At 34.7% G+C, this 111920-nt stretch overlaps 5 protein-coding genes across 6 annotated transcripts; 2 read left to right on the forward strand and 3 right to left on the reverse strand.

Annotated features, from left to right (window-relative positions):
• Positions 1-273: 273 nt before the first annotated feature.
• Positions 274-12882, forward strand: LOC100371693 (sodium/calcium exchanger 3-like). The gene is made up of 9 exons (XM_085502214.1): positions 274-470; positions 2304-3035; positions 3766-3971; positions 4242-4411; positions 6421-6650; positions 8030-8368; positions 8793-8971; positions 9600-9926; positions 11370-12882. The coding sequence occupies exons 2-9, from the start codon at positions 2342-2344 to the stop codon at positions 11604-11606; spliced, it is 2382 nt and encodes a 793-aa protein (XP_085358340.1). The 5' UTR covers positions 274-470; positions 2304-2341; the 3' UTR covers positions 11607-12882.
• A 2259-nt stretch (positions 12883-15141) lies between these two features.
• LOC100371845 (sodium/calcium exchanger 1-like) lies at positions 15142-39640 on the reverse strand. Its single transcript, XM_085502215.1, has 9 exons — positions 39475-39640; positions 36050-36785; positions 31699-31934; positions 31145-31317; positions 26202-26431; positions 24178-24516; positions 22200-22378; positions 21198-21533; positions 15142-20445 (listed from the first exon to the last, which is right to left on the reverse strand). Exons 2-9 carry the CDS (start codon positions 36738-36740, stop codon positions 20209-20211), a joined length of 2421 nt encoding a protein of 806 aa, XP_085358341.1. The 5' UTR covers positions 36741-36785; positions 39475-39640; the 3' UTR covers positions 15142-20208.
• A 10709-nt stretch (positions 39641-50349) lies between these two features.
• LOC100371232 (NHP2-like protein 1) lies at positions 50350-61341 on the reverse strand. Of its 2 annotated transcripts, none has more exons than XM_078005572.1 (4): positions 61302-61341; positions 56140-56263; positions 52296-52433; positions 50350-51138 (listed from the first exon to the last, which is right to left on the reverse strand). In XM_078005572.1, exons 1-4 carry the CDS (start codon positions 61317-61319, stop codon positions 51014-51016), a joined length of 405 nt encoding a protein of 134 aa, XP_077861698.1. In that variant the 5' UTR covers positions 61320-61341; the 3' UTR covers positions 50350-51013. The 2 variants fall into 2 exon arrangements, with proteins under 2 accessions (XP_077861698.1, XP_002741224.1); XM_002741178.3 differs by having other exon boundaries at positions 61191-61331.
• A 685-nt stretch (positions 61342-62026) lies between these two features.
• Positions 62027-79735, forward strand: LOC102806154 (meiotic recombination protein DMC1 homolog). The gene is made up of 12 exons (XM_006824630.1): positions 62027-62080; positions 62732-62776; positions 71548-71598; positions 72095-72190; positions 72884-72966; positions 73404-73571; positions 78104-78195; positions 78430-78503; positions 78730-78844; positions 79209-79269; positions 79378-79494; positions 79666-79735. Exons 1-12 carry the CDS (start codon positions 62027-62029, stop codon positions 79733-79735), a joined length of 1026 nt encoding a protein of 341 aa, XP_006824693.1.
• Positions 79736-80167: 432 nt separating this feature from the next.
• LOC102806275 (uncharacterized) lies at positions 80168-108818 on the reverse strand. Its single transcript, XM_006824631.3, has 18 exons — positions 108634-108818; positions 99796-99849; positions 97937-97966; positions 97349-97746; positions 95587-95622; positions 95108-95254; positions 94372-94495; positions 92676-93043; positions 92114-92205; positions 89674-89904; positions 85942-89372; positions 85293-85449; positions 84697-84729; positions 83789-83995; positions 83211-83411; positions 82461-82628; positions 81916-82008; positions 80168-81644 (listed from the first exon to the last, which is right to left on the reverse strand). Exons 1-18 carry the CDS (start codon positions 108702-108704, stop codon positions 81528-81530), a joined length of 5958 nt encoding a protein of 1985 aa, XP_006824694.2. The 5' UTR covers positions 108705-108818; the 3' UTR covers positions 80168-81527.
• Between the last annotated feature and the right edge of the window lie 3102 nt (positions 108819-111920).

Consider the following 111920-nt stretch of genomic DNA (forward strand, 5'->3'; position numbering starts at 1 on the left):
CATGCACTTACTATTGTGGTCACGTATATACATCACCGTGTTGAATAATCTTCACTTTTATGAAGTGTATCCTTCCGCGCTTGATTGGTTTATACTTTCTTGTTATACACTTTCTTTTAACGATTGAAATCCATACACTCGTATTGAGAGTCGGTTCTACGGTCGGGTGAACTTCAGTATGGTTGAATATTGAAGGCAACTGGTGAGTTATTGATTCTCAGCGAAATATAAACTTACGAACTATATGTTTGTATTCGTATGTAAACGAGAAGGTGGAACCGAAGCGTTAGTCTGTGCGAGACAGATTTTAGTGGTATTGTAAATAGTAACAAACTGCAAGTGGTTACTACTTGATATAAATTTCATGTGTTTTTTTTTCGCAAAAAAAAAAACATGTAACGGCGGATTCACGAAAGTCGAATTTCTTCCGTCTTATTGAGGGGTCCCGGACCTGTTTGAAGCTAAAACAGGTAAGCCACTAGCAACGACAGCGTGCTTAGAAACCATACATGCATATATTTATTTATGAGTAGTCTGTTGTGCTGATATTTTGCGTTGCTCTGATAAGCAACAATAGTGAGAGTGGGCCCTGTAGTGTTAGGTCAATTTCACACGATGCTGACTGGTCATTTCGACATTGTATCTTTTGTAACACTTAGCCTGACTGTGACAGCCCCCACCCCACCCGCGCTGGACCTAATTCATTCCAAGATACTAGTACTGTATAGTATACGACCATTTGGATTTGTTTATCATGCAAATGACTTCAAATACTGAATACAACAAATCTGTTGTTAGCATTGTCACTACAGCAACGAACCGTACGCGTCGGCGTTAAAATATCTGGACCCGAGTGCTACATGGCTTTGTTGTATATAACAATGGTCTGTAAGCACTGTGCTGAGTAGAAATGCCGCTAGACCAGTTTATTACTACAGCTGCATGGACTTTATATATATATATATATATATATATATATATATATATATATATACTGTATAACACTAAATACTTCACTTTTACTAATACTGGACGGATTAACAGCAAGGATTTGACATTGAAGAACGATCGATACCTTATCATTAATAATCACATTTACAATTTTTTACAATCACGTTGACAAAATTGGTCCCATTTGGCAATACAGAAAGCGAATAAGTGAACAACGTAAATCGAAATAGAACACTTCTGTTCTCTATTAGTTCAAAATTCGCGAAAATAGACTGGCTACTAAAACACAATTATATGTGTTCTTTCGGTTATCACAAACGCTACTATAAAGAACGTCTAGACCGTGACAGCGAAACATTAAATCACGCCTCCTATCGGCGTATAGAGCATATATAGTTGTTTTGTAAAGCTTTGTTTGTCGGCAGTTTTCTTACTGTTATCATATCGGTTATCGTAATCATAGCCATTTCGGAACCTAACACAAACGGTTAATAGCCTAGTTATTGCTTATTGGGAGACTGTTGCTATGGTATTCAATTGAGACAAAATATGTATAATATAGAATCTATACGGCGAATTGAGGCGCCCAACATAATTTTCCTTGGAAATATCCAAAATTTGAAAATCCATTTAGTACACAGGAATATTGTTATAATTGAATATACGCATACTCATTATCAAAACTAGAAACAGTCAATACCAATGCCGCGAGTTAGTAACTTTTACTCTATTTGGAGTCCCCATGGAAATGAACTCGGCTAACCCGATAGGGGAAACATTCCACACGAGAAGCGCAATGCATGTTGATGCTGTGCTCTACTATGGGAGCCTACCAATCTAGAGTCAGGTTCATTGGATGAAGTAAACTTTAATAGAGGATGTAAACTTTGATAGGAAAGTTATTTGAACTAACATACCGGAAGTAAGTTTATCTAGCGTGCTGATTGTAGTTGAAGAAGTAATGGCGGTTGATTTGAATGTCTTAGAATTTACGCCTGAAATGAGGGCATACATCAACCATAGTGGTAGTTGGAAACACAGTGTTAGATTGTAGAAAATAATATTACGTGCTTCGCACATACATGTACTACAAATAAATTGTTTGTTTACAAGTAATGTATACATGTTTTTTTCACTGGATACTCTAAATTCAAATATTATGTAGATATTGTTAAATGATCAGTCACTTTGACCTAGAATAATCGTATACATTTCTATGTCAACAACATGATGCTACAAAAAATCCCAGGTGATTGCCATAATATTTGTTGTATGTTTGCGCTGAATGAATGTCTAACTCTAAAACACATGTGAAGAATGTATACTTATGTAGAGTTTCCTTCCATTTTTAGGCATTCTTTTTTGTGAAATATACCAGAAACGTCGAAATATGTCGAATTCAACTACAGACCCCGATGCATACTTATGCTATGACAAGGGGCTAATTTTACCAATAGTTAACGAATCTACATGGTCAACTGGTGCACGAATTACGGTCTATCTAATTGGGTTGATATATTGCCTTTATGGCGTCTCCATCATTACTGGCATTTTTATGTCCTCTATTGAAGTGATCACCAGTAAAACAAAAACTGTGAATATAGCGAATCCGAAGGCTCCAGGAGGAACACAGAAACTTAAAGTGCGGGTGTGGAACTCTACTGTGGCCAATTTGACCCTAGTGACGCTGGGGTCACGGACCACTGAAATTCTTCTCTGTCTGATTGAGATTGTTGGTAATGGTTTCCATGCCGGTTATATTGGTCCAAGTACAATTATCGGTTCTGCTGCTTTCAATCTCCTTGTCATCACTGCAGTGTGTATTGCTTGTCCTCCAATCGGAGAAGTCCGCTACATCAAGCAGATTAAAGTTTCTACACTCACAGCCGCCTTCTCTATTATTGCTTATATTTGGCTGCTTTTGGTTCTGCTTGTCATTACCCCAAATATTGTTGAACTTTGGGAGGCTATATGCACGTTTATCTGTTTTCCAATCCTCGTCGTAATAGCGTTTATGGCTGACAAGGGTTACCGTGGAAGAAATGTTGCTAAAGATGACGATAAACAGGCTCTACTCGGCATTGGTAGGTATCTTGTAACAATTTATTATTAAATTAACATGTTTAAAATTTCAAGTTTATTTTAGCCTCAGGCCCAGGTGATATGAAATACGCCCTAAAAGTCATTTTATTGGTGAAATATTGATGAAAAAGAAAAAAAATGTACCATTATACAATACCATTCGTATATGATATAAAATGCCATAAACTGCAGGAAGAGTTCTTCTTGCATATTTTTAATGCCGCGATTGAACACTGAAGCCAATTTTAAACTAATTTCTAATCAGAAACTTGTGTTTGATGACAAATCATTTGAAACACGTGCCTTTAACATACTTATTTTGTTTTCAGTTATATGACTTATCATTTATAAACCAAGGAACATCTTCGGTTTTGGCGAAATTTGCCGAAAAAGTCTCAGTGAGATGTAATTCAAACACGTCATTATGAATGGTACAGTACTTAGATATTTCTGCCCGCAAAAACTTCCGTGTCAGAAAGCCACTTGCTGTGAACATCCAGTGTAACGCATAGTAGTTGTTGAAGGGGATAATTTTAGTCAATATTAGTTATATTTCCATGCCGATTAATTTTTCTTTAACGTAATGTTAATTAGAAAAGTAATTTCAAACTTATAAATACATTTTTGAAATGCACACATGCCAGATTGTAATCCCCCTCCCTGGTGTTGTAATGGATATATATAAAGAGGTGTTCGAACATGCTTTTTATTATGACTGGTATTTAACATCAGGTAATGTTACCAGAGAGGGTGTAGCTGATGTGATGAAAGAGATGGGCAAGCATCCAGATATAACCCAAGAACAAGCTGCAACAATTGCAGCCATCGAGGCTGAGAAGAACTCTCCTCACACCAGAGCTTGGTATCGTGTGAGTGAAACAAGGAATATGACTGGAGGACAAAAACTGATTCCCACTGTGGATCCTAAATTACTCTTGGTACGTTTAACATTGTATTACTACTGTGACAATACAATTTATTTTATGTCATGTTTGTGTATATTTCAAATACATGTGTATGGGTGTTATGTAGTATAATAACAGACCAGGTGCATAGAAATACTTCACAATCACTATTCAATTACCTATCTAGTAATGATTTTGTCGAGGAACCAAAATTCTTGCACCAGGACAGTTTGCCAGTATGAATGATTGTTTTACCATAAATGCACTGAAAGCTTTTTGAATTTATTGGCCTACTTATTGCAGGCATATGACCAAGTCAAGATGGGCAGCTCTATTTCAATTGGGTCCACACTGTTTCCTGAAATTCCAATAGTGGAATTTGCTGCTGCATCATGTGCTGTGTATGAACACGAGAAACGAGTACGTGTTTGGATTAACAGAAAAGGAAACATACACCCTCAAATTGTATTCAAGTAAGTATTCTTAGTTTCTATCACATCACTAAATCTTTATGAAATCAGTTCCAAGTTTCGTCTCATCTTTGTGCACGGAAGATTGTGTTCACATCTATGTCATGGTTCAGTCTAAGATGGCCAACTAGCATCCTTTTTCGACAAAATTTGGTTTAATTTTAAATTGCTCGTCATAAGAATGTTTGAATTAATGTTAGAAATAAATGTTCATGCAAATCAAACGGTCGTAAAACTCATTTTTTCCCCACAAGTTCAAAAAAACAAAAGAAAAGCTGTGAAAAGCACAACGAAATGCTGGTATGTGCCTTGTCGTCATAATTGTCCTTTTGTCATGAATTAGTTTTCGCGTATCTGTTGTCCGACTTATTTAGCTTGTTACTAGTGAATGGCTGTGTTATATCTGTAATCATTAAGGCTCATGCGAGGTCCTGGACGGAACTTGACTTAGTGATTTGGAACTAATTACGATATAACCGTTGCCAACCGGACTACTATTTCTGATGTTTGGTATTTACAGTTATTAATATAGCGGACGATTAATCAAAAGATATGACGTGTTCAGCACTTAGTTTGATTGGCTATGTGCAAGTTGAATGTGCGAAGGTTACGCCTTATGTCTTTAAACTTCTTTGTAATTGGTTAAGTTTTGATACGTAATAAACGGTCTAAGTCCTTGGTCCCAGAGAGAGAGAGAGCTCCACGAGGCGAGAGAGTCTTGGTTAGTCCGGGGCAGAGTCTCCGACGAGGCAGTTCTCCTTGAGGTGTTCTCGATGTGGCTAAATACTAGCTATTGAAACGTATTCCGTTGTGTGCGTCTATTCGACTGTAAAGATTAGGGACTTTCCCGGTCCGGTACCTCAAGCAGACGTGGTAGAGACGAGACGAGAATTCCCCTGTGACACGTGTTGGAGAAACCCGGGCATGATACTTTTATGAAAGATGAGCACTTAATAAACATTATTTCGCGGAAACCTGGCACTCCAATATTCAATTTTATTGAAAAAAACACCAAAAAATAAACACGTCTTTCCAGTACGGTCCATGGTTGTTTACTCAAACTGTCAAATTAGCCTTGAGTAGTAAATATTCTCATCTAATCAAAAAAGCTACACCCTAATTGAAAACCTTGGTCTGCCTGATACTCATGCTTTATTCAACTCTCCGGGATAGTTATAATAGAAATTGAAGAGGTGATTAAAGAGCGCTGATAATATAGCAAATACGGTGTTATGACCATAGACACACCTCTGTCTTTTACGTAAGTATATGCGCTGCTAATATAGCAAATACGGTATTATGACCATGGACACACCTCTGTCATTTACGTAAGTATATGCGCTGCTAATATAGCAAATACGGCATTATGACCATAGACATACGTCTGTCATTCACGTAAGTATATGCGCTGCTAATATAGCAAATACGGTATTATGACCATGGAAACATCTCTGTCTTTTACATAAGTATATGCGCTGCTAATATAGCAAATACGGTATTATGACCATGGACACACCTATGTCATTTACATAAGTATATGCGCTGCTAATATAGCAAATACGGCATTATGACCATAGACACACGTCTGTCATTCACGTAAGTATATGCGCTGCTAATATAGCAAATACGGTATTATGACCATAGACACATCTCTGTCATTTACGTAAGTATATACGCTGCTAATATAGCAAATACGGTATTATGACCATAGACACATCTCTGTCATTTACGTAAGTATATACGCTGCTAATATAGCAAATACGGTATTATGAACATAGACGCATCTCTGTCATTTACGTAAGTATATACGCTGCTAATATAGCAAATACGGTATTATGTTCCTATACCTTTTGCAGAATGGCATTTAAAAGCGTTTCATTTTCAAATCAACTGTTGAGCTTGGTGTGAAAATATTTAGACCAATTTGCCTTTTCAGCATTATGTTGCGGGGTTTGAAGAAATACATCATTGCAGTGTGATACAGTCTATAAATATCTATCTACATTCAATAGGTTTGAGACATTGGATGGGACAGCTGAAGCCGGTTCTGACTACATAGCACAGCGTGATACTATGGTGTTCGGATCCAATGAGACACAGAAGTTCATTGACATTGATATTATTGATGACAACGAGTGGGAACCAGATGAAGTGTTTTTTGTGAAGCTGTCAGTAGACAGTAAAAGTGGAGCTAAGTTGGGAAAGAAACACATTATGCAAATTACCATTATCAATGACGAGGGTTAGTTTTACATATATCTCAAAAGGTTCAATAAACACAACCATATAAACACGTCACATGGAATTTGAACTAAGATGCAAATGCACCTTGCCCGTGTACCCGTATGCACATTTCACTACACTATGCTAATCGCAGATGGAATATTGAAATAATGTTTATTAACCAAGGTTAACTAACCTTGTATTAACCCTAGTAATTCAGTGACTTGATAAGTTATATAATTTGCTTCGTTTGATTGATTAAAGAAATATATTACATTACCGAGGCAATGTATTTTTTAGGCGAATATCAACAAGATTATCGAATGACCGGATCAAAAAAAAATCAATGATAGAAGTGCCAATTACAAAATACTATAGAATATATATAGTATAGATTTATTGATACTATAAATGCAAATATTTATATTTATTTAAGCTATAAATATTAACAATATATGTACTGTAACTGTCTTGAATTGGTCAATGAGTGTTATAGAATCGCTGGGGATTATATACTATATAACCTGGTTATGACCCCGTTATGGCATGGCTTATGGAAGCTATCATCATCTCAGAATATGCAACATATTGGCTACTAATTAAAGTGCCTGTTAAATGCCCACCAACACATTTCCCATTTGGGATTTGTGTTCCACTGAAATATACATTTGTAATGTATTCTCAGCGGCGATTTTATTGGCCGCAACTTCTTAATTTACAACAGCTGTGGTTAAACTATCATTTACTTGATGGTTAAGGCACATGAATCAAACGCTCCGAGCACCCGTCGTTTGTATGCCAAAACCATCACGTGACCATGATTTAATTTGTACATAAACACAATTACTCGATGTCGTTTGTTACAGTAACTAATATTCCCCATGTAATAGTTCTGATATTATGTGCAGGACACAAGACGGAATGATTTAATATGCAATGTTTCCACTACCCAGTGCTTTGATATCTGTGTTGCAATGATTTCCGTTCAAATACCAAATGGTAAAGCAGTATTCACTAATATCCCGTAGTAAACATTTTCACATCTAATTTATTACTATTATGAACTGTTGCTTCTTGTTTATTTGTACATAATAAAATACTAACTATAAAACATATGTTTACATATAATATGTTACAAACACATTTTGTTTGGTAAATTCAAAATTATAATACTGATAGCATTAGAACTATAGTTCTCATATTCATACAATTCATTACAAATTATGTCACAATTATTGCATTTTTTAGGTTTTGTTATAAAAGTATAACAACTTTACAGATAACAATCACATATATTTTTCAGCTCATAGTTTTCTGGCAAAGATTCTTTTGATATTAAAAAAGCAATAGGCTAGAATACCACTGTGTAATAATGCTGTTATAATTTCTCAACTACAGAACCAGGAACCTTTGAGTTTACGATGCCAAGCTACTTAGTGAAGGAAAGCATTGGTGTGTTACAGGTACCAGTCTCCAGAAACAATGGAACTGATGGAAAAGTTGTCTTGAAATGGAAAACAACTGACATGACTGCGATCTCTGGTAAAGACTATGAAGGTGGAAAAGGAGAGTTAGTATTCGAACATGGCGAGAAACAAAAGAGTATAGACATTCCGATTGTCGACGATCAAGAGTATGAAAAAGATGAGTCATTTAAACTTGAACTGCTAGAGGTTAGCGATGGAGCAAAACTTGGAAAAACCAGGACGTCTGTCATAACAATTGTGAATGATGATGGTAAGTTCTTAAACACATAATTACCGGGTACTAGAATTCATGTCGATAACATTTTTTTCGGGTGATAGTTCACCTGTCAATGCCTCTTGTATAACTACTAAGTGTCCTCTCATTAATCATTTGTTATTAACAAATAAATAAATATTAATATTATATAAATAAAAAAATAGGCAGAGCTGATATGAATGAATAGAAAGTTCACTTCCAGTTATCAAATCTTGAGGAAAGTACATCCAAACAACTCTGCGATACATAACCAATTACATTTTGTCGGGAATGTTTTCTCTGATTTGAAATCTTTAATTACGATACAAAATATCACACATAACACGTATCTTTATGTCTTAATTTGATAATCAAGTTGCTGTATATGTTGTATTGTATAATTATTACAATATTGCATATGTTTTCTTCCCTCTTATAGAGTTAAACAACCTACTTGATCGTGTAGTCTCAATAACCAATGTCAACTTGGATCGTCTCCGTATTGGTAATGCTTCGTGGGCCGATCAGTTCAAAGAAGCAATGAACGTGAATGGTGGAGATATTGAAAGTGCTACTTGGGTAGATTATGTCATGCACTTTTTAAGCTTTGGATGGAAGGTGAAACTATTTTGTTTTATTTACATGACAATTACCAATTGTTTGTCAGTCAAAAGTAATTAATATACTATGTTGGTCATAATATTGTATTATGTTTGTTCGATTGGCATTCCTTCAAATAACAAATTAAAATATTGCAATGTCAATTTATAATCCAAGAAATATGGCAGTGCGCTCATTTAATCCCATTCTGACAAATATAATACTACAAGTAAATGTCCTTAATAGTGCATCAAATGAGCGGAAACTCAATTCAGTAACTGTACATGTCTTCTGCATCGCGATTCGGTGCAAATCAAATACAAAAAACAAACATTGTAAAAATCACTCGTGTAATGTGTTAGAAACAAACCTCGTTTGTAGAACACATATATTTGACATTCATGTATGCAGCATGTGAAGCTTTGATATGGGGCTCTCTAGCCACAAGTTTATGAATTCCGGTCCCATGAGCAGCTAATATTGTTGCCACAATATTTATGGATTTTCCCTGGTATAATAAATTAGAACAGTGGTCACTAATATAACATATCTTAAATGTGATATAAACAGACAATGAAGAATTGTTTCCATTTTATACAGTCAAGCATACTTTCACTATGTATTTTAAATATATTTTTCTGTCTAGGTGATATTTGCTTTGGTTCCACCTCCGTCATTCCTTGACTCCGGTGGATGGATCTCTTTTTGTGTGGCACTCACCTTTATCGGAGTACTCACTACAATCATTGGTAGCTTGGGGTCGATATTTGGTTGTCTTATCAATATGAAGGACAGTGTGACAGGCTTGACATTTGTCACGTTAGGGACCTGCATAGTAGATCTGTGTGTCTCTAAGAAGGCCTCTGTCGGTGAGAAGTATGCTGATTGTTGCATGACAGGTAGTTATTCTGTCTATGTGTTTTTTGGTCTTGGATTGTCGTGGGTGACAGCGTCCATATATTGGACATCTAAGGTAATCATTACTTTTTTCTCAAATCTGTCATATTGATATTATCTTATATGCTCAGATTAAGATTGCATGTCCTAGCAGCATGTTAGATACAGGTAAACACGCATTAGTAATTACTATAGGTGTACTCATCAGGTTTGGGTTGTTTTTACGTTCGAAAAAAGTACGACGCTTTCCAATAAAATTTAGTTATGAAATAATGCTGAGCTGATTTGTTTATGTTTTATGAAAGCTGTGAATATTAGATAATCCGCACAAAAATAAGCCAACTTTAAGCTGTTCCATTTATATCACATAACACATATACAAGAGCTGTTCTAGCTATCCCACTTATTTATTAGTCACTCCAATTACTTACACTATTGTTCAAGTTAGATATTAGTCTAGGTCAGACAAAGTGAGTCTTACTACTGCCAGCCAGTTTACCCCCCCCCCTCCCCTCGGAATTATGGTATTATACAACAGAACAATACGTACATAACACAGATTCTAAGGACCGCTGTCTAAATTTTAAAATAAACAAAGCAGAAACTAAGTAGACAAACTAATAATCGCTAGCCATGTCTCTAATCTGGTATGACACAGTGAGCGATTCACAGCCCCAGTATGACATCATACCTACAGAGTAGAATACACAAGGCCCAACACAACACAAAGTCGGAGGTGGTGGGCCAAGGCATCAAAAAGGCAAAATACCAGGCACCCTCAGAACTGACATAAATCTAAAATCATAGCTTTATGGGTGGTCCAAACACCTTTAAGATCATGGTAAATAATGCAGGGGCTCCTGAGGAGAGAAATGTTCTAAATGGGCAGCCCGGATCCCAGAATGATGATGGCTATCACACAGAACACACTGAGCCCAAATTTCCACCTAGTGTCTTCAGCTGGAAAAGTAAACCAAATATTCAGGTATTACCAATAATCCTCGGAGATGCCGTGCACCAGGTTGATGGTAGCATTATTTAATAGTAAATTGGCAGTAATAAAACCTACTTTGTCTAATTTACATAAATATCTAACTTAATTGGACTAGTTTACCTCTGTGTTTATCAATGCCATAATTCGCATAATAACTGGTCAATATACTTCCAACTGTTAGGAATATAATGTATTTAATGTAATTTGGTACAGTGGTGCTGACTCCAGATGCGAAAATAAAAGCCCAACGTTTTTTTTTTTTTGGGGGGGGGGGTGTGAGTAATCGAACAAAAATAACGTTTTGATTGAAGAGTGTTATCCACAATATAATGATATATCTATATTTGTAATAGTCTGTATTTAGAGTTTATTTAAATGATTTGGCCATTAGATTGAATATTAGATAATCCGCATTTATTTTATAACTATTTATTTTAACTATTTATCTTACAGTCGCACAAATCAGGTGTTCCTCGTCGAATTCATTTATACTAATTGATTTATTGTTTTCTATATTTGCTGCAGGGACTCGTATTTGTAGTGGATTCCAGTTCATTTTCCTTCAGTGTTATGATGTACATTATCTGTGCCATTATGTGTTTGAGTCTCTTGGTCTTACGACGCTTTACTCCATTTTTTGGAAAAGCGGAACTTGGAGGACCTACAGCAGGTCGATATTTATCTAGCATATTCTTGTTACTGTTGTGGTGTCTTTACATTCTCCTCTGCTCCTTCCAATCTTATGACTACATTGATTTCTAAGTTACTAACTGATATACATAATGCATACATTCTGTATTATGTTGTTAATGTTGCATTTTCTTCCAAATAATTTATGGGTTTTTTTAAAGCGGCAATTTGTTGAAACAATGCGGGATCAATAATTGCTGTGATAACCAGCATCGATGACACCAGATGTTAAACCAGTTGAAGTTATATTAAGTTGAACGGGATCTGAACCATCATAGAAGTCGTGTGAAATACTGCTGTAATATGTACAAGCTATGTGGTATATGGGAGCTGAATTATTGGATAGATTACGTAATTAATCATTTGTATAATTTACTCTTAAAATAGTTGTTAGTCTTGGCGTCTATTGGAATCTTCATTAACATAACTGTGTCATCTGACAATTTACATTTAGTGATATAGCCAGGACCAGTATTTGTAGGTGCATCTCTACCAGACCTAGAATACTATTTTTTTCCAGAAAAGGTCAAACCTAGATTACTGATTTGATACTATGATAACAAAAAGTTAAAGGTGTAATATAATAAAAAAATCCTTATTTTTCAAAATAAATAAACAGTACTGTTATACACGATTTAGTAAATAACACGTGGCTACTTTTAGATTTGTACAGTTATATTGTGTTTTCATTTGTTATGTGATTTATATGTGAAAAGATGTACTAAGCAGATATTTATTATTGGTGAACTATTAACCAGTTGATATGCATATCAAAATTGTTGTTAGTTACTAGTTAATGTAGACTCATTAACACATATATAATTTTGTCGATACAATAAATAATTACATACTTAGTTCAGACAATTATCTACAAAATTATCTGTTATATGATGTTGTACAATGATTCACCATTCTCAACAGGACTCCATCGACTAGATGTGGTAATTGATATCTTTGCAAATGACAATATGTTACACGACAGATTAGTATATAGGATTGTAATCACCAGTTCCATAATTTTACTGCTTTTTGTGATGAATTTAATATGCATTGTTGTTTCATATTTGTTGAATTTTATCTTCAAAAGTGTGACTTTGTAATTGTTATACCTGAACTGAATGTTTGTTTCTTCTTTGTAATTCACATAAATAATAATTCATATGTGTACATTCTAAAATCACGCATTATCATGTAAAATGGTGTTTCCATCATTGATTTCAAATGAACATAAATTTGTCATCTTGTGGCGTAAGTTCGTCGTCTCACCCAACAGTATAGACTAGGTATTCATCTTGTATCCATTTGTTCATATTAAAATAAATAAAAGTGTTATTGATTGTTTTCCAAATTTATGTAGTGAAAGGATGGTCAGACATAACATGCCTGCTATATGTTGATCATAATGCCCACACAAGTGAATATTTGTAATACCGACTTTCAGCTTTCATTCAAATTCAAATATGTAATTGTGATTGGCTCAAGAACTCATCATTGTCTTCATCCTCACTATGATTGGACGCTTTCATTTATATACGCCTGTGACGTGGTATCTGTGACCGCCCGTCCATTGAACTAACTCATAATATTAATTTACACTAACTATGACGTCACAACGCCATTAGTTTATTTGGCAATTAGAGTTACGTCGTCCATTCCATTTAGTCGCCCACTGCATTTGGTATTCAGCTAATTTGTAATGGATTTATTGAAAGTAGTTATGCTAATGCACACTTTACGGATACAGCCATTACACAGAAAAACAGATGATACGACGCTGATGCGAATTGTTTAATTCTTGTGTTATGTTTTGACAAACGATCTTGCTCAGAAGTAACGAAAATTTTGAGATGTGTATGATACCAGAGGTACATTACCTCTGATGATACTAAGATTACCAAGCATAAACATGTCTAATTCTGAATTACGATGACTGATTAAATAATGATGATTTCAAAGATTGTTAAACTTTAAAATTTGGTGACCGTTGCTGTATTGAACAGCGCTTTCGGTGATAATTATATAGTACTAGTACGAGCCACGCGAGTCCAGTGAACAGTAACTTCAACGAGACGTTAAAGCGCCCTCAATGACACCCAGTGGGGTTTCTGCATCAATGACATATTGCCATCGATTACAAATACATAAACGTCTCAGGTATTTTTACCTTTCTTTAGGAAAATATTTGTAACTTCCCAAAATACTGAAACATGACTTAACACTACGAACCTATAAAAACAGAAACACACGAAAATACATTTATGCCGCCAGAGGGCGTTATTGTAGCAGTACTTAATAAAATGCAAGGGATTGGAACTGTTTCATTGTAAAACACAAGTCTGGTATTAAACTCTCTGAATCACCCAGAATCGGACATTATAATGACGTGAATCTATAATCATATCTTGCATGTTGCATGTTTAGATCGATGTCATGAACACATACCTTATTCGCCGGCATATCTCCATTCATTTTGTACATCAATTTTCTCTGACCTAAGTCTGATGACCCCTCTCTCCATTTTTGTATTTCATTTTCTTCATCCTCATATTAACATAAATTGTCACATGCACTTATATGTAAAAATTGAGAAAGTGACTGCATTAAAGTGACGAGAGTTACACCAATTCTTGTGTGGCAGTGTTAGGAAATCTATCAGCTAAACAGAGTACAATATGGGGTTTCCTTCTAATTATTGTATTATTATCATCAGCAATACATATGCAATAATGTTTTTAGAATCAAGTCAATAGCTCAATATTCCACAGGTACACAACTACCAATCTAGCCATTTTAATGCAAGTATTAACCTATGAAGTTGGGTACACTACTGCGAAACGCATTGAAATAGCTGAATACAATTTGAACAAATTTGACTCAATGCATGAACAACAAAATAATTAATTAGCAAAAGTGTCAACTATCTCCTGGGAGAATATACTTTGTTAAATTAGCTGCATCTTCAATTAGCGAAATTAAATATTAGCTAAATTAGGTGATATAACATGCTTGCTAAAAATTCAGACAAGTTTTACAGTATGTTGGGATGGGAGAGGCCTGATTACTAACAGATTCAGAGTTTGAATTTAATGCATGTGCCTGGATTTGGGAGAGGTAAAAATCCTACCAGGTTGTGATTCTCAAAATGTTAATTTCCATGTTCAAGTACTTTCCAAATGAATTACAATATCGACAAGCATTAACAATGCTAAGTCCGCATTCTATATTTAATGCAAAAAAGCAAAATTTGACATTGCTTGCATTTTATGTGCAAAGATCAGACTACAAATAGAACTATATTGTGGATCGTTCCTGAAGTTGAATTCGGCACTCGAGGGGCTAAGTATTAGAATTTGGCAATTTTGAAGACCAAAATGGCCGCCATACTTGATCAAATGGTAATGAAAATCATGAATGTCATCGTGCATGGTCTGTGTGTTAAGTTTGAATGTAATTGGTCAAGACATGTCTGAGAAATACACCGATACACAGATAAACCCATGGAATCCTAATTAATAGTCTCTGATTTTGGACTTCTGACAATGGCTTTAAGCAATAGCTTCTATAAAACAATTAAGCTTTATAGCACAAAGAAACAGCAACACATATGTAGGGGTAAGAATTTATTAAACTAAGAGTGCTTATAAAATACTTACATTAAAAGATTATACATTCTGTACATGTATGTACAGTGATAGAAGTCTCAATTAGAACACAACTTAAAAAAGAAAATATCAATTTTGTGAGATATAATTAAATATGCAATATGGATGAGAAAAGATATAATTAGTAATGTTGTTAAATACTGAATGTTGATGAACATGTTGGATTATGATTAATTATGAACATTGTATCTACAACACACAACTTATTCAATGAAAAACTTTTAATACACATGTGTGTTGATTTTTTTTTATATGTACAGTCATTAGCACATGTGCACATTAGTGATATTTTGTTTTGTCTGAGCAACTATTGAGTGTTCTGCAAAAACTTTTTAGTTTTTCAGTATGCGATGTTCATGAACATGCAGTATCATACTGACACATTCTCGTCCATAATGCATATTTTATTTCATATACTTAAGTCATATAACCTGAGTATTGTTAGATGAAAAACATGAAATTTGGACATTTAGCTGGTTGCTTCCATTTAACCTGATAACAATTGAAACCAGACTGCTGAACGTCTTTGGGTATCCAGTCAAATTCCACACAAAATTTTGAGCCATCAATCAAAGATGGTTAGAGAGGAGAGGCGGTATATTGAGGTTGAATTAACTTCTTGCAATTGCAATTCAATTGAATAATAGCATTACAATTGTTTCTTATTAAGTCAGTGTGAAATACAATTTAAAAATAACTTGTTTCAGTTACTAGCATGCAGCACAAGTGTAAGTTCATTTTGGCACTTTCAGATACAAAGTCTGGAATCATAAACAATTCATATTCAACTTAAGTAGAGAATGGTTAAGTTTTCAATATACATCAAGGTACAGTGCTGAACAAAATAAAATAGTGTTGTGAATTCAAGTACTGTCAGCAGTGACAGACTGTGGTAGATGCTACAGTTAATACCACTACCTTATCTGTATAGATAAATTAGACAGCATACTTCACAACTCCAGATAGTTATTTTTATTCACATTTATTGTCGATAATTTTTTTTTAGTTTTTATTTGAGGTTTAGACTGAATTGAAAAATAATTATCATTTTCTTCATACATTAAACAATTCGGTTGCATTCTATTAGGATACAGGGTCAGTGGTCTGAACTTCCTTGGCAAAAGTGTCATTTCACATTGGTTTAACATTGGTTTCTTTGGTGATAGTAATAACAAATTTGCTCTGTGATATTGACTGAAAACTAATTGATATTAATCTGAATTAGTAAAGTTTTCTAAATTTATTCCATTTAATGTATTTGAGTTGCCATCAATATAGTAATTTTCCATAACCAATGGGAATTTTTCTCCCATGATGCATTTCATCAAATTTTAAACTTGAATTTGGTTCAGAATATTGAATTTTCATTTAGATCAAATGTATCTCAGAAATGGCAACAAAAAATATGAGAAAAAAACAGGGATATTTATTCGATAGAATCTGTAAATATAAATAAAATTCACTCATCATCAACTGATATATTAGGATAAAATTTCTGAATTTGTATAAAATAGTTAATTTTATCTATTATTTAGTAATATCAGGTCACATAATATCTTATCATGAATAAAATTAACACTTCTTGAATATTGGGACAATTCCTGAGTGAAGAGGAACTACCACAGATGTAGAAATTCCTAAAAACTCTCACAAAACCCAAGAAATGTGTTTTTCAATAAATATTTAAAACCTTTTATATCTAGTGGTAGTGTTACATCATACAGTAAATGTGCTCAGGTTAAAAAAGAGAAATCTGTGGTATAAACTAAAACTTTACCCTATGTTTGTTTCTCTATTATTAGTACACAATTGTATATATCAATACAAGAATCAACAAGGACAAATCAATCCCCTAAATTCTTCAGAAAAAAAAAATGTGCTCTGAATTTTGATATCCTTGCTGAACAAATTATCAAAGTTTAACAAGAAATGGCAAAAATTCAATCTATAAATTTTAACTTTTAAGAATCAAAATTATTTACATTTGTTTATAATCTTGCGATACTCTCTTTTTGTATTTTATATTCCTTTTCTAATGTTATCATCTTAAACTTAAACTTGAAGACTTAAACTAATGCATATGTATTAATTACAAATGTAATTAAAAGTGTAAAGCTAATTAAAAATATGAAGTGGAAAACCCGAAATCATGATAGTAAAAGCAGAATCCCAATTCATGTACCTTAAAATGGTTATTCCACTTGATATAAGGGTGAACAGATCGATGCCAGGGATCAATTATAACGAGCTGCCAGCCGCAACAATACAGTGAAAAAAAGCAATATGCAATTTTGTTTAGGAATGGTTCCCACAACAAGTCCAGATGCAATCAATGACCGTCTTTATGGTCAGCTATTGTACATATAACGAGAAGATATATACAGTATTTTCTCTAATAGAACCACAACTACAATTGCAGAACAAATTGAGAGAATTCAACATTTCACTACAGATTACCCCTCTTTCACCATCAATACCAATTTCAGTTTAACATTTTCAATAATTGTAATTTTTTTAAATTTCAATGAAAGTTGAAACAAAAGAAGTTGATACTACAAATCAAATTAAGAATAAAATGTTTTGGTTCAAAGTTTGGCTGGAAATCAACGAACTATTTTGTTAGATGTGACAACATAGTTTGGATGAATTCGAATAGAGGAAATTTGATAGAATATTGTGACAATGATTTTCTTATTACATAATAAAATATTGCAACCCCATTATAGGCTTGATTAAAAGAAATACGGCTAACAAAAACTATGCTACATGTAAGAACAAAACTGTACTTCCAGCATAAATAAAAAACAATAAATAGCATGATAATTCTGTAATACTTTTCTTTTAAATAGTTAAACAATTGCATCTTATCACATGATCATGGTGCATATCATTTACTGTAATAATGTGTAGTGTGAAATAACTAGCCAATCATTCCATGTGTGTTCAAACAGCACATGGAGAAAAACCAATCATGTGACAGTACTATATTCATCACAGCAATGTGAGCATGTCAGATTGAATAACTATAATGCAATAACAACAAGTCATTGAAAATGACACAGTCCCCGTTAAGTTCTCTTTGTGCTCGTCATATTAAAGCGAAGGGGTTGTCGCGAGCATGTCCTTGAAACTTGAGTTCCAAGTGGCGTATACAACAGATTGTTTATTTAAATCAAAACACGTGTTTCGTGTCATAGTAATATGGCCAAAATAAAAACAGCCGTTATTCAGCCATCTTTGATCTGATCATGAAACACACTGATATGTATGATGTATGTGCCAAATACAAATGAAAATGGTACATAAATTGTGGAAATATAGTAGTAAGGCCAAAAAGTCAGATGGCTGTCAATTGGCCATCCTTTGAAACAAATTGTCATGGACATGCATCCTAACATGTATAAAGTACATGTATGTGCCAAATTTGAATGAAAACTGACAGAGCACGTCCAAGATACCGCATAAAAAAACAAAAACAAGATGCCTGCCAGTCGACCATCTTTGATCCCATTGCGAAATAAATCGTCATGGACATGTATCCTAACATGTATAATCTATGTACCAAGTTTGAATGACAACTGACAAAGCATGTCCAAAATACAACATTTTCAAAAAACAAGATGGCTGCCAGTCGGCCATTTGAATCGCTAAACCACTGCATGTGCATATGTCCCATATAAGGTACTAGGCACATGCAAAGAATGAACAGAATCGGTCCACAGGATTCTGAAATATGACGTTGGATAGACTGACTCACGGACAGACGGATGGTCGGACGGACAGACTCAGGAACTCACGGACGGTCGGGGACATGTATCCTAACATGTATGATCTATGTACTAAATTTGAATGAAAACTGACAAAGCATGTCCAAAATACAACATTTTCAAAAAACAAAATGGCTGCCAGTCGGCTATCTTTGATCCAATTGTGAAATAAATCATCATGGACATGTATCCTAACATGTATAATCTATGTACCAAGTTTGAATAAAAACTGACAAAGCATGTCCAAAATACAACATTTTCAAAAAACAAGATGGCTGCCAGTCGGCCATTTTGAATCGAATCGCTAAACCACTGCATGTGCATATGTCCCACATAAAGTACTAGGCACATACAAAGAATGAACGGAATCGGTCCAAGGGATTCTGAGATATGACTCCGGACGGACGCACAGACACACGGACGCACAGAGACCGAATTATAAGTCCCCGTTTTCGGACTTCGTCCGAACGGGGACTAATAACTTATAACAAAGAGGACTGATAGTTGATTTCATAAAAAATATTGCAAAGCCTAATATTTCTGTCGGTTATCAAAAACCACCACCATAACTGCAAATATACAACCCCTGACATACTTAAATGTTGAGCCTAATTAGCATAAATTATCAAGCAGCACTGCATTGGTTATGTGCTAAAAAGACCATCATCTGTTATCACTTAGTTGTCAAGCTGGTTGATACTTGTGACATCATGGGATGGGTTGTATCAACCACTCAACTTCAGTCACACCTATCAGCGTGCACTAAAATCAAGTGATATCAGGTGGTAACCTCATGATATTTTTATTTTTGAGATAAATACAAAATACTGGAATGCCCACAGCTTCAATTCAAAACCCATCAAAGCAATCATTGGTAGAGAGACACTGTGATAGTTAGTGATAAAAATCATTACTAACCATAATAATAATGTTATTGCTCCCATATGGCACTAAACAAAATAACATTGCTGGCTTCAATGTTTCTAAAAAATAACGTTGGGAGTGTTTGTACAGTGTATATGATTGATAGATCCTGGAATGTACAATTATGACTTCAAAAACTTTGTAACTTTGAAAGAAAAATAATGAAGAACATTCAAAAATAAAAGTTTCTTTGACATTTTGAAGACTATTATCTCAAGAATCTTATTTCTGAAGTTTCGAATTAGAATTCTCAGATTTTTGGTCAAATTAATTTTGGATACACAAGAAACAATTAAAAATGCAACTGTCTCATTTAGTGAGTTAGAAATGAATGTATCCGTAAGCTTGGAGGGAACACAGGAGTATGTAAATAATCCACAAGAGTATTAAAAATATACTAGAGGAATATCGACCTGCTGTAGGTCCTCCAAGTTCTGCTTTTCCAAAAAATGGAATAAAGCGTCGTAAGACCAAGAGACTTAAACACATAATGGCACAAATAGTGTATATCATGACACTGAAGGAAAGAGCTCCAGCTTCCATTTCAAATACAAGACCCTAGAAAAATATAGAAAAAACAAACAAACAATCAATTAGAATGAATATAATAAGAAGCAGTGTACTTTGATTGGGAATTTCTCAAATACACAAGCTAATATGCTAAGAGGTTAATTATTCATTGGGTTTTAGTTTTGCTTATTTCGCTGACTGTAAAATGGGCTAAATTAAAACCCAGTGAATATGTAAAATTTAGCATAAAACACATTACCTAAATGATAAAACAGTGAATTTAAAATCCACTGAATATGCCTGAAAATGGTAAATCAGCGAAATTTAAAACCAGTGAAAATTAGTCATTTTACAGTAATTCTGAAATTTCACCAACAGTTTAATGCAATATTTTGTTTATTTTCAAGTATTTTTTTTAATGAACATAATTTTTCTATTGACTACAGGTCATAATTAATATGTTATGAAAAGAGACAAAAGTTTATTTTGTCATTCAAGTGTTGGCTATAATGTAAACAGATTACTTTGTTATAGTCCTGTTCAGGTATAAAAACTTGTCGTGAAAACGCGACAAAATTTCAATACTCTTTATCAATAAAGATATAGAATAAATGTTTCTTGACTTTTTCATTTAGCTGCAATAATCAAATAAATAATTCCTTTAAAGTGTAGGTGCTCATTATATTTAAAGGGTGACAATAATTTGTCAATAAGGCCAAATAATATTTTTTTTTATAGTATTTGTCAAAATTCCTGAAAATATTGTATTTACATATTAAGTAGAAAATAAGATAAGTTACCTTGGATGTCCAATATATGCTCGCAATCAGCCATGACAAGCCAAGACCGAGAAACACGTTTACAGAGTTACTGCCTGTCACATTACCAATGGAAGCATCAGCATACTTCTCATTAACAGCAGCAGTCTTACTGGCAAACAGATCGGGTAAACTGGTCCCCAAAGCGACAAATGTGATAGCTACAACACTTTCTCGCAGGTCAATAAGACAACCAAATATCGCTGCCAAATCACCAATGATTGCTGTAAGAAGTCCAATAAAGCTGATTGCCACAGTAAAACAGATCCATCCACCAGAATTGAGGAATGACGGGGGTGGAACCAAAGCAAATATCACCTAGAAAAACAAATTACAAATTTAGTAGAAATTACAAATGTATTCTGACTTTGCATAATGGAGTGCCCATATTTCGTAATTTGTCATTCTGACAAAAAAAAATCTACTTTTTGTATATCATGTTCTGAGGAAGTAGAATCACTGTTCATATTAATTATACAAGGGGGAAATCCATACATATTGTGGTAACACATATTAGCTGTTCAAGGAACTGGAATTCATAAACTTGTGGTTAGAATGTCCTCAATCAGAGTTTCACATACATAAATGTAAAACAGCGATATACTTTAAATTTGTTTCTAGTACATTACACAAGTACTGGATAGTTGTCATTTTGTATTTGATTAACACTGAGTGAATCCAATCCAAAGATATCCTGGTATGTATGTACAAGTACTGAATTGCGTTTCCTCTCATTTGATGCACTATTGTAAACATAGACTTGTATTATTATATTTGTCTGAAAAGTAGTTCAACTGTAATCAGTAACTTTTAAAACTGATGTGCTCCAATTACACTGGGATTATATGACTGCTTACCATATTTCTTAGATTATAGATCAAATTTGCGATATTTTCTTTTTTTATTTCAAGGAGTGGCAACCCAACAAACAGAATACTTGTGATTAAAAAATAAATAAGCTTAAAAACAACAACATAGTTTTACCTTCCATCCAAAGGTTAAAAAGTGCATGACATAATCTACCCAAGTAGCACTTTCAATATCTCCACCATTCACGTTCATTGCTTCTTTGAACTGATCGGCCCACGAAGCATTACCAATACGGAGACGATCCAAGTTGACATTGGTTATTGAGACTACACGATCAAGCAGGCTGTTGTACTCTATGTGAGAAAAAACACACAGAAGTGAAGTTCACTGCAAGACTGAATAGCGCAGACTAAACGTCTGGCTCAAAAATTGATTTTGAAATTAAATTTCTTTATTGTATCTTAATGTCAAAATGCGGATCTGATCTTTACTTCATTCAAATTGACTATAATCAAATGTGTATAACACATCATTAATCAGGTAAATACTTTAAAACTACTTTTGACAAATCCCACGCAATGTTTTGATGCAACCCCAAAGCTACCGGTATAATCTTTATTTGACCTTTGATCTGTTTATTAAAGTCAAGTAATTCTGCATGATCTATGAAATGTGTGGAATGTTTAATTGTAATTCGAACCTCTCAGTATTCAAGAATCCAGGACACACTATCTGTCTACAAGTATAAATTAAGTTTGTGTGACAACATAGCATATAAAAAAAATTCAAATTCAGCATCATGCTTATTTCTTTTATACAGATGCTATACCATAATGGTTAATATCCTATCAATATCCTATCAATATCCTATCAATATCCTGTCAATATCCCTTTATAATCAGAATATCACTATTAGCATAATAGTGCAATATAGATTCTACATTCCCAGCATGATGCATGTTACCATGGATACATTGTTGCCATAGAAATACTATAATGATAAATGGTTTACTGCAATCTACAATAAATGGGTATTCCACTATGCTCTTAATTGGTCATAAAGAGTATTTGTACATATTTAGTGCCATTTAGGTGACATTACATCCAGTGGACAGTAGTTGACAATTACACTGTCAGTGTGTTTACCAGATGCTCTGTTATACTCACACTCATCTGATGATGGGATATTTTAAAAAGAGGCATAAAATACAAACAAACAAACAGACAGGTAATAAAACCCACAGGAATTGAACAATTTACAGGTAATATTAAACCAAGGAGACATAATCTCCAGTCATTTAAACCATTTAAACCAGTACTGTTTATTAATTTTTTCCCAATTTTAAAAGTTATGAAACTTGGCAACCATAAAATTGATATATAGTCCATTTCAAAGATTCATTTCTTACCTCAAATTGTGAAAATAATGACTATGGCGTCAGGAGATACATAAATAACTATTTTTTCCAATCACTAAATTTATTTCACTTCAGTATGTAAAATGATACATATTCTAATTCAATTTCAGTAACAAAATCACATAAACAAATTTTTACTAAATTAAACTAAAATATATATATAAAATACACATTAATAGATAGAAGCTAGTAGCAATGACAAATCAAGAACAAAAATCAATGAATATTACTGATCAATTTGTTTGATTTTTCAGCCCGCAAGTGACTGTGATAATTTCCTATTGGTTGGTTGGTTGGTTGGTTGTTGGTTGATCAAAATGTTTGACAAAATTCTGGAAAATAATAAGTAAGTTTATTTTGTGAAAGCAAAGGTGACAATTGAATTTGGTTTAAAACACTTAAACCAGTTTTATTTTTTTAATTGGTAAAATATTTCTTGGTTGCACAGCTTGGATTATTCCTGTACAGTTATTTGGTTTAATAATATTTGTAATTTGTGTTTTATTCAGTTTAGTTAATTCCTTCAAAACAACATTTATAATTTTTTGACAAAATAGCACATGTCACATCCAGCTGTCAAATTATCAAACGGTCGTCAAGAATAGAATCCTGAACCATGCAATCTACAAGCCAGTCAAGCTGTTGCAATTATGGGCCATCTAGTAACATTATAGAATTATGGATAATTTTCACAAGGGCATTTCTGAAGATGATACCTGAAAATATAAACTTACCATCATCATTGACTATTGTTATAACAGACGTCCTGGTTTTTCCAAGTTTTGCCCCATCGCTAACCTCTAGCAGTTCAAGTTTAAATGACTCATCTTTTTCATACTCTTGATCGTCAACAATCGGAATGTCTATACTCTTTTGTTTCTCGCCATGTTCGAATACTAACTCTCCTTCTCCACCTTCATAGTCTTTACCAGAGATCGCAGTCATGTCAGTTGTTTTCCATTTCAAGACAACTTTTCCATCAGTTCCATTGTTTCTGGAGACTGGTACCTGTAACACACCAATGCTTTCCTTCACTAAGTAGCTTGGCATCGTAAACTCAAAGGTTCCTGGTTCTGTAGTTGAGAAATTATTATAATAACAGCATTATTACACAATGGTATTGCCACTGAATTTCTACTGGTAGTACGTTTCCTGCTATTCATTGAAAAGTGATTTTTTTATCAAAGGCACAGATGTTGGGAAACTATGAGCTGAAAAATCTTATATGATATGATATGATATGATATGATATGATATGATATGATATGATATGATATGATATGATATGATATGATACGATATGATATGATATGATACAATATGATATGATATGATACAATATATGATATGATACAATATGATACAATATGATATATAATATATGGTATGGTATGGTATGGTATGGTATGGTATGGTATGGTATGGTATGGTATGATATGATATATGATATGATATGATATGATATGATATGATCTGATCTGATATGATATGATACAGTGCTAAGCAAAATGTATCAGTATTTGTAATAGCTATCATGATTATATTTTGTTTTGTTACAAATAAACAGAGAGCATAAGTTCATAATTAATATAATAAATTAAGTGTGAGCATGTTTACCACTGGACATTGATATACTGCTTTACCATTGTATCATAAACATAAGTACGCATAAGTCACAGGGATATTGTATACAGTCAATACAACTCATGCACAAATGTGATAAATGATAAAATGTTTTTTCGCATGGTTGCGTCAATAGGACGCCCACTCGATGAATTTATTATTAAATAACTGAAAATGCAAAAGTAATGCCCAAAGCAGTATTTATCCAGATGCAGAGATCTTTTTAATAATTTATTGATTGCAGAAAAAGCTGGCATATGATGAAGAGATTCAAAGATACATTTACCCTAGATATCAAAAACTAGAGCACTGAAGGGATTATATTTAAATTATTAAAGCATTCAGTTTTGTGCCTGAAGCATAATAATCATATTCAGGCTACACCTAGTCGAGGCTAAGATAAAAACTAATCTCGTATGTTTACATATTGGTTAGAAATTCAGTAGTACAAAGTATCATATTTTGTCACTCCATTTATTTTCTTGTTCTTGAGAACAATATGTTTAGCTACACTGATGTTGCTTGTCACGTTGGAAATAATATCCCAAATGATTATGAATATGATAAAAAATGAATGATAAATACAATGGTATTTTGTTTCATCATATTAGGCACTTAACCTAATCTAACTGTTTGCACATAATTAGTTACGGTAGCCCATGGTGAGGATCTAAACTGGGTCTTAAAATCGGATACAATTTTAATAACTTCTTTCTTTAATGCTATTAAAGTGTTTGTGCATGTTTTCTTACCACAGGCTAGGAGGTCAAAAACGTTAGCCTTTGCTTAAAAAAATGTACAAACATTAGAAAAATATTGTACAAATATACTTCTGTTAGTAATATTTAAAATCAAAATTATTATTATTTTTTTTTTTTATAGCATCAAGAGCTTTTTGGAAAGTGCAGTTTCATTAAGGATATTTTAACAAGGTACATTCGATAATGAGATTTAAATGTAAGTGATACATAAATATGAAACATTACATTTTCCTTTGAAATATTATGTTGAAATTAATCAAACAGAGTCTGACATTAATTTGTTGCCTTTCATTAAGGATTTTTTTTGGACAAATTATCAGTAGTTTTTTTTTGTCATTCATCTATCAATTTCATGAGATACAAGTAACACTGACCGTCATCATTAATAATAGTAATCTGCATGGTGTTCTTTTTTCCCAACTTAGCTCCACTTTTACTGTCTACTGACAGCTTCACAAAGAATACTTCATCTGGTTCCCACTCGTTGTCATCAATAATATCAATGTCAATGAACTTCTGCGTCTCATTGGATCCGAACACCATAGTATCACGCTGTGCTATGTAGTCAGAACCGGCTTCAGCTGTCCCATCCAATGTCTCAAACCTATTGAATGTAGATAGATATTTATAGACTGAAACAAACTGCGCAAATTTATACATGTTACTGTGATGGAAGAACACTTGATGGAAGGTTATCAACATTCTAATCCAGTATACAACTTTTCACACCAAGGTCCACAAAGACAAATGTTGTCAGATTCATGCGAGAAATAAATACTTATAAAAATAAAATACACAATTTATCCTTATATGACTAGATACTTCAATGGGGTGTACTATGACACCAGCTGAGAATGATGGAACTACTGGGTATTAAAAAAACAAAAAGATTATTTTCCTTCAAGCATTATCTTTTAATGGAAACTGTTTTCATGTTAGTGTTTTTACTTTTGTTATGGCATTAGTTGAACAATCTTTTTTATTACATGCCTTCACTTTCATGATACATGTTTCAGAATAGGTACATCGCAGCATGTAATGTCACTTGTATGGTTCACACTGCTACTTGAATAGAAAACACTTGTTCAAGATGGCGGTGCTTGTGTAAAAGTTTAGCTGAATTTTGGTACCAGGTGATGTCTGTGAACATTTTTAGAGATTAAAATTCATGTTTATTATCTGAGAAGCATGTAATTACAATACTGTGAAATAATTTTCGCTGAAAGGTGTTTTGTATGGAATTTATTTTCACTGATTTTTGATGAGTTTAATGTAAAAGATAGAAAACAAGGTATATTCGCTGGATTTTATTTTCACTGAATCATTCCTTCAGCGAAAATAGTGAAAATTAATTCCAAGCAAAAATAAAGTATTTTACAGTATTGCTTCCTGATGTGCCTGTTTGTGTCCTTGCATGCAGAGAAAAAATTGTTGATCTCCTCTTTGGTTTAAAATCCCAAATTATCTAGTAATATATACAGTTCATTTCATTTTGCATAAGATAGAATACTAGACTAAACTTTCAATCATGACCAAATCCGCAGTAGATTCTCTCCATTTGATAGAAATTGATATAGCATATTTGTTCAATTAATACACACATGTCTTTACATAAATGACAGAGTCTATGGTCAATACATGTACTGTAAAGGGGGTAATTATTCACTGGGTTTTAATTTAGCTTATTTTGCTGACTGGAAAAATGCGCTAAATTAAAACACAGTGAATATGTAAAATTTAGCATAGAACACATTATCTAAATGACGAAACCGTGAATTTAAAACCTACTGAATATGCCTGAAATGCTGAATCAGTAAAATTTAAACACAGTGAAAATTAGTCATTTTACAGTACATGTATGTCAAATTTGAATAATTTGGTACACAATAATTTAATGCAATTTTTACAAGTATACACAACTAATAAAGCAAATATGGTATTTATTTTATGTTAATTGCTACGTTCACGTTACAGGATCTCGGCACGTGCCGAAATTTTTAATCTGTTGTGTTTACAGAGGGATTACAGCAGTTGTGTTCACATTATTCAGGACCCACTTAGGACCGACTCGGCTCGTGCCGAAATCACGCCTTCATTCGTCGATCTGTTGCCCCAAACATGGAAAATGATACGCATATGATGATAATAATAATTGTTATAGTAAAATTATATCCATTTGTTGCAATGGTGTTTACTACGAGGTTTCGTACACATGACCGGCAAAGAAGATTCGAAACACAATTATTATTTTCATGTCAATGTAAAATGTGCAAGAAAATAGCGATTGCAGCAGCACATAAATATGCATCACTGACGACGGTTTGCATACATTTCATTCATTACTACTGCATCTGACCATATACTAGTATCTCTGAATTTCCTGTCATCGTCATTTCATGCTAGTATCAATCAACTTATGTTTTTCTTAAATTTACCACCGAGGGCGTGATTTCGGTACCCCAGACCATTCGTCCCGGTGTTATCGCTATCGCCACACGAGAGTCTCGTGTGGCGATAGCGATAACACCGGGACGAATGGTCTGGGGTATGATTTCGGCTCGTGCCAAGCGTTCAGGCAGCAAATCTCGGCACGTGCCGAGTTTCAGTCCCAAGCATCTATCGGGACCGAGATCGAGTTCTTTTCGGCACGTGCCGACTCGGTCCCAACCGTTCATACACAAGTTCATACATGCCGAGATCTCTAACGTGAACGCCACTATAGTGTTATATTTTTAGATGATAATTTATTACTCTGGGTATGTTTAAAATCATGCACCGAAGTCATGGTAACCATTTAACCACCTGTTCAACTTCTCATATACTTAGCCTGAGGGAGATAAAAATTTTCCAATTATTGCTGTAACGTAGATGAACAAATATATTACTACTTAGTTTTCAGTCAGTTCAATCAAGGCTGAGGCTAATTTTATAGTTTGGGTAAACAAATCAAAGACTTTAGGTTGTACTTAATTAAAGCAGATTTAATTTGAAAAAAAAAAAATGATGAAAGTATGAAAATACCTTGACAAAGTAGCATTAAGACATATAACAGCTTTTCATTGTGAAATAAAATTTTAAGTTTGGTGACCATATGATTTGCGAGGAAACATTTATTCAAATTTTCCTTGACTGGAAACTATAAATTAAGGCAAAAATAAAATTTTGGATTGCTTCACAACAAAAAGGACAATTCATTCAACAAACCCAATACCAATGAAGATAGCATTCTGTAGATAATAATAGATAGATGATATAGTTATCAAATCCCTAATTTTCATCCTAATTACAAATGACATGCACCACATGTACATCATGAAATGAGTCAATACTGTAATATGGGAAAATGAAGAATGGTTTAACACCAGCTGAGCTGCAATAACGCCCTGCTGTGCATATTTAAGTGATAAATTTCACAACAAGTATTATTCTCCTGCCTGTAAGTGACATAAAGGCCCAAAGGTCAGACATTTGTGATAGTTCAATAGAGGACAGTATTTGCAATATGCACACCAATTTAAAAATTAGGTATTATTGTGAGGGTGGGATGGTGAGTTTATGTTACTACGGAAAGTATACAGTTTTGTAGATAAGTTCATGGCTGTTTAGAACTCAATCAATATTAAAGTTATTATAGTAACTGCCATGGCACTGTATATTAAATGATTGTAAATTTGTGCATTAGTATTTAACAACTATCATAGTTATAACACGTCATCTGCTGGAATCCTTTACAGACAGCCAAAATGAATTAGAAAAAAATGGCATCAACGGGCGTGTTAATAGCAAAGTATTTCTGAACCAGTCTGATAGAAATCCTGGAAAGGAGATCGAATGTCCTTGAGAAAAAAAAACAGATCATGTAAGACACTGTTGAGTAGAACTACAGTATAACATAACTTTTAAATGCCTAAAATGTTGTAACATAACACTTGTGATCAGTGACCTGAGCTACACTGTACAACAATCATTACAAGGATTATACTGATGGTAATTTCACAAAGTGCTAATTAATAATTCAGTGATATTGACAAGTGTTGACACATGAATGATTATCTATACATGTTCGATTTCTAAGATGGCAATAACTTTATTTTTGAATCTATCACCATAGCAACTGGCTAGAATGACATCTATGAAATTATGCTTTTTTTTAGTTTATTGAAAGATGTAAAATATTTCAGAAGGAAATAAATTGGTTACATAAACAAGAACAGTAAATGCAAGACAAGAGACCTAAATACACTACATTCAAGAGACAACGGCTAATCAAAAATGACTAAAAATGTCTAAAACAGTCATACTGGGCAATTATATCTACCGGTACTGACAGTAACTGGTTATCAAAGTCATATGCATGTTTTGTTGATTGGGTGGTTACTCAATTTTTTTTTTTTTTATCTGAAAATGTTAAACTGAAAAGAAGCAACCAACTAAATGTATCAATTAGCATAAAGCTAAAAATTGAAAAAAATAATCTTGGAAGTCTGGAGAGAAGGAGTCAATTTGTTAGATCTTAGTGCCACAAAAATGTGAACACAAATAAATTAATGTCATTATTCAATTTGTTAATTTAGAAAACCAAGTGTAAATTTGTTGTACATTTAAGTACCGGGTAGTCCTGTTTTGATACTAATTTTAGAAAACAGTAGCACTAGAAATATCCCTCTAGGTGGAAACAACTTTCAAAAAAACTGGTCAAGTCACTGTTTTATCATGGATTATCTGACTACCATATATGAATAATACAGTGAAGCATTTAGCAATTTTTTTTTTTTATTTAGCCACTTATCAATGAACATAGCCTTGGGTGAATAGGTGAATCTGTAGTGGGAGCCAAGCATGTCAGGGACATGATAGTCTTTGATGCCTTAGGTTAATGTTAATTTTGAGTCCAACAGTACAGCGCAATACAAGAAGAAAGTGAATATATCATGTGATATCTGTCAATGGTACACGTATTATGGTTGACAATTGTCACTAGGTGTGTCAGCTGGGTGTGTATGATAGATCTTGTCTGTTCCCCAAGCTTTGTGTCAAAAGAACCACTCTGTAAACAAGTGTATACTAAACTGGTGAATTAATATTATGGAGAACAGTATTAAAAACTGATACTATACATGTGTGATTACTTTTATCATAATACGCTTTGTGTATTATTTATTACAAGTTGAAACATTAAATTTAGGACATTTTTTTTTCTCTACAGCTATTGAAATCATTCAACGTTAAGAGTATTACTAAGTAATTTTCAGAACAAGATACTGTATATTTTGAAATATAAATTTATGAATATTTTATGACACAAACTGAGACATACTTGAATATAACTTGAGGTTGTATGTTTCCTCTTCTGTTAACATAAACACGTACTCGTTTCTCATTTTCATACACAGCACATGATGAAGCAGCAAATTCCACTATGGGAATTTCAGGTGAGATTAATGTGGACCCAACTGAAATAGCACTGCCCATCTTGGCTTGATCATATGCCTGCAATAAGTAGAAGAATACATGAGAAAACATTTTTCACATTGATATACTAAAATAAAATCCAAGAAATGTTTGGTTGCTAAGCAAAAACAACTGTTGCAAGGTTAATGGTGATTTCTCATGATAGGAGTGCCCCGCCCACCCTTCTGCTCAATTTCACTGATGTACACATGTTAGAAATAAATATATTCTGTATTTGCTATATCAGTAGCACAAGTGCTTTGTTATATAAATGACACAGGTGTGTCTGTGATGGAAATAAGTCATTATAATTTAAGAATAAAAATAAATCAGTTTCTTGATTATGTACAAAATATTGTAATCTTATTGAACATTTTATCTATTATATAATACACCAGTAATGAACAACATTACACGTACAGAAAGTAATTTAGGATCCACGGCAGGAATCAGTTTTTGTCCTCCAGTCATATTTCTTGTTGCATTAACACGATACCAAGCTTTGGTATGAGGAGAGTTCTTTTCAGCTTCGATGGCTGCAATTGTTGCAGCTTGCTCTGGGGTTATATCTGGATGCTTGCCTATCTCTTTCATCACATCAGCTACACCCTCTTTGGTTACATTTTCTGCAGTTAAGTACCGATCTCCCGGATGGCCTGGTAAAACAAAAAAACATCATCAGTTAATCAGTTATTAAGCGACAAAAAACAAGAAACACATCACTCCTCATGTAAAAACACAGCGGTGGGCATATACCAACAACACTGACAACAATAACAATAATGATGGGATATGAGAATAGTATGGTACAAGATGACAGACTGGCTTACCTCTGTATTTGACAAGACATAGACACAACATCAAACAAATCTAAGACATGAAGTTTTATACAAATGTATGTGTATCAGTCAAACCATAAATGATAATACATTAGGAGTTACGGATGATGATTACACACAAAACAAGCCATGCATGGCACAGTCCCCGTTAGTTATTGAATTTAAGATATATAGTTTTGTTTATAGTAATATAGCTGGAATATGATTATGATGATTGTTTAACATTGAAATGATTGACATTTGTATCTGATAGTCAAACAAGTATTGAGAGATATAGCTCTGGAACAGCATTAATTAATACAAAACCAGCTATTATGAAAACATGTATAATGAATATATCAAATTTGAACATAATCAGTCAAAGCATGTCAGAGATATGGCTCTAGAAGCCCATTCATTAAAACAAAATGACTGCTAGATAGCAATTCTGAATCCAATCTGAAAAATAAAATGACGTGCATCAGAAACCCGTAATGTCTAATATATGTACCAAGTTTGAACAAAATCCATCCATAAATGCCAGAAATGTTGATATTTGATGATTTTTTAGCACAAAAATGGCCACCATTCGGCCATCTTGAATCAGATCGTGAAACAAGTTGATGTGCATGTGTAGAATATGATGTACTGTTGAATATTTTTTTTTTGCTGGAATTAATTCTCGCTGAAAAGGCTTTTTGGGCGTTTTGTATGGAATTTATTTTCACTGATTTCTGATGAGTTTAATGTGAAATATAGGAAAAAAAGTATATTCACTGGATTTTATTTTCACGCAATCATCCCTTCAGCGAAAATAGCGAAAATAAAGTATTCTACAGTATGTGTGAAGTTTGATTGTGAGTGGTGCAGGCATTTCTAAGATACAGGACACACGGACGCACAGAGGTCAATACATAAGTCCTCGTTTTCGGACTGCGTCTGAACGGGGACTAATAATAACAGAAGACAACAATTGACATTGTCAACCATCATCTGGCCAATCAGCAGATTCTGACTTAATTAAGACTACCGGTAACACTCACATATAGGATCCAAATGTAACACAGGACAAGGACATACCATAAATATTCTAATTATAGTTTTACTGGGTTTAGTAGAAGGGATGAGCATGCGAAGCAAGGGTATGCAACTTCATCAAATTAACTATAATAAGATTATAGAATCTGGAAGTCAATCATCCAAACTAGTAAATAAGCAAGGATTTCCGTGACTGGTTGGTCTAGGTTCAAGTGTTAGAACTGAGTGGGCTATCAGGGCCAATCTTGTAATGATCAACAAGATTTTATAGATTCTTTACATGAACAAGATGACTGAAATGTGATCCAATAGTCTTTCCATTAATTAAACTATGATATAATAAATATTTTTTAATTACAAAATAATGTAAATCCTAACAAAAAAAGGTGCATTACAAGGTGTAACAAGTTATATTTCTCATGAATAAAAACAAATGTCTAAGTAGATTGATTCTGAACATAGCAATGCCAATGATTGAATTGTTTAAACAGAAATTAGGTGATCCAAATAATAGAGGGGTATGAATAATAGAAGTATTACAGGAATGAATTGAACGTTTCATAGTTACATTACTAAAGTTGCATATCCTTTCTATTATCGTCCATTCATGTACATGCTTGTGGAATGACCTGTTAGTATAGTTACCTGGTGCAAATCTAACGTTATCACCATCTGTAAGTGAAGTTAAAATGGTTCTATGGTTACGAGTAAATTTATTATTTTGCTTCACTTCATGAACTGTGCATATATCATTAAATTACAAAATTTATATCTGAATAATAGTTTCTGTAGATAATGTAGAATCTTATAATTCATCATCCAATCAACTTCCCATAAAACTCAAGGACCATATTTATTATGGTACGTGTGCAGGTATTATTAAGAATTCTATGATACACATCAATTTCTTTCTTTATTTTGTTCATAAAACTAATACTAAGTGGTCAAATCCCTGTCAACTGCCTCACTATATTATTAATCAGGCATTGAATATAATATCCACAAAAAATGCTTCTCAGAGCCAACTAAATTATTTTCTATTTCCTGTGGTGCTGTTTATGCCAGATTTAAAACTAGTTGGTGAGGCACTGTTACAGTTGATCATGTCGTAAGGAACAGGTGCTCAGAATGGTAGATTGGCATTAGATTGGTTGTAAAACTGTCATTACATTCTAAATCAGCTTAAATATATCAGTATTAAATCTGAACTCAATTATGGGTACATAGACTCATAGGCTCATAGCTCGTCTGTCACAAATCATTATGTTCAGTCACTAGTCAATATTGTCATCACTGAATGTATATTCATTATTTTTCAAATATTTTTGAAAAACCACACTTTTTTAATTCATTTTTTTCCCTGTTCATCTTTTCTTTATACTCAATATCATTAATATTTTACTAATTATTATTTTTTTCATTAAATTATTATTCATTTAATATTGTTAGTCATTGAGTCACTATTAATTATTTGTTCATTGAATCACTGTTTATAGAGTTTGGGTCTTGACGTTAACTCACTTGTCCAAAATGTATGTTACTTAATATATTTAATATAGTCTGTTAAAGTAAAGTAACATTTCATTCATTTTTATCAGGTAAAATAGTCACAATTCAGTTGTCCAAATAGCAATTTTATTTGTCCAGAGCTATAGGATCACCTCAGTGCTAGGCCTAGTATCATATTAGAAATTAATATTCATATTTTTTATGAGCACTTACCATGATTTAAAATTGTGACAAATTAGTCTGATTTCATGTATGGAATGGTATACTGAGAACTAGAAATTATTCTACTAATGAATCTAAAAATGATATAGTAGTTCTAGAAAAGATACCATATCAGTCAATTACTGTGCAACAAAAATATTAATAAAATTAAATGCATATTATTTGGCATGCAAATGATTGAGGTATAAATCAGGGTTATAACCAGATAAAAAGTGCCTATCCAAAATCTATATTGTGCTTCCCTAAAATGTGCCTATTTAAAATGACTGGTGGTGGCTGGCTAAGAGCCTGGTCTAAATCAATTTTATAAAGTCAGTGATTTTCACAAAATTTTGTTCTTTTTTTAGCGGGAAAAAAAAGAGTTCAAATGAAAGTGTTTTTTTTCAATACTGCATGTTTAAAATGTCAATGCTTTATGCAGACAATACCATTCATTGGCATTCTTAGGTATTCATGACACAACTACAAAGCACAAACGGTTATTTGAAAAGAACTTTGCATATTCAGTTTTTCTTAAAAAACCACCTGAAGGATAGGCACTGGAATAACAGACAACCTAGCTGGCATTGTTGATGAGAACATTGTTATTATAATTACAACAATTATTGTATGTGGCATGTTGCATCAAAATAGGTGTGATTATTACCATGACAACTGTCAGCAGTGAAAAAATCATTCGCTAATTAAAATGTTTTGCATTATTATTTCCAACTATATTTATAAATGTCTGTTGACATCAGAAAGTTATATAAGGGTGACCAATAACATCCAATTTACTTCTAGTTTTATCTGAATTTAAAGTAATAGTTTGCTAGTAAAATTGCCTTTGAAGACTTAGTAAAGTAACTGAATGTTAACTTGATTAGTTGCGGAATATTCAACCTACCTTCTTTCCCTCTACTTTGGTGATTAGTGAACACAATGGGACGTTTATTTTTAACTACCCCTTCAGGTAATTCATCAATTCACACAAAACTGACTTGAGTCCTTTCTGGCAACTTGCTGAGCGCATTATAGTGCCATGTTTCCGGTCAAACATCTCAGTATTACAATATATTGGTCAATTTTCAAATTACTTTTAAACACAACCATTACTATAGTCAATCTGAATTAGCCTAGATAGCTTAGACAACGAACGAATTTAAAGAGCATTGCATAGTCCATATAGTCTATAAGATACTTACCAATGCCAAGTCGAGCTAGTTCAGCATCCTCAACTTCTTTCTTCCCACAGTAGTCCTTGTCAGCCACAAACGCTAAGATGACAAGGATGGGAAAACAAAGAAAAGTGAAGATGGCTTCCCAGAGTTCAACAACATCTGGGCTACTGACAACAAGTACCAAAAAAAGCCAAATATAGGCAAATATACAGAAGAAGGAAGTGAGTGCAAACACTTTCACCAGTTTGATGTAGCGGACTTCACCAGTTGGAAGGCAGCTGATGCACACTGCAGTGATGACAAGGAGATTGAATGCAGCAGAACCAACAATTGTACTTGGACCAAGCTCACCAGCTTGGAAACCATTACCAACAACCTCAATCACAGAGAGAAGAATTTCAGGAGCACTTGACCCCAGAGCCATTAAGGTCAAGTTGGCTACAGTAGAGTTCCACACCCGTACTTTAATTTCTTCCGTTCCTCCCGGAGCTTTTGGATTGGCTATATTTACAGTTTTTGTTTTACTAGTGATCACTTCAATAGAGCACATGAAAATATCCGCAATGATGGAGACACCCATAAAACTCCATAGCAGCCCGATAAGGTAGATTGTAGTTCGTGCACCGATTGACCATGTAGATTCGTTAACTATTGGTAAAATTAGTCCCTTGTCATAGCAATAGTATGCACCAGGGTCTGTAGTAGAGTTTGACATTTTGAGTTTTTGAAGGTAGGATGCTTGTAAATTTCTTATAAATTCCTAGAAACAGAAACAAAGGAAACTTTGCATTATTACCAGAGTATAAAAATGTACAACACTACTAGAATCCATATTTTCAACATATTTGATATTAAAAATTTGCCCCTATTCAATGAGAAATAACAAAAATAATGATTTAATATCAATTGATTCACCATGACAGACAAAAAGTCTAAATGGGATCCCATGAATGAATGAATTAATGAATGAATGAATGTAAAAATTCACAAAAACAGTCTTTTAGTTAAATTTTGTTTACAAATCTAGAATTGGAATGAATTCTTAATGCATAATTTTCAGGGATTTTTTTTTATTTTGAAAAATGCATCAAATGTTCAAAAGGTCCACCAGTTAAAATCATTACCTCTACTGAAATCACATGCATTTGCTGTATGGTATTCATTTCGCACATGAACAACAAAAAAGGATTTAAAGAACAGTTATTTTTTATGTTGATGTAGCATTGCAAGAAGAAATCAATTGCAGCAGCACATAAATATGCGTCGCCAACAACGTTCTGCATTCATTACTACAGCATCCAACCATATCTAGCTATACTTTCCTCTGTCGCCATGTCATACTAACACCAAGAGCGTGATATCAGTTTGTACTAAGCGTTCAGGCAGCAAATCGCGGCACAGATCACACTGTTGATAATTTTTTTTTAACAAAATGTTGACATTTGAGCCTGATTTAAAGTTGTATTATCTGTTAAACTTAATTTAAGTAAATTAAGCCATAAATCAAAATTTGCTAACAACTTCTCACAGGTGGACCCTCCAGATAAATGCACACACGTAGAATTATTAACTACCAATAGTTTAAAAGTTTCTGCTAAGCTAAAATCAGAATCAACTGCTAGTCAAATTATCAGTATTCTATGAAACAGGACACACAGTATGGAGTAGGATTTCAATAGAACACCCACCTGCCATCCCCCATCCTACCAATACACATTAAAATACAGTGTACATATAATAACATTTATTTTAAAATTGTTGACCTGTAATTAGTACTGTGTAATATGCATTAGCAATGATACTATTTAGTCCAATCTTCAAACAAAAAAAAGAAATTTCTTTGTGTTAACTGTATGTGTCAACTTAATGCTGAAATTAATTGTTTGCAAATAAAAGTCGCAACCTTGTTTAAACAAACAAGTGACAAATGTTACTGGCATGTCTTGTAGCAATAGCTGCACAGTAAATCTAATCAATACCAGTGAATTTTGAAAATAAATACATGTATATTTTTTTTATTGAAAGCACTATCATCCTCATATGGCTGTGAGTAAATAATGCTAATCGAAAGTATATGCTTCTACCTGTAGTATGAAAAAAAGATGGGACGGGGGGGGGGGGGGGGTAAAAAAAAGTCAAAGAAAATAGCACAAATTTTTCAATTTACATTTGTTTCTATAGTGAAATTATTTTTTCATATGTCAAAATTTTGCTTGCTAACACGGCATGAAAAATCTTATAATATTATTGAAACATTTCAAAAAATTAACATTTAATTTTGTCAGTTCCCAGTGTGATAATAGTTTTTCATTGTATGCAATGGGAGGTTATAATGTATTGCACTTATATGCAGTAACATGATCATGATGAATTTCACAAACAAATTTCACAACCCTGTTCTACACCAAATACATGTACCACAATTATTGGAAGTCTAAAATATGATATTATGTTTATATTAAATAAAAGTTACGTTAAATAACAAATTATGACAGCTACTACTATGGAATAGATAATATTGTCATTGTGTGACATGCATTATTAAATATTCAAGAGAAAAAATCTTCATATCATCTAATTTAAATTACTTCATTTAAAAGAATACACCAGTGTCTCATTAGTTATGTTGGCTAATTTTATCAACTAGAAACACTTGTTTTATCACATTCTTACACTATTTAGATTAAATATTTATTAATATTATAATTAGCAGCAACGCTTTTTTTAAAGTGATTAGCTGATTACATTAGTTAGTATAGAACTAAAAATCCCCGGAAGAACAACTTGAAGAAGATAGGCAAATTATAAAAAAAAAAATATGTTTCTGCTTAAATATTGTGATTATAATTTTTGTTTCAACTATCGCATTTACGACCAGTGTACAGTAATTCTATAATTTTCGTTTGTCGGAAACCATCCCTTGTATAATAACGTGTTTTCTCTGACAACGCCTTAAAGCCTTTAAATTGATTTGCAAACTCGTAAATAGTGTGGTACATGTAGCACTGACAGACGGATAAACAACAAAATTGGAACGACTCGAAACTGTACAAGACTTGGCTCAAATTACTTGTACTTACGATAAAACAAATGATGTTTATCCTAAGGTGTCACTTCACAGTGTGTGTGGTCAGGGTCACCACGGCGTGCCATATGCGAAGGTCATTATAAATATAATAGTTCATTAGTTGATAATATTTCAGTCTGAAACAAATATCAAGTTATAGCTGAATGTGAGCTGCCAGGCCACGACACGAAAATGTTACATAAATAGACACTGAATTGGTGTCTTTTATAATACAAGTAACCTAAAACTAATAGAATTTTAGGCGACGGACCGACTACTCTCACTCTTGTTGCTTTTCGGAGCAACGCGAAAACCCAGCACAGCAGACTACTCATAAATAAATACATGGTTTCCAAGCACGCTGTCGTTGCTAGTGGCTTACCTGTTTAAGCCTCGAACGTCACCTACGTAAGGAGAAATTCGACTTTCGTAAAATCTTCGAGACATGTGCAGCGTTAGTCTGTGTTATTGTGCGAAAAACACATGAACTCCACGTCGAGTTACCATGCTATAAACTGTTCGTACTAGGTTACTATTTACGATACCACCAAAACATTTCTTACGCATCTAAGGCAATTGCCTCGGTTTCACCCCCTCATTTACATACGAATACAAACTAATTGGAAACATAGTTCGAGAGTGGATTCATCGACGGAAAAATAAAAATAGCTATTTTTTCTTAATATTCGATTATTCTGAATATTATCCAACCATGAAACATACGCTCAAAGAAGGTGTCCCGTTTTAAACTAGTTCGAAAAACAAGAAAGTACCTAACGGTCGCGGAAGGATACACTCGATAAAGGTGAAAGTCGTTAAGCAAGGCGATGCATATTGTTACGCGCTTTACAGTACGTCCATGCACAGACCATTGATGTTTTGCCTCCGTTCGTTCAATGTCGCACTCCTACACTCATCCGTTATTTACGACTCCGGACTAATCGTTTTATGACACTTACTATAATTTGTACAAGTACATGAGCGTTTCAAGAGTAGAAAACAGAACAATCAGTCCGATCATAGACCATACAGAAGCACACATGCAACGAGTATTTTAATTGTCAATCTATATGTCAATTTCAGAAAAAATTTATATTGCCCGCGGTAATCCCGATTAATCGCTTAGAAGACGGTTGCATGTCTATATGGTTATACTGTAGGTTTTGAATTTGAACACGGAAAGTGTGACTGAAGATCGATATAATCTATAACTAATCCATATAAAGCATGGCAAAACAACAACAAACCAAAGAACAAACATACACAACTATTGAAATTAAAATGAAAATAATAAAAATTGCATTGGCTAATGTAATATTTTTATGATTTCAAAATGAATGCTGAAATTAATATGAAAGTAATGTATTTGAAATCGTTTACTTGTTACAAATAAATAAATAAACAAACAAACATAGTTCCCGGGTTTCCTGTGAACATACTTTTATTCAAGTTGCAAAAGTTTATTCCTTTTTGAAACATAAACCCATCATTTTAGTGTAAAGTTATAAGTAAACATCCATGATACCACTTATAGGACAGCATCACACTACATCACATATGGGAGATATATGTCCTATGGGACAGCATACATCATATCACCTAATGAAATCATCATATGATGATCACATCACCTACCCTCGGGCGGATATCCGGGTATTTTCACCGCCTGACAACTATCACAGTGAGAAAACAAAAGCCAAACACTCCTAGAAAACTGTACTATGGGATAGGTGGTGAGACTCTACTGAACAGTGTAACAAGATTACACCTACATGTGCAACATACATCTATATAAATTCGGTTGCTCGCGATTACTTACACCACCCCCGCTTTCACCGGCTCTTCGACCGACGTTCCACTGCAGCTCGCGCAGAGCCCATGTACCGTGCAGTGCGAACTCCGAACAGTTCGATGCGCGTTACTTATCATCAAAGCAGTTTTGCATAGAACTCATTTGCATATTCGAATATGTTCGAACTACAAGACCCTGTCGGTTAACAAAGTTATGCGTAAGCAAATAACACCGAATAAACGGCAAGGTAAAGACTATGTCTAATTATAGTAAACACGTACTGCGTGCGTGACTCGAACCGGCGCTCGCGTACGGCACCTAATCGCCTAGCTTCACTACACGTCTTCCCCTCGGCCACCGGGCATCCCCCCAAAAGGATGAAGGATGCTTAATAACCCGTCCACGCGATCCGCGCCACACAGCGTGGCCAGAATGCGGCAAAGGCCTTCAGATCTGGCTGTAGTAGGATGGTGAAAGTAATGGTACAGCATTGTAACAGTGAATAAGTACTGAGAAATAATTCTAAACTCATAGTTGCTGTCGACATAGGAAGTAAAGTAAGCAGTCTGAGCTTTAATAAGACGTTTCACGCCCCGACTCCGGATAAAATGTTCTGTTAATTAGATTAAAATATACATGACTTGCCCTAGAAAAGTGCAATCCTTTCCTACTTGCCAAAGCATTAGTTTCTACAATAAATGGCTAACTTTATAAACTTACTAGAACCTTTGTGTTCTATGCTGTTAGACGCGCAAAATCGAACCCGTTCAAGCCAGAAATAGTATTGAAATATTCACCAGAATACAAGATGAACGGAAATGTTAGGAAACTCCTTTCAGTGAAATTTGTCTTTAATGTTTCTTTCCCAACTATATACGATAACAGAACGTTTTTTCTTCCAAGTTTTAGTGTATCACGTGCGCCATTTCACTACTGTAACAGTAACATTACCTTGCAAAACATAGTCCGCGATAAAATGGTTCGTATTTACGTTTTTATTGAGGTCTGACATTAATAAATAGTTCGGATGTCACATACGTTTTTTTCTCACTTTTTGTAGTACGTTTTCAGATGTAACAGGTACAAGAAAATGGCCGTGCGCAGTGAGGTGATTGACCACAAAATTGAAGACTGCCTGTGGCAGAGGCACTATTGCGTAAAGCGCAAAGGCCTATGGGAAGGAGATTGCGTGCAGTGGTGCGCGTCTTAGCAACGTAAAACGTTCTGTGACGTAGCTCGTGCCTAGATCTCATCACATCACCTAAAGGAAAGCATCACATGACATCACCTATAGGAAAATACCTCATGAAATCACTTATAGGAAAGCATCACATCATGGTCATATATAGAACTGCATCACATAACATCACATATAGGGCATCGTCATATCACATCACCTATCCTCGGGGGGCGGAGCTACGTCACAGACGTTCTACGTTGCTAAGACGCGCATCACTGTACCACGTATTTCTATGGGCTTTGTGCGCGCTGCTGTGGAACGCCGGTGGAGCCGGTGAAAACTCGAGAAAACAACACAAACTCAGCTTTGAAGTAATCCTGAACAACCAAATTCATATATGTTACACACGTAGGGCTAATCTTATTACACTGTTCAGGGGACTCATAACAACCTTCGCAAAGTACCGTTTTCTGCGAGTTTTTGGTCTTTGTTTTCACCGCGAGGGTTGCCAGGCGGTAGAAAATGCCCGGATGTCCGCCCCCGAGGATAGGACTGCATCACATAACATCACATATAGGACATCGTCATATCACATCACCTATAGGACTGCATCACATAGTACCACATATAGGACATCGTCATATCACATCACCTATAGGACTGCATCACATAACATCACATATAGGACATCGTCATATTACATCACCTATAGGACTGCATCACATAACATCACATATAGGACATCGTTATATCACATCACCTATAGGACTGCATCACATAGCATCACATATAGGACATCGTTATATCACATCTCCTATAGGACTGCATCACATAACATCACATATAGGACATCGTCATATCACATCACCTATAGAACTGCATCACATAACATCACATATAGGACATCGTCATATTACATCACCTATAGGACTGCATCACATAACATCACATATAGGACATCGTTATATCACGTCACCTATAGAACTGCATCACATAACATCACATATAGGACATCGTCATATCACATCACCTATAGGACTGCATCACATAACATCACATATAGGACATCGTAATTATATCACATCACCTATAGGACTGCATCACATAACATCACATATAGGACATCGTCATATCACATCACCTATAGGACTGCATCACATAGCATCACATATAGGACATCGTCATATCACATCACCTATAGGACTGCATCACATAACATCACATATAGGACATCGTCATATCACATCACCTATAGGAATGCACCACATATATGACATCGTCATATCACATCACCTATAGAACTGCATCACATAACATCACATATAGGACATCGTCATATCACATCACCTATAGGACTGCATCACATAGCATCACATATAGGACATCGTCATATCACATCACCTATAGGACTGCATCACATAACATCACATATAGGACATCGTCATATCACATCACCTATAGGAATGCATCACATATAGGACATCGTCATATCACATCACCTATAGGACTGCATCACATAGCATCACATATAGGACATCGTCATATCACATCACCTATAGAACTGCATCACATAACATCACATATAGGACATCGTCATATCACATCACCTATAGGACTGCATCACATAACATCACATATAGGACATCGTCATATTACATCACCTATAGGACTGCATCACATAACATCACATATAGGACATCGTCATATTACATCACCTATAGAACTGCATCACATAACATCACATATAGGACATCGTTATATCACGTCACCTATAGGACTGCATCACATAACATCACATATAGGACATCGTCATATCACATCACCTATAGAACTGCATCACATAACATCACATATAGGACATCGTCATATCACATCACCTATAGGACTGCATCACATAACATCACATATAGGACATCGTCATATCACATCACCTATAGTACTGCATCACATAACATCACTCATATTTGTTCTTAAATGTTCGTTTTGTTTTTTTCTTTTGTTTATACAACCATAAAAACGTCTGTAGTATGTTTTTCGTGTTGTATAAAAATTATTATTATTATATAGCCTGAGGAGATCGTCACATCACATCACCTATATGACTGCATCACATATAGTATGGTGGATTATATATGGTTTACTTGTATTCTTGTATGACCTGTAATAAACCTTTCACTGTAATAGCTTTGGAGTTCGTGCGTGAGGAATTTAGAATTTGTAACCAAAACAAATCATGATGATTTTGTTTTTCTTACGGTGATCGCTGTTACAGCAATGAGTGTGATTTGTTCTGCATATAATGCAAAGTTGGAATTTAGCTGGATATTTAATTTCAAAGCGTTGTCATGAGGGTAATTGTTGTTTTGTAGTTTATCTCAACTATACTGTACATTCTAAGACTGTTATCATGGCAACGCAAATTATTCAGTTAATATATTCAATATCAGATCCGTACTGATGATTGACCAAATAATAGTGACTCTCTGCTTTGAATAGAAGATTGTTTTGCAGCTCCTATTTTTTTAAAGTATACCCTAACTTCCCTGATGATTTTCACGATTGTTCGACCTGTAACGATTATTTTGCAAAGCCACCTCACATTGCATACACTATGTCCGGGAAATCTATTATGAATAGATTGCATTTAGTGTTACATTACAAGATTATTTAACGTGTCTCAGACTACAAGAAGTAATGTTATAACAAGGTTTTTTTGACATGTTTCTGTTTACTTGCAGCGTTCTGAAAATAAAAAGATTCTCATTTCTTTTACAATTATTTATTCAAATGTTAGCATTTGCAGCAGTTCTTATTGAATTGTCGATTGAATTAAATATAGGTAAGACAACATGCGAATGCGACGTACACATATATCAAACGACACAGCCTCTATGATAGTGGCATATCGCGACGATCAGCAGTAATACATGTAAATACAACCGAATTTATACAGACAGCACCCAATCGAGCTAGTTATATCTTTACCTGATATGAGCGCGACGAAACTCACTCCCTATCTGACGTCACTGGTAGATTCGCTTTTATTGCACATGGAATACAGTGTACACTAACTCACAATTCGAACAGCTATTATTTAAAATTCTTTGTTGTCCGTGTTATTTTATTACTCGATTTGAAAAAAAGGTAATGGAATTACGCGATGTCTATCATGGTGTGTGCTTATAATCAATCGTTTTCTAACAACCCCTAGCCATGTACAGGTATATATTTCACGGAAATTACCTCACACAGTAACGGATGTTTACACTGTTACTATGGCAACAAATAGAAAGGGATGCATACATCACAATGCAGGCAAGTGACGTAGAAATCGACTGTCTTCACATTTAACAGGTTTCGTGCGGTAAAACAACACGTTAGTGTTGTATAAAATCAATGATTAAAAAACAAGAGCGTGTACAGTGTGTGCAATAATCGTGATGCATAATCCGGTGTATACTAGTATTCATAATATGTGTTCTAGTCGTCAATACTACATGTCAACATTTGAGAAAACATTTGAGCTACTTGAATTTAGCGTATATTGGTGGTGATTCACTTCTAGAACAAGTGTCACGTTCAAGCCGAATGCACTATGACGTTCACAACACGATGACAGTCAGACAAAATTTTACTTATAGATGCATCTATTTTGGGTTTTGTGCTTTCATTCATTGTGTAGATTTCACTTAGTTTAAAAGCTTTCCAGTCCACTAAATATAGCTGGAACATTTTATTGATGAAAACATGGATTTACCCATTCTTTGCTGTTATTGCTTTTTAAATTCAATTTTGAAAGACAATATTTAACAAAGTTAACAATGCACAACCCCACAACTAAATGCGTAAGTGTTACTGGTAGTATCTACCTGTTTTCTTGACATCAACAAAAAACTGTGCAGCGCCCAACGAACAATATGAGAGTGTTATGCTGACGTAAATGTCTATTCAATAGTTAGAGGTAATAAACGACTGTGGACTCTGTACCAGTATTTTAAAGTAAATGTAGTTAATTGCTCATAATAAAAATAAAAATATGATTCTTTACTTTCGTTGTGAATTTGCGCGCACTTTGCTGGCAATTTTGACTCCCTTTCTTGTGTTGTGAACGGAGCCTAAGTTCAAGCCTTAAAAATAGCTTAATAGCGCTGTACAATCCTTACAAATCTTTCATTTTGACGGGGAAAAATGCTATAATCATACATACACGTCCATTGTCAAAAAGAATTCGATACACTCGGCACTAATATTTATATATTTCACAATTCAAACTGAAACTCGAGGTTTCAATTAGTGTCGCATACGACTTGTTTACCACTTCCGTGTGACTGATAATGTTCTAGAACCGTACTGTGTCTGGGTGGAATTTTTAGAAACTGGTTGAATAGGTAATGGAACATTCTAGAAATTTGTAGTTAGTTCCAGACTCATTATGTATGCTGATGTAATGGTCTATTTATAGACAATGTGGGTATATATAGGGGAGTTGTTCAGCACTGAGATCAGATCGGAGATCTCGTTGAATTGTGTTGGAGTTTAAGTATCTAGTTATTGAAGTAGTGGAGTTTTACTGCATTATTGTACTTGATGTTTGCAGAGTATAATAATACCAGTACCAGTTGAAACCTCATCTGTTGACTCCGTGTTCGTATGTTATCATCGCCGCCAGGGAAGTCTTTATGTTACTGTTGCCATTTTGGTATTTGAACCATCACACTTGTACTATACCAATTACGGTAATATTACGTTGCGTGTGACAATTAGTCGATTGAATAACAAGGAATGTTTTCAAATGACATCGTTCCGCACTGTACTCGTTGAATGGCTGATTTGATTCAAGTTCCAAGTTTATTTTTTGGAAATGGGTATGGTCGGGGAATAGGTGTACCGGGGGCACCTCTAATGTTTCCACGATAATATCTTATTCCTGTTGATACAATGTATCACACAAATTAATAAAATCAGCATAGGAGTTTCCCACCAATTTAATGGGCCCTCTACGACGGTTACCAACTTATTGTAGCACATTCGACTCTTATCATGGATGTATTAATGGTAGTACGTCCACGGACTTATTAAGCTTTTCCTCAGTATGTTGAGTGAAGTAAGTATTGGGTTGACCGTCCTTTAAAATGTATAATAATATTTTACACAACTTTACTCACCCAAAACACTACAATTCATTGCACTGACATCCACACCACACTGGTTTGACATCAAACTCGTTTCGAATTGAAATATTTACAGATTCGTATTAGTATTACCGGTAGTATTACTCGACGACTTCGTTAAGATTATGACTTCTTCATCAAAATTGTCAGTTCAGTTCAAGTAAAAATAAAAAAAAGACGCTAATAAAAGATCTGTTTTTTATTTGCTGTAGGGGAATTATTTAGTCTGAACTAAAATAGGTTCCGTACCATATCTTCTTCACGTCTTCGGAGAGAATCTTAACAATATTTTTATTGTAATCGTAATTCACTTTTGAATACTTTTGTGAAAATATAATAAAAGTAGATAAAAATAACAATTTGTGATGCGATTGCCAAAGATGAGTTAAGGTTGTTTACAATGAAGCATGAAAATGGTTCCCACGCGTGGTTTCCGCTGAAACAATAGAGTAACTATCCCCGTGGTATAAAATAACAATTTGTGATGCGATTGCCAAAGATGAGTTAAGGTTGTTTACAATGAAGCATGAAAATGGTTCCCACGCGTGGTTTCCGCTGAAACAATAGAGTAACTATCCCCGTGGTAATGGCAATTGTCTACGCGAGCGTACAATTAAAGGGGAACCGCTCAATCCCATGGATTGCACCAAAGAATCATGGGACACTATTGTTTATGTTGTTTACAATGTTAATCTATCTTTTGTTATCCATTGTTATTTTAATCCAGAAAGTAAATTTATTGTAAAATTAATCTTAACTGGAAGGTGCCCATTTAAAGAATGTGTCAATTGAAGCAAAATATATCAATGCTTGGATGACTTTTTAGATGGTACCCGTGAGCGTTTATTATGGGATAATAATTCGTTCACAATAGTTGACGATTTCAGCCCCCGCCCCTTCGCCGCTGTTACCATGAATATTAAACAGTTTTCATAACGGCGTTTGGACTTTCTGCTCATAAAGAATAAAAAAACAACTACATACTAGTATATTGATGTCCACTATCATTTTGGTAGTAAAACTCGACATCGCGATGGCTAACAAAGCAAACTTATGAAATAACACTCACACAGAGTATATAGTAGTAATTAACTTGTATTATAGCTTCATTAATATATCATGAAATATTATTTCAGTGAAGAACATTTGTCGACAATCGACTGAATTACCTGATTAAGCTTGAACAGTTATTATCATTGACTGCACTATTTTATCTTGGCCATAAAGATTTGTTTCACACTTATACAGTATTGAAGTTTTGAAACCGGTTTAATCTTTAAATAATTATGCTTGATATTTTATTTCTGTGGGAACAATATAAAAAATCGTAAAATAAACACGCGTTAGCAGCAAATGTGCATGGTCTCCGAGATTTACCTTTATGTAGCAAGTAGCATACCTAGTTTCGCAACTTATTCGAAGCACGCACGCACTAGCGTTTTTATCTTATTTTAAATTAATACTCTTGTTTACTGTTTTTATACTTTCACAATAAATCATATCATGTTTTTCAAACATATTTAACATACTCAAAATATCGTAAAAAATAGTCCGAGTCTCAATGTCTTCAAATATAACAGCGTTCATTAAACTCAAGTTTAGATGACTGAATTATTTCCTTCATGCATTATGACATTTCTAAAATTAATCAAATCTTCCGTTCAGTTATTTATGTTCTGTGACTTGACCTTAAAGCAAATGAAGGACCAGCTGCGAGTACGGCAACATTAATTCATCAAATATAATTTTAAGATTTAACCTTGACTTTCCCTTGAACTGTTTGGGAGTCAATGAATGATTTCTTGATATTCGGTTATCACGGGGATGAATCACAATCCTTTTGTGTCGACAATCCTAATGTCTGAAAATAACAAATTTAATGACACCAAATGTACCAGAAATGATTAAAATACCATCACAAGAAGAGTTATGGACCCACAGCTAACTATTAGGGTGTTCACTTTTGCTAGACTTTTGGTAGTGACCTGCATACCTAAAATCAATTAGGAAATTTTCAAACCACTATGGATCTGAACTAGACCTTGAAACATTTTAATTACATACACTTCTGAATGATTTGGACAATCTTAATCAGAAGACTGGCAAATTTGGGACAGTTTTGTTTTTCGATATGGAAACAATTCTTTAAACTAGTTTTTTTGCTTTTAAATCCTCATGTGCACAAAGCACACACGGGAGATGAGTTTGGGGCGTCTTGTAAGCAAAAATCTCTAAAACCTGATATTTTCAAAAAAATGTGCTACCAAGAGATAATGAGCAAACATCTGTGTAAGCAAAACCTCAAATTTACCGTGCTGTGCAGAATTTAGTTTTGCAGCCACATCCTTGCATATTAAGTAGTTAGTATGCATATTCTCATCTCAGTCTGTGCAAGCAAAATCTCAAGAATTTTGCAAAAGATTTTGACCAAATTTGATATATATTGGTACCTACATCTGGACTACTGGTAGTTTATGAGCAGACAATTTATGAATGCAATCAAATGTTGTATGGTAAATTTGAATTTTGCCCAAATTTGGAAAAGTCCTTGCTCACACAAAAAATACAATAACATGTGCTAAGAGTTCCTAATGGAAACATGCATGTTTGGTTGGCAATTTACTTTTGTGCTAAATTATATGATTAATATAATTTTTATTTAGCACGACCACGAAATCCAGCCTGATTGATGTTCATCTCCCTCAAGGACAGATACACATGAATACTGCTGTACGCTTTGGCAGGAATTTTTCAGATTTGTCATGACCTACATGCAAACCAAACTGGGAGGGGGTAATACAGTTTTTTATTTTCACTAATTTGCTTCCAAGTGATAAAATAGCAATCTGCTAATGTAAAATACCAGTGGAATTAATTTTCGCTGAAGACTTTTTGGGCGTTTAGTATGAAATTTATTTTCAGATTGTTGAGTTGAATGTAAAATATAGGAAAAAGGTATCTTCGCTGGATGTTATTTTAACTGAATCATTCCTTCAGCAAAAATTAGTTGCAAGCGAAAATAAAGTATTTTACAGTATACCGGTTCTCAGTAAAGGGGAATCACCTGAAATTCTCATTATATTGGGTAGTTGGGTGTTAAAAAAAATATTACAATTTCTGTTTATCATAGTTTATTTCAAAACATTACAATCATGATTACAATTATCTGTGACAAGTACAAAAGAGTTTAATGAATGTTGATCATTTATTCATTGTGTAAACTTAGAATTTTTAATACTTCTCAGTTTAATTAAAATGCAGAAAAATATTTTTTTTTGGTCAAAGGAACATGATCAAAATGATAAAAGAATAAGTTTTGTTGGGTGTGGTGGTGTCAATTCTTGAAAACAATTTGTTGTTTCAACAGTAGAGCAGCCACCCAAAGTTCACTCCACTCTTCCAAAAAAATACAAATTACATTTCTGCCTGTCCACAAATTTTAAATTCACAATTTCATGCTCTTGATATTGAAAAATCATTAAATTGTGAAAAAATAAATTTAAATTTGTTGGTATTGACACACCAGTAGAAGCATTTTAACTGATGCTTTTTAACTTCTAGTCCATTTTCTAGAATTGTGTTTTTATTTGAGAACAGTTTGTAAATTCAAATACATGGGGAGGCAAGATGTAATACTCATGGGGAAAAAAAATCACAAATGGTATTAGCAACAATATGATGTAAAATTAAAAGAAACAGAATTTAAAAAAAAATTTAAGCCTGGAATTGAGATATACATAAATGTATTTTTTTTCTCTTTTTGAATAAATAGGGACTCTCAAATAAGCAGTCTCTCAATGTTCTGCTGTATTGCTTGTATCTGAGGTTTGAGCTGTGATCCTTCGTTTATAGTGACGGAGCAAGCAATGACCGGACGAGATACACCACATGCACGGCCCAGAGCTGAAATGTTAAAAAAGAAATGCGTTAATTAATTCCTCTGAAGTCCATATTGTGTCTCAATAATAATTTACAGTACAGAAACAATATGCAAATCACAACAGTTGCTGAAGGGCAGAGGCCAATATTGGTCCAGTATCCTAGATGTTTGCAATATGAATACATAGCTGGTTATGCAAGACTGGTGGTGAATGTTTGGCTCCGACTGTGATACAACTTGTATACAATATCTGAACCATAAATCTCAATACATCATTCCTGGAAGTTGTACTGACAGAGTACATGCCTCTGTATGGAATATAGCTACGTTCTCATACGTCTAAAAAATGCCGGTGTTAAAACTGTTTTTTTGTTGTGCAAATATTAGATAATCTGCTGAATTGTTTGCTCGCGTTTTCACTTAGTAAAAACACCAGTGTTTTGCGCCCTAGTATCTCAGAAAGGTCAATAAACAAATGATATGGTCAGTCGACAAAATGGCGTCCCCTCTGGTGAATGCATTTGTTTTGTTTCTGTAAATAAGTCGGTGATAGAGGGCGTTTAGCCGTCGTATTATGTTCACACGGCACATTGCATTGTGCAAGAGCCAGTGTGACAACGGCGTACTGTAGAATACTTTATTTTCGCTTGGAATTTATTTTCGCTATTTTCGCTGAAGGGATGTTTCAGTGAAAATAAAATCCAGCGAATATACTTTTTTTCCTATGTTTCACATTAAATTTATCACAAATCAGTGAAAATAAATTCCATACAAAATGCCCTAAAAGCCTTTTCAACGAAAATTAATTCCAGCGAAAATAAAGTATTCCACAGTATTCTGTTCACACACACACATTTTAACAACGTTCTCAAATAAAAGGCATTGTGACAACGGCTTATTTCGTCCAGTGAGAACACCACTTATAACATGTCAATATTACATATAGGGGTCAATACAATGGTGTGTTCAAATCAACAGCTGTGTTTGGCCCAAAACAATCTTTATAGATGGACAAATACAGATCAAAACAATATTGACTTTGACCGGTTTTAATGTGACATTTGCATCATAGAAGCAATCCCTGTTCCCAAAGCCAAAGGCAACGTACCCTGAGAGTACATCAGTCTTAACCATAAGACTCCAGGTTTAAAAAGACCAATTTTTTATCACCAATCCCTACCTTGCTTGGATCTTACAAAAACGTAGGGTACATTTTTATCCTCACATAATAGAGGCAGATGCAACAAGATTTCCAATGGCTCTGTGTCTGCCGCCATGACAATAAACTCTGCTATACCACGATTCAGTGTTTTAGTTGCTAAAATGAAAATAAAACAATGAATGAATGAGAAGACAAAGCAGTGCACTACCATGCAGGAATGAATTTGAAGTACATCAATAACTGGATGTCAGAGTAAATAATGATTTGCTTTATAGAAGCACATGTCTAATTGAAGCACATGAAACAAACAATTGAGTGTATTGTATCCATGATCATTAAAAATACAAATTATTTTCACCATAGCCACACCAGTCATTCAAGTAATCATTTGTGCTACTAATAGAACATAAATGGAATTTTTAAATATACCGTAAAAACCCGCAAATAAGCGCCACCCTCAATTAAGAGCCACTCAGTGAAAATTTGGTACATTTGACCCTCCATTAAGAGCCACCAAGAGTTGAGTGGTTTTGTCAATAAGAACCCTGAAATAAGCGCCAGCCGCCCGGTTGTTTACAATCAGGCAGACACCAAGCTTATCGTGCCTCACTTCCACCCTGCATTGTTTATTGCCCCACAGAAGGTGTGAGACAAATAAAGATTATCCCCATAACTTGCCTGATGTCCTATGTAATTGAGAACGGAAGAATGATAGACGAAAGAAATGCACTGAGAGCGTGAATGTGACTGTCAACTTGTCCATTTTATATTTCTGACACACAATCGACCAATTCACAAACTATTCAGTAATAACTACTAGTATGTTTTTTGCCGAAACACCGAAGGACACGTTGAGATATTCATTGTCAATGTTGTCTTTATAACCAAGTAAAGAACGTCACGATTTTAGAACGCCTTTATCGGAAAATCGGAGGTATCGAAAATGCATTCTCACAGACGGACCGGAACAGGAAGTCAGCAGAAAACAAAAGATTTTTTCCTTAGCGTGGGGGAAATTTGGTTAGCGTGGGGGAAAACAGAGGTGTTAATCCGGAACGTTTGAGGGATCGTGACGTAGCTCCGACTGTGAGAATGTAATGATTACGCAGCCCACTCTTGCTGATCGTGATTTTGGGTTATTTTTTGCATTTCATTTGAGACGTTCGTTTTGGGGTGATTCGAGACCAAATGTTCAGGGAAGTAACAAAATAACTGGCATTAGTTTGGAGAGGGCTCTCGTGCCGAAAATAATCAAAATCGAAGTCGAATGGATTAGTTCCATAAACTTGCGCGATCAACTTGTCTTACAGCAAAGTGAAGTCTACGTGACCCGCCTGACCCAAATATTTAAATTAGCTATTTGTGAGAATTGAAAATAATCTGAACTTGTACCAATCAGAAAATGCCTTGTAACAGGCCTGGGCTTTCGTGAATGATTTCGTCTCTCCGATTGGTCACAGGAAATTATTTTTAATACATGTAATTGTTACTTTCTCGGTATCGTCTCGTATTTGGTTATATAGGGGTGGGGCTATAGTTTGACCCTGTTTGCGTGGACTGTGAAGTACGTGAATATCATTAACATATCATTATAAGCTGGCTTGATTATGAAACAGGAAATATAAACCAAAGCTGTACTGTCAGACTTTTAGCGCAATTAAAACAATGCCCAAGTACCCAAGCTGTAAAAATCTATAGAAAAACGTGTTTTTATTTATTGTTTTTGCCATAAATACAAGTGATTGGGCATCATTTTTTTCATTCGTTCCATGCTTGCTTTGCAAGTATGTCTTCTCCTGTCGCTGCGTGTCAGATCAATTCTATCCGAAACTATTTTATATCGTCACCAAATCAACCACCACGCCCGCCACAGCCACGCAAGTTATTCCCAGTTTTCAAGAAAAAAGTTTGCCGTACCAAACTTGGTAAACAATTGTACAACGGAAGTACAAGTGATTCGAGTGTTGGGTCAGACACTGAGAGTGCTACCAAATCAGACTTCAGGCATCGCTACGCATTGTCAGTGAAACGTGACTTCAGGCATTGCTACACATTGTCGATGAAACGTCGAATCGTCGTATTTATTTGACTTTTGTTATTCCCATAACAGTATTTTTACAGAATAAATTAATTGCAATGATACATCATTAATAATTACTTGTCTGTTTTGGTTGTGTGTGTGTTTGCCTATCCCCTTCCCTATTTCACAATGAAAAAAATTGATGACCCTGGTTTAAGAGCCACTGGCTACAAAGTTGTCAACATGTTACCTCAAATAAGCACCACCCAGAAATGAAAGTGTTACAAAGTGGCTCTTATTTGAGGGTTTTTACGGTAGTTGTGATTTTGTTCAGCCAAGGCAAATCACTACTAAACTAGTACCTACTGTAAAAACCCTCAAATAAGAGCCACTTTGTAACACTTTCATTTCTGGGTGGTGCTTATTTGAGGTAACATGTTGACAACTTTGTAGCCAGTGGCTCTTAAACCAGGGTCATCAAACTTTTTCATTGTGAAATAGGGAAGGGGATAGGCAAACACACACACAACCAAAATAGACAAGTAATTATTAATGATGTATCATTGCAATAAATTTATTCTGTAAAAATACTGTTATGGGAATAACAAATGTCAAATAAATACGACGATTCAACGTTTCATCGATAATGTGTAGCGATGCCTGAAGTCCGATTTGGTAGCACTTTCAGTGTCTGACCCTAACACTCGAATCACTTGTACTTCCATTGTACAATTGTTTACCAAGTTTGGTACGGCAAACTTTTTTCTTGAAAACTGGGAATAACTTGGGTGGCTGTGGCTGGCGTTGTGGTTGATTTGGTGACTATATAAAATAGTTTCGGATAGAATTGATCTGACCAGCAGCGACTGGAGAAGACATACTTGCAAAGCAAGCATGGAACGAATGAAGAAAATGATGCCCAATCACTTGTATTTATGGCAAAAACAATAAATAAAAACACGTTTTTCTATAGATTTTTACAGCTTGGGTACTTGGGCATTGTTTTAATTGCGCTAGACGTTTGGTTTATATTTCCTGTTTCATAATCACGCCAGCTTATAATGATATGTTAATGATATTCACGTACTTCATAGTCCACGCAAACAGGGTCAAACCCTATATAACCAAATACGAAACGATACCGAGAAAGTAACAATTACATGTATTAAAAATAATTTCCTGTGACCAATCGGAGAGACGAAATCATTCACGAAAGCCCAGGCCTGTTACAAGGCATTTTCTGATTGGTACAAGTTCAGATTATTTTCAATTCTCACAAATAGCTAATTTAAATATTTGGGTCAGCAGGTCACATAGACTTCACTTTGCTGTAAGACAAGTTGATCGCGCAAGTTTGTGGAACTAATCCATTCGACTTCAATTTTGATTATTATCTCAACGTGATCCTTCGGTGTTTCGGCAAAAAACATACTAGTAGTTACTACTGAATAGTTTGTGAATTGGTCGATTGTGTGTCAGAAATATAAAATGGACAAGTTGACAGTCACATTCACGCTCTCAGTTCATTTCTTTCGTCTAGCATTCTTCCGTTCTCAATTACACAGGACATCAGGCAAGTTATGGGGATAAACTTTATTTGTCTTTCACCTTCTGTGGGGCAATAAACAATGCAGGGTGGAAGTGAGGCACGACAAGCTTGTGTCTGCCTGATTGTAAACAACCGGGCGACTGGCGCTTATTTCAGGGTTCTTATTGACAAAACCACTCAACTCTTGGTGGCTCTTAATGGAGGGTCAAATGTAACAAATTTTCACTGAGTGGCTCTTAATTGAGGGTGGCGCTTATTTGCGGGTTTTTACGGTAATACCAACAAGTACATACCTTCATTAGCACCTTTTCTCAGCTGTTTATAGTTTGAAGCTTGTTGAACTAAATCAAGAATCTCTTTTGTTAACTGTGGATCAGCCAGTGGATAAGCTTTGGGATTAACTTCCTCTACAGTCGCCTATAGGAATAAAATAAACTAGCATTTTATATGTGGAATTGATATAATCTTCAAACTATACAATCACCAAGAGTTTTAAATCTCCATGTTGTTGTTGTATGTCGTAGATATTCTGTGGATGTGAGCACGTTTGCTGAGAGCATTATTTTTTTATTCATTTCCACTATCCGTTGATGCTTTTAGCAGGCAATGGTCAAACTTAACTTGACTGCATTATTTAGAAAACTTGGCAAATAGTAATTAATTTTTATAACTACTATTCCCACAAAAAACCCTCATAGAGAATGTAAAGAAATATACATTACATGAAATTAATTGACAAAAATATTTGCGTTCATGTTTAGCTCACTAGCACGGGCCAAAAACATTAGCCCATCCTAAGATAATGTTTGCCAATGCTCAGAACAGGCTAAGAAAACGCAAGCAACAAGCTAAATCTGAAATCTGTTACATTTTTAAGACAGGTCCTGAGTCTCAGTATGGGACAATGAAATATGCATGAACACTTAGCTTGAACTAATTGCCCTCCGAGATGACCCATGATAATAAAATACCATTGTATTTGTTGTCTTTTTTGAAAGATTTATTATTACATCCATGACGAGTCATTTCACAACATAAGCATGCATATACTTTATCATGAGACGTTGTACTACTTCCTGTTATTTTAAAAATTTTTGCGTTTACATTGTTATTGTTTTATAACCATATACCTAAAAATGGTCACTCTACTAAGAACTCCAAGTTAAAAGGCCTGGAGATTTTTATATTCTTAGTAAGATTTGTCATTCCTTAGTCTGTATTCAATACAAATCCCTGCATGTGAAAACACAACTAGGTCAAACTGATATGGAAAAAAACATCTGATTATCTTAATTCGTACAGGAGCATAGGCTGAACTAATTGTAAGATAGATCGGTCAGACATTTCTGGCCCTGACGTTTTTGGTTTGAATATTTGTATGGAGTCTCATACTTTAACAAACGTGGTGTATTTATAGTTATTCACTAAATTTGTTACAAGACATCATATTTTTTAACTTACATCTCTTACATCGCAAACACTGCACGTTTATTTAATTACTTCTCATACATTATTATAAACCATGCTTGTAACGTACAGGTTATTAGAAAATGTATATAAGTATGACGTGATCATTTCAATTTTAACATCGGTACACAAGATCATTTTAATAACACGCAAAACACCAGCGGCCAAAATGTTTGCTTTTGAAAAAAGACAACATTATTGACAGGGGCAGAAATGTTCGCAAAAGTCAGTCCCAGTCACTTGAGGGCTAAAAATTCAAATATATTTATTATTAATTTTTTCCCGATTTTTTATTTATAATATACTATTTGTCTCAATAACAAATTTTGAAACAAGACAACCATGAACCATGATATCAATGCATCATCCATTTCAAAAGTTCATTTTTCAACTTAACATGTAAAAATACATCCGGGGTTACAATTAAAGTGAACCTAAATGCGGCCTTAATTTATAGTTGTGTACTGTAGAATACTTTATTTTCGCTTGGAATTTATTTTCGCTATTTTCACTGAAGAGATGATTCTGTGAAAATAAAATCCAGCGAATATACTTTTTTTCCTATATTTCACATTAAACTCATGAAAAATCAGTGAAAATAAATTCCAAGCAAAACGCCCAAAAAGCCTTTTCAGCGAAAATTAATTCCAGCGAAAATAAAGTATTCCACAGTATATTCTAAACTGTATTCGAAATAATTTTGCAGCGGTTTAATTTTGTTTTAATTATAACTGTAGCTTGGATAGGCCATTTGAAGTGCTTACAATTATTATAAAACACCATGGAGGCCATTCATGGAGGGGAATAAATAACGAACGAACATATTTAACATCCGGGTACTTTTCAAAGCTATGACGTTTTAGTATCTGATCACATTCGTATACGCCATTGTACATAGCCATTCATGCTGCCAAGCATTGTGTACTACTAGTATAAACTCAACTTTTATATGCACAATGTGCTTTTTAGAACTTGGGTTAGAGCATTATGCGTTTGAACCACAGTATTCTGAGAGTGGAAGCCCAATTGGGTTAAAGTACCGTACTTCCCCAATCGTAAGCCCCCACCCGAGTATGAAGCCCATCCCTTTATTTTTACTAGGTATTTATCGAGTTGAGGGCATTCACGATTATAAGCCCACAATGTTTTTACTGGGCGTCGACGATATTCTTTAAAATATGCGTCTAAAAAGTGTGTTTAATTTCATAATAATTGTGATTGGCATGGTAGTTTGGTTCGTGCTTTTATGAGAAAACTCGCATTAATTTCAGAGTGCATGGTGAACGTACACAGCATTCACATCCCAGGGTTCTCCCCAGGGCTTTTTAGCGCCGAGGTCCGCGGCGCTATACCTGTGAATCTCGGCGCTTCACTTGGGACCTCGGCGCTATGTGTTCCCACCTCGGCGCTTGATTTCATATTTGACATGCCAATATCAGATGTGAAAAAGCTTTGTTCGCTACGCCGGTCGGCCCCAACCGTCACTCAAAATTAGTGACCACCACGGAAATGCTTCCGACGAGGACTATTGTCTGATTGTTGGTATAATTACGTACCGACCGACACGCATCCTGCCAGTCGTGGATTATAATTTATAAACAATAGACCTAGTCGCACGATGCGTAGCGCATAGTCAAAATTGTGGAATTAGCACCTCTTTATTTGTAAGTAAATACTTTCTGCGATAGACACAGTCTCTAGATTGAAAGCTAAAATTATTTCAAAATCAATTTCACCTCGATATAACATGGTCAAATCGGAGTTCACGATCAGTTCACGCTACTCAAGAAAAAAACAACGTGTTTATTGCGTGATTTGGTAAAATACATTTGAACTGTTATCATTGCGAATCATGTAAAAACTCTTTTTTCAAGACCTAATTTACCTTTTAAAAATTGCAAATCACCTCTTTCGAAAGCTGTCATGCAGTTTTCAATTGAAATCGATGCCAACACATCGTGCTACGACATCGCTTTACTTCCGCAATGTAATTTTTATGATCACTACCATTCGGAAAACTTCGGGTTTTACCGGCATTACCATGCGGCATTTTGATTGGTTAATGGAATTCTTGACCCATCGGGTCAAAGGACACATGCTAATGTTTCACAAACATCATGGCGGGTCTGTTTTTTTTTACCGAAGCGATCAAGTGATCAAAAATAATCGCTCCCGATAAAAATAAGTCGGATTTTACTTACATTTCATATCAAAAAAAAAAAGAAGTAAAATTTGTTGAGGAATTATTGCTATAACTGGTGTATAACATGGCCAAGTAAGTTATGTCACGTCGTAACTTTGATGATCGTTTTGAAGCTTTATTTGTTCGCTCATTACTGTAATTGTAAACGTTTTAGAAGTTGATGGTACGAATAATAAATTACAACAATACGTCAATTAATTACGTGATCGATTTTTTGAAGGAGAATGTTTTTGGAGTGAATAAAATTATGAGATTCGTGAACATAAGTCTGGCTTAACGTTTTGAATGCGTTTCCTTCAACGTTTTACAAAACAATTAAATTGCAACAATAATGTATTTGTGTTTGTTTTTAGTCTGCAGTATTTGTATTTCGAGAATGTTTCAAACTCTTCTAAATTGTGAAACATAATGTGTTGATTCCATTAAAAAAAATATTTGCCCTGTGACTGAGCTCACTAATATTCATAATTGTAAATAAGTTCTGTTAATCAATGAAGGAAAGATATGTAAATGATATGCAAATTATTATGCAAATTAGCCCCGGCGCTATGCATTTTTTCTGGGGAGAACCCTGCATCCTTTCTATTCTGTCAGTTACTCAGGATGAACCCCGATGTTGCAATTCTGGAGTAATCCATATTTCTTTGAGTAGTAGCTTTCGAAAAGCCAAAAATGGATCGATACTTCAGCATCCAGACTTTGAAATAATTTGCAAGCACAGTGCAGTACTGGAAACAGCTTTTATTAGACAGTTAGACAACAAAAAACAAAATGCCTGTCTCGATCAATCGCACATCCATAATGTTTGTATGTTGATACGCTTGTAAATAACATTAACGTAAAAGTTGAAACAACCTAGACTAGAAGTCAATTCACCAGTCCAGCCAACTATGGCTCTCTAAGTTGTTTATATTTAATCAGATACTATTTCGTCATCATGCTTTATTACCTTTCCTGTTTATACCTCATGAGGGAGTTTTTTATAGCAAGATGGCGCAGTCCTTCGCAGGTTTATGGTTTCTCATATTTAAATCATCATAACTCTGAAGATAATCATTTTTTTAATTTTTTTTTTTCAAATTTATAATCAATTTACATAACTTGATAAATACAAACACCAAATTAGGCTCTATTTAGTTTCCTTTTTATATAACCATTCTTTTCAATCGAAAACAAGCTTATTTTGTTCAAAAAAATTCAAGATTCTTTCTGTCGATTTTTGTACCGAAATTGCAGAAAAGTAACAATGCTCAGTGCCTGACCACGGAGAAATGGGTAATACTAGCAATTACTGATGGTGTAACAACACATATTCGATGCATATTATATTGGGCAATTCACCTTCATGGCCATACAAAAGCTAATCCCTTCCACCAATCATGGACATGCTGCACTTTAGTTGTACTGTAAAAAAAACACTACTGCAACCCTCTTCTCCGCGAACAGTGTTGTTTTGACGTCAAAGTTAATAGTTATGGTTAATTGTCGACAGTGGGTTGACTGCCACTAAACACGGACTAGAAGAACAACGGCCCTTTTCGTTTTGAGGCCTGGCGCCATGTTTTTCTCTCTCTCAGACAAATATCATCTCATTGATTTACCCTTAAAAGACGGTTTGTGAGAGAGAAGATCAAGCACAATCCATCCTAAATTGTACATAAGTGATAAGCTTACCATTATCAATTACTTTTATGTCGTTGATTTGAGTTGAAAGGGAATGTTTGGTCCTCTCGGCGGATAGCTTCACGGAGGACTTTCAGCTTGATAAACACGTGTATTACTTGCCTCGTTCTGGCTTTTCATCGGTCAAAGGTTTGGGTCAGAGGTCATAGCTTGTCGTCAGGTCTGCGTCAGATATTGTTAGATGAAGTTACGTAGTTTTCACTGCCATGTCATTGTATGCTTTGTAGTTTCATTTCTGATACTAGAATACGCTCTAAACACAGTATCACTCCGGGTATTATTTAGAAACAAAACAAGTATTACCGGTATGAGATCAGAGATTACAGCAGAGTACTGTAAAATTTAATCCTTTCGCATAGTCGTCTGCTTCAAAAATCGCGCCAAAAACAAATGTTGATTATTCACAATCTACAAGGAGTTTGACACTACAGTTTATTTAGACTAATTCTTTCAAACTCGGTGTTGATAACAGAAACAAGGTGAGTTGAATTTTTATATTTTAAACTTTTGCTTATTCACTTATTCAATGTTACCGGGTATAAAAATAATGGCTCATGATTTTGGTGAGAGAAATATAAATGTGATCAAGAAGCGACGTGATACAGAGGTGGTAGTTTGATGAAATAATAGTAACTCGCCGTATTGTAGGAACAATTAATATTATTTATCGTGATTTGCCACAACTTTGTTTCACCAAACGCTTTTTGTTTTAATTTGTCGTCACTTTTAAGGTCGCAATACTGGTTACGTCAAAATTGTCATCGCCAAGTGCACTTGCCAAACTATTCAAAGAAATTTAACGTTTAACATCAAATTTGTCAAAAACAATGGAAGATCAAGTTGTTGAAGAAGAAGTACAACTAAATGGAGAAGAAGAAGAGGTATTACCATTTTTTTTACTATTGTAAACACTAACAGTTCAAAATGAAATATATTATCGAAAAGGGGTTTCACATTCGACTTCACAGGGGGGGGGGGATATTTTATATTCATATATATTTTATAGTTATATTCATATTAGCCAGACATTGTTTCCCAATTCCTGTACATTATGGAGTCATAATTTTTTTTTTCTATAATAGTCCAGTCCTCCATTTTAAAATGAGCAAAAAAAAGTCCATTTGAATAATTGGTTATTTAGTATATAAATATTGCTTGACTCTTAGTAGTATATTGTGCAGTTCACAGTACATTTTCTTCTTCCAAGACTACATTCTAAGTTATTTATATATTATACTTGAATATGTTGTTTGGTGAAAATAATCTCTTTTTAAAATTGTCTGGTAAAACAATTCTTAAAATATTTGGGGCATGATTTATTTTATAGGCTTATCTGTTTATGTTCCCACCTGTATATTAGGCATACACAGAACACTGTGGTTATTAGTGCTTATTCAAATTTATTCATTTATGCAAATACATTCTTTTCAATTGTGAAAGTGTACTCGTATTGCTATGATCTATGATTCAATTATGATTATTGATATCTAGTATATATTAATTAAGATTTGGGTTTTTTGAACTTTTTTTAGGAATCCTTTTTCCAAGACATTGATATGCTGCAAAACCATGGAATTGTAAGTTTATTCACTTTCATTTTTTTTACATTAAAGGTGCAATATGAATGAGAACAAGTAATTGTTATTATTGTTCTTTCAGACTATATTTTGCTGAATGTATTTGATTTTTTTATGAACCAAATAATGTTAACCTTGCAGCACACATAGGGCAAAGTATTTATTCAATAATACACTGAAATTATAGGTATGGGCACTGATTGTTGTGGTAGTGTAAGGGTAGGGTACTCAGGTATTTAGCAACAATACCAACCCCAGTGCAATTATAACACTATATCCACTAAGATAACGACTGTGTGCTGATCGGACTGAATGATCGTGGGGACTAATACGCGTTGGTGTTGCTCAACACAATATCAAATAGTTAAATTAATAAAGACACTACTATGCAAAACATACGTCTCATAGATGTATTATTGGAATGCACTATCCTAGTATATACATGTAGTACACATTGGTGGATAAGAATAAAAGATACATAACACACGGTGTCAGAAATACAATTTACACTATAGGGGTACTATAGTGATAGATGCAGTTCAATATACACACGATTCAACTAAAATGTCCTATTTACTGGATTGTCCCACGTCGGCCCGGGCAATGTAGATGACCACAGGAAGCTAGTAGACGGTAGATTGACACATTCGGAGAATTCCTCGGAGATAAGGCAGCAGCCAGATACAGGAAGTGAGACGAACAATCAAATTCAGCAAAACGGTTCAATATAAAAAAATGTCAGAACATCAGGTACAAGAATAAACACTTCAACGCAGAACTCAGATAACAACAAGAAATGTCACGAATTTCCCTCACCACGCAAATTTACTCATTTGCATAATGCACATGTGTAGACCAACCTCTAAGACGATATTGTCATATCACGGCTATTTGTCAACAGAACTGTCAATAATGGCTCAGATACTGCTGCTGGCACTAAGAGTTCAAAATCTGTACGATAGAGTCATACACACACCCTTCAGACAATGCTAACACGATCCCGAAAGCTTCACGGCACCAACGTAGCAACCAGCATAGGAGGCAGCCATCTTGTACACAGTAAAACACACTATTGACTTATGAGGGAGCTTTTGCACACAAACTGTGAGGGCGCACTAATACAAAATACATATATCCTACACTCTCCCCTGGTTTTAGAAATGACGTCCCGACATTAACTTAAAAAGCTAACATGGTCACTCCTAACCTAACCTAACCTAAGCTTTTGACACAATGTCAAGTATTGTATTACAAATACTGCTAGACTCATCAATGAACTGTTCCTTCATTTTAGCAAGAAACTCCGCTTTCACTATCCAATCAGGTTTTGTACTTATGTGTGCATATGTAAGACGATTGGGGGGTTTAATTGCTCTAGTTGACCTTCTCAACGGCGGATCATCTTCTTCCGGTTGATCATCAACAGGGACAGTATCATCATCATCATCTTGAGCTTCAACCACCATGTCCTCTTCCACCACAGGCTCAGAACTTAACAAATGTTCATTAGTATCCATTTGAGCAATGGGTCGAACACTGTCATCTGTGTCATCTGGGGTTACTGGTAGCAGCACTTCAGATTCTTCTTCGCCACTGACTGGATTATCAGACTGATTAAGAGTATCAGTTACATGTACAGGTACGGCGGCTGGAATATATTCGATTCCAGTCTCACTTTCACTTGTAGAATCTTCACTATTTCTATCATCACTCTCTGGGTCACGACTTTGAAGAACTCTTTTCCTTCGTGTAGCATCTCGGTTATGCTGAGAGGATTGAGGAAAGGGCAAAGAAGAACAGGTAAGTAACAGGTTGCGATGCAATGTACGATCACGGCCTTTCTTGTGTTCTGAACGAACCACATAAACAGGAAGCTCTGAGTCAAGTTGCTTGACTACTCTGTAAGGATGACGTTCCCAACGATTAGCAAGTTTATGTTTACCTCTGATCCGCACGTTCCTGACTAACACTCTATCACCTGGATGAAGTATAGATTCTCGTGATTTCATGTCATATCTCTTCTTGTTACTATCTGCTGCCTTCTCAGCCTCTCTAGATGCAAGTTTGTAAGCAAAACTCAGTCTGTCTCTTAACGATTTAGCATACTCATGGTGAGTTCTGTTCACATTATCTTCCAGTTCTATACCCAGATATACATCAATGGGTAAGCGTGGATGTCGTCCAAACATTAAGTAGTACGGTGCAAAGCCTGTCGAATCATGTTTGGTACAATTATATGCATGTGCTAGGGGGGCTACATAAGATTTCCAATCTTGTTTCTTTTCATCACTCAGTGTACCCAGCATGCCTAGCAATGTTCTGTTCAGTCTCTCAACCTGACCATTCCCTTGTGGGTGGTAAGGTGTCGTCCTTGATTTCTCTATCCCTAGTAATTTGCACAGTTCACATATCACCTCAGACTCGAAATTACGACCTCTATCTGAATGTAACCTTGCGGGAAATCCATAATGAAAGAAGAAGTTCTCCCATAGATGTTTTGCTGTAGTTTTTGCGGTTTGGTTTCGTGTGGGTATGGCAACTGCATAGCGCGAGAAATGATCAGTAATCATGAGGATATCGGCAACACCACCTTTTGATTCCTCTAAGGAAAGAAAGTCCATGCAGACAAGTTCCATAGGGTAAGATGTTCTAATGTTAACCAACGGTGCAGTAACCTGTCGCCCTGATGTCTTACGTAATATACACTGCTCACAGTTTACTATCTTATGGTCAACATCCTGTGCCATTCTTGGCCAGTAAAACCTACTTCTCACCAGATCTAATGTTCTCTCCTTCCCTAAATGTCCAACATGATCATGTAGTCCTTCCAGTGCCCTCTTACGATAATCTTTTGGTAAAACCAGTTGATAAGACTTCTGGCCATCAACACCAGTATGCCAACGGTGTAGTACTCCACTTCGAAAACAAAGATGATCCCATTCTTTCAACATCAGTTGTACATCAGGCGATTCTGTTTTCCTCTCCTGCACACTTGGACGTTTATCCTCTATCTTGTAGTTATATACATGTTTGATGACCTCGTCCTGTAGTTGCAGTTCTTTCCACTGTGGCATGGTAATGGTCGGTAATGTTTCCCTACCAGGCCATGGCATTGGTTCATGAAGACTCTTGGGAATTGCCTCTGGATTAGTACTCAAGGATTCCACTAAGGGTGGCATAGCATTCACTGCCTGTCTATAGTTAAGGTTAGTCATGTGGTATTGACAAACAGCCTTAATCAAGTCATTATTTATCTGTCCTCTAACTTCTGGAGGATCTGTGTCACGTGGTATACGAGATAACCCATCTGCATCTCCATTTCTGCGACCAGGACGGTATTCAAGAGTGAAGTTATATGTAGATAGTGCTGCCAGCCATCGATGACCTGTAGCATCTAACTTGGCAGTGGTAGTGACATATGTTAAAGGGTTATTGTCTGTTACGACCTTGAAGTTATTACCATACAAGAACTCATGGAATTTCTCAGTCACCGACCATTTTAAGGCAAGAAATTCTAGTTTGTGAGCCGGGTAGTTCATCTCACTCCTTGAAAGGCCTCTACTAGCATAGGCTATGACTCGCTTTCTACCATTCTGCTCCTGATAAAGTGCAGCTCCTAAACCTGAGTAACTTGCATCAGTGTGAAGTTCAAACTTCAGATTGTAATCAGCAAAGCCAAGAATCGGTGGTGATGTGAGCTTCTCTATCAGAGTATCAAACGCATTTTGACATTCACTAGTCCACTTGAATTCAGGTTGAGGTTGCTGAGATTTATATCCTTTCTCACCCTTCCGCTTCTTTGAAGGAAGTCCTGCAGTGAGTCTGTGCAGCGGTTTACAAATCTTTGAAAACCCATCAACAAAACGCCTATAATAACCAGCGAACCCCACAAAAGACTTAACTTCTTTGGCACTCTTTGGGACTGGCCAAGTCTTCAAAGCTTTCAACTTTTCTGGATCAGTTTGAACACCTTCAGACGAGATCACATGACCAAGGTACTTGACCTCTTTACGAAACAACTGACACTTAGACAATTTGACCTTTAGACCGTACTTGTGTAATCTGTTTAGGACAGCTTCCAGTCTCTCTACATGTTCTTCAAATGTTTTCGAAAACACGATAATGTCATCAAGGTACACAAGACACTGCTTTAAATTGTAATCGCCCATGCATTTCTCCATGAGCCTTTGAAATGTACTCGGGGCATTAGTCAACCCGAAAGGCATGCGATTCGCCTCGTAGAATCCTAACGGCGTAGTGAAAGCGGTCTTATGTTTGTCTTCCTCCGCCACACCAATCTGCCAGTATCCACTCTTAAGATCTATCGATGAAAACCAGTGAGAACCACTCAATGTGTCAAGCGATTCTTCGATTCTTGGTAAAGCATACGAGTCACGAACGGTTTTGGCGTTCAATTTGCGGTAGTCAATGCATAGACGAGTTGAGCCATCCTTCTTGGCTACCAAGACAATGGGGGATGCATATTGACTATGAGATTCTCGAATGACACCTGCATCTAACATGCTCTGCAAGAGTAGTCTCAATTCATCATACTGTGAGGGTGGTATTCTTCTATGACGTTCTCGGGTAGGTATATTATCTGTAAGGTGTATTTTGTGTTCTACTGCCGTTGTGTAGCCCATATCATTCTCGTCTGATGCAAAGACTGGGGACATGCGATCCAACAATTCAAGTGCCTGTTCTCTCTGTGATCTGTCTATCGGTGACTCACTAAGGTCAAATTCTATATTTCTTCTCTTTGATGTCTCACAATACATTGATTTGGCACTTTGTCTACTTGCCATATCAAAAGTATCCTTGTTAGTTGTGCCAACACATACAGATTGTCGGTGGCACAATGCTTCATAACTTGATGGTTCACCTACCCACGTAACAGCTCGCACTTCACCTATCACATCTCTTGGTCTAACAGTAACAGACTTTGTCGAAATATTGTAGACATGCACTGGGACAAAACATTTGTTGCCAGCACATTTCATTGTCACAGCTGTTGGACTAACCATCAGACTACTAGATAGTCCATTGTTCTCAACAGGTTCAATGACAACAACATACTCGTCACCCTTTGGTCCAGCTTTTATGGCTCCATGAATGACAGTTGATTGGCCTGGTAGTATGTTAACAGGTTGTTTTGAATTAGCCCTTACTTCACCCAGATAGCCAGCTTTCCCACAGAAACGGTCTCTTGCGTTCAATCGGTGGTAGGCAGCTTTCCATACTGGTGACATATCTATGTTTCTCATGTAGCGAGAACCACACGTCTCTCTGCAGTACTCTCTACACTCCAACAACACATTAGTACCAACAGTGAGAGGCACGGTACTATTATAACAATTATCTGGAACAACAAGAGTCAATACATCAAACACACCATCGTTACCAAAAGCCTCCAAGGGAAATGTCAACTGCAACTCAAGGTACCCCAAAAACGGTACATGATGACCTCCTGCACCCTCGATGGACAAGAAATCAGTTACCGGTTTAATGGACAGTTCCGACAAGTTTTGCTTGTAGAAAGACTCACTAATGGTGGTTACCTGAGAACCAGTGTCAATCAAACACTTACAATTTACACCATTGACAGTTGCCATTTCCTCATTAGCTTTACCAACGATCCTATTCATCACACTTGCTGAACCAAGGAGGACATGTTTAGGGCTCACCATCAATCTACCTACTGCTCGCCCTGTGGCAGAGGCAGCTTGACGTTTAAATTCTTTGTCCACGTACCTGGAGTTTTATGGTTTGGACAGTTTTTCACGTAATGTCCTTCCTCACCACAACCGAAGCACGGCCCCTTAGCTGGTCTTCTTTCTTGTGGCCTTCCTCTTTCTGTTTGTGTAGACTCTTTATTCTCTAATCGAGCTAACCGTTCTGTCAGTTGTTGGATTGTCTTCCGAAGCTCACGCATTTCAGAAACAGATTCAGTTGATTCTTTCTCTGCAACCACTGACTGTCGAGCCTGGCCAGAACGAGGTTGTTTTGTAGTCACCTCACTCTTGCTTTCCCTCACTTCTTCTTCTGCCAGTCTTACAACTTGTAGTAAGCGATCAAATGATTCACAACCTCTGTACTCATGCCTTGCTATGTTCTTCACCTGTTCCTCTCGTAGACCTCTCCAGAACACAGTCCTCAGCGTTTCATCCACAGCTGTGTCTGTTATGCCGCCACGGTCTCTTGCCTTATGAATGGCTAATTCTAAGCGACACCCATAATCAGCACAACTTTCACCTTCTTTCTGTACACTATTGTAGAATTGCTGTAGCAATGTTGCACCACTTTCCACAACACCATACCTTCCTTCCAACTTAGCAACAATGTCATCCAAGGTGGCACCTGACCCTAAGCGCATAATGATTTCATAGGCCTGACCTCTTAGTGACCTTCTGATAATAGGGACCAACACGTCAGAACTATGAGTGGCACGTAAACACTCAATCTCATACTTCCAGGCGACAAAACTAACATCAGCCTTGTTACTTGCAATACCAGAAAACGTGGACAGACGTGGTGGTTGAAACATGGCTGGCGGCAACATTACAGGAATATTACTACTGTAATTACCAGAAAGGTTATTAGTAGTTGTTCTCACCTTGGAGCCATCTGACGACTGGTCAGGTATAGGTGGTGGCGTTGTATTATTACCATCGACATGTCTTGCTTTATTTTCATTTCTTCTAAGCTGTTTTCTCATGAAAGAAGGAACTAGAGCAACTGTTAGTACTGAAGAGCCAAGTTCAACCTTATTGAGTGTGTTAATGGCCTGAAGTGCATGTGTTTTATCAGCATATTGAAACAGACCATATCCCTCATGTTGTTGTGTTTCAGCATCAATCGGTAACACAACCTTAACGATCTCACCAAACTCCTGAAAACGTTCTACAATTTGTTCTTTACTGAACTCAGGGGGAATATCATCAACAAGTACAGAACACTCTATGTCATCCTCAGGAACACCTTCAGAAGCCATTATTAAGCAGTATGTAAAAATGACCTAAGAACTGTGAAAATACAAGATGTTAATGATGCAATTTATGTTTACAAACGGAAAAAAAAAAGAATCTATATTCTAGTGACCATGTAGCATACACTATGTCTACCAACAGGGGATAATTGTAACAATGTAACAAATGGCATACACTGGTAACTGCACAAGGTGGATGACACTTGTAGTATATAAAAGTTTGCACTGTAACAGTATTAGGTACACTGAATGAATAATATTAAGTAAAGGATACACTGTAGCACATGGATGGTCACACTGTAGCCACTTGCTTCAAGTTCAAAGTAGACTGTTGTGACCTAACACCTAAGTGTTAAAAATACTAAGATTCTTAAAATTTGTAAAATACACTGTAGAAATACAAAAATACAAGTAGAATGATGTAAAATAAAATATCAATGCACAACAAAAAGGGTAGTGGGAGTCCTGACCAAACTAGTCCAATTCAACTCACTATACTACTACTGTACACTAAGGGTGCTGTACAAGCACAGCCTACAATTCAAGTTTTCAAACAGTAGATACACAACTTAAAAAATACAGCAACACAGCCCCACGTTGGGCGCCAAATGTAAGGGTAGGGTACTCAGGTATTTAGCAACAATACCAACCCCAGTGCAATTATAACACTATATCCACTAAGATAACGACTGTGTGCTGATCGGACTGAATGATCGTGGGGACTAATACGCGTTGGTGTTGCTCAACACAATATCAAATAGTTAAATTAATAAAGACACTACTATGCAAAACATACGTCTCATAGATGTATTATTGGAATGCACTATCCTAGTATATACATGTAGTACACATTGGTGGATAAGAATAAAAGATACATAACACACGGTGTCAGAAATACAATTTACACTATAGGGGTACTATAGTGATAGATGCAGTTCAATATACACACGATTCAACTAAAATGTCCTATTTACTGGATTGTCCCACGTCGGCCCGGGCAATGTAGATGACCACAGGAAGCTAGTAGACGGTAGATTGACACATTCGGAGAATTCCTCGGAGATAAGGCAGCAGCCAGATACAGGAAGTGAGACGAACAATCAAATTCAGCAAAACGGTTCAATATAAAAAAATGTCAGAACATCAGGTACAAGAATAAACACTTCAACGCAGAACTCAGATAACAACAAGAAATGTCACGAATTTCCCTCACCACGCAAATTTACTCATTTGCATAATGCACATGTGTAGACCAACCTCTAAGACGATATTGTCATATCACGGCTATTTGTCAACAGAACTGTCAATAATGGCTCAGATACTGCTGCTGGCACTAAGAGTTCAAAATCTGTACGATAGAGTCATACACACACCCTTCAGACAATGCTAACACGATCCCGAAAGCTTCACGGCACCAACGTAGCAACCAGCATAGGAGGCAGCCATCTTGTACACAGTAAAACACACTATTGACTTATGAGGGAGCTTTTGCACACAAACTGTGAGGGCGCACTAATACAAAATACATATATCCTACAGTAGGTACATTAACAGTCACTGCACATAATATTAAAAAAAAGCTGCTGCTCAAACTGCAAAAGCAACATTTTGAATTATGATAAATTCTATTTCAATTTGGTTGTGAACATACTGTGTCAGGCAGTATTTAAAATGACATGTTCTTCATATTACATCTGTAAAATCTCTGTTTCATGATGATTTATTCATCAACAATACTAACATTTTATATGTACATGTATTGATAATACTATTTTTTTTTTATTAGAATGTTGCTGACATAAAGAAGTTGAAGTTAGCAGGAATATGCACAATAAAGGCATGTAGATTTTTCAGTCAAAACAATGATAGTCCTTTCGTCTGTGATTTAACAGTGTTATAACTTGTTTTATTTGGATATTACTATCAAGAAGACAAATGCAATTAACAAACTCCACAATGTATGCAAAACATATACAAACTGTTCGTGGTATGCTTACCTACTCTGATAGTCATAGTGGTCACTGCCATGTCAGCTGATGATGAAGGACATCAAGGAGTGTGACTCAACGATATGCATGGTGACATGATCAATTTGTTCTGCTCTGTTGAGTAGATTGTAGTATAGATTTATGCGGAAATAAAAAAAAATGTAAATGTCAAAAAAGGTCAAAACTTTTTTTATATTGGTCATCATGCTTCTTTTAGTGACACTTTTTCACAAAAATAAAGTCTTTTAATTTGTGTTGTACAACTACAACTACAAATTCAAATTCTTATCTCGATAAATGATATATTATCAAATACATAGCCTAATCTATCTTCTTGTTGGATAGGGCATTCTCATGACAACTCGTAAACGACTATGTGCCATCAAGGGGATATCAGAAGCCAAAATGGAAAAGATTAAAGAAGCCTGTAATAAATTAATGGTGAGCTTGTTGTAAATTAGAATCATTTATTTCCACATGACATGATGGAATACTGGGAGATTACTGTTTATTAATGGACCACTATTTCTGATGGGATCAGATGTCTCAATCATTTATTGCAGAGAACAATTTATAGGAAAACGATCTGTTTTCATTTTTGAGAAGAGAACTAGCACATTTTCTAGGGAAAGAAATAAAATCTGTCCCCAAATCCCAGTCTAGCTATCTCTTAATATAAATAATGGTCTACCGTAATCCTTAACATGTTTTTCATCCTATCTTAATAGTTGAATTCAATTTTTTGGGTTAATTTTAAAATGCAAATTATGAAATCATTCTGTCCAGCAGTGTTCCTTCTAAGCCTTATTTTCGCTCAATTTTCTCAGATTCAATTGTAGTTTCTCAGTGAAATTTTGTCTTTTGAGAAACTTTCCATGCATTTTGTATGCAGAAAAAACATTTCAAGGGGAAAATGGGCAAATTTTCACAGTATTTTCAAGATTCAAAAAAATTAAAGGGAACAGTGCTGTCCAGAAACATAGTGTACTTGGTAAATGTTATCTACTTCTTTCCAGGGATCTAGTACAGCTTTCATACATTGTCTTTTACTTCAAATTATCAAGATTATTTATTAACAGCCTGTTGAACGGGACAAATAATCACATCCATTCTTTTGTTATCATGTGTGTGTAGGATCCTGGATTTTTGACAGCATTGGAATTCAGCGAGAGGCGTAAAAATGTATTTAAAGTAACAACAGGAAGCTCAGAACTAGAGTAAGTGACACTGATTGAGTGTTATGAAGGCCTCAGAAGCCCAGACTTGAATGCTTTGGTATCTTTAAAATAGTTTCCTTCACAATTTTATGTGTAATGCATTATTTTTGAAATTTGGCCATCAAAATTCGGTAGCAACTAAATTTATTCTGTAAATTATTTTTACAAAATTTACATAAGTTCATGTGTTTCTAATTATGTTAACCTGTAATATATAATAATATGGGGCTACTTTATTTTAGGAGTACTTTTCAAATTTGAATTCAGGCTACTGTGGGATAAGACTTTTCATGAACTCTATATTGTTTACATGGGATAGAAAGTGTTAATGCAACTTGAAGGTTTATATAATGCACTGAAATACACACAATGTACCACAATCATTTACCTGACAATAACAGCAACATTAGCATAAATCATATTTTATCATTTTATAGTAAGCTTCTTGGTGGAGGAATTGAAAGTATGGCTATAACGGAAGCATTTGGAGAGTTTCGTACTGGTAAAACTCAGATATCACATACCCTGTGTGTTACTACACAACTACCAGGAGCTAATGGCTACCCTGGAGGAAAAGTGGTATTTATTGATACAGAAAATACGTTGTATCCTTTATTATATAATACTTGACTGGAGTACCGGTATTGATTTTTCTAATTTATCTGCTACCGGTATATGCTTATTAGTCCTCATTAGATGAAGTCTGAATTATGCTTTGTGTTCACTGCATGCATATGTCTGTGTATCTGTCCAATATGACTGGATCAATTTTGTACAAAGGCAAGTTTTTTGTTCTGTTGACCTTAGACCAACTGGTGTTATTTAACACTAAAAATCAACATTTGCTCATGTCATCAACCATTTTTTAGGCATTCCTGAACCAATTTCACTTAAGCCTGTTAGTCACATTATTAATGGTGGGTTACTGATGCATGTCAGCCATTTTGTTTTTCATAAGGTTTCTACTAGTTTCTTACACACAATTTTACAGATTGGGTAGACATTATTAGTCCCCGTTCAGGCGCAGCCTGAAAAGGGGACTTTATAATTCAGGTTTTGTCCGTTTTCCGTCTCCAACATTTTCTCAGAAATTCTACAGCAGGTATCAGTGAAACTTGGCAGGTTGATGAACAAGTGTCTTCCGAGTATGCATGTAATTTTTTTTCCAGATCTGAAAATCCTAAGTGGGTCTTTTTCACGTTTTTTATCAAAAATTACCTCTCCCGGCAACATTGACAGAACATCTGCGCATGCTCAGAATAAATTAATTACTGTAAAATACTTTATTTTTGCTTGCAACATTTTTTTGCTATTTTCGCTGAAGGAATGTTTCAGTTAAAATAAAATCCAGCGAATATTCCCTTTTTCTTATATTTTACAGTCAAACTTGTCAAAAATCAATGAAAATAAATTCAATACAAAAAACAGCCAGAAAAAGTCTTTTCAGCAAATGATAATTCCAGCTGAAATAAAATATTTTACAGTAGATTAGATCTGTGAGTAACGCTACAGCACGTGATTTCTCCATTGCGTGCAATATTTATTATAGTACTGTTTATACATGTATTCTGTTTGGCTCAGTGGTCTCATTCACTAGTTACTAGAAGAACTAGTAACCTTATTTGATTTCAAGAACTTCAAGAAGGCGGCATAAGAGACGTGTTTGCAAAGGTAAGTTCTCCAGTTTCAGCAAAATTGAATGTATTTTGGGGTACGATTGGTGTACATTCCGTGACGTACGTACGGACTGGAATATTATGATGATTGCCAGCTTTATATTCTTGTGAAAAGCTAAAAAAGCAAACAATTGTCTCCAATCTACGAAACTAGTTTGTAAATTGTATACCCTGTCATGGGGACATAGTTTCAAGTAAATCGTTATCCGGTCTTTTGCTTGTGTCGCGATTTCCGAAAGATCCACAACTCGGGGGGGGGGGTGTCCCTGTGTCGATTAACTTATTCATTATATAATAGTAGGTTGCCTATGATTATATTCGTATTTTTATGTTGTGGGCATTAAACTGTTAGTTGTAATGAAGATTTTGACGATCTCGTGCGATTCAACATGGCCGATGTGCAGTGACAACACGTGTATGGACGGTCGGTCGAGTAGTCTTCAACGGACCATGCCCGGCGTTATTTCGGAATTTTTTTTTTTAATTTTTTTTTTAATATTTTAGATATTTCATTTACTCCTGGCGCCTAAAAGAGTGTAATTTATATTTTACAGTAGTCATTGACACCTATTGTGAATAGCCAGAATGGGTAAGCTTCGTTTCGACAAGGAGCTGTTATTTCTGCGAACAATGTTAAAATATTCTTTGAATGCTCAGTTTATATTTTGAAAACAACTAATTTTTTGATTAAAAAAAATCATGCCGTTTTCCCCGTCAAAATCAAAGCATAAATATCTTGCTAGAACATCGTTTATGATGAAACTAAGTTGAATATTACTTCCAATTTATAAAAATTCAACGAATTAAATTTTTGTGCGTTATTATAATCATTACTGAATAATAATCAACAATTGCAATACTTCGAAAACAAGTAAGTTATTCACTTGCGAAACACAGAATGACCAGATTGTGCTACCGTGATCATTTGCTACTGGTACTAACCACTAAGCAATGTATTCGTGTTTGTATTTATTCGAAACTTCTTTTAGAACATACTTTACTTTTCGTTATCAACAAGATTATAAAAAAATAATGCATGTTACAGTATGTGAATTTTTTGGGGCGATTCAATTCCAACATTTCGTGATGAACCAAAGGCCTTTCACTCTTCTCTTGAGTGTGACACCTAAACCAGAGGTTTTATGGTGTATAAACTGGCACTAAATGAAAAGGCTGTTGAACCTTATTCAAATTTATAAGTACATGTTATTATGCATTTCATTATGAAAACTGACTAAATTAATTGTGATCTTATTTTTAATTATGATTATGATTTATATCGGTAATGACGTTTTCATCCAATATTAATTGTGCAATTGTTAAAATGCCTACCTACACATTTATTGTTTTTGTTTCTGTTGCCCTGAAATAGACATCTGTAAAAAAAAAAAAAAAAATTAAAAAAAATCATGCTTGATTAAAGTTCAAAAAAAAAAAGATGTAGTCATGTAGCCCCTTCCTGTTACCTGTTTTCAACTTCTTCCAAAGTAAAACTGGCGAAGCCTTGTAATTGCCATACAATAATCAACTGTGGGAAAACTTGTATGTTATTGAAAATCTTTATTTTGTTGTCTGTGAATTAATATAATATTTGAAATGGCGTAATGGTGCAAAATATTCTCAAACAATCGGTCTTCTGATGAAACTATACTACACTGCGCATTTATGCACAGTCAGTATCCCAATGCGCGATCACAGCTTACTAAGTGATGATGGTGGTTGAAATGGAAAACTGAATACAAAAATCCAGTAATATTTCAAACGAATTTCCGTCTGCTGTGAATGCATGTTTCGTTGCATCAAATAAATAACCCAATTTTATGATAGAAGCTTGCAATCTTGTGCCATACAGGGTCAAGTGATTGAGCAATAACAAATGTGATTTTATGTATTAGGTCATTGAATGTATCCAAAAACATGGTACCAATGATATGAAATTTCAGGAGTGCTCGCTGAAGGTTTATCAATCTTGCGTATTGTCTTGTTCTTTTTCAATCCTGCATTTCAGTTACTAGAATTCATACTAAAAAAATAGTTTCTGTTTTTCTTCTAATAATTCGGCCACTTTCAAAAACAAGTATTTTTCCATGGTCGAAATGCAAGAAGAATACAAAACTACTGTGATTTCATACCTGTAGGGCCATTGTCAATTAGTTCGCCTGATCAACACAGCGTTATACGTAGGACTGATATTGAATCACGGAGAGTAAAATCTTGTGATACTAATCTCTAGAACCAACTCAGATTGGTACATATGTATTATGAACCGACATGTGTATATCTTTGACTATACTCATTTTAAACTTTTTTTTTACAGTGGTGCTGTGAACTGAATTTTTTCTGGGTTCCTACAACATGGAGTGTCAGGGACTTTATCGAAATGTTGTACACAAAGTTCATAAAATCCTGAATATATCTAGAAGTCAAAATTAAATGGTTTACAGTATTTTATACCATTAATAATAATTGAAATGCAATAATATCACTGCACTAAAAAGACTTCAAACAATTATTGTTACTTCTCCAGTGCAGGTTATGAGCAGACCAACCTTTACTTGCTCTGAAAACATAGCTTTTACAATTGTTTTAATTAACAGATGTTGTTCTATGTACAATGAATACATTTTAAATAATAAACCTTACTGTGTTAACAAATTGTATTTGACAACATGAGAATGATTCTGATGCCCAGTGGTGATGTTGAAACAAACCCAGGTCTTGGTAATATACTAAGACCTGACAAAGAAGTCATGTACATCAAGGTTCACTCAGATTTATGAATGCAGTTTCTTGAGCAAGTATACATGTATGACAAATAGTTTTGTTGCACTTGTGTACTCTGAGATTCTGAACATGGGTCAGTGGAAGTTTTTAGTTGTCAGTACAAAACTAGATCATCGGAAATCACTTTATGATGAGTTGTAACCACAAAGAGTACATATTTATACACCTGTTTGCAGATGTTCCTTGTACAATTTTATAATCAAATAACAGGGACTGTGACATTTCATGTCTTGTTTTTAACTATTTCTCGAACATGCTTCGACTGATTTTGTTATAATGGTAAACATATGCATGTACATTTTATGACTGACTGGTGACCATTTTAGTTCAAATGTTATTCAGGCATGTATTGGCCAATTTTATTCGAACCTGGTTGATTATCACACATTATGGTTTTGGTGCACATCAGTTTGCATTGTGATTTTATTCACAATAGCCAATTAGTGGTCATATTGTTTATATTTTTATATCCTTAACCATTTCTAGAACATACATTGACCTATTTTTTTCAAAAAAAATTCTCTTCTCTTAGTGGGTAACACACTATCATGCTGAATACTCCTGCAACATTTAATTATTATAGACATCTTTCTTTGTTTATAATTCACATGTCTGAACAGGGCCTATTTCATTGACAATAAATTGCAAATATTTCTTTAATTCACTGTAATTTGCAGTCGCCCAGCTCGTTTAAGAGACATTGCTGATAGATTCAATCTTGATCACGAGGCTATGCTGGACAATGTGTTGTATGCAAGGGCATATACAAGTATGTAACTTTAAATATTATTCAAATAGGTAGTGAAGACTCTTATTGTACACAAGCATAAAAACAAAAGAATGTAACAAGTCATTGTGTGAGGGCAGTATTACAGTTTGCCACTTACAGGAGAACCTGCTCAGCAATATTTGATTGACATTCAGTGCTGCATAGTGGTTGATTGAATTGATATTCAAAATGTAAAAAAAAATTGTCTTAACTCTTTAACTTCTTTTTTATAAGGTGAACACCAGCATGAACTGCTTGAACATGTTGCAGCAAAGTTTCATGAAGAACCAGGAGTGTTTAAATTGCTGGTAACAAAAATGCTATCACTTTAAATTCTACTATATCACACCAATTGTATTACAATTTATCAACAAAAATGATTAATCATTTGTAATTTAATTGTAACATATTTGCATTTATAATTTGTGTCAGCTCAACTGAACAAGCTAGTGAAAATAAATTAAATACCTCATGATATTAAAGATTTATAAGTTTCTGTTTTTCTTCTTATTGATTTTTCTAATAATTTTTTAGATTGTAGATTCTATCATGGCCTTATTCAGAGTTGATTTTAGTGGTAGAGGAGAGTTAGCAGACAGACAGCAGAAACTAGCTCAGATGTTATCAAGACTACAAAAGATATCTGAAGGTAAACTTATTGAATAGTAGCATAGCACAAATCAGAGCCTGAAATTAAACCAACAAGTCCAGCCAAATTGATGAGTGAAGTTTAATACTGTAAAATGTGTTTGAAAATATAAAGATGTAGTCCAAAGCATAACCAAGCTGCATGGCAAACGCGTCTTCCACAATTTCTGCTGATTAACACAAATCTAACTATCTACCCTATTATGGAACATGTTGTATATCTACAGGATACCATGTTTGCTCTATTGGGAAGAAATTCGCATACAACAGTTGCATGTATTGTATACTGGATCACCATATAAAGACTTATTTTATCATCGACATGCTATACATTTACTATAATAGAATGTTTTTATTTATTTCAGAATATAATGTTGCAGTATTCATCACAAACCAGATGACATCTGATCCTGGTGCTACCATGTCGTAAGTGCATCTACTTAGTCCCAAATTATTAACTGCAATATTCAATCACATGCAAATTATTAAGGTCAAGGTCCTATACAAAATGAATCTTTTTTTCTTTGATACTAGTTTCCAAGCTGACCCAAAGAAGCCAATTGGAGGTCACATTCTAGCCCATGCTTCCACTGTACGCATCAGTCTGAAAAAAGGGCGTGGAGAATTGAGGATAGCAAAAATTTATGACAGGTAAAAAGTCAAACCACCACCACCACCACAATTGAGTTTTTTTAAATGACAGTTATATCTGTTGCAGCAAATGGACAGTATCATTCCACAGATTGGGTTTTGTCAGAATGTTGTAGTTCACCACTGATTGCAAAACAATGAAGTGTTACCATGTTTTTAACTTTATTTCAGTCCTGATCTGCCAGAAAATGAAGCAACTTTTGCTATATCAACTGGTGGCATTATTGATGCCAAGGAATAAACAGAAGCGAGACCTACTTGTGAAGCCTTGGTTAAATTTCAAGGTGATATGTTTTTACAACTAAGTAACACGACACATCAAATAGCTTTCAAGTAAAAACTCAAATTAGTTTTGAGGAGTTTTAATTTTTCAATTATTTTGACGTAGCACCATTTTTAATCCACATACTGTCATGTAGTTTTTATATTTATACGTCTTCAATTTTAAACTATGGTATTAAAAAAACAAGGCAGTGCAAGATCAGAAATTAACATGGAACAATATTTTGTTCACTGCCTTTCACAGAACACTTGTTATTGTACATTTTATTACTTTTGCAGTAGTAATTTCATCAAAATTTGCATTGCTATTTATAACTGAAATTAAATGAATTTGGAAACTGAAATATTGTTGAATATTTGAACAGAATTTGAAATAAAATATTACAAGAAGCAAAGTTTTCAAGTTATTTATTTGAACAATTCATACAGTGCAAGTTGTACAGTATTTCAGGGGAATAACATTACAAAACATGATTACAAAAAAAACATTGTACAAAAGAAACATTATTTTCAGGCATTTTAGTGTTCAACTAACATAGTCTTACTATACATATTTATTTGAAAAAAGTAAGAACAGGTGTTTATAAAGTACATTATATACAACATAGAAAAAAACAGCTATTTAATAAATATCGCACTGGAATCTTTGTGAAAGTTTCGTAGCAAATATATTCACATTTGATTTTTGGCAATAAAAGAAAGCAGAGTTTTGGTAAGGCAAATAATATTTAAAATGTCAGAATGTCTTCAATTGCAGCCTCATTGTTTTGAGAAAAAGCTCTGAGTTTGGCATGGTAGTAAGCATAATTTATATATATATATATAGCTAGCATGTTTGATCTCATCTTATCTGGGTTATCAAATGCATGCATATTAAAATTTAGATGCTGGTGGGATGACGGATCATTTATGGATACCATGCTGTTATAAACATGGAATTAAAAGATGACAAATTTGGATGTTTGTGTCAAAATGAAAGTAAAAAAAAATATATTCCTTCATGGCCTTCTTTCTGTTATTTTGCACAATGTCTACATACAAAAATGGTGATGGACGGTAAATTCATCCACATTAAATCAAAGCAGGTGGGTCTTGCATCATGGAAGTTTTTCAATTTATCCCCGATAGTGTATGCAGGTTTTCAAAAATAAATATTCTGTGTTTAACACAAATATTAATTCTAGAATACAAACTAAATAAATATGAAATATACATTAAATAAATAAATCTATGTTATATCTTGATGTTATCGTAAATATTGACAAAATATATGTATGGGATATATTCAAATGAGCAGACCCAGTTTTAAGGTGGGTCAATTGTTAAATGTGTTACAGACAAGCAAAGACGGCGTTTTTCATTAAACAGTTTGAAATAACTAACTGAAAAAATATGTGACTGAAAGTTTAGCCACACTTTATCAGTCACACACAATCTATTTTGAGGACTGACAAAAGAATCTTTTTCTTAGCTGCAATATGAACATAAGTCATGTGTTTTTACTGAGACAGATTACCCTTTTGACAGCAAATGTTCATTGACGCAATGTGAACAATATGTGCTCCTAGTATATAGTGTCATGGTGTGCGATTTGTTTCCAAGCATTTCTATGATAGAAATACATCTAGAAAATATTTACCAATCATTGCACATTGTATTAGGTGTACCGAGTTCCAAAAATAAAGACTACAAATGTCAACTATGTCAGAACTGAAGAGACAAGGATGAAATTATTTATCTTCCAAGGTCTGCTATTTCTTCTGAAGAACACCATGTACCCTAAACCTGTATAGACAAGTGAACTCTATGTTACCATGGTTACTGTGGATTTTCAATTCAACGATTGGAAACGAAGCAGCATCTTCATTCTGTAATAAGAAAGAGTAACAACACATTACAACACGATCATATTCACAATAAAAAATGTTTCTTGGTAGTTACAACCACAATCAGCAGCCATATTATAAGTGACAATTCCAAAAATTAAAGCTGTCTAATATGCATGCAGTTAAATCAAAGTTTCTAAATCAGATGTTAATGATATCATGTGAGTTTTGTTCACTTCTGAGTTACCATACTTTGATAATCTTCAGTACAATATGCATGGCATAGAAAGATTTAGTGAAAGTATTCACAAACCTCAGCAATGAAGAACTGTAATGGTGGACCATCCTGATCATATATATATGTACCTAAATGAACACCATCTAGTGTACGTTCATCATCTAAACCCTATAACAAAATAAGATGGAAATGCAATAATGGAAAATAGCTCACGCAGGCAACAAATACTGTGTCTAAGTATGTGTTTATTAAGATTAACATTTCAGCTTACAAGGTGCTGCACAACAGAAAGTGTCATCGATAACTATTAAACAATAGCATATTAGTTTTTATTCATGATCGACCAAGATATTGCCTGCTAAAACGTAATGACAGATGTCTATTAGAAATATATTTTTTCTAGCAGATGAGACAAATATGACAAGGTGTTCAAGTGGGAATATGTACAGTTCACTTAGAATGGAAAGAATGATATACATGTACTGTATGTCTTCAAAAAAGCTCAACACCCACAAATCATGTTATAGACTATCATGTCAATGATTCATCAATTGTGATAATACTTTTGACAGTATATGTGTTGACTATTGAATAAACAGTTACTGATGTACAATACTTACCCAAACACTAAAATTTTTGGGTGCACTGTCAATATTTCCATTGGGTGACAAAGATTTTGGGATATGCTCCAATGAAAATGAGGTAGGTTTAACAACTCCTGATAAATGGATAACTAAATAACCTTCAGTTCCTTTGAATGCCCAACAATTACCAGGCTGTACATCAGGCTGAAAACAACAACAATAAACAGTTACGGTAAAGATACATTTTGTACTAGTTCCTGATGTGCGAGTATTCAGGTACATACTTGTGTTCATCTATAACGTTACATATATGTTACATCATATTTTTTCAGTATTGATAAAGGTCTACTCAGGTAAATTCAATATAAGGTATGGTGGCATGATATCTCAAAGGGGGCAGATGTATTACATATACTAACCTAAGCTTCACATAGTAAGTGGTTGGACCAGGATTATGCACATGTACATTTGTATATCTCGTCATGATCACGTATTCAAATTATACATGGGCTGTCTACATCACATAGCACCCATATTGAACATGACATGATGTATCAATGACATACAATTTAAAATGTGTAATCATACAAGTATTTACTATGGGGAAATTATGAACTAGGTAGTTTATTGTACCACATTCCCAATGCTTCAATATTATAGAAATTTGAGGACAATAATAGAACTTGTCATACTCTATTCAGCTATTACTAATTCTGAGCCCTGAAAATAAGGGGTATTAAGTATATTTAATTAAAAAAACACAAGAAAACAATTGCAATACTAAACCTGAATAGCCGTTCTAGCCGAATTTGCCGAATACCATAGTGGAATACCAAATATACTAAGTAATGCCGTCTTGGATTCATGGGTTTCAGAACATCTTGTGCTAATAACACTGCCACCAGCTGACTCTAAAGCATAGTCTACCATTCCTATCTTATCAGCACTATACATATTGAGTGCATCATTTACAATATCACGAATTCTCTGAAATTACAGACAAAATACAGTGATACCGTACCATTGTTCATATTCAGACACTGCGTTATATATATCACATGTCTGACGGTAGAGTAGTACTGCTACATTGGTTTCTGAACATTCATAACATATTGACATAAAATTTGCAGAAAAAAATTCATGGACATAAACAAGCTAAAATGGTGGTATGATGGCAGATGAAACACGCAATACATATATATTGGATTTAAAGTTGATTCTACATTTAATAGTGTGCCTGTCAGTGGCTCACATATAATTTAGCACAGCTAGGATATTAATGTAATTATATTTTTGTTTTCATTTTCTCACATCTATAATTATCATTTTAACAAGACAGACACAACATACTACCCGGTACTTACATCTTCTGTGATGGAAATATCACCAACAAATGATGCATGATGTGAATCTGTCTGATTGATATTTACTGTTTTCTTGTAATATTTACTTCTCATGACAATTAGTTCTTGCAATCTGACTCTTAGCTCTTGTATATCAGTTCTGTATTCATCTCTTGTGACAAAGTGATCATGGAACCATCCACCTATCTTGTCATCTTCCTCCAGTACCTTATAAGGAAACAATACATGTAGCGAAACAGCACCCTCTACAACTGATTGTTATGTCATAAATCTGCAAAGTCTGTACATCTTGTCTGTTCATTAACTAAATCAAAACACTTCCTTGTTTTTGCTATTAAAGTAAAGGAAATTGAACTAGGGTCACGTCTGTTCAACATTGCTTCAGTGAGTAGGAACTAAAAATTACCATAACTGGTGAAAAGAAGGAAGGGAGAAGGAAAAAACCATGTAGTTATCACAACAAGCGTCAAAATTTAAGGATTAGAAAAAACAACTATCAATATTCCTGGGAACATTGCTAGTGGTGCAGTGTGGGGTTTCTTATGACTTTGCTTTCAATGTTGGGAAGTAAAAATACTTATTTGCATATAAAAAGTCAACTAGATTTGACAGAAGGCTTGAATTTAAAATGAATTTGTATGGTTGTGATCGAATAATAATTAAAATGTACAATGCAATTCTTTCATTCAATATCCATCAATCCCATTTGAGAATGGTTTTATCTAGTCTGTGTTTGAATCACTGCATTCAAGTTATGCGCATCACTGAAAATGCTTGCGTCCATGAGTGTTGTCTTGTTTGAATAGAAAGTGTCAAAGTCAAAACAAACCCACTACAATATTCCCAGGACAGGAGGATTTTTGTGATCAGTTTATTTATATATTTATTAACAATTAATTTCAATTTACCTGATTGAGGATATCAGCAATATTGTCTTTTATCTGCAATTGGCAAAAATTAATACAAATTAATGAATGATTCAAACAGCAAAAACAATGTATATATTCCATAAACAAACTAAAATTTGTCTAATGAAGCAAAGAAGTGGAATGAGAAAAGTCTCCAGTTTTAATATCAAGATAGTATTCAGTCTTTAGAGAGGACTGAGTAAGATACACATTGCCAGATGACAATAATTACATTTATAGGATTGGTAGGCATTTTTATTACATATAATATTTATATGGAATAGTTTTAAAGAGCCAAACTTATCCCAAAATCAACATTAGAATTCCATTTCATGTAAATAAACAATTCGCATGGAACTCGTATTGAAAACACAACAGTGCAACAACGATGGTGCTCCAGCACTTAAAGCGCGAGGGTCTTCACCTGTGCATCCGCAGGAATTGAGTCCCAAGTGATGATAACACACTATAAAAATGCAAAGGCTTATGGGTAGACGCTTGTTTGTAAACAATGACACACTATGGCCATCTGACTCGTGCGCAGGTGACGGGACAATTAAATTATCAACTGACAACACTAGAAGTTATGTACTCACCAAAATAGTAAAAAAGGTTTCATTTCTGCAGCATTTATGTAGCTCTTTAAGTATCTGTATATGTTTCTCCTTGAGAGTATTCACATCAACTTTAATATTTTTTAGATCATTAGCAAACTGGCCACCATCCTCAGTAGAAAACCAACCTCCTCCACCACTGTTAATATTTATAAAAAAAATATATGTGTATGCTTGCCAAAGATGCCAAAGTAAAACTAAGATGCCCTGGGGCATTTTTGTATTCCCAAATTGGCCAAACATTATTTAGAAATCTGCACATTTGTGGTTGAATGCATGTCTGATAATTTAAAGAGCATAGGTAACAAAGGAACATGCATGTAGTAACACTGTGCCCTCTATAGGTCAATTGTCAGATGACTCAGGGATTCCAATTTCACTAACAATGCTCAGATGACGCACCAGACCGACTTGGTGAGATATTTCCCTAACAGTTTCAATTAGGTAAAGACACTCAAAAAAATTTTGGCCTTGAAATTGAGTGTCTTTAGAACATTAAGGTTCAAACCATGCATACTGACATAAGTCAGTACAACAGTCATCCATCTTTAATTCACTAGTAGATCACAGTAATCAATGAGACAGACTACCGTAGATAATATGAAATGTAGATAAATCCACCACTACTTACTCTGCAGTATTGAGAATAGTTTCTTTTTTGACCTTCACTGTAGTGCCATCAGCCATGATATTTACCATATCACCATCATCAGCGACACTAGATGCATCAGCACTTCTGCTCATCTTCAGTGCCAGTATTGCAGCCTCTGCCTCCTGCAATCTAGTAGTAGTAGTGTCTTTCATAGAATGCATTAATGTGTCAACATCTATTCTCATAGAGTTCAAATCAGAATTCAGTTTTTGTACACGCAGGGTAAAACTTGATAAGTCAGCATCAGCAGCTTGTGATGAACTCTTGACAGTGATGACTTCTGACTTGAGGGAAACAATGTCACTTTCTACATTTCTAACTCGTCGTGAAATACTGTCAAGGTCTTGCTGCAATGCAAAAGAGGCTTTTAGATTTAAACTAGCCAGATCCGACTTGATAGATGATATTTCACGTTCCAAACCACTGATATCACTCATTATGAGAACACTGTTCTCAGTACTAGTTCTTGAATGTTCAGAATTAGTCATCCAATACTCCGATTGAGTCCTGGCTAATAGCAGGAGCAGTTCTTGCTTTAATGATGCAACCTCACTTTGCAGTTCACTAATTACATCCCTGTCTACTTTCACAGAAGCCATATCTCTCTGCAGCTGACTAAAAATCATGTTATGTGAAGTCATGTCATCTTGTAAATGATGTATAGAAGCAAATTCAGTTTTCAAGAACGACACATCAGTCTGGATATCACTGATACGTTGGTCGGCTTTCAGAACAGCAACATCTTGTTGAAGTTGTTTGACAGCATCGCTTCTTAACTTCAAAGATGCAATCTCGCTATTCAGCTGACTGAACAAACCACTGCTTTGTACACTGGATGATTCATGTTCAGAGTTGGTTGCTCGAATAACGTTGATATTTGTTTCCACTGAATCCAATCTGCTGAACAGTGACTGCATATCAAGTTTAGTGTCAGTACCTGCATTAATGAACCCTTGCAACTCAAATATATCAGTTTTTAAAGACGTAATCTCAGTCTGGAGGTTCGTTAAGGCAGTTAAATCTGTACCTGTCTGTAGCTGCGTAATAGCCCCCTTCAAATTGACAATATCCTCATTAACCGATAATGATGACATCGCGTATTCTCTTCCATCTTGTAAAACTGCAACAGCAGATTTAAGATTCAGAATTTCACTTTGCATGGATTCAAACATCTCAGCTGAACTTTCTGAATGGAGGAGCTTCAGTTCACGCTGCAGTTCCTTTATATCAGTTACAATAGCATCTAAATCACTTCTTAAACGCCTGATAAGATCTGGCTCTTCAGATTCATTCAGCTCAATAGCGGACTCTATAGTATCAATTCTGCCACCAAAGCTGGTCACATCACTACTCAACAAAACTAGCACAGATTCCAGTTTACTGACCTTCTCAATAATCATACTCTCATTCTGCATCAATTGCAGATTTCTAATTTCAATTTTGATAGTATCTAGCTCCTCCTGTAAGTGGCTGATGCTCCTCATAACACCCGCACCCGAGAAGCCATCCTGTAACTCAATGCCCTCAACGTTAGTGATTTCTGCTGTCCTCAAATCACTCTTCAGTTTTGTAATTTCTGCTTGCAGTTTGTTCATACTGTTAATCACATCAATTTTGTAACTATCACCCTCTCCTCTTACATTACTGATATCAGTTTTTAGATCCATTATGAGAACATTCACATCTGCAAAACTGGTTTTAAACTCTTCTAACTTATCCAAGGATATATACGCAGCTTGACTTTCCTGCAACACAAGGAAATCACTTCTGAGGGAATTGATTGTTGCTTCCATCTTTGCCATATCTGACTTTAGTTTATTTACATTATTTATATTCATGCTGAGTTGACCCGTAACAGGTCGCTGCGAGGCTCTGATATTTTGAATATCCTCCTGCAATCCCTGAATCAGCAATTCAAATTTATGCACGTAATCTACATTAGTCATGTTTTTATGCACTCCAATTATGCTATTTACATTCGTCCTAATAGCAGTGATTTCTGATTCCAACTTGCTAACATACGACTGATATCTACTGATCTCATCAGCGGTTGTTGTGCTTAGAGTCCCTAACTCAGCAGTGACAATGTCCCTTACATACTGCTGTAACTCTGCCTGTAAAACTGCAGTCTTCCTCTCTAAATCAGTTACTTTACTCTGCAAGCTGTTGTGCACAGTTGTCAACTGTTCAACATCATCAGCTAAACCTTTGTGTGTGTCCTGCTGGACAATAAAGTTTCTCATCTCTACTTTCAATGACGTGATGTTGACTTCCAGGTCGTTGACCTGCTGGAGAATGTGCTGACTGGTATGCATAGGCTCTGAATCCCTGTTTGAAGGGTTTGCAGTACGTGAATCATGCTGTAAATTCCTGAGTTCTACTTTAAAGACAGTGAGTTCATTCTCTAAATGGTTTAATTTGTCAACAACCTGCCGAGTGCTCTCAGCATTGCTTCCCTGATTGTCCTGTAGACTGTCAACACTACCCTGCAAGATACTCACTAAGCTGTCCAGTCCATTTATCTGCGACTGTAGTTTATTTAGCTCCATTGCTATTTCAACAGAAATTGCATCTTGACCCTGAATTCCAGCTAACTCTACTTTAAGTCTATCTAATTCACCCACAACACCTTCAACATCTGTTGATAATTTACTAGTTGTATCTTGGACAACTACAAGAGTTTGTTGATTACTGTAGGTGTATGCAACAGCCTCAGTATACTTTGACTGTAACCTGGACACTTCATCCTTCAGATTACTCACATCACCTTTGAGAATGATGATCTCCTCAGGCCGTGAACTCTGTTGGTTACTTGTAATTGTCTGATGTCCATATAACACTCTCACATTTTCTCGGAGTTCAGTGATTTCAATTTCAATGTTATTCATGTTTGTGGCAATGCTACTGATCTTAGTTTTATCACTGTCATCAGAATCATGCAGATCATTTAAATCCTGTTTCAGCTGACTCACACTGCTATCCAGGACTTCAAGATACAAGGTGAGCTTGGTGATATTGGCAGTGATACTCTCTTTATGTTGTTGTAGCATTTCCTTAATGTTCTCGTGGCTGGAATAAACCTTGTTTGATTCCTTTGCATGCATTTCATTCAGATCCCTGAGATTTTCCTTAAGCTGGGTCAGCTGTACATCAAGACTCATTACATCTGAATCCAGCTTTTTAATGTTTTCCACCATATACTCCTTAATGTTCACATTATCTTCTTCACCAACTGGCGCAATAAACATTATGGTTCGCATGTCATTTTTCAAAGATGTTATCTCGGATTCTAATCTGGTAATAGCTCCTATTGCTAGATCATTTCTGTCTACAGCATATACGTTGTACGAGTTGAGTTTATTCTGCAGATCCGCTATCTGATTTTCATAATCTGTTTTCAGCCTCTCTACCTATGAAAACAAACAAACGAAATGGAATGTACTATGGAAAGTCATCATTGGTCAAAGCAGACCCATGTTAAGTAAAATGGGACAACTGGCCAAAATAATGGCTGTATTTAGGATTTACCCATAAGCCATCCTCCATAAGCCTGTGATCTCCATAATCACTACCATTTTTATGTTCTATAGATGTGTATCAATGTTACACTCATGTAGAGCTCCTGTTCTTTGGAACAGGCACATTCTAAATAGAGCTGAATGGAGTTTTGTATTTTAAATACACAATTAACAGAAAAATTACCAAATTTACCTTCTGTAACTGATGTTCACTGTACATAACAAACTTATCTTGGAAGACATCAAACTGTTTTGAAATAGCTGAATTTATTAGCTCTATGACTTCCCTTCTACCCATACAGTCACTGCAACCTTCTACTATTGGTGGGACTTTTTCTTTCTCTTCTGTCTGTGATAACATCTTTTCATCAAATTTATTAAGTTCTTCTCGTATTAAAAATGTTACCGACTTTGGTGAAGAAAACTGTGGAAACATTTCAATGATATAAGATACATTGTAGTGTGGTGTATACTTATACTAAATGACCAACTATGATACGGTTGTAGCATTGTACTATTTGCTTTTAAAATGCAACTTTCTAACTAGATAATGTTGTTTTGAAAATCGTAATATATTGTACGTTTTTTTCAGGGTTTGATATGTTTTACTGTAAACAAAAAAGCAGCCCAACTATAGCTTTGCAAATAAAACAGCAGTATTGCTTGTTCAAATATAAAAGTTTGTAATGCTAAGCTGATATCCATATTGCTACTTTCTTAGAAAAACAGTGAGCTATATTACAATACTGCTGGTTGGATTGCTTTTTCGTTCACAGTTACAGCAATTCCAGGCACTGATTTGACGCTGAAGTAGTGCTAGATGTTGATAACTTACTACAATAGGTTACACACTTTGTTTTCAAATTTATACAAGTTGTAACTAGAAATATAAACATCGGCTGCAAATCAGACGAATGATTGACAGATATTGCCCACAATGTTTTCTATTTTTGCTACAAAGTCAGGTACAACTAGACTTTGAGGCGTGTCTGTCTTTAATTCACTTTTGGTCGATCATCGTGTCGATTGCGTGTCTACAAATCGGCATTTGTCCAAGTTGTTTTAATAAGCACCACGATGGAAAAGCAAGGAGTCAAAAAACCAGTTGAAGTGAGAACAAGAGTTGTCGATTTGTATTTTCGTGGACTGTCATTTGCTGAGATTGGAGATCGAAATGGTGTTTCAAAGCAGACAGCTTGAATTTTATAGTATCGTCAAACGGTTTGTTACCATCAAGAGTATCCTGCGCGGAAACTGACAACGTTATATATAGACTATGTCGAATATTATAAAACATTGCGACTGCACATTTACTTGTGTGCGGGCTACGGCGGCAACCCTCCCCGGACGTGTGATCGTGTGTTGCCAGTGATAAGCTTTTTAAAGCGATTATTTGGTGGCACATCAACCTTTTGGTTCTCATCGTCGAGAACTAATAATCGAATAACACCCCTTCTATGTATTCAATTTCATTATTGATATAGTGGATGAAGTCTTCATAGGACATTTGTTGCAGGCGTGATACGTATATTTCCATAGTAGGAATAATGCACTTTGATCAATAATTCTGTCATGATCAGTCGGTCAGCTGGTTCTGTAAAATAATGTTCTTTACAGTGCCACCACTTTATGCGCCCCTCTCACTGAAATAACATGTGACGCAAATTGAAGTACGAAACTAAGTTGAGAGCCTCAATCGTTTATTGGAGGAGAAATTCAAAACTAATGTACAGCCACTTTTATGAGCGGAGCTTTCTTCCGGCGCGTTTCAAATTGCAGACATGCTGTCTGCATTATTTGTAACAACATCTGTAAATTTGAAAACAAAGTGTGTAACCTATTGTAGTAAGTTATCAACATCTAGCACTACTTTAGCGTCAAATCAGTGCCTGGAATTGCTGTAACTCGCTTGTCTGAAATGTTTGTTGCCTATATAGTTGTATATTATTCCCTAATATTTTTCTGCATTGATTTAGGGAAAGGACAAGTGATGCAACAGCCATATACAACTAAACAAAAACAAAATATTAGGAAATAATATTATTATCACATGCATATTGGTTTTCAATTGTTTATTTGTATGCCTAACATACTTTCTGCATTTAGGGGATAAGTAAATATTCAGGTTGCTTTCAGCTCCACGATTGGTGTCACAAAAGTGATCGCTCGCCATTCTCTGTAAATAAATGATGCAGGTTATAAACCAGGTTATAAAATAATAATTTTAAAATGATAATTTTACTTGTCCTGGACTACATCGACTGCATCAAGAAATGATAGGAGGGAGCATCTTCTACCATTCATCACTAACATAGTGCTTGAACTGTATAATAATACAAGGCAGAAGCATTTTCAGAAAGTGACATCAGTATTCCCACCAAGTTTTTAAAGTGGGGGTTTCTATACCCTCTCATTTATAAAATAAGGGGGACCAGAAACAAGCAAGGGTTAATTATGAACTGCATTTGGTAAATTTACTTTATTATTCCGAATGATTTTTAAAATTGAGGGGTTTTCTGCACCCTTTCATTTGTAATATGAGGGTGCAAAATCAAAGTTGCAGGTAAAATACCCTCTGCAGGAGGTAAATGGGAACACTGAGTGTGAAAGTGATATTAGTTATTTTTACTCACTAATTCAGAGTCTTTGTCTTTTGATAAAATGCTTGTAGACTTGGCAAGAAATGGTAACGGCACTATACCACTAGTACATAAATAATATAAGGCTGAAAAGTAAAAATCAGGATTGTTAACTGGTTGTTTCATTAGACTCGTAATCAATAGACCAAAGTTCAAATCCTATTTTAGGCTAAACACCAAAAGAGTCGTCCCCCTACTCCCTGGACGAGTGTGCCACAGACTCAACAGAAAGGCCAATTCCACTGGCCGAGATTCATTCAAAATTAGAAATTAAAGATATCATCCCAAAATGAACAAATGGAATATACCAAGTATAAAAAGACTTGTGGTTTTTAAGACGCCAACAGACAGATTAGCTCCATCCAACAGAAACAACTGAATTTTCCCAGGCACTCAATATTGTTTCTTATGAAGTTAAAATGTATGCAGTATTCATCTTTGAAGTTAGTTTATTGATAGATAAAAAAAATGACAGTGGTACTGTATATGATCATTGAGAGTGTATGCAACTTGTGTATTCCAAAACAAATCCCAAAAATATATACACGATACTTACGTCCTAACAATAAAAATAAAAGTAACAAACATGGTAGCAAGCATGGACAACCTCCTCTGTCATCTTTTTCTTCTACTGTAGTTACAACTGTAGTAGTAGTTGTTTTGATGAGTTCATCCGTTTCTTTGTCATGATATCTATTATTATGCTTGCCATGACTACCTTCCATATTTGCTGCACTCCTACTACGCATGTCTGTTCTCTCTGAATGACTTGCTGCTTTACTATTTTGCATGTCTGTACTCTCCCACTGACTTGCTGCATTACCACTATAGGCACCAACACTACTACTACTTTGACTACTACTGTTATGTAATACACTAGATATAAATGTACTGATAACTGCTATTGCACGTTGGGTTATATTTCTGGAAAGAGAAATTGAAAACTTAATGAAATAATACCTCTTTGCAGAACTATGTGGGTTGATGATGGCCATCACATCTATAATTGTAACTGGGGAACCACATCAGTATGTAAGAGTCAATCTATGCATGCATTTTATAGGAAAATATTGATTTGGAAACAGCAGTCTGATCACATTGACTTATCTACATCCTTGATGAATTGTAATATTGTAGATCAATAATGTAATACATCATTAATATCATTGCAAGGGTCAAAGATCAAACATATTGAATGTCGCATACATTCCTGTGACTAGCAGAGAAATCTAAGTAAACTCTAACCATGTGATCAGCCGTGAAATGCATCATTACTAACTTTAATAGTGATTTACGTAATATTGAACTGATTCTAAAATATACACTCTTCTATATCATACATGTACAACTCAGGTTTCATACATCCCAAATATAACATCTCAGTTTGAGGTGTTAATTATGTCTGGGTTGTATTATTAAGCATAAGAATTAATTTTATGAGTTCTATTACATAAGTAATGGGCCCGTCACACCATGACGTTCTGGCTAGCGTTCTCTGGAGTTTGAGGAAACGTTGGTAGTCGCCCAAAGTCGCTGGGACAGCGCAAGAAGAGCGCCGTGAGAACGCTAGTGAACGTCGGTAATCGTTGCTGATCGTCGGGAATCGGTGGAGAACGCTGATCCCCCAAAAAAATTTTTAACATGCACAAAAGTTCTCATTTGAGACCAGCGTTCTTCAACGTTTATTTTTAAACGCTGTTAAACGTTAAATAACGTTCTTCGATCGTTTTGCTAACGTTCGACAAACGTTAGTCAGTCGTTGCTCTAGCATTACTTAGTTGTTACCAATCGCTCGCTTTGCAGTGAACAACTCACTAGCGACCTGTCAAGGACCGCTGAATGTACCCCTAGCGCACATAAAGCGTGCGACTAACGTCAAATTAACGACCTAACGTTAGATACATGCTCAACACGCTCACTTAACGTTTAAAAGTCGTTCGTCGCACGCTAGTGACACGTTAGCACACGTAAATGATTTCCAGGGGTATCTTACTTGATCGCTCATTACACACTCCTCGTGCGTTAGGAACACGCTAGTCATACGTTTAGGCACTCGTTAATCGAACGCTGGATGTGTCTACCTTGTTCCAGAATGCTCGGAAATTGAACGATTGGAACGTTCAGAGAACGCTGACCAAAACATTATGGTGTGACGGGGCCTTTAGTGTTTGTCAAGCGGAATTCACACACACACATTACAAATAAATTAGTACATTGTACTACAATAAAAATATTAATACTTCAATACATACCGTGTTATTGTAAGAAGCCAGACATCTCCCAATAAGTTTAATGTAACTAATCTATACAAGAGACTACTTGAAGTCCACAATAACCTCCATATGGTGGGCTGAATTGATTTTTGAAAAACTGAGACTACACAGAAAGGTAAAAAAAAAAAATTAGTATGAGATATTAAAAATATTTGTATATTAATAATCCAAATAAATATTTAAATGAAAGATTCATCAATTTAATATAAAATATTATTTTGAAAATAAAAGTTTCGCACAATGCTGTGCATGATATCTGAGATGCATACAAATACTGTATACCAGTAAGGTTTGTTTACATCAATTCATCATAAATTTTGAGATTGATTGGAAAGAGCATAAATTAATTAAAACAGTCAAAAGTAAATTGAACATTACTTGTCAAAATCAGTAAAAACTCTGTACTTTGTTTAAGATGATGTATCAAATTGGAATGATAGTACATGTAAGTTCTTACATCATGTGTAAAACATTCAATGCGAATTATGGAGGACATCAGTAACTGCACCAAGGTGAACGCAGTTGTGCATATTTAAGTAGGCGGTTTCACAGATTAGAATACAAACTGAAAAGCCTTCAGACCAGCTTTTCATTGGATAATGCAAAGTCTATTATTCATATTAAAATAGTGCAAAACAACAATAACTTTACACAATAGTCCAGCAAAATGCTGGTGTGTCATATGGGCGGCAGTGTGAATTTATACAACCTTTACCTGTTGTGGAAATGACTGTATACTGCATCAACCATGTTGTGATGAATGTAAATATACTGGATGATGATGAGGAGGAGGCAGAAGATGATGATGATGACGTTCTTTGCTTTGTATAATCTGTGTGGGTGATACAGCTAATTTCAGATTCTGAAAAAGAAACATTTTTGACTAAATGAATAAATATAAAATGTTTGATTATCACATGCATAAAGTGTCCAACTCCACAGTGAGATGTAATATAGGATGGACCAAAAACCCATATCAAATGGATTCATATCACAAAACATTTTTGCCCCATACAAACTACTAAAAGGGTTTTTTAAGTTTTCATATAACTATCAATGTTAGAAAAAGCCTATATTGTCAAGGATTTATTTTTTAAGAAATGTTGTATACCATGGTAGAGAAACATAAAACATGGGAAAAATTATTCATACATAAAAAGTGATAATAAATATGACATAAGAGGATGCAACTACCTGGAAAGTCAGTGGTCTCATCTTCCCCATCAAGCCCTACAAAGCAAAAGCACAGGACTCTTGATATTACATAACATTTGATGTTTCCTAAATTACATCCAAAACACAAGGGAAAGATTTAATCTGCACTGCATTGTACATTGTGAATGAAAACCCCATGGAAAGTATTATAGTAAATGAATAACACCTCGACCATCATATCATTTAAGTTCTCCAATGAAACGTTCAACAGACAAATTCACTAGACCGCAAGATCAGACTAGTGCAATTTTTTGCAGCTGTATTTTTTTCTAACAATGAGTACATGAAAGGCATGTTTAAATAGATTGAGTATATGCATGGTAAGTGTGGGTGTACTGTACAGACTGTGGGAAGTTAGTTAGGATTTTTAAAGCTTCAACAGTTGTGGCACAGCAACCAGACAACATGCATTATTGGATTGTAGAAGCTACATTATACATGTATGCAATGATTATGTTTGAATAAACACAAATACAACATTAAATAAACAACATGTACTACAAGTTTAGATTGTGTTCCATGGATTTCAGAATTCACTGTTCTGCACTATTAACTCACTTGTTCACGGAATAGTTTTTCATGGTATTTCAGCTGGGATGGCTAATGATGTTGTGGAACAGCTTGCTTTAAGTGTCCTAGAATGGCCTAAGGATCACTTACACACGCACTCTTAAAGTCACAGTGTGTCAGTATGGAAGAACAACAATGAGTTGTTTCACAAGTCACAGCATTAGTGTCAGTGTTTCACTGATTGAACACTTGAGAGCTGGCAGAAAGTCGACTGTATTTGTAAGCGGTATGTAAAGTACCACACCTTGTCCTTAAATCAGCTGTGCATTAGCCCACAGTCACCTGACAGGTAGCATCAAAACATGGATGGGTGCATGTGGACATGCTTGACTGGCAAGATTACATACTGTACATGTGATTGTACATGGCAATAAAAGATAGAATAAACTAAAACAGTGCATTTTTCACATCATTATATTGATTCCATGTTACATTTTACATTATTACTAATCTGTGGTACTTTAAATACAGAAATGTTATTGTATTGTTAGCAATAATTTGCCACACCCTTCTCTTTATAATGTGTGGGCGTTCTCACACACTACAGAGAGAAGTTAACCACATACATCAAGCAGGCATATCACAATGCATGATTAGATGTACAGGTGACTGGGCGGATACATGCAAATTGTACTTTTACATAATTTACTGTGGTTGAACAAAACAATTGTTCCTTTTGTGAGCCAATAAACATGGGTATGAAAAGCAATTTAAAAAGACCATATCAACCTTGTTCTCCGAGTGATGGTTGGGTTAGCTTATGATTTATGCGCTGAATTTTAAGAGATAAGTATCCTGCACGATGGCTTACCTAGATATTTTTTACCAATCATAGAAACCAAACTTAGCTGTCAGTTGGCCACCTCAATGAAATTACTTAATTTGTTGTGTCATTGATTACATGTCTTGTCATGAGAATACAATTATCATTAATATTGTCCATCTTGTAATAGAGACAAATTGTGTATTTAAATTACAAACAAACAAGATGAATTTCATATTCAGAATAAGTTTAGTTGATATTCAGAATAAGTCTAGTCAGTTATAGTGAGACAACTGCTCAGATAAAATAGATATTGGGTCTAAGTCATCAGACAATGTCAACTTTTGACAGCAAAACCTCCAATATGCTGTAGTATATTGAACAATTTACCGGTAACTAGGTTCTTACCATAGAGATGAGGAATTGTTTGACTTGCAAGACTTTGTTCTTCTGTAATGTACGTCATGGTTCGTGATACAGGACTGCTTTTCAATGGTGTGGATGTAAGCCTATCTCGAGTCCTATTCATAAAATTCTCCTGATACACACTACTTGTACCCGACCTTGATGAACGTGATCTTGACCTCGTCATGACACCGGAATCATTATACAAATCTGAGGTATTGGGAGTTAAAGCAACTGTTTGCCTGGAACGTGACTTCTTAGAACTATGTTTCGTTGCTGATGTGTTAGTTGATAATGTGGATAATCGAGTCACATCTCCTAGCGCCCTCCTTGACATAATTGGGAGTTCGTATTCACTATCTGATGCTTCCGAATGACTTAGTTGTTCGGAGTAGCTGACACTGTAATGGCCAACAAAATTGTATAACATTAGTAATGCAGTATATGTCTATAGATCAATTCACATCTAACAGTGAAGGTTACTCTGTAACAATTCAAAATGGTCTGTTTAGTTTTTGAATATTACAAAGTAATGAAAAGCATTACATCCAATAAAGAAAATACATCGAAAACAAAAACAAATTTACTAACCTATTTGAGTATGTATAATCAGTCTTTTTCCTGAAAGAGAATATATATATATGAAATACTTAGTATTCAACAAAATAACCACAAATTATCTGAACGAAAGCTGACTGCTATGCAAGAAAACCCCCACTTACCCACCTACTCACACACACACACACACACTCACAGAAGATGGTGACTAATTTACATTGGTTGGCGATCAGCTCCACTCAAAAAACAAGCAACATGTTTTTGGCTGTTTCCATGGTAGGACATGAACGTGAAGATAACGTTGGTTTATAACTAAAACCGAATCATGTATACAAAGTTTGCAAAAAAAAACATCTTTAGAAGTTACTTAATTTTATTGTTAGGACGTATTTTGTTGCTAAATTTATTATTTCCAACTGTTTTGCAATAGTATTTTCTAGATTTGAACCAGCATTTACAGTTCATTTAAAGTTCAAAGTTGCGTTGGGATTACGTTGATACAGTGTAACAATGTCGGCGCTGGTGATCTCTTACCTGTGCCCAATGTAGCCAAAATAAAAAGCATGATCATTTAGACCGGAGGTAATAAATTTGGGGCGAAAGTATTCAAAAATCAGTTTTTGGCTGTTTTCAATTAGTGACAGATGACCTGTCTGTCAAGTATGGACAAAATCAGCTAAGCCAAAAAAAATCACAGAGCAGTTAAAAGCCGTTGCTGGTGAAAAGTTACCCCAACTTTTCTCTGTAATGAAAATAGACATAAAAAAACAGTAAATTTATGCCAACACTCAAGCTGAGTAGAATGAGCTACGACTGTGCTTTTTAATCGTAGAAATGTAGAATGAGATACATTTGGCACGAATGTATTAAAAACAATTTTGCTGTTGCCATAGAAACGGTGAGCCAGAATTTGTTTTCAGATTTTACAACCTAACTAGAGTGAAGGTGTGACTAGCCTGCCAAGTTCGAACAAAATCGGCTCAGCCAAGAAAATTACAGAAAAGTTAAAAAACCATTCCTGGTGAACAGTTTCAAATTTCTCGGTAATGAAAAAAAATTCAAATAGTGACTGTGCCCCTACTCAAGCTTAGTAGAATGAGCTATGTCAGGGTTGTTTTATTCCAAATTTGTATTAAGAGGAGACACATTTGGCGCGAAGCTATCCCAAAAACAGTTTTTTGGCTGTAGCTATTACCTGCCAAGTTTGAGAGAAATCGGCCAAGCCAAAAAATTCACAGAAGTAATAATACGTGAAAACACTGGAAATCACTCACACACACACACACACACACAGCCACAAAAGTGATTATAAGGGCAATCCTAGTGGAGCGGATCGCCAATTATACTGTGCTTAAAAAACCTTGACAGGAACCATTTATTCTGATGACAATTACTAGGTAAAGATTCAACATTGCACTGCTTGTTGTGATGCCTACCTACATGAAAGATATGCTTGAATGCTTACAAAACAACCATGTATAATGAACTATACAAATGACTTTTACAACGAGAAAGTAGACAAGGTTATAAAGTAGAAAGACTGCACTTCATGCCTAACAGCAATACTTTATTTTGAGTCAATAAAAGAAGAACTGTACTATACTACAATGGTAAATTCACAATTGAAATCACTTATTGTTTAAATACTTATTGTTTAATTTATTTAATAGTGCTAAAACATAATTATATTGTATACAAGTTCAAGGTGTTATTTGCCAGATGATAAAAATGTTGCTGTCTTACATACTAATAAATAAAGAGTGCAAACAAGAATAAAGAGTGCAAACACATTAACGTTTACCACCATAATTAGCCAGGAAAGGACACCATGCATTCATAAAACCTAGGTTTAAATATTTTTTTTATAATTTTTTTCAAAATCAATTTCTTACCTGCTGGCTAACCACTCTTCTGTTTTCTCAGGACTACGAAACCTCAATTTAGGCCTGTAAACCAAAAATAAATCAGGTAGGTATTAAGAAAGCATGGTAAAAAGTTGTACAACTCAAATTGTCTGAAATTGGAAAATAACGACCATGTGATTTTTTTTCGTGAAAGTAATGCATATAATATCTTTTTATGCAATTTCTCATCATATGCAACATGGTTCCACACAGAGCATCTGTCTTCATATAATCTCCATATGTTGTATTCATGCATGCATTTATTTTAATATAACATTTAATTAAACACCTGTTAGAATAAATCATATCGGTATACATGCACATCACATTTTCTCTTTTAAAATCCATCTTCGCTAGCCAAGGTCTAAGTTTATTTGGCCAAGCCTCTAAACAGACGTTGGCAGAATAACCATCAAATATGCGTATTCTAACAGCGCCCCCAGTAGTCAATTGCGGCTAATCATTGTCCATTCAGTTTGCTTGTTACAAATCCCTCTTTGGCGTTTCATATTAAACAAAATGGCGGTGCCCATGAATCGTGATATTTGTGATGATAAAATTGCAAAAGTTTTCGGTGTTGGTGCTCTCAAGCCTCATCAGGTACAGGCAATCAACGCAGTTTTGTGTTGGAAGGATGTCTTCATAGCGACAAAAACAGGAAGAGGAATTTTGTTTTATAATTTGGTACGTCCAAGCTGATCAGGCGCCTTGTTTTGAGATGCGCCCGATCAAATCTCACTGCTTAAGATACGCAATTAGCCTATGCGATCCCGCACGGTATGGTGTAGAGGCCTATAGGTCGAAGACACAGGACCATGCGATTCGGACAATGTTTAAAATCATGCATCCAATAGAATTTTATGTGCAAGTGTTTCATCAGGTGAAGTGTTAGACTATTATAGCCATTATGACCTTTGGTTTTTTGACTTTTGCCTTGTGAAACATCGATAAACATATAAAATATGTCCAACAATAAAAGTGAACACTAAGAACTGATTCAACTATCAATACCGGTACATTACACATGTAACTGATATATTTTTATTAATGAAGCTATATTTTATATTTCCAAGATATGAATTCAAACCACAGAAAATTTAAGATTAAAATTGTGTAATCTAGATTGGCATTCTTAAAACTTATTTAGATAAAATGTGTGACATTAAATTTTAAGACATCTGTTGTCACTAATCAGCCAAGCTAACCTTGCCAACCAAACTAGATTTACAATCATCAGAGTGAAATTGAATACAAAGAGTAGTAGTATATCCATTCAATTACAAATGTCTGCTCCAAAAACAGTATCTGCGAAGAAACTAAGATGATCCATTCATTGTGAGGTCAGTGTTTACAAATGCTCCATTTCACATCAATAATGATGAGTCTTTTCATTACTGAGTAAAAAAAGCAACAGCACTATATTGGACAAAGGCACTCAGAATACCAATCTCTTCTGAATAGAGGAAAGTTGTCAAGCCCTAAGTACGGTCAGTAGTAAGGGGGGAAAACCCGGGTAACATCAGAAAAATCCACACAATTGAGATGTTCTGCCCTGATAGTGACATATTTTTAACTTCATAGTTTCTAACTTCAAAAAAAAAAGAGATATTCTGTCTAGTTTGCTTTGTCCCTGAAACCAGCCACATTCCAATTTATTTTCGGGTCATACAGTACAATGAAGCAGAACGCATGTTTTATGGCTTAAGTTGGATTTATGTGCTCAGTCAAGAGGGTAATAATTATCAACAGCAGGTAGCTACAAAGGGGTTTAAAGATCTACACAGGTGTAACAGATTTAAATACTTAGTACTGTGTACTATAACTTGAACGCACTACTGAAGCAGAAACATGATAATAAAAGCCTTAACAAAAAATGTTATTAGAAAATGTAATTAACATACATGTACGCATCCTTACTGTATGTTAAGACTGAATACAGAATACTACAATTGAAGTCTGTTCTGAAGCAGTGTTAGTTTAATGATATATAACAATACTTTAATCTACTCATTAAAACATTTTATGGTACATGTATAGGATATAACTTTAATCTTTCTACGAAAAGGACCAGTCACAAGACGTATACTCCCAGGGCAAATACACCTTCAGGGAAAAACAAGGCAGATGCATTTTTTTTAAATAATACGAGAGTAAGGTTATTTTTGTTAGAATTGTTTAGCTAAGACTAAATGCCATTATGTAAAACTACTTTTAACTTCATAAGAGAATATTTTCACTAGTGAGCACAATTTTCACTCAATTTTGTCATTGTGAATACTAACAAATTCCTAGCAGCAAAACAGTATCCAACATTAAGTGCATTTTATCACTTACGTCCTTCGCCAAACAGCTACTGGGGTTAAGACTATATTAATACTGTACATGTATTTGATTCTCCTTCAATTTTTACTTTCACTGGGATGATTGTGGTGGTGTAATTATCAACTTAGGTAGATTCAAATGTATAGATGTCACTGTCACAATGACCACGACTCAAAAAGCTCACATCAGAGTGCAAAGTTGATCATTGGAACCAGCCAAATTGGACAAACTTGACTAGCAACTTCTAGTATACTATAAAATAAACAAGACCATTCAACGCATTTCTTCTTTTTTTTCCCTACTGACATTAGTATTTTTGTGGAGGCTTTCAGGAGGCTGTGTTAATATTAAAAGGAACTGACTTTAACCGGGACATCATGCCTGTCAACCACAGTCCCTTCGTACCAAATTCATGTTGAACAATTTAATCACTGCCACAGTGGGCCACAAAAGTTAAGCTCCTCCTATACAAATACATGTACATTGTTGTACACATACAACAAGTGATTATTAGCAACCACAACAACACTTCAGAGCAAACATATTAAAATCATCATGTTTACAAACAAGCATATACAAACATGATCAACAGAAAAACAAATTAGATCCCTTCTACTAATAATATTGAAGGAAGTAGGCACAATAATTTGATATTCTAGCTATTTTTTTACACTCTTACAAGTGTGCATACAATAACATGGCTCTTTTACAGGCATAACTACTCTCCTGGTTTCACTACCTCTTTTTCTCTTAAATTACCTCTGTAATGAATGATACTTGTTTGTACAAAAAAGACATTACATGACTCTTTTAACCTTGAACTTAATATTTTCTGTGTTTATAAGTATTAGTTTGGACAGAATATACATTGATACTGATGACTATAGACACTATGGTTGAATATGAAAACTGAATACATGCAGCCTCCTTGACCACTAACTAATGTATTCAGTGACACATTTGATTTTATGCATATTTAGTGAAACAATACAGTGAAAAGTTTTTGTTTTATAAATTTCTGTGATATGATAATTTTATGTCATTTGCGGAGACAACAGCCACTGTGATTCGTGGTTTTAAAAAGTGACACCATTTATGGCATGGATCAGTGAAGAAACCTTTAATGACTTACATTTATTTTAAATTTGCAACAGAAGCAAGCACAGAAAATAATTTTCCAATAAAGTAGAAATCAAAAATTTTCATTACAGTCATTAGCATATAATTAAAGATTATTAGAATTAAATTATACAAAACTGACTCTGTACACTTGGATTTCATCTGATATTATCTCTACAGTACCTGAATAAATTTATTCCAGGTCAAGTAATTTGTTTGAAATTCAACTTTTGACCTTTGTTAAAGTATCATGTGTCCATGGTTATTTTTACTCAAATACTTGGTGTACTGTATTACTGTGCTTATATAATTTATTTTCAGTGCAGTTTATTTTCCATGAAACTGAATGTACAATAATGATAATAATTACTTGAAGGCATCTATAGCAGATTACCGTAATAGTTATTTAGTGGGAACCCCAAAAATAAACATTTGTCGGATTACAAATGCAGCACAATATGTTATCACCTTTTTCAAGTGAAATAAAGAATAAAGTACACTCAGAAAATTAAGATAGCAACAGCATCAAAGTCTTTTGGCAATGACCAGTATATGGGCATATGTGAAACACGGGATTCATTCTAAATCAATAGTTTGTATAAATCTATTATGGTACGTAAATTATTCAAGCCAATTTGTTCAAATTTGTATTCAGCCACGGCAGTAATACACATAATGAGGTATTGAACAGTTCACTGACCAGTTATATACTGGTTGGTACAGTCACATTTACATTCCACAGACCTTGAGTAAATAGCCTATTGCATTTTATCTGGCATTTTCATTATACAGTAGAGTACACAGTAACCCTGATCACCCATAGATAATGTTCAAGTGCTGATCACAATAGCAGCTAGTAAGCAGCTGTGACAACATGTAAAGTCAAGTTATACTCCATGATGTTTCAACAAATAACAAAAATAGTGGATTTTCTGCTGATTTGTTTAGATATTTTATAATAAAATTATATTTTAAGACTTATATTTTCAAAATGATATCGTCATAAAGTACTTATGGAAAATTTACAGTATCAAATAACCAGGTTCCCCCACTTATAATCTACTGCAATTTGAATAAATACTTTTGCATATGCAGCCATGGATGTAAAAGAATATTTTTCTACATGTATGATTCAAGGTATGTTAGTTAGTGTACCAGGGTTACAATGTATAAAAAAATTGTAGAATCCAGCAGATAAAAATATATTCATTCAAAGTAGTCAGAATAGGCAAATATGGGATGGCATACAATGAGAAGATGAACATGGATCAACTGAACCACACTATAGTCTTTTGTTATTCATGTTGTACAGCCAAGATACAATATGTATGCCATCAAAAGGGATTTAGTGGTAGTGGGGAATATAAAAGTGAGATAGATGGAAGTTGTAAAATCATAATAGAATTCATAGCAAATAAAAAAATTTTTTGGCTGCTTGAATTAATAAACATGCTAGATGCATCTCTCGACATACATCCATATTTCATTTCTTACAGCTATATAGTACCTTCCAGAAATCATTTACATAAACGGCTATAAAAAGAACTTTGAATTCCTGAACAAATTACTGCAACTGACTGTAATTATGGGGGTAATCTAAAAATCCAACAGCTTGTTGTTATAGCTTTTAAACATTCATACTGCAATTTAACATCTAAACAATAAATGAAATGTTACGCCACGTACACATTAATATGACACAACAGGTGTCATCCGCTGTTAAATGCAAAGTAGTTGACTACTACCGGTACTATAAATATAGAATAATTTACTTCATATCACCACATTGCTATAACTGTTGGATTTATGGCACATATTTTTTTTTAGTGATCATTAATCACATGTGACTTTGTAATTCATAATAGCTTTATAACAGGTAAATTATTGTTCATTGAGGAAGTCATGTTCAATGTAAAATCAGTAATAATCTGGGCTTTAATTAACCCATCACCAGTTGTCAACTGGTTACAGTTGTCAATGTGATCACCCAAAGAAAGCTATCAACAGAATGTTTTCCCAATTCATTTTAACTATTCACGGAGGCTTTCTTATATATTTTACTTTAAAAAGCGAGATCATTTTTATTGATTAATAATAATTAGTCCGGTCACCATGTGAAAGCCAAACCTAATTTATTCAGATATGTTTGATACCTTTTAGATCATGTAGTCTTGTATACCTGTAGTTTGCGTTGATAAAGCATAAGTGATATACATACAATTACTTCACATTCCACACCTGCTATATTATTATCACATAACCCATAATTAATTGAAGAATACAGGAGACAATTATTCTACTGTAGAGTTGGACAGTTCTAGAGTATGGTCAATAAGTACAAATTCCAGGTCACACACCTACAAAGGGCTCTCTTTTCTGTAAAGAAAGTACAATAGCTTGATATATTGTCAATAAAATTAGACACCAAAAAAAGGGTGTGGTGTCAAAGCTTCTATATCAGCAATGAAATGGTATGTTCCTGACAAGTCAAATTGTGTCATTATTAATATAAAAGTGTTTATCCAAGTATTTTGTTAGCATGGGAAGGATAAAGAAGATATCAGTTTGATGATACCATGGAACTAGCAAGAACTTTGACACCACACCCTTTTTCTTTGGTGGCTAATTGTATTCCGAATATATCAAGCTATTTATTTTTTACAGTAAAGAGTGCCCTTCGTGGGTGTGACCTGGAATTTGTACTTTTTTTTTTAACTCTATGATGATACGGTACTTGTGGTACTGAACATATGTCTAGCACTCAGTTACAGGTCATTTAATTAGGAATTTCAATAATTGTGCTAATTTCCTGATTTAGCAGCTTTAGCAACATTATGATTGTCAATGATTTTATAATTCATTAAAACTACCGGTAATAAAAATAAGGTATAACTATTCTGATCTGTAATCTTATTAACCATAGCTATTTAGTTCAGTAAAAAGTGCACCCGAGTATACCTTATATTAAGTTGAGCTTGGTTGGCTCTTTAAAAATTGGTTTCCATCGAAATTCAATGCAAATTCCACAATGGAGTTCACAAATAGTCAATAATCTGACTGTATAGAATAGGAAACAATGTGCTATAGAAATAGTGACTGTGATATTCACTTTAAAGTTAATCTTATCTTCTTGTAGTACTAAAGTAATGAACCTTATGTAAAGTACAAGAAGTCTGTTTACGGCCCATGTCAACAGGAGTAGTAATGTGCGTTTGAAGCAAAATAACAGTGGATAGCAGGTACATGGTCTACTGTATTGTCAGTGGGTTTATAGACTACAAAACAAAACTATCATGCTAGATATGAAAAGATTCTATACTTATCGCTTTTTAACTATTTTTTGTTTTAAGTCCATGTACTTTTTTTCTATAAATAAATCATCAACAAACCATATCCATAAAACGGTTACCTCTAATTAATAAGATGAACTATACTTTTGAATTTATTTTATTAGAAAAGCACTTTTAACAAACCACAGTGAGTCGATAAATTAATTTGTATATATATGGCTTTTAACTTCAAAATTACTAGACAACTACTAGTATCTGTTTTTACATAAGCACAAATACAAATAATGCTGCTTAAATGCACATTCAAAAAATTTAATAGGGGTCAACAGTGAAATACCAAATTCATGACATCATTATTGCCTTAACTATATTATAAAACAAATTGAAAATGTAAAACTATTTTTAAATAGATTTCTATACAATAACGACTAATAAATGACATAACAAACTGAACATCATTAATGATCTATATTTAAACAAGCATATATCACAATATTACATGTTGGTATTCAGTCTATGTCAGTGAGGTAATCGCATATTTATTCTGTATTATTCCAAACTTTTAAAATCTCTTGCAAAACATACTTTAAAAGAAAAGTCTGTGATATGTCAATTAATACATACAATTTGTTAGATATATTCAAACATCTATTTTTAAATTTTAATAATATGACCTTATCCCCTACACCAGTATCAATGACTGACAACTACAAGCATATCAATCCAAGTCTTGGCAGTTGGACAGCATGTTGTGATGGCTAACAAACAAGTTGAACAGGCACCTTCAGACATGCATACATGTAGCTATGCTCTCTCTGTCATTAGTAAGTAGAGTATTAAAATAGCAATTCTTTTTTCAAAATTTATTAAAATCTCAAGATGAATTCAAAAAAAAATCACATTATGATGTATATGAGAAATGTTTCCAATTTCTTGTTTGCTGTTCTCAATTTTCACATGTACTAACCCTCAAAAATCCAGAGCATACCCAGCATAGGGATATTTTAAATATCCAAACCATGAACTTTTAAACTGCATATGCGATTCAAGCATGACCACAATAAAACACCAAGGGCTTGACAGCAATGGCGGAAGCTCTTAAATTTCTACTGACATGAGAAACAGATGGTTGATTTCAATGGATTTGGCGGGAGCCTTGTGAAAATACTTTAACACATATATATAACCAAAAAGGTTATCATAAACTACAAGATAACCACAAGTTTAAAAAATATGTTTTTACGTATAAACAAAATAACTGCACAATCAACAGAACTGAGATAATTCCATAATTCTGAGAATATGGAAGGGCAGAACTTGAAATTCACAAGGGCCATAAGGTCACTGCCCAAGATGCCATACCTACATGTATCTGCATTCAAAACTTGAGATATTTTCTTTACAAATTCTATTCAGTCAATTTTGGCCTTGAAATTAGCACATTAGAATAGAATACTGAAGTTCAAGCTCCTAATTATTTATAGTAAGGCCATGGCATATGGACCATAACTGCACAACACATACAAGTGTTAACCACACATCGACACTGCAACAAGAGCATTTATTAGGTTTGTAATTATTGAAAGGTTGGTGTTAATTACAACTCACTAAGTACACAGTTAGAACAAAAGCAGATCAGATCAAGTACAAAATTAGTACTCTATAAATACCCACAGTGACACTGTCAATTGCTACACTTGAACATCTAGACACTAGAACATCTAGACAATTGTATAATTTATCAGTCAAAGCAAGGCGCTAAACGAATGAACAACAAACCACAACTCAACCATATGTAAAGGTTAACATGATGACAATGGCCTTAGTACCAGGCCATGTGTGCACCAACTCCAAATGAAAACAACATACATTTGTGTGTAGAACAGACCATGGAGCTAAAATAATATTTTAGCTCCATGAACAGACAGAAGCAGTAAACATCAGGCCAAATTTGATGTGAAAAACCCAGATTTTACTGGCACTGTATCAACAATGTCTGTACACCACATGCACAATAAAAACTGGAAATAGAAGTTATTTTATCTGTCTGGGATGAAGAAGACCATGTTGTGATGTGTGTGCAGAATAGCATTACCTTAGATGAGATTTAGACCTTTCAAACGGGCTTTGCTGCATACTAGTCATAGTATTTGTCCTACGCTTCATGTTTACTGCTTACAATGTATCCGTGAAGTAAATAAATAAAATGTATCTCCTCTCACAATATAACGGTCATGCCATGCATTTCACTTGCAAGCCTGTCATGTATGATATCCCCAGTCTATTGAACTCCGTGTGAGTATAATGGCTGACTATTGAGGGTTCAAATAACTGCAGTGCATTATGGGCATATCTCATGAATATTAAAACACAGCAACCAATCAGAGAACACATTGCTCTAGTAATGACAAATTTTCTATTCATATGTTCTCCCACCTCATTAGTTGACAGCTGTTTACCAACAAAAGTACAAGGCTTTTGGCGTCAATTTTCAATGGCTGAACTCGCGTGTTCCTGTACAAAGCACTTTTCAAATATACAAAGGTGGTTAATTTACAGCAATGAGATCCTGTAGCTAATTACTTACAAGAGCTTAGTATATTAAGAATACATTCCCTCATCCATATTGCTCAACTTCACACAAAAGTTGGTCTGTTTGTTAGTGGTTGAAAGAAAGAAAAAAAAAAAAACAGAATACAGAGACCTTGGATTTAGGGAATGCTTTTGGCAGAATAATCTGGTGTATGTTTTTATTTTCATGACAAATGTTATTAATTTGTCACCAAAATCAATGTTTAAATAATTAATTATTATAGCCTGTTGTGGATTATTTATTGCAAAGAAGAGTGGTTTAGGTCTGCAATACAGTGTCACCATCTTTACATATTTAATATATTTATATGTATTTTCTTGGTAGTCTGGAAAGAAAGCTCTTTTGTATGTTGCGCACACTTCTGAAGAACGAGTTGGCAACTTAATTCACAGCATAATTACAAAATTAAGTGAAACACTAGCTAATGTATTACATAATTATCATAGTTCTACACTAAAATTTTGTTTATTATTATATATTATTATATTTAATAACTGACAGAAATATTGTATTGGTAAGGATACATCAAAATTATTTATGTGAATATCGTAAGAGTTTTTTTATGTGCTGTCCAAATTATCTTTTAGAAACACACATAAACCGAAAATTGCATTTATGGTATACTGTTCTATTCAAATACAACTTATTTTGACCATAGACACATCACAGCATATGCACTACCGGTACTAATAGAGCAAACAAAATACTCAAAGTTACCCACAATGTCTCTTTATTATTATTATTATTACCTTGCTCATATAGAATAATTTCCTTTCCGAATAATATTTTTAATACAAGGAAAATCTTTCTTCCTCATCAATGGTTTGTGCATTAGTCATACATGATAAATCAGTAAGAATAATTTCAGCTAAAATACTAGTAATACACTTATCTTTCAAATCCAAACAAAATGATTGAATTGATCAAGACGGGTGCGACTTTCCATACCATGCTCTTGCATAAAGTAGACAGCCTACATCACTGGTAATGCTTATACAATGAGTAACTGTCAATTGAGTTTATTATAAAATTCAGGTCTATAATTTATAACGCGCATGCCTTTGCTGACTTCAGTGTACAAAAATCACAAAACGAACTTGCACAAGGAGTGTCCAAAATTTATTGTCATCTAAATTGATTAACAAACATGAATGTTAATATTTGATAAGGGAATATTTATATTTTGTTGTACATGTTGTACTTGGTGCTGGATGTGTAGTCATGTCCTGTGTATGTTATTATTGTGTTGTGTCTGATGACATAACACAGAGATTTTAAATGTGAATTACGTGTGAAGCTACCTCCGTGAGTAAATGCAGTTAATTGGAATTCTTTTTTTTACAAAATTCACTAAAAATTTTAAGATTTCACTATTATTTATACGAGTACCCCGGTAAATTATCAAGATTACGAACACTCAAAAATCGATTGACTGAATGCCCAGACGTGTCACCAAATTATGCTGCTTCCTGAGAGATAAAATTGGTACATGATGTTACGTGCCCACAGTTCTGTTTGTTATTTATATATTCATGGCGACAGCGGCAAATTCGAATGTTCAACGCACAAGTTCAGATTTACAACGTGGGACTAGGAGTGGAAACGGAAACAGAATAGGGGAACACACTTTTCTCAACATTGCGCTGGTATTAAACAACGATAACGACCACGTACATTCAGACAAAAACGCTCAAAATGAAACCGAAGAAACATGTCCTGATAATGTGACAGACAGTGCAAAATATATAAGAATATGTCAGTCACTTACGTTTAGTAAAACGTATTCAGAGTTTGAACGAGCAGCGAAAGTTTTTTTTTTTATCGTTTCGATAAATCCGTTGTCAAATTTTAAGAAAACACTTGGAAGTTTTTCACAATTTTCATTAAACACCAACTCACATACAAAGATAAATGCGTGAAAATTAAAATTCTCTCACCTGATAAAGTTTTTCGGGAAGATTTAACGGAGAAATGTACCATCTATTTTTTTTTTATCAAGCGCTGTCCTTTTCAAAGCGACGGAAATCACATGTTCAATGTTAGTACGCCCTCTGTGGCAGTATTATAAAAGTGTAGGTTTCAAACTTACGATCATGATGAAGATGGCATTTGACTACACATGTTAAATATTTTGGTTAGCTTTTATTGTAAAATTTCATGAAACTTGTTATATGTTCTATTCTTAATTATTAGACATACGAAAATACATTATATAATTACATGTATGAGGTGCTGGTGTCTTATTTTGAGACAACGTTTAATAAATTGTGCTGTATTGATCTCTGTACTGTGAAGACTCATTATAGAAATAAATTGACTATGAACTGACAGGTTACTGAAATTATTTATGTGTTTGGTCATATCTTCAACTAGAAACCTGATTTGTTGTTCATACTTTGGACATTATTAGATGGGATTCATCTTCATTTATATAACAAATTCGAATCTGTGCCAGTTATACAGAGACCAACTACATATAGCGGATAGTGACCACTTTTAAGCAATCCCAAAGTATGATCAGAATGTGTCCAATGTGACCACCCTTTCAGCATTATGTTTGCAGATTCGCTTTTGCTCAGGGACCATATAATAATTAGCATTTTTGTTTATAGAATATTTGTAATATCCTCACGTCAAATTATTTGATTTTTATCAACTTTGGACAAATATTAAGTCAATTTTATGAGTTAGCGATTCATAACAATATAATCCAACCTCCATATAAAGACCACCTAACCTTAAGGACCACTTTAATGAAGTCGACTGGGTCGTTATAACTGGGTTGCTAT

Source organism: Saccoglossus kowalevskii, chromosome 8, assembly GCF_978046115.1.
Source record: "Saccoglossus kowalevskii chromosome 8, keSacKowa6.1, whole genome shotgun sequence".
NCBI classification, from domain to species: Eukaryota; Metazoa; Hemichordata; class Enteropneusta; family Harrimaniidae; genus Saccoglossus; species Saccoglossus kowalevskii.

Excerpts from the sequence above, each read along its gene's own strand:
- LOC102806275 (XM_006824631.3), bottom strand. The coding sequence starts at position 108,704 with ATGAAGCGTAGGACAAATACTATGACTAGTATGCAGCAAAGCCCGTTT. Across the intron at positions 95,623-97,348 it reads AACAATTCCTCATCTCTATG|GGCTTGATGGGGAAGATGAG; the intron begins GTAAGAACCTAG and ends TTTGCTTTGTAG. Across the intron at positions 93,044-94,371 it reads TGGCTTCTTACAATAACACG|AAATATAACCCAACGTGCAA; the intron begins GTATGTATTGAA and ends TTCTCTTTCCAG.
- LOC100371845 (XM_085502215.1), bottom strand. The coding sequence starts at position 36,740 with ATGTCAAACTCTACTACAGACCCTGGTGCATACTATTGCTATGACAAG. Across the intron at positions 31,318-31,698 it reads TGGATCCTAAATTACTTTCT|GCATATGATCAAGCCAAGAT; the intron begins GTACGTGTAATG and ends TACTTATTGCAG. Across the intron at positions 22,379-24,177 it reads AACAATAGTCAATGATGATG|AGTACAACAGCCTGCTTGAT; the intron begins GTAAGTTTATAT and ends TTTCTCACATAG.
- LOC102806154 (XM_006824630.1), top strand. The coding sequence starts at position 62,027 with ATGGAAGATCAAGTTGTTGAAGAAGAAGTACAACTAAATGGAGAAGAA. Across the intron at positions 72,191-72,883 it reads AAGCCTGTAATAAATTAATG|GATCCTGGATTTTTGACAGC; the intron begins GTGAGCTTGTTG and ends ATGTGTGTGTAG. Across the intron at positions 72,967-73,403 it reads ACAGGAAGCTCAGAACTAGA|TAAGCTTCTTGGTGGAGGAA; the intron begins GTAAGTGACACT and ends ATCATTTTATAG.
- LOC100371693 (XM_085502214.1), top strand. The coding sequence starts at position 2,342 with ATGTCGAATTCAACTACAGACCCCGATGCATACTTATGCTATGACAAG. Across the intron at positions 4,412-6,420 it reads CACCCTCAAATTGTATTCAA|GTTTGAGACATTGGATGGGA; the intron begins GTAAGTATTCTT and ends TACATTCAATAG. Across the intron at positions 8,972-9,599 it reads TTTTAAGCTTTGGATGGAAG|GTGATATTTGCTTTGGTTCC; the intron begins GTGAAACTATTT and ends TTTTCTGTCTAG.
- LOC100371232 (XM_078005572.1), bottom strand. Across the intron at positions 52,434-56,139 it reads GAGAAAAGGTGCTAATGAAG|CAACTAAAACACTGAATCGT; the intron begins GTATGTACTTGT and ends TTTTCATTTTAG. Across the intron at positions 51,139-52,295 it reads TTTTGTAAGATCCAAGCAAG|CTCTGGGCCGTGCATGTGGT; the intron begins GTAGGGATTGGT and ends TTAACATTTCAG.